This window comes from Pieris brassicae, chromosome 10 (genome assembly GCF_905147105.1).
Source record: "Pieris brassicae chromosome 10, ilPieBrab1.1, whole genome shotgun sequence".
Lineage (NCBI taxonomy): Eukaryota > Metazoa > Arthropoda > Insecta > Lepidoptera > Pieridae > Pieris > Pieris brassicae.
In genome coordinates this window covers 15,155,700-15,280,473 of record NC_059674.1, presented here as the reverse complement: position 1 = coordinate 15,280,473, position 124,774 = coordinate 15,155,700, and the positions used below count along the sequence as shown (strand labels likewise).

General features: G+C 32.9%; 1 protein-coding gene across 3 annotated transcripts; it reads left to right on the top strand.

Annotated features, from left to right (window-relative positions):
• The first annotated feature begins 5,924 nt into the window (after positions 1-5,924).
• Positions 5,925-123,688, top strand: LOC123715636. Of its 3 annotated transcripts, none has more exons than XM_045670833.1 (7): positions 5,925-6,065; positions 43,269-43,430; positions 43,814-44,272; positions 117,858-118,054; positions 120,421-120,652; positions 121,312-121,389; positions 121,979-123,688. In XM_045670833.1, the coding sequence occupies exons 2-7, from the start codon at positions 43,303-43,305 to the stop codon at positions 122,274-122,276; spliced, it is 1,392 nt and encodes a 463-aa protein (XP_045526789.1). In that variant the 5' UTR covers positions 5,925-6,065; positions 43,269-43,302; the 3' UTR covers positions 122,277-123,688. The 3 variants fall into 3 exon arrangements, with proteins under 3 accessions (XP_045526789.1, XP_045526788.1, XP_045526787.1); XM_045670832.1 differs by having other exon boundaries at positions 43,811-44,272; positions 117,861-118,054; XM_045670831.1 differs by having other exon boundaries at positions 43,811-44,272.
• Positions 123,689-124,774: the final 1,086 nt, after the last annotated feature.

The window sequence follows — 124,774 nt, the reverse complement described above, 5'->3', positions numbered from 1 at the left end:
AATAAAAAAATTTAAGTGAAACAGCAAAAATGCAGACTTCTTCAAGCTCCGTTATTTGATTATCGTCTCTCCTTTCTCATTATTCAATTAACTATCGAATAGATTATTTGCTAAAAATGTTGGTTTCTAGATGCATTTAAACTTTGAAATACCGATCTGTAATATAAATCTGTGTTAGACGCTTTATTAAATTAATATTCTTTATCGCAATTAGATTCAATTTATAATATTATGCATAATTTTAAAGTCACGAGGCAGAATTCACATTAAGTTTAAATCCCTAAGGCTAATTATATTTAATTTATAATTGTTTAGTCAAGCCACATTTCACATATCTGATTGAAATATGGGGCACACCATACAAAAACAAAAGTTCTAACATACAAACACTACAAAATAAATTAATAAAAGCACGATTTAGATAGAATTTTTTAACACAGACTAATAAATCTAACAAGAAACCAAAATTACGATTAAACAACTACATATATGTTTATAGCACCTGTACTTTAATTTAAAAAATGTAATAACTCTCTCGATAGTAACTAATCATTAAAAAAAACAAACACATTGCGTGTAGTACGCAATACTCGTCGAGCGAGTTTGCTTATCTTGGCAGAGTCGCGTACAAATTATTTGAAGGAGTCTATTAAGTATGAGGGTGTGCAATTATTTAACCAATTACCGTCTAAAATTCGTAATATTGGCGCGTTTAACCAATTCATAAGGGCATTAAAAATACATATCAGAAAGAGCCTACTAGTATAAATTAGGATGGCAACGTGTATCTCGTTCATATATATCAAGTTTCTCATGTAATATATTTAAACACATTTATTTTTGTTGAGAAATAAAGATCTTTAAACGCTTAGATTTTCAATCACTTAGAATTTTGTGTATTAGCAATCTCTTGGTCACGCGAAATGGATGGAGACCATTTTATTTATATGTCAATCACAAAAAAGCTGCTTGTACGGTTAAGGTCTCAGACCTAAAAATCAACGTGTTAGGTGCTAAAGGGGAACTATAAGTACCATTTTTATTACACAAGCATTTGAAGTTGTAATTAAGGCTGTTTTACCAAAGTAGGTTCATTAATAAGCATTAAGTCAACCAGTTAGGTATCCAATTTGGTAAGTGGACCGACAAGAAGATTATCAATAGCCACTGGAGCGTGGGATTGTTTTCGTACTTTAGCGTGGAATATGAAACTATGTCGTCCATTCAATATCCATAAATAAAAATATAAAGGCTTTCCATGTTAATCTACAAGTTGATAGTTTCACTTGTAATATTATGTTTGTGAACAGTATACATTTGTGGTCCACACAATCCTTTAATATTATCGTTTATGTTGGTCAGACCGCGAAGTCTGTAGTTAGCATATCGGGCAAGCTATTTTGTACCACATAGAACGGTTCGGTGGTGTGTATCGATACAATCATATACTAGAATAATAAGTCCTAAGTACATACCTCGTTACAATATCTTCTTACCAGGAAGAAAGGCACACAATATTATCAGCCGTAAGGATTTGAACAAATTCTTTTAGTTTGGGAACAAGAGAGATCATAAAACGCACTAAACACTCACTATAAAATTCTAAATAGTGGACGTAACTATTATCAATTATAATTAGCAAAAAGTATATATAAAAATAAAAACGTGTCTAACGTAACCCGAGTAAATCTCAACAATTACTCAATTAAATGTGAAGATCGGTCGAGAAAAAATATTTGGGATCACCCTCATCAAAAATTATTAAATTGAAATTATGTACATATTTTAATAAAGATTTTACTTCGGAATTTTTGCATATAGATTTTTGTGCACTTTGTTTTATAGTCTCGTTTCGGCTTAAATCTTTCGAATTTTCCTTTTTACACACACTAACATTTTTATGAATCGTTTAAATATGACAATAGCAAAAATGATAATAACACAATGTTATTAATGATTTTATGTCAAAGAGCAGAAAGTTAAATACAGAGCAACGTTGGTCTAGTGGGTTCAAAGTGCGTCTCTCAACACTGAGGTCGTAATTTCCCGGCTGTGCACCAATGGACTTTCTTTCTCTGTGCGCATTTCACATTCGCTCAAACGGTGAAGGAAAACATCGTAAGGAAAAAGGCCTTAGACCCAAAAAGTAGACGGCGTGCATCAGGCACAGAAGGCTGATCACCTACTTGACTATTAGATTGAGATATAGAAACCTGAGGCCCAGACGTTACGTGAAATAAATTATGCTTTGTTTATTTTTTAAATACATCATGGTTTTTTAACAGATTTCGTTTCTTTCCAAAGAAAAACCTTCAACGAACTAATTAAAATTTAATAGGTAATAATAGTAATAATAGCGTGTTAAACAGTTCCTGAAAATGTTTTAGTTAACACGAGATCCACATGATTTATATAGAATGTAAAACATAAACCCTACATAGAATGCTACAAAATATACTATTTATTTTAATTAGGATATTGCTTAGTGCTTCTTTCATGCATGCTCATCTGGCTCACAGTGGTGAATACTTTTAAAGATCAAACGAGAATTCTTAAAGTTTATCATTAATATTAGCTTTTACTCACTTAAGAAAGCCTTAACAAGCACTGAACAAATATTTACATACAATTCTGGAAGATTAATCTCGTATAATCAACTTAACAACGAACATTCCTTATCAAAAGTTAAATACCACAGATAATTATTGCAAAAGATTAACGATTGTAAATTAAAAGGTTTTCTCGTTCAATGCCTTTCATTCAGTAGCAATCAATGATTAATCGACTTTCCGTTTACAGGTAAAGTTTTCCGTTCGACGTTTGTTTACTTTACAGAGTTTATGTACCGCCATGCTCGGTTAGACGCAGGAAATAAAGGATGTCGACTCGTGGTCATAAATATATGAAAGTGACAGTGTGGTCCGCCATTTTCCTGTTGACATCCAGCAATCGATTTTAACTTCTCCAAGTATTGTCTATAGATGCTGCGATATACGAAATAAAATCCTACGGCCATTTTTGATGTTAAATAGATTATCTATACAGAATTCATGTTATGTATTTAAAGAAAGAGTTAATATTAATGTTATAAAAAAAGAAGACAGAAGATGTTGATGGGCAGTCTTACTTATATTCTTCTAGATTTTGGTTAAATAATACCAATGTATGCTCATTTTGTTTCAAATTATGTTACTATTACATTAAATGTACGTATAAAATTACATTGATCATTAAATATTTAGTATTTTTCGTGATTATGTTGACTTAAAACATGAATTTTTAATAGCAGACTGCAATACTATTTTATAGCAATGAAATACAAACTTGAAATATAAATGCTTAAATTTTTCTGGGTAACTCACATTTGAGTTTCGTGTTCAGCTGTAGCTGGAATCATATAAGCCTTTTCAATTTAGTAAACACCTTAGAACTACGCTCATAAACTTATACCAGTATTCAAAGATCATATAAAAACAGTTGAATTTTGAAATAGAATAAAGAGTATCATCATATCTCGTCTTACAATTGGTTAGGCAAGGTTCACTCAAATAACGCCATTTTCGCGGAATAAAAAGACAAATGCTCACGATGAGGATTACAATGAAAAAAATCTGGAGATGAAACAAAAAAATACCATTATTCCTGACATCGATAGCGTCCATCTAATGGCATTGAGCACGTCGTGAAAAGGAAATAATCTTGATGGAATGTCTTGCTCAAATACGACGTCTCGAATAAAAGCGGAAAACTTTATTTTGCTCTTACAATATCACTTACCTGAAACACTTCTGGGAAATGTTTTAGAATATAAAATTTAAACCTTCAGTCATTGAACCCGAGTCCATTTGAGTCGGACTGTGGTCCGAACTGGGTTTGTATCTGGGTTGTGTGGTATTTTAATAATTTGAAGCGCAATTACAAGCAAATAATATCTCAATTAATAATTATGGACTTTAAAAGTAGTTGGGTTATCTGTATCTGTTTCATGATGGTTTGTGAATTGAATAGGCAAGTAGGTAGTAGGTGATCAGCCTTCTGTGCCTGACTCACACCATCGACTTCTTGGGTCTCACCGTTCAAGCTAATGTTAAATGCGCACATAGAAAGAAAGTCCATTGCACAAACCTACGACCACAGTGATGAGAGTCGCACGCTGAAGCCACTAGGCCAACAGTGCTCTAAAATGGTAATATACTTTTATTTATTACTTCTAACAAGGTCGCGAGCGTTGTCAATAAGTTTCGTTAACATTACTGCTGCATTTGTCTTTTCGTTATACCCGTTATTTGTAGCACTCGCGTAGGCGTAGTTCTACGAAGAAATATATTAATACAACTAATTTCACTTACGTATAAAATAAATGGAATTTAATTTAATACTAGATTATAATAATAATGAGATATTGAGTTTATATGAAATAGTTATGTTCCAGTATTTTTATATAAGTATTAAATAGCGTGAACCCTTTCTTCATGTCACATGGAAATCCTTTGTGTGTTACAACCCCAGAACCTATGTCTTTTATAGAATAGCTACCAGATTCCTACAAACCTGTGGCGGTTTGTGTGTCGTAGTATACTAATTACTATACTACGACACACAAACTGCCACAAAGGCGAGTGCGTTGCCGTATTACACTTTTTATGCTATAGCTGTGACGAATGTCTAAACATAAAAAAAGTTTGGAAAAAACATCGCAATAGGTATCATAGAAACGGTTGTTTTATTATCGTAATATTTATAGTGTTTATTATCTGTGACAAAGATAGTTTTAGTACAACGCAATTGTAATAACTTTTCCATTTTGGCATCGCTGAATAAGATCTGTATTATAAATCCGATGGCATAGTTAGGTGCGATGCATGTATCTTCTGCCGTTCCATTCGGCATCTATCCAAGCACGTATACAATTTACTTAGTCGGTCCTTCCTAATCGTGATTGGAATATATTTCTTAATTTAAAACTAAAACACTCTTACGAACCACCAGATTTTTGGCAGAGATTTGGCGTGTTTTATTTCGAGATAGTTTCTCCGCTTTGTCCATTTTGTTATTAAACAAAATGTATATGTTTAAATTGTATTGGAGCTGATTAAACTATGTATATGGATTTTGCAATAATTATGTAAAAATATTTAATTGCATTCAACTTGACTTTAGAATGAAAAAATATAGGTCTTTGACGGAGCCGACCAGTTAAATGGGTTGCAGTACCGAATTAAAGTAACAATACTGTATTTTTAGGCAATAGCGTTGTATAAGAGGTTTTAACGTTCAACTCTCATCCCTGGGGTCGTAGGTTCAATCACGAAAAACATCATGCATGGCATGCCTTAGACCCAAAAAGTGTGTGTTAGTCACAGAAGATTGATCACCTACTTGTCTATTAGAAATTTCCACGGAATAGATATAAAAATCTGAGGCCCAGACCTAAAAGGTTATAGCGCCATTGGTATGTATAATGTGTTTTAAAATAAACAAAATATTAAAGATACGTATTGTAATTTATATGTATGGTATTAATTACGGAGTAAATAATTATTCCAGAGATCAGAATTAAAAACTTAGAATCGAACGCGGAAACGCGGAGATTCAATAAAATATGTTCTTTAATAAAACAGTTTTTAAACCTTTTACTTGTGATAAAGAATTCGAAAAATATAAAATTCATACATCATTATTTTATGTAACCTACAATCTACATGTTCCATATTTTTAAAACTAAATTCCACATTCGTGTATAAGCAGAATACAAAAGGGCGGTTAACGGATGGAGGTATGCTAACGAACTACCATTATGATTTGCCCGTGTCACCGTGTGAAGGTTTTGCACCCTCGACCGGGTTTAGAAAATCATGTGTTTCGGAAAATATGGGGAAAATCTGTCAGTAAGTACGCGCGCGGCGGCGTGATTACACGTAGGGGCGGTCGCGTTGCCACGGTAACGGCTTTCCGAGTAAATTTTTCCGTATTCGTTTGGTTTGAAAATGTGTTAATATACAAGTGACAGTTGATGGATTGGAATATGAGCAATGGTTTGTGTACAAATGGAATGGCTCTAAAAAGTATGTGATTATTAAAGTTATACAATATTGATAATTTAGTAACTAATATTATATTTGACTTTCGATTCGTGTACGGTTTAATAAATACGAAAAAGGAGAATTTTTAACAGTATTATTTAAAGATCTGAAAAAAAAAATATTTTTACATTTAATGTTTTAAACAAATAAAACAAAAAAAGGAGGCAAGTATGCATTTTCAGATTTTACAATAGAATCAACCGTCAATTTAGAAAATACACGTTCAGATACATTATTTTCTGCTGATACTTAAATAAAACTAATATAATTCCCTAGAACGACGCCTACTGATGTCATTGAAATATATATTAAATATTTTAAAATTTCTAAACAGCGATTCGCCGTGAAGTAAGGTATCAAAAGAAAATGTTGGTTTTCTGTTGAAACGGGTTTCAACGTAGTGATAAATTATTCATTATTTAATGTATAGTAAGGCTTAAAAGACAATTTGCTTAATTTAATAGTTAAATTGAAAACATAGTAAATTCGATTATGTATTTATGAAAATTTTGAAGTTAATAAATAAACGAGGCATACGTTTTGGAATGGGTACTTTTTGGCGTTTAGTTTTTTAGATTCGAGCTCATCATAAGCTTGCGTACTTAAAAATTAGTTTTAGTTATTTCTTACTTATAAATTAACTTCAATATATACAAATGAAATCAGTCTTATATCACTGTTTTCCCTGAATCACTCATGTGTTTTTTTTATAATATCAATTCTTAAACTACGACATTTTTTATTTAAAAGGGAACGTTCGGTCTAAGATCAATTCAAGAAACTTAACGGGTTTTAGTGTGTTAAGGGAGGGTAAGAAAGGCATTTTCATTTTATGTGCCTTGTGGCACACATATCTTATTTTTATGACGGCTGTCGCATTCGTGGAAACTTCTCTTAAAAATTCTTACTTAAAACCTTTTTCATTAGATGCAAACGTCTCATTGATAACTAAGTGAGTTTTTTACACTCTATTAACTGTTGTATAATCCTTTCCTTCTGACAAACTCTGTCTGTTTTTACGCTAAGCAAGGTTTTTGGTTGAAGCACTTGAGGCTGAGTATTATAATATATTATTAATTGACATAGTAACAATAATAATAATAATTAAAAATTAAATTTAATAAGTTTGGCCCCTGTGGCAGTGTACCCTTAACGCTGGCAGCGTCACCCTGCTGTATTTCGATACTTATTGGTTGAGCGAGGAAAGCAGCAGCTCTCGGGTCTGTGCAATTAAAGATTATAATAATTAAATAAATTACTAATATACTTTTATTGAAAAAATTGTATCGAACATTTTAATATATATATGAGGAATGTAGTATGATCCTTTTAGTATCGGACCAGGTTCGTTTTATTACATTAAATATTCGAAATGTAGAGGTAATTAAGGATTAACCGGATAATCTCGCTTCAGTTGACACTGAATTTTCCCTAGACTAACTGTAAAAGATGCCGAGACGAATTCCGGCAAGTTTGCAAATTTCCGCTGGTCGACTCTCATTAGCACGGAGCTCAGGTAAGTTTCGAAGCAACTAATTATGATATAGGGAGTGGAATGTTCCAAGTTACGTGGAACTGCGCTCTTAAATGTCAATATGAGAGCTTAAAACTAATTGGAAATTGTATGAATGCCTTTACGTGATATGGTTGTGATACTACATAGATTAATCCAATATAGTAGAAGGCAGACACATTACTGGTGTATTGTATCGCATTAAGTTGTGGTATTGACACAAGTGTTTCGTGATAGGACGCACTCTGACGTTAATGTTAATGTTTCCTGATCTAAGAGCAATTTCGAAAATCACCCTGTTATAATCAATGATTGTGGATTAGCTTGAGCTGTATTCTCACACACCCACTGTGTTGTGACACATTGCTATATACAAAATGTTACTAATCTAGAAATCGGAAAATATGTCCTGTAGGTACGTGATTCTCAAGTTATTCGTATTTAAGATTCTATAGTCTATGAACAGCTGGATTGGAATTATTATTCATTAAAAAACATTTATTAAATTATAAATGTTTTGCGGCCTTTGGAAGCCATATTACGTAGCCATATCTACGATACGTAATAAATGAGATCGTGTGTTTAGAATTTGAATTATACAACAACTTCTAAGCTCTCACAACTCGAACATAGTTTATATTATGTTATCCAATAGGGCCTTTACCTGGAAAAATTATATTTATATTCAAATTGTAAACTATGTATGCATAATTAAGACTGTAAGATATCCTATAACCACTTAGATATACTTGTTTTGTTAATAATTCCAGCAAAGTGTGACCATCTGTTAAATCTACGCATATTTGATCTACTTAGTTAATTTAAAGGAGTGTTGAATTTAAACGGCCAATTTAGATAAGGAAAAATAATTAAGACGAAAAAGTTTCAATCTTTTTTGGCAAATAATCTTGCTCAAGTAGAATGGGTTTTAATTTACATAAACGAGTCAGCGTAATTCGTAATTTGTTTTAGACTTACCTTGAATTTGATTAAAATAATAATAAAGTGGGTCTAATTAGAAATATTAACCACAAACAACTTTTCGTAAAAAGTGAATTGTTTGCCTTGTAGACTACAAAAGGCATCTGTTTCGTGCAAGGACCAGGATTAGTGTCAATGATTATTGAATATGCTGGTTTCTTATGACTTTTCGGACATAGGTACTTTGAAAGTACAATAACTAATCCCATATAAACGGATAAAATTTTACAGTGTTAAGAATTTTTTTGGAAAAATTATATTAGGTCCTTACATATGAAATTGGCGTATTTCGTACTGGCCACTTTAATCACGATGTTCTCCTCTTTGGTAAGGAATTCCAAATTCAAATTTGTACAGCTATTTACTCATGTATTTGTACTTCAATGACCGTCATTCATTTGTTTTTCTGTTTGCGTCACTCATTTTACAAAATGGAAAACTTAAAGTATCGTATCGTGGCACTAGTGCTGCGATAACGACTCGAAGGGTGAATGATGTGTATGGCGGTCATGTTGCAAAAGAAAACACAGTTCGTTTTTGGTTCCAACGTTTTCGTTCTGGGAATTCCGACTTGCAGAACAAGCCCCGTGGACGGCCTGAGACCCAAGTTGATAATGAAGTATTGAAGGCTATTGTGGAAGCGGATCCATCGCAAACCACGTCCGAGTTAGCTGCAGGCTGCGGTGTTAGTGATAAAACTGTTTTAATTCACTTGAAGCAAATTGGGAAGATTAAAAAGCTTGAAAGGTACCTCACGAATTGTCTGAAGCAACCCGGCAAACGCGCGTTGACTGCTGCGTTACATTACTGAACCGGCACAATCGGAAACCGGAATCATTACATGTGATGAAAAATGGATTCTTTACGATAGTCGGAAGCGCTTAGCGCAAAGGTTGTATCCTGGCCAGCCAGCCAAATCCTGCCCCAAGCGAAAATTAATCCCAAAAAAGTTACTTGTAAGCGTTTGGTGGACAAGTGCCGGTATTGTACATTGCAGTTTTCTCAAATCTGGCCAGACTATTACGGCTGATGTCTATTGTCAGCAATTGCAAACCATGATGGAAAAGCTAGGGGTTAAACAACCTAGGCTGGTCAATCGCTCCACGCCACTGCTACTTCACGACAACGCTACACCACACACTGCACAACAGACGGCTACCAAATTAGAAGAGCTTCAATTGGAATGTCTAAGACATCCTCCATACTCCCCGGACCTTGCTCCAACAGATTACCATTTTTTTCGAAATTTCGACAACTTCTTGCAAGGGAAAAAATTTAACTCTGATGGGGCAGTCCATATCGCCTTCACAGATTTTATTGATTCCCGTCCGACTGTTTTTTTTAGTAAAGGGATCAATGAACTACCTATGAGATGCCAAAAGTGCATAGAAAACAATGGTTCATACTTTGATTAATTAAATATATTACATTTAAAAATATTCGACTTTTTGTTCCTCCCATACAAAACGCCAATTTCATATGTAAGGACCTTATATTACCTTTTTATAGTTGGTTAGCACAGAAAAAATCCCACAACATATAAGAAAATATAACTAAATAATACGTTAATACTTTTCGACATTGAAATGAAATTATAGTTACAGATTATCTCCGATACATTACCACACATTCAATATTTTTAGTCATACTTTCAAAATAATCTGTATGGAATTTCTTAATGTAATAGGAGGCCAACGGGCAGTAGACTCACTGATGTTAAGTGATACCGCCGCCCATGGACACTTATATTTTTCACGTTTCCATCACGAAGTAGAGATCTCTTGTCAGCGGTAAGTCTACCTGTTGCACTAAAGTTTTATAACCTCTGTGCTTTAAATTATCTCATTGTTGAATAAAACAATAAATATTTATTTATAAATATACAAACAGAATTTCACTAGATTCGGCCTAGAAAGAGATCCGTAGAAGTTCTAAAGTTACATAGCAAAAACAGCGTATAAGCTTATACTGGCTAGCTTAAGCTGGCAATGGGTGGGGCCTATTGTCCGGATAGCTGATAGCCGAATGGAGGCCGAGGCTCTATTCTAGGACTTTTTGCCTTGGTGAAGGTCGATGGAAGAGGTCTTATGCAAAGCGCGGGGAGTCGATCGTACTGAAAATTTTCAACAGCCCGATGGTGGCAATTTTTTTCTTTTTTATAAATTTTCTTTTGTTTGTAATCTGTTGGCTATCTAAATAAATTATGTATTCAAACTATACGTACATTAGATTTATTCAAACTATACGTAGATTAGATATAGATTAAAACCAGAAGTTAATTGAAGGCCTTAGTACGCAATTAAGCGCACCCCTCGTTCCCAACAACATTTACATTTTAATTCAAAATTTGTCAATCCTGAAATTTGAGATAAATTGGGTTGCGTATCTAGAGTAACAATTTCAATATTGTTTTTTCGCCAGAATCTTTAGTATAAATATAATTATGCATCTATCTACATTCACACTTCACTTATTACTTTATTTAGATAAAAAAAAACAGACGAAAAATACAATAAAAGAAGACAAAGGATGAAGGACGATGTTTATTTGGTTTAATTTTTTTTCAAGATAGTGATATTGACTTCAATATAACAAAGAGTAACACTCAATTCCCAAAACGGACGCTTTCTAGGTTTCCGGGACACTTCATAATTTTCATATAGACTAATTTTATGAAAATGTATCATAGTTTGCGCGAGAGACGACGACTAAACCTCTTTTGAAAGTACTTGAAATATTTGATAGTTTTCATTTCGACTGCTAGGCCAAAGATGTCCAAATTAAAATTAAAATCTTCTTTCGCCATTTTCCAAGCCGTCGTACACCAATGCACTTAATATTCTCTTTGTGTCGAAAAATCCATCGACAAAGGCATAACCATCGATATCCACTTGCAAAACAACAATTGGTGCAAAAAATAATGTAATAGGAATTGCAGAGAAGAATACTCGTGAAAAACAAGAGGTATGCGATTGAAATAGTTTCTCGTTCGATGGCTTTAGTGGATCAGGACAGCTTTGTTTGATTGCTGCCTTTATTAATGTTTCAGTTGTGGATTGTAATGTGAATTCCCGTTGTCCCACTCGATGCTTATGCCTTGGCAATTGGTTTATATTAGGTCCTTACATATGAAATATGCGTTTTGTCGTACTGGCCACTTTCACCTCAAATACCTCCTCTTTGGTTAGGAATTTCAAATTCAAATTTGTACAGCTATTTACTCATGTATTTGTGCTTCGATGACCGTCATTCATTTGTTTTTTTCTGTTTGGGTCACTCATTTTACAAAATGGAAAACTTAAAGTATCGTATCGTGGCACTAGTGCTGCGATAACGACTCGAAGGGTGAATGATGTGTATGGCGGTCATGTTGCAAAAGAAAACACAGTTCGTTTTTGGTTCCAACGTTTTCGTTCTGGAAATTTCGACCTGCAGAACAAGCCCCGTGGACGGCCTGAGACCCAACTTGATAATGAAGTATTGAAGGCTATTGTGGAAGCGGATCCATCGCAAACCACGTCCGAGTTAGCTTCAGGCTGCGGTGTTAGTGATAAAACTGTTTTAATTCACTTGAAGCAAATTGGGAAGATTAAAAAGCTTGAAAGGTGGGTACCTCACGAATTGACTGAAGCCAACCGGCAAACGCGCGTCGACTGCTGCGTTACATTACTGAACCGGCACAATAATGAAGGTATTTTAATCCGAATCATTACCTGTGATGAAAAATGGATTCTTTACGATAATCGGAAGCGCTCAGCACAATGGTTGGATCCTGGCCTGCCAGCCAAATCTTGCCACAAGCGAAAATTAACCCCAAGACAGTTACTTGTACGCGTTTGGTGGACTAGTGCCGGTATTGTACATTGCAGTTTTCTCAAATCTGGCCAGACTATTACGGCTGATGTCTTTTGTCAGCAATTGCAAACCATGATGGAAAATCTAGCGGCTAAACAACCTAGGCTGGTCAATCGCTCCACGCCACTGCTACTTCACGACAACGCTACACCACACACTGCACAACAGACGGCTACCAAATTAGAAGAGCTGCAATTGGAATGTCTAAGACATCCTCCGTACTCCCCGGACCTTGCTACGAAATTTCGACAACTTCTTGCAAGGGAAAAGATTTAACTCTGATGGGGCAGTCCAAATCGCCTTCACAGATTTTATTGATTCCCGTCCGACTGTTTTTTTTAGTAAAGGGATCAATCATCAACATAGAAAAAGTGCATAGAAAAGAATGGTTCATACTTTGATTAATTAAATATATTATATTTAAAAATATTCGACTTTTAGTTCCTCCCATGCAAAACGCCAATTTCATATGTAAGGACGTAATAATATGTTGTACTTAGTCCAGCCATCAGTTCTGCTACAAATGAAAATGCATTTTTAATGAAGTTATTATTAAAATTTAAACCTACTTATTAATTAAAATAAAACAATATTCTATTCGAAATTGCCACCTTTGGCTTTTCTACAGGCCTCTACGCACTGTCTCCAAAAATTTAAAGTTTTTATGGAACAGTATTTATGGCTAGACTAGTTATAATCTGTGTAACAAGATACTATCGTATTTAGGATTGGCAATGTTTGAACTAATAAAGCAATCGGTCCTGCATTATGGTGGCATCTGACATTGTATAGGTCATGTGTAACAGACAAGTAGTTATGCAAGGAACGAAGAAGGTATCAAATAGCTACTTCTTCCTTGCATTTTTATCCTTCTATGTAACACAAACGCCACTTTGAATAAAAACTCAGGCGGTATCTCTATTCCTAAGCCTTCCTAAGCCTTGAACCTACTAAATCTAGAGGTTCAGTCGTGCTCTCGGCCTGGAGAAACATAAATAACACTAAAATCTATAGATCTATCTATAGATCCATGTATAAAATATATTATTTATCGGTTAGAGGTTTTATGTAGGCGAGTATTTTTCTTGCCAAGGTTTTAAGACATCAAAGCATTTTAAAATAAAATATTAATGAAACAGATGCAGGAATACGTCTTTAGAGAATAATACCACTTCTAACAAGAAAACGTCTCGTCGACTTGAAAGTCGACGAACCCTAAGATTCAGAAACGAGAAGGGTGAACCCTAAGATTCAGAAACGAGACTTACCTAAGTCTGACGTCAGTACGTCAAAAATTATATTGACTAACGGAAGTTCGCGCTATTTCCTGTTGGGACATTGTTAATTTCAAATCTCACAATTATATAACATTTAACGAATACGGTTACATTGATTTCAATATTCTAGTAGAATTTACAGACGCGAATATACCATATTCCGTATAATTTCATTTATATGTTATACTAAACTCCTAGCATATGCTTATATATTTAATGTCGTAACGGATATAAACAAAAGATCGATAGCATACTTTTAAAATGCACCCGATCAGACATTTTTAACCAGTACTGAATTTAAATAACAATTTGTGTCGAAAACATAAAAAGGAAACTATGAGCCAGGGGTCGGGGCTCGATCCCTCGGAGAATATTAAGTTTGCCCATTAGCGAGCCTGTAATTCGAAAGCATTTAGAACGTTCCGAGTTTATTACAGATAGCTTTGACGCCATTTTGATTTTAATCTTATCTGAAGTTGAGGTGTTTTTGTCTGAAAGTTATAAATTAAGATTTTTAATAAATTATCAACAACATAGACTTAATTAACATTATAAATATATGTGCTTTTTTTTAATTATGTTTTTTTGGAATAGGTTTTTTATTTATCCATATACATATTCTAGTATGACATATGTGCCAATTGGTTCATATTTTTTTTTTATTTTTTGTAAATGATTCTTAAAGTACATTTATGAGTAACTAATAGAAAGGTCGATAATAAAAATCAGTGACTTATTTTCTAGGCGGCCTTATCGCTAACAAGCGATCTCTTCTAGGCGACCCAAATAAGCAGGAAATAATAAAAATACTAGGATTGGAAAAATTTTCTAATGTTATTTTGTATAGTGACAATTAAAAAATATATATAAAAAAGAACATTGTCGCCTCAGTTTATAGTTACTGCGCTCTAATATTATTTTTTAACTCGTGTTGCGTTAAATATATTCAATATCGGAATTATATTTGAATACAAAATTAAACGTACAAATATAAGGTACAGCTACAGTTAAGAAAAGGTAAAACAGGAAATGAAAGGAAATCTCTGAGATGTTATGAAAAAAATCCGTCTCTAAATGAGATAGTTTCGTGAAAACTTTTTGCCTTATTACAGTAATTTGAAGGAGATGAAAAGGGGACAGCGGAATTGAGTGTCTTTATTGCTCTTCTGAACTTTTCCTATCATAGAGTTCCGGCAGATGCTTCATTTGTCGTTAATAATATAAATACAAATGTAAAGGACAAATAATTCCCGATTTATTTTTTTAGATTAAACCTTATTTACTTAAGAATACTTTGAGGTACGTTGACGAACATATAGTAAGGCAATGTTTTTAAATTATGTCAGGTTTTTGTAATAATAGTCTGGTCGAATGTTTTTAAATCGTGCCTAATGCTAAATTGCTATTGAATATAAAATATTCTTTTGAGTTAATAAATATTTCTTGTTTGAATTATGATTTTTTTTTATAGAACAGGGGGCTACCGGGCAGGAGGCTCACCTGATGTTATGTGATACCGCTGCCCATGGACACTCTCAATGCCCGAGGGCTCGCGAGTGTGTTGCTGGCCTTTTAATACATAGGATGTTTTGAGCAAAAAATGATTTTGGTTTTTAATGTCACGTAGGAAGGCTCCTAGGCGTTTCATACATTTTAATACCATGTAGGCAAATCAAGGAAATGTTAAGTAAAACATTTAAGTACGTACTGATAAGTAACTTTTAAATTACTTTATTAATAACAAAAGAACTAAAATCGTATACCACTTATCGGTAAAGTTTTATTTGTTCGTTCTACGCTTTATTCTTAAAAATATCCTTCTATTATTATGTAAAATATTTTCTCAATCGAATGCAATATATTGTATAAAATAGAATTACAATAATTGCAATTATTCCTTGCAAAGGTGCTGATCGGCCATTTCTTTAACCCCATGGGATTCTAGTGGAAAATCGGAAGTAACAAGCACACTTAACGATTAGGGGATGTGAAAAGGCTAGGAAGACGGTAAACGTTTGAAGTAGACATTGCGTCATACTTTTAGTTAAAAGGCATTATTACGTTTGTATATTTTTCTAAAGGTACAGACTTCAAAAACAGTGTAAATGGAATATTTAATAAACAATATTTTTGTATGTACCAGTGGGCAAACAGGCTTAAAGCTAAGCATTTATTAAGAATTTGTACGCTAAGAACCCTAAGATAGATTACTTACGATCACAAAAATAATTTTCCTTCTATTTCTCATACATGGTTATATATTCTAATCGTTATTAACTTGCATCGTGGGATCAAACATGCAGTTACAGTATGCAATATACAGTTTTAATGCGTAATTTAGAATATAATTTTGAGTAGCAGGTCAAAGTTCGTGTGCACTTTTAAGAAACCTACAAGTTCTGCACTTGTAATGTCTCTAGTCGAAAAATTTGCGGAGTATAAACTAAAGTTTTTTTTTTATTCGTTCTATATTTCGGCACAATTATTTAGGCAAAAATAAAAACACTTACGTCTTTCTTAATAAAAATATAACTTTATTGATTAAAGTAAAAAATTTACATGTAATCATGTTCTCCCTAAATAATTATATTGCGAGTCTGTTTATGAAAAGCAAGGGAAAATGAAAAATGAATAGCATTAATCTATGTCCTAAGCATGACTGCTAAATTGTGCGTAAAAATTTCCAATATAATGAAGATGTTTCTCGGTACATTTTTTAAAAATAAGCTATAGTTAAAGTCAAAACCAGTAGGTACCTTTACATGTGACATACGTCGAAACATTATTTATACATATCAGACTATATATAGCGGAGCTTAATTTAATTGTGTCAAGTCGCGCCTGTTTTAAATGAGACGATTAATATCGTGAAAGCAATGGCAACGCGTCAAGTAATCTTGGTTTGCTTACATTTGTCACGTCAGTTATTCAAGCTATATTGCATACCTATGTTTTAATTAAATCTATTTGCCTATTCATCGCATAGAAATACCGACTAGTTCAATATTTGTTAGGACTGTAGAATTTCGAAAGGTGTATTTTTTGGTATGCTTTACGGGTTTCAATAATTTCAAAAATGTTACATAGATACATAGCTAGGTACAATAAAAAAGTGTGTAAATAAACTCAATATTGCAAGGTTGCAAATTATTTTTTTTGTCAACGTGGAATGTGATTGCTTCGCCTAAAATATCTATGGTAAACGTTTAATGTGAACGATATAAAAACGACTTTTTTTAAGATTACCTTACGTAGGTCCCTTTGTGGTGTTTTGGTGATTTTGTACTTTAGTTTTTTTATACTGTTAAAGCAATCATAAAAACTATTATCTACTATACTATATATACTATATTAACAACCACTCACACTAGCATCTCTCTCATCTCAGCTCCCTCACTGCGTAGCTTCCAATAGCGATAATAATCCTAACTGTTTTGTATGTAAGTTCGATGTAGTTCTATCAGTATTAAAAACCCATGGTAGCCAACCAACAAAACTTATTTCAGTTTCCCTAACACTGTTCAAAAATGTAACATAAAGTAAAAATTAAATGAACTTAAGTAATTCTTTGTTCTTCTCTGTTTCAGACGTGTAATACTTTTTGTATTGTAACTTCTACTATTATATGTATTATATATATGATGTTGTGTGGAATAGTAGCAAAGTCAAACGTAGACAAGATACGATTCAATAATACATAGCTTTAATCCGTTCAAAAAGTGTTTTTCTTAATGTGTAAAGCTATTTTAACAAAAGACAATACTAAGATACGATTCAATATGTTACTGATTAGTTTACCAAACTCCAGCTTAACAATTAATATATTAAAAAATCCTCAACCAACATAAAAATAAAACGTAGGAATTGTTGCTAGAGCTTAATTCCGAATTTCCGGTTCATTTGAAAAATACTGTAAGGAGGAGTTAAAAGGTCTCGGGTTTATTTTCCGCTGAGTGCTCCGCAAAAGTAAACCATTTTGTTTTTTCGAACTTCCCCGATTAGTCGTTTCTTGTTTCTTCTGAGGAATTGAAATTATTACGTTTCAAATATAAATTAATGTATAACCGAACGGTGGTATAAGTTCTTGCGATAAAAATAATTTCTGTAAAGTTGATGGGGTTTAGATATATTTTGTTGCCTAGAGATTAATCATATTGAAAGGCAAGTAGGCGATTTATATATAGGTATATTATAAGCAGCGACTGTCATCCCGGAGGTTGTACTTTTGAGTCCCAGGTGTGTGGTGTGGACCAATGGACTTTCTGGATGCTATATTAATACCTACTCGATCGTGAATGATCGCATAACTGTTACAGAAATAGGCCCAGACCTTAAAGGTTGAAGCGGCCCTGGTCTTTTATACTGTAATCGTTACCAATAGTTTCGTGTATACGGCCTTTTATTTCCTATTGTGATGCGAAATGTACCCGTATATACTTACCCGTACATAATTATATTCCTACCTTTGATTGCATATATGACGATAATCTGAATTTAGTCGTTATGATGTTGGAAATACTAAAAAACAATAAAGGTATAACCATAACCTGCCATTCTCCTACTAGCATTTGATCTTTCGCTGTAAGTTCCTTAAAGTTTCTCAGAAATGCAGCGCTAACCACGACATACATGTAGAACAATGTCGGCGTCAAGTTTTATTTGAAAACTTCGCAACGCCTACTTCGGGTTCACGTATATGCGTATTTTGTTTGAGCTGTAAAAATATATTATCTAGTATCCGTATTTATTTAGTATTAATCAAAATAGTATTAAAAGTCCTAACTGATACTGAATTCTATAAAATTGCATTAAGGTACAAGTTATGTGTTTGTGTAAGCAGGTTTTTCGCTTATTAGCACGGAGCTAGCTTCTTTTTTAGCAGCATCAGTTTCAGATCCATTGAATAACGTATAAACATTCTTACTTCAATCTTAATTGGTATAATTGAACTTTGCGAAGCAATAACTTCATAGCCTCAATTTTATTAATATCTAAAGCATCGGTCTTTTCCAAGAAAATGTGATAAAAATGATTGAACTTTCGCTCGAGCCCAAGTTATCAATAAATATACGTAATGAAGTTTTCCCGATCGAAAATTGCTTTCTGATATTAAGTTAACAAGAATTTAATTGAGGTTTGAATTTATTAAATAACAATGTTATTTTTTTGAAATTAGAAAATAAGATCCGAAACTGATGACGGCTATAGAGTTCTCGAATGTTCCACGGCAAGCAAATAATGCTGTCAGTCTCTTATCACCTCTTATTATCTTTCGGTCGCGTCATACATTCGTCCGAGCATGAGAGTTTTGGAATAGATTGAACACTTATGTCGCTGGGCTCACACTTGTGCACCATGATCGAATATTCTAAGTGTAAATGTGTAATCGTGCCCAGTAGTGCTACAAATTAAACTTTGGCTTTCGTTGGATCTATTTCATTGTTAAATATTTATAGACAAATTGGTGAGCCTTCTGTGCCATACATGTAATCAATTTTTTGGTTAAAGGTTGACGATGATTGCCGTAGCAGAAAATGCTTCCGCATATGCAAAGTTTTATTGCACAGACGTGATTCCAACGCAAGACCTCAGGGTTGCGAGTATCTTTATATATATATCAATGGCGCTACAACCGCTTTAGGTCTGGGTCTCAGATTTCTGTATCTGTTTCATGATCACTTATTATCTAATAGGCAAGTCACCTACTTGTCAGCCTTCTGTGCCTGACATACGCCGTCGACTTTTTTGGGTTTCCTCACGATGACTTCACCGTTCAAGCTAATGTTAAATGAGCACATAGAAAGAAAATCCATTGGTGCACAGCCGGGGATCGAACCTACGACCTCAGGGATGAGAGTCGCACGCTGAATCCACTAGGCCAACACTGCTCTTGCGAGTGTCTTTAGCGAATGCAAAATATTTAACAGTGTAATTTATAACTTATAAGTTAAGTTTTAATTGTCAAAAAGACCGAGTTGGTCTTGAACACGTGAATTAGGTCACTTTTAAATGGTCTACTATAGTATACGAATACTCGACAAAACTCGATAATACAATCTGACAGCATCGAAGATTTTCCATACATTTACTTTCCTATACGAATAATATTCAAAGCTTATTCAAAGGTTGTATCTACTCCTATTGACATTCAAATATTGGATGTATTTTGTGCTACACAAGTTTCCATATAACATTTACTATTCTATTACAGAATTCATTAGATTTTACTTATGCTTCGTGTTCTATACAGCACAACGCAGTTTTAACTACACAAACCACTATTTTGTGAGCAAAATTACACTGACCAGCTGACCGAAAAAACAAATGAATTCTGACGTATTCGTACCAAACCCTATCTTGCGTTTGAACGTCAACTGTTCACTAGAGCATTTCATAATGCGAGCGCAATGGATACTTGGTGACGTGGTAAAGGAAAACGTTGAGAGGAAACCTGCACGTCTTAGATCCATAAATCGATGGTCTGTAAAGGCATGAAAGCCTTATTTATGGTGTTTAGCCCCGGAAGTCTTGGGTACGTTTTTTACGGGTCATTTTCGATTTAAGAGAATTTGAATAATGATAGGATTGAAGACTTAGCACCGTAGTTAAAATAAATTAGTCAGAATTATCTTAGCTCTGAATAAAAACACAGACCAAAACTACTGGTTGTATAGAATAAAAAATAAAAATTTGGCGTCGCTCACTCATTGGGGAGACTGACAGACAGCCCTCTCCCTACAATAGAACTGAATTTATGAAAATACAATGAGAGACAGACGTGCCGACACTTTATTTTGCATACTTCGACGATGTAATTGAAACGAAAATATTTAATGTTTTGATTTCAATACGGTATAAAAAATTGCGTATTTTGTTTTTTGTTCAAATAATTTTCGTTACAAAACGTAACTATTTTGGTAGGTTTAACAAAAAGGGTTTTTACAAAACACACGTTTTTTTAAAAAATGTAATATAGTTAAGAAAAACACTTTTTGAACGGATTAAAGCTATGTATTCAAACTTATAATTATTTACATAATTCTACATTACATTTTTTTTACCGACGTTTCGGCAGAGAAAGTTGTTTTATCTGTATTTATTGCCTCGAAGTTCTCTGCGGCTGTGATACTTTTGACATTTAACACCTTTTGTCACAGTCACCGTGACCACGCACGCTGAAAAGCACGCGAAACGTCGGTAAAATTTTTTTTAAATGTAGAATTATGTAAATAATTATTAGTTTTAATAATAATACATACCTTGAATCCGTTCAAATAGTGCTTTTCTTAATGTGTAAAAGCTATTTTAACAAAAGACAATACTATGTAATATAGTTGGCAAACGGAGGCTCATCTGATGTTATGTAATACCGCCGCCCATGGACACTCACATTGCCAGAAAGCTCGCAAGTGCTTTGCCGGCGTTTTAAGAATTGTTTTCTTTAAGAACCTGTAGTCGAATTGGTTTGGAAATACTTCCGTGCGCAGCTGGTTCCAGATAATGGTGTGGCAAAAAGTGCTTTGGGAAACTTGCTTTTGTAATAAAAAAAAATCACAATAATATGTTGTAAAGGCTAAATAAAATATAATTACATACAGGCTGATGATAACGGTGACTGGTCGTGCGTTTTGACAAATATTTTATACTCACCCCACTGGCTCTGCGACAAAAAAGAGTATTGGCCTGCGAATGAAAATAATAATAATCGATTAATTATTTTATAAGCAATTATAAACTATTATAGAAGATTCCGCCGGCTTTAGCCTGACTTTCGTACACAATTCAAATGTATACACAAATATACAGTATATGATGTTAGATTTCTGGGGAGCATTCAAAGCACAGATTTAACGCGAGCTATACCGCGTACCTCATACTGGAGCCGTCTTAAGATTAAGTCCTCGACTTTGAATCTTAACCTAAACACCATGCGGATCAACTGCTTTATATTTCAACTCGTGCCTTTACCATCTACCTGGTCTTCCTTCTCTGAGAATTTAATTCGGAGCCGAACAATTTTCAACAACAGTATTCTTGAAAGAAAACACTTTTTTACCGGATTGAAGCTATGTATTATTATAAACTTATAATTATTTTACATAATTTTAAATTTTTCCGACGTTTCGCGTGCTTTACAGCGTGCATGGTCACGGTGACTGAAGACAAAAGGTGTTGAATGTCAAAAGTATCACAGCTGTAGAGAAAGTTGTATTATCTGTATTTATTTCCCCGAAGTTGGTGTCGACTAAAAGACCGTCATCTTTTCATCGTCGTCATTATTATTATATTACATAATTTTAAGTTTATTATAATACATAGCTTCAATCCGGTACCAAAGTTTTTCTTGTAAAGTGTAAAAGCTATGTTAACAAAAGACAATACTATGAACAGTATTCTTATATTTATAATACTCCCTCTGGAGACGACTAAATATTTTTAGATTGGAATAAGAAATAAGATGTTTAGATTTTTTGTGCCACTCTCTGCCATGTGCTGTGCTGTTTCCTTAATTTGGTATATCCATCTTCTTAATTGTCTTCCTATTTTTCGTTGATTACACATTGGGCACCAGTTTAGTTGTTTCTAGATACACTTTTCTGCTCCTCTTGGCATTTGCCCCGCCCACCACTAGGTTATATAACCTTAGTTGTTCTTCATAATGATGTATCGGATATCGCTCTTTCGATTGACACACGTGTATGCTGTGCTTAAGTGGGCGCTCATAATCATATGTACAGGTACAGTATGTGTATAGTATATATGAATGTGTATAGTACGGGTAGTGTAGAGGAATTGAAAGCCTTATTTTTAACTACCACGCTCGTTTTTTTTTTATGACTTCTCCAAGCGCCCAAAAACTCTTCCATGCGTTTGCTATGCTTGTGTCGATTGATCGATGCTACATTTTACTCGATTATTTAAGAATTAGTTGTAGAAAAATCTAGATGACCAATGGTAATCGAAAAGGACAATTAAAACGCGAATTCTAGTAGATAGTTTGCGATGTAGCCAAATATCTTATCTTAATCCCACCGAGTGTAGTTTTACCAACTTTAATTTACATTTGCTTGGAACTGTTTAAAACTTCTTGTTCCTTTCGAGCAATTTGTCTTATTATCTCCTCTTAGTAAAAACACGGCTGTTTTAAACAGTTATTTATTTGTATCAAGTACAGTGATTAATGTTTTTTTATATGTAATAGTAGGCAAACGGGCAAGAGGTGATACCGCCGCCCATAGACATTCACATTGCCAGAAGGATCGCAAGTGCGTTGCCGGCCTTTCTAGAATTGGTACGTTCTTTTCTTTCTTCTGACCCTAGGTCGAATTGGTTCGGAAATACTTCAATGGGCAGCTGGTTCCACACTCAGTTGTGGTACGACGGACTTGAATGTATTTTTATTATTTCATATCCATTCAATACGACATAAAATTACAAAACAGTATTCTCGATTTATTTATGTAACCCACCATCATAATTTTTTCAACTACTGCTAATGATGAATCTGTCCGATACTTATTTTATAGGTAAATCAAATCTTAAAATTAACGATATTACTTTGCTAATTACCAAGTAATAGTATTATTAATAACTCTACTATTTATTGTAAGTGGGAAAGTGGATTTATTGTCGACAATACTGAAATAATAATAGGCAAGACTCACTCAAAGTTAAGTACCAATTAAACATAAATCAGCTGCTTTGCGGTTTTCGAGTCACAAATCTCCCTAACGAACCAAAAAAAGCATTCCTTGTCAATTATAAGGGTTAGATTTAAAAGCAAAATTAACAGTCAAAATCGTGCTCTTGAATTAATTGGTAAAAAATGCCTTGAGTATTTTTAAACCCTTTTCACGTCCTAAGGTAGCCTTTTTTTAAATTTCCGAGGTGGAAATGCATTTGCGCATAAGATGATATTTTTGGGAGTATAGATGCACAACGAGCAGTGTTGGCCTAGTGGCTTCAGCGTGCGACTCTCATCCCTGAGGTCGTAGGTTCGATCCCCGACTGTGCACCAATGGATTTTCTTACTATGTGCGCATTTAACATTAGCTCGAACGGTGAAGGAAAACGTCGTGGGGAAACCGGCTTGCCTTAGACCCTTAGGTTAGAAAACTCGACGGTGTGTGTCAGGCACAGAAGGCTGATCACGTACTTGCCTATTCAATTCACAAACGGTCATTAAACAGATACAGAAATCTGAGGCCCAGACTTAAAAAAGTTTGTAGCGCCATTGATTATTATTATTATTATAGATGAACAACCCCACATCCACCAGCAGCACTGCTATTCAGAAACTGTGTGAGCAAAACCTACCAAAACTACCTCGGATAGTTCCTACAAGTCTGCATTAGAGAGGCTCGTTCAACGAATAGGCATCGCAATACATCGAGGATATGATGCCAGCATTAATTGTACACTGCCACAGGGACCAGACTTTCAAATTAATTTGAATAAATACGGTTTATTGAAAAAGTAATTTATTAATTAAATTTGACAGATGTAAGACTGTCTTAGCATAGTTTCTTACATATTTGAGCATAGTTGTTCCTATTTTCTCCTTGACTTTAAGCGGTCTCTCTCGTTCAGCTGTCTCCTACATTACTTGCTGACAGAAGGATATCACTGCATTCCATACCTAGTTACTGCCAAGCATTTTTTGGATAACAACGCAACACCCGGTCCCTATATTATAGATTATGGTAGGGCTGTGACCACCGTGGACTCTAAGTCTAAAGTACCTGAAGTCAAATCATAAATTTACCAAAATAAAAACTACCCTCTAATATTATACTACTTATTATTCAATAGTTTTACTAAAGATTTATATATGGGTAGATAGCAAAAGGTCTTTATGCAAATTTAACGACAACCCATTAGTAAATTGTAGTGGTACCCTTCTAAGTAATTTGACTGAATAATCGTTAGATACAATATTTCCCGTGAATTATGATGTCCTTTGAAGTTCCTGTTTTTGTGAATTAATTCAGATTGGCCATTTGAAATAAGAGGTTTGCTCTTGCGTAGGCAAATAAGTTATTTTTACGCACGTACATACAGCGTATTGGAAGGGAATTCATTTATTTTATTTATAGCTCTTACCAGTGACATTCTTTTTTACTTTTTACTAGACAAAACAATCTTGTATTTACAATAAGAACACTAGTAAAAAACCTAGGTCATGTTTTTTGAATGTATAACTAAGTACTAACCGATTTTCATAATCAAACCGTAATCTTCTATCGTCAATCTGGCTTGAATCGGGAACATACGGATTGTGCAACAAAATTGATAAATATATTTGATTATTATGACCGGCGTCCAAGAATTAGCCTATCTCAATAACCATATACAAATAAACTAATTAACACTATAACATTTTAAAAATATTGTTACTAAACATGTTTCATAAAATAACGTCAGTTATAAATAATTGAGTTTGGCAGATGTTACTGTCTTAACGTAGTTTCATGGTTATACAATTTCCGTAGTGTTAACGATCGAAACGTAGTCTTCTGGAAATCTTAAAGCGGGGCGGAAGCTGAAATTCAGATGTGCAAAATGTGTTTTATTTACTTTAAAGAAATAGTTTTATTGATTTAAATATTGATTGTTATAGAACCGTCCGTGCAAAACTTAAGGGTGGCCAAATACTCGCAAGTCTTTGGGTATGGTTATTAATCATCTTATGCAAATTTCCTTTAAAATTAAAATATTCACGCCATATAATATAAACTGTAAATAGAGACCAGCAAAGTCGCGATAATTCAATTTATATAAGTACATTGTAAATGGACTGAGTAATTTATTCTATTCATTCAATTTACATTAGCGTAATTCAAAATAAATGCTGTACCCAGTGTAATACCAAACATTTATAATCTATTGAACGGTTAGAACATGTCCAAGTGGACTGCGAAAAGTCCAGGTCACTTAGTCGTTTACTTAAGTGGAGCATCGACGACTGTTGGGAAATTCAATCGGAAAGTTTTGTTCCATTTTTAAAGTTTCAGTTTTGGTTTTAGCTTGAAATATTTTTGGAAATTCGAAATCTGTGGATTAGTTTCTCAACTGTTTTGTGAGGTAGGATTACTTGGGTGATCCTATCTCAATAGAAGTAAGAATCGCCATCAGTTTTGTCTTGAAGTTTTCAGATAAGAAAACAAAGGATTTTACATTGAGGATTAATAGAACGTATTATGTAATTTTTCACGATGGGATATGTTGACCTCTAATACTACCGTGATAACTGATGTTTGTAGGTGCTAAAAGCACTATGTCAAGTGTCAAAAAACTCTATGAAACATACATAAAGCAGTGTTAGTATGAATAATGAATCTAATAACAAAAACATGAAGTCAATACTTCTGTTTGCCAGAATTGAATTCGGTCACGGCATCGTTAATTCAGAACTAAGACTATAAAACTTCTCCTAGTGGCTCACGCCAATACAATTTGTAAGTCACGTCAGGTGCAAAAATCCGGGAAGCGCAACGAACTACAAATCTGCTAAATTCAATCTTTGTTCTACTTGTTTCCAACTTTATCTTTCCATTCAATTTCCAAGTCATAATTACGTGTTATTCTTCTTAATATTACCAAGACTTTTTAAAATTGTATTAATTCACTAGTTCAATTGCAGTGGTGAATACTCTTGTAAACCCTAATGGACTTTTTATCTATAAAGATGAGCAGACAAGACAAAGCTTATATTTTGCTTATAATCGCCGGCCCTGGATACTCACAATGTCAGCTGAATCACAAGACCGATTAAGAGTGAGTTGCCGGCTTATAAAGCTCTATAAAATTTACTATATTTTACGTAACTAAGTTTTTAATATTCTATTTTATCTAGAAACATTTGTGGTAAAGAAAAATTGCGCCCTACAGTATTTGTTAAGCAATTAAGCTTATACTGCTTTAGATACAAGTAAAATGTTTCAGGCTTTATCTAATATTAATTTATGTGATGTTGAAAAAGTAGCAGTCTTGGCCTAGTGGCTTAAGCTATCAACACTTATCCTATGGCTGTGCACCAATGAATTTTCTTTCTATGTGCGAAATGAGCTTGCTCCTACGGTGAAGGCAAATGTCGCATGTCTCAAACTCGAAATTTTATGACATGTGTGACACAAGTGGCTGATATCCTAATTGTCTATAAAATGAAAGTGATTAAAGAAAAGGTCATATAGGATAGTAGCGCCTCTGGATTATTATTTATTATTATGAAAAGTACATGTAAACATTCCCATGAAATTTGTTGTTTTCTGAAATCGGAAGTGGGAACGATAACATTGTTGAAACCCTTGTGAAATACTAGTAGACTTTTTACTGAAACGCAGTGCAGTGCAAACACGAGAGGACAATTTCAGGTTTACAACAACCGGGAGCGTTGAATTTTCAAGCAACTACGAGTACGATGCTGTGTTAACGAGAAACTAAGGAGTAAGTGTACCTAAAAATTAAATACTGGGTCGTTTGAATAACTTCCTTTACGATATAAGCTAAACTTACATAACCTGACGTAATGAGTGTTCTCATATTCCATATATGTATAATTCATTAGTTGAATTTAAATTAGACAAATCGTTTGAATTTAAACAATAATAATATAAATCATATTGTTAAAAACATAATTCTAGTAGTTACCTATATTTTAAGATCTAAGATGGCGTCTTGTTCTGGTTCAAGGAAATGCCAGCAAAGACTATTATTTTTTTATTTTATATTTTCGAAGATTTAACATGTTACGGGTAAATTAATAACCTTTTTTTACGTAATAAATAAAAGATAGTTTCGTCGAATTCAACGGTATTTATTTTATAATTCACAAAACTTTGTTACTTTAGAGATAACAAACATAAATTATTAGGAATGCTTTGGCAATAAACGAATAAAACTATATTAATATATTACTTACATGAATCCAGATGAAATAATTGTGTCACACTAGTACCAGACGTTAAACTAGATTAGAATGAATGGACAATCCTTTGCATACATAATAAAGTAGAGAAATAAGAAGAGAAATGGAAATTGTCAGCGTGCTGTAAGCAAAAAACATAGGATATTAAAGTATTGTGATTAAAGAATTATTCTTTATATTTTGTGTATTCGTGGTATGAAAATGTAGTTGTCAAAGCGGTTATTGGGTTTTGGTTAATACATAAAACTATTTTCAATATGTAAACTTGTTTCTCAAGTTGTAATATAAAATAGTGGATTTAAAAATTATTGTAAATCTCTGATTAATCTGAACACTGATTCACAGTAAGTTTAAATGACCATTAAATTACTGTTAACTGAATTATTCGACAGCACAACGAATTACGCTTACTTTGTACTTTTGTTAATGCATCAGGGAGGTTGATGACACTGTGCATTGAACGGAAATACAGATCAGAAGCTTACAAAGTTACCTATACCACTACTATACTATACCATATACTATATACCAATAATAATAAGTTGGAGTACTTGATTGAATTAATTAAAAAAAAGTCGGTAATTTATTCGGATATCATTCGAAAGTACTACCTACTACTAGTAGTACTAATATACTTCATCTTTTATGGTATATTTTGTAGTATCGATTGTAAAATCATTCGTAATCATAGTAAATTAAATGTATGAAAACGTGTTTTTAATTGAAATAATGCTATAGTATTTTTTCGAGTCCATTTACAAACAATTGTAGTGGAATTTCAATAACTGATATTGCTTTTTTCATATAAATACTGGTTCCTATAGTAGTGCTACGCTCTAGAGAAAGTTTATCGAAATCGATTCAGCGGCCCGAGATTAAAGTCGTAGCAAACTTTCTCAGTGTTAACTATATAATAACGCTCTCCAGGCATGGCTAATATCTATGGCTATGTACACAGGATATTTGCACTCTCTTTTGTTAGAATATATATGCCGTATAAAAAACAAATGAAAAAAATTTATTCAAACAAAAACTGTGCGTGTGCACTAAACCGCTATCCACGCATGTAAACAACATGCATGTATAATAATGAATTATTAATGTTTACCAACAATGACCTCAGCGGTCGTCTTTTAGATTGTAGCCAATGTTTATCCTTATAAATGTTTCATGATATTGTTTGCATTCGGACAGGCGGCCCTGATATCCGTTTAATATGATAATCCACATGCAAACAAGCGGCGGATTGCCCGGCTAAATTATTTATGCACCCCTACCTGGGGGTGATGGCTTCACTTTAGATATAGTCTGACTTTTATCGAGCCCCAGAGTTTTGGTGTAAAGTTTTACACTAATTTTGTATGAAGCTTCGACGTTGCGGCCGACGGGAGTGTATTTATTCATGACGTTCCTTGGATGTTTTTATTCATTGGCAATTGAACCATATGTAACACACAAATTCAGAAATACAGATTTACTAAACATTATAAAGAACAATAGAATGTTTTTGCAATTATAATTATGTTAACTATACACCTTTTTTCCTGTAAAGTGTTTATAGTTGGTACATAATAAATGTGGTTTAGAAGATAAGACTTATTCTACTAATGTTAATAGTTTGATGATATACACGAAGCGTGCGTGATTATTCATCTTATCAGAGGCATGTAGGAAGATTGAAAGCAGAGCTTAGGCCAGTAATCAATTTGGAAGTAATTGAATCTGGTTGGGCCGACAGGCATCCGGCCGTGGGCGCAGACGTCTAATGAAATAATTCAAGAGATTGCAAACATTAAATTGCACAACTGCAAGACTAAACATTTATAAAACTACTCCATTTTCAAACATAAATTGAAATCTGTTTACCTGTCTAAGTCTATGACTATTTTGTTTATAGAAGACATAGACTATAAAACCTAATACTAATAAATTTAGCTGCTCGCAAAAAAAGATTTCATTTTCGCTGGGCGAAAATTGCTTTGAATAAGGTTAACTTTCACTAACAAATAGTTGGGAGTTTATATTGATCGAAGAAAGGTTCGCGTATATATGCTTCGACATATTCAATACTAACATCGTTCAATGCTTTGTATAACGATAGAGGAAGTTCTAAATTCTAGGTTCCACTGTGTGACGAAAAACTTATACATATATTATTTGTTTATTTTTTTTCCACTTTGTATTAATTAGTAGTACTTATACAATCAAAATATAAATTATTAAGGAGACAATAGGCGGAATTATCGATAACACGCGATCTCTTCCAGGTAACACTAGTAAGTAACCCGAGTAACAGATAACAATGTGAGACAAAACTAAAATCTTTAATAATAAAGAAAATTACAAACTAAAAGCTTATCTTTAAGATTACATTTGTAATTTGTACATAATCTTTAAATTTATATATTCGACAGTTCTTTTATTTAAGAAACACGAAAAAACCTAAATTTAAATTAAAATGTACATAACAACACAGAAAGAGAATAACATCTTGAAGGAATCGGGAAATGATCCCAAGTTTGGGACAGTATTTATTTATTTATTCACACTTCGTTACTATAATATACAAAACTATACATATAAAAAAAAGCAGGTTACATTATTAGGCAACGGGCGGCCTTATCGCTAACAAACGATTTCTTCCAGACAACCCTAATATGAAACAATAAACAAAAAGAAACACCTACAGAGGGTAAAGTACTAGAAGTGCATACTTAATTAACAAAAAATCTGAAAATTACATGTAACTAAAACTAAAATTAAATAAAGTAAAATCTGAAGAAAAAATATGAATAATAATATGTATAAACAAAAATGTAAAAGCTAATCCAAAGGACATTAGCGCTTATTAAGAGAACTACTTCGAAATTGCATAACAAATGTCTGGTTATCTATTGGAAATTACAGAGTAAGTCTGATTTCCAAAAACTCCATCTATGACTATATCTTTAGTAGAATTGTTTTTTACAATGAAGTAGAGTACGAAATAAATATGTAATTCTTGTTGGCACGAGGGTGAACACTTACTCAAATGAAAGAAATGCAAAAATGTGTACCCATGTCCTTGGGGTTATGGGACTTCAACGATAATATTAAAGCCAGCCATTTTTTTGTATTCATTTGTTTTTATAACTGTTTTATGTGTACTTAAGTATAAATAAATTGTCTACATCGTTATAAAGACAAGATGTTGGCCTAATTCTGTCCAATCAGTCTTTAGGTTTTATTGCGAACAAGATATATTGTTCGTCGGTGCCGTCTGTGCTGTTTTGGTCGTTAATGTCTATTTGACTTTTAGAGTTCTTAACTTAGACTTTAAAATCATGTAATACAAGTTTCCGGCTTTTATTTAGACTGGTTTGTCTATATCTTTAATAAGATTACGTTATTCAAAGTACAGATAAAAAATGTAATATAAATTATTAGTTGTTGCTAATAAGCGATCTCTAACAGGCGCCCCAATTCAGGAAAAATAATATTATGGATAAAGTGCAAGAAACGCATAACTAAATTAACGAAAATGAAATTACAAGTAATATAAACATATTTTTCTTATTTCAAACTAACGGAAATAGAACTAGTACACCTAGGTAACACTGAAAATGTTTGGAAAATTAAAAATTAATGTAGAAAGTTGCCAATACTTTTAATGTTTCTTGAAGGAATCTCCATTCCTCTCTACACATCGTCGCATTCGATGAAACCACTGAGAAAAGCAGTGGGCCCATTCTTCTTTAGGGGTCTCTTCTATGGCATTTTCGTACACTTTCACCTCATCTTCAGGGCTCGTAAAGCGTATACCTCCATCTTTAGTTGTTGGGAATAAATGAAAGTGTCAGGGCCCCAGGTCCGGACTGTATGGTGGATGACTCACTATCTTGACACCTATCATGGTCAAATAATATCATAATATCAACAGTCGAATTTGCGGAGTGCGCTGAAGCATTGTCGTGGTGAAGGAGGATCCTGCTTCGAGGGCACTGGATTTTTTCCAAGACAACAGGCAAACAGCGATTGACATACCAGTCTGCAGTAACTGTCCTTCCATCTTCTAGCACAACTGTCGCGAAATTACTTTTCCGAACAAAGAATGAGGCAATTCCTTGACTTCTTCCTTTCTTTACCTTAATTGGCCGACCCTCGAAAGGAAACACCTACTGAGCTGATTATCTTTTGGTTTCGGGTTCGTAGCAATATTTCCAGCTTTCATCACCTGTGACGCTGTCAAATATAGCATTTGAGTTACCGCCGTTGAATTTATCTAACATTTGGTGACACCAGTCCATGCGAAGGTGTTTCTGGTCGTCAGTTAAAGTATGGGGAATCCACCTGGCACAAAGCTTCCTGACGCCTAAATGTTCGTGTAATATTGTTTGAACTTGACTCATACCAATGCCAGGCTTGGCCGTATCTGCTGATAGGTACCGTATCACTCTCTTATCTGCGTGGCACAGCACTGATGTTATCTTCAGTAGTCGCTGTTAAATTACGTCCCTCACGCGGATCATCATTGAGATTGCTACGTCCACGCTTAAACTCGATAAATCAATTATTGTAAATAGTATCACGAGATTGGGCTTTATTAAGCTAATGCTAATCGCAGCCTATCATACCTTTGCTGTTGAGTAAGCCCACAACGAATGTCATAATAAATCATTGACCGAAAATATTTTCGCGTTAGGTTCATTTTCACGTGTCACAAGAGTTTTAGATTTGCTACTAATTAACAAAAACAAATGACAAATGAATGCAATATACTACAATAGATTACCAGAGTTCTAAAATTTAAATTTGATAAATCGTTTTTATTAGCAATGTTTGTAACTGGCCAGTTCTAAACATTTTCAGTGTTACTTACCCACGTAGGTTCAAATACATGGACTCCGGCCTATATAAGCCTGTCTAATGACTGTGCGTATTGACAAAATATAGGAGTACTCTTTTTGTTAAATAATCAAATGGTAAAAAGGTAAAATATGGATAAAATCTCGTTCGAAAAAAATATGTCTCAAACATATAAACAAATATTTGTTAAAGTTTATAGGAAATTTTAAATTTCCAGTTATTTTAATTCAGAGAAAGCATTACTGTTACGATCTAAATGACGTAGGTGATAGGTCGAGGACGGCCCAGCATTATTATGCTAATGACACAAACAAGATTGACAAGTTTAAAACAACTAAAACCACTTTCATTTTCAAGTTCCGGTGATTTGCTATTGTTATTGTTGATACAAAAATTTACAAAAGCATCAGCGAATTATGTGTATACTGAGAGTTGTTCATTATGAGTTATAGCTTACTATATGTATATAGTAATTATAATATATATATTCTTAATATACAAAACAAAGCCGGGTTTGTTCGAATAAAAACATTGAAAATCTAACGAATAACATTTCCAATACAAAACGATCATGGGTTTCGTAACTGCCAAATAATTAATGTTCATCCCGTCGATTCCGTATTAAAGAATGTGTTAATTATTTTATGTTGTAATTCAACTCAAGCTATCATTATTGGGATAATGGCGTAGGTATTTATTAATGCGTGTTAGATTTCAGAAGCTTAATTAGGCTCTCTGTTAATGGTCTTGTATTTAAAATAAACAAATGAATGCAGGGCAAACAACTTATATTAATGAGAGTTTGATATTCTATTATCACACTCGAACTGATCAACAAATATATATATATATAATCAGATTATACCAGCTATATCCGGTATAAATCGCCCACAGGGCTTTGATACTTTGTTACGTAACTGCAATCTTCGTAATAAAGCCTTTCATTTATATTATAACGTTCTATCCGTGAATAATTTTTCGAGCATCGGTCGTGGACGAGATGTAAGTGTTTGTTACCATGGTTACCATGTAACGTGAAAAAAACATCGTAAAGACACATATAAGGCCGTTATTGGATGTGAGCCTCTTTTCCCGCAATTTAACAATCATTTACTCGGCGTGAGGGTCTGTTGGAAGGAGTTGAAGCCTAACTCTTTCCAGTAGGTTATAAGCTTCCATCACATGCTTCTTGGAGTGTGGTGAGGAGAATTCAGTCGCTTATTGGCCATTTGCATTCCAGTATGACGTCATAGACTGCTTCCTCTGCTATTTGATTATACATAGTAAGCAATTCATATAAAAGCTGTTTATCGCAACATTCTTCACGAATATAACCCTTAATTTATAAAAGTTCATCAGTTTCATTTCACTATTTCGAATATTATTATTATGAATATTTATCTCTACTTTCGACAAAGTAAAGCTACAGATATAACTGAATTAAAGCTTATGAATAAAGAGTTAAATAGAAATTTTGAGCATAAATAAAACTATTACAATTACTCCTTTTCATAAATCCTTGCAGGACTTAAAGCGATACCAATTGTTAATTGTTATTTCAACGGATTTCAAAATATAAATGTGTAAAAAATTTAATATATATTTTATTTCTGCAATGTTTAAAGGGGAAATAAAATGAATGAGAATTTTCAATAAAATTTTACGTACTAAGCTTGCATTGTTATGCACTTTCACGGAGTATTTTCCTACGGAGATGACGCAAAGTAAAGTGCTTTCTATGTCCTGATATTAAAATCATTCTCAATAGACGTACGTACTATTAACCTGGACGAATTTAACCTTGTAACCAGAAGGTCCTGGAGTGTTTTTAAAGTTAGTTATTAAGTTTACAACGTTAGCTGAGTATGAGTTAATTAAACTAGTGTAGTGAATGTAAGTGCAAGTGCGGTATCTCGGACTCACGAATATAGTGTCAAAACACTACAGAACACTAAAACTGTTTATAAACATTACCTTAGTTCGCCGTCCGATGATGAAACTCAGCTGCAACCCGAACAACTCCTCTGAACACTCTCCATGGTAAATACTGTAGAAGATGCAGAGTAACCCGACATTTCTACGCAACGCCAAAGTATCAAGCCGCTCGGAGAGGGTTCGGTCGTTGACGAGTCTAACTGCTCTTCGTTGAATACGGTCAAGTGGAACTGGGGACAACAAGCTGATTGTGTCCTGATCAAACATATCACATCCATAACGGTGAAACTGATGTCAGAGCAATGGCGTAAGTGTCATCTGCCATCTATAATATAAAAATGAATCGCAAAATGTGTTGGTAAGCGCATAACTCTACAGCGCCTGGAATTATTGTACCAATTTTTTTTAAATGTTCGTTGAAGTCTAAGGAAGGTTTTTACGGCGAGAAAAATTCGAATAATTTCCGGGAAAACCCTGAAACAGCCCTTTTCTTTTTGCCATACAAACGTTTTGTAAATAAAATGTAGAGTCAATTTGAACTTTATTGCTATTCAATAAAGTTCATATTAAATTACAAGCACTCACTCAAACAAATCGCGTTAAAAAAAGGATTTAATTTTTGAATTATTAATTTAATATCCCTATCTGAGCAAAATTATTTGAATACTAATAGGAAAATATATCAATGAGGCACACAATTTTTTAAATATTTGTCACCTTTAGGTTCCCACCGTCCCTTAAGATTATTTTCCAGTCAGGTTTGAGCCTTAAGGTCGCCTCTTAGTTTGAAGACCTCTAGCAGACATCCCAGTCGGGGTTTTTTAGTGGGTCACAGAAGAGTGGCTTAAGTTCGTGGAAGCGAAAGATAGTTTGGTCACCCGAGCTGAACCTCACACATCGGCCTATCATCAGAATATTCTCTCTCACTCATGAGAATTTTTTGCGCCGACTGTATAATTGCTAGGAACAAAAACTGCCACATTTCAAATCTTTTTGACAGAACGATGTGGGGTCCGCTAGTTCTTAATATAATTCAAAAACATAAAAGTCAAATTAGTTCATAACCGTCAATTTGAAGATCTGCCAATCGAATAAAGCACAATTATTAACGTTTATAAGCTGATTAGACTTTGACGTTGTTAACAATGCTTCTTTGGACCTAAAGAGAAGATCCTCGACCATACTACACATTTGTCATCATATGTAAATATGGTTTTGACAGAAAAATTGCATTTTTTACTGACTTTAAGTATGAAAGTCGGAAACAATGAAATGTATTCAGAAATGAAATTCAACCAGTATTCAGAGTTTAGGGAACAATGCATGGATGGATGCATTGCTTTCATCTTTTTAGCATTCAAACTGACGGTCAATCTCAATAACTTACTTCATTGTATTGTAGCATTATTTTGATAAAGATATTTGCTTATGACGATATACGACTCTTTGTTTTAATGACGATAGCCGGTCAAATACTAGGACAGAGGAGTAACCTTCAGAAGCGAGACATAGTAAACTCGCTAAGTTTCGACTAACTACTTATACGTCTGAAGCAACTTTGTACTAATCTTCAATCAGTATGCTATTAACACTATTTAATTATTCAGGAAACTATAATAACTCTACCTACAACAATCAACAAATCCACAGCTACTTGCAAATAAAAAATAACGATACAGGTAAATCTAATGAAAAGATCCATAAGGTGTATCGTAACTGAATATAATCATTTGGTTTGAAACGGATCCGGCTAAAGAGCCATCTTTCGGGTGCAGGTTTAGACCAACTTACACTAATTACAAAAACATACTATAAATCTAATTACACTCAATAAACATTATATACAAAATTCTTAAAGTACATAGTAATTATAATAAATATTACATGTATAAATAGAAAAATACAACAAAATTTTGTAAAGTTTGGTATCGCAGGTCTTGTACCTTTAATGCTGGCAGCATTTTTTTACTGTATTGCGATACTTATTCGCTGAAGAAAGCACCAGCTCTGAGGTCACTGGCCAGGCGCCAACCTTCATCTTTAATTAGCGACTGTGTTCTTGAACCAACACCACCTAAGAGTCTCTACTCCAAAGAGAACAAAATAAAATGTTAAGGAAATACTCCTAGATTTTAACCAGATTTTGTAAGCACGGACAAGCGTCCGAGGGAGATGAGACGGGGCTAACGTTAATTGATGATTCTGTGATAGAACCATCAAGAATTAAATAAACCTAGAACATGTAAACACTATATAGACTTCCATTAAAGTGAGGAAGTAATTCTTCATTCGGAAGGTTTTGCTGTAAAATTCATTATGCTCGTGCAAATTTGCTTATATATTACGTATTATGCTGAAACTCTCGCGTAATGTATAAAACTAATAGAATCCCACTACCGGCAAGGCTGGGAATATGGTTAGAATTGTGCTGTGATTACACGGATTGGAGGTATGTTATTATAATGGCTTTTAAGGTTAGAAGCTGGACTATAATAAAAATAAAATAATAATTATTTTATTATAAAATTTACAAAATAGAAAGTTGGGTTTTGCATGGTATAAGTTCCCGCGACCTAAGCATGGTTATAAAAATGATTTGGCACATATATACAGCTTTTTGAATAGTGAAATTTTTGAAGAGATATATTAATATAATTTTGTTTATAGAGTAATTGTTATGTAAAATATCACTACAACTCCAGATATACTAAGCATCACAAATCGAAACAAAGAATGTTTTTTTTCTTGTTCATGTTTTAATTCTTGTTAGGGCACGAAAATTATACACACAGTATCCGTAATAAAGAAATATATTCACTGTTTAACTTCGAAGTGATATGTCTGCTTCCTACCACGATACAATTGGAATGAATCAGAAATGACCTGGAGCAGAGTGAGGTAAAGACAATTTTGCGCCTCGACAAGATGGCGGCTCGATTGCTCATTCAAATGACAGGAAATAGTCAATACAATGATTAATTTTTGCAATCTTATTCAAATAAATCAACACAGGAAATAGTCAATACAATGATTAATTTTTGCAATCTTACTCAAATAAATCAACAGTTCATTTATACATATTTTAGTTTTATTCTAAAATTACATAAAAAGTGTGTGTATGTATAATATTTATTATACATACACACACTTACTTTTACTACATACTTACTTACACTACATACTTTTTTTTATTTACGACGTAGCATTTCAATGATAACAATCTTATAGCATAGCGTGAACAACGACATTAAATATGTTCAAAGTTTAGAGAACTCTATTTCTCATTACAAAAAATGTATTTTATTTACTTGAGAAACTTAATATACGAAACGCGTTGCCATCAGCCGTCCCAACTTCAGTCTACTAGGCTCATTCTGATCTACCCTTTTGAACTGAATATAAAATATATTTCTTACTGTCTTCAGTGTTTAATAAAATTATATTTTTCTTATAAATTCCACCCACAGAATAGCTCAGTGGTACCAGCAAACATTGCAACAGCAAATATAAGTTCAAGCATATGTTTGTAAATAAAGAATGTAAGTACCCATTATATTCTCGATTTATTCCCCAGGTAACTAAAAGAGCTATTAATAATTTGTAAAAATCATCTCTTTCTATACATAGATTTAAAACTAAAATCATATCAATTTTGCTTCATTTGCGCACGAGACGCATCAAACGTGTAAAAAATACCCTTATTAGACGGTAAAAGTTGTTTATTAAAAAATTGCTAACAGTAACTGTTTATAGCGACATTGAACTTTCGGTCACAGCCAACGACCTTAATCGAAAGCGTGAAATTGACAGGTGGTCCTACCAAACCTTCGCACCTCATATTTTCTAATTCTTAATATAGTGTCATTTGTTTTTAAACATTTTAAATTTACAGCTATTTAATACACACTTATTTTTAACATACGATACATAATGAGGCTCAATTTTTGTTCTATTAGTTGATATATTATATTATATTGTAATGCATATGAACTTATAATGAATAAACACATTTTTTTATATATGTATATAGATTCGGTTACCCAATAACATTTGGATATACAAACTGAATGTAATTAAAATTTTGAGTAAGTAAATAAATTTCAATTATTAGATTAAAAAGAAAAAAAGCACGTCTTGCGTGTTACACATCTTCAACTGTGACTATAACAGCATAAACAAAAGCTCTTCTGTAACATTTGACCGAATCGATAAATATAAAGCGTATATTTAACGGTATTTAGCGTTGAAGCAAAGAAGGTTTCCTCGTTTGTATCTAATATGTATTTCAAATTTTAAGTCAGGCGTAGCTTACTAACCTTACCCAAAATCTAGCTTTTTTGCTTAAGTGTAAAGCTTGATTAAGGAAATATCTATAGTGGTTATTACAACATCAATATCCCCATGTAATCCGATTATATTAAAGTATTATAGGATAATTACAAAACCAACGTAATAGGATATTAAAAGGAAAGTTATGCCTCCCGCAATATAGTCCATGATATAACGATGGTGGGGCAGCGGCGCCATCTCGGCCTTGGTGAAAGTGGAAGGTTTCACCGCAGATCAAAGAGTCCCACTGATCTCAACATTATGACAAATAATTTGCATAATTATTGTAATTTTATGTAAGTTCGATCAATGTAAATAAAGAGTTTATGTATAATTAAGTAAGTCGATTAAGAATTTAACCACAGCAATAAATAACAAATAAAATACAATATTTACTGCGACAAGCACTTATAGGCAAACATAACAAAGACGAATAGATATTTTTTTTTTGGAAAATCTAAATTAAAATAGAGTTTAAAGTGTGAGGGAAACAACTATGGATATCGATGAGGTTTTGCCAAAACGCGTTCTTCTGAAAGTAGGGACAAGTGAGATGATGGGGTATCTAGAGTATTGGGGCAATCAAACCTGATTCTGAAATATCTTAAATGCAAACGATATATTAATGAACTTTCTAGTATACGCCATTGACATCATATTAAATGGCGAATATATTTATTTAGACATAGACATAACATTTATTACTAACAAAACACACACACAGAAACACATAAAACAACAATAATCAAAAAATAAAAATAATTAAAAAAAGAATGATAGTAGTGAGGTAACAATTTTTTTTATTAAGAAAAAGGTTTAATGCGTGAGTGCTGTGGTTGTAACTGGCCATTTCTTCTATCGTCGTTCCGTAGTATGACAAATTTTACGAGTATATCTGATCTGTGCCTTTTGGTTCGTAGGAAATTGCTTTTAATACCATCAACGTTGCTTTTGCGCTAGGGTTACTAGCTATAACAACCAACAAATCTATGCGGAGGCGGAAACAGGTGATTTTGTCTTCAGTCCGGCACGCAATCAGTCGTTTGTGACCCGTCGTGAATGCTTTGCGTAAGCCTTCTGTTTCTTCCAACATAATAATACCACAGATGCATAGTAAATATTTTTATTATTTTCAAGACAATGTAGCAATGACACTATTATTATTAATTATTGTTATCTTATTGTATATATACGTTTGATTTTTAATAAAAATTATTAATGGTTTTTTTTCATTATTTTAAAACTTTAGTGAGATAAAGAAGATATTACGGTTTTCGCTTTGATAAAATATTTTAACAAGAGGCGCTTCGTTGCATTATATTAAGTTCTGAGAGAGTAAATCTTAGTGTTTGCACAAAAAGGATTTAAGAAGGCAGGCTTATGGTTTCGTAAATAGCCACTAGATTTAATATTAAGAAAGTTATTTCCTTGAAAATGGGTCATGTTTTTATATTGAATTTAACTATAATAAAATTGAATATAAACGCTAATTTGTTTCATTATTACCCGAAATTAAAAGCTACCTAATCACTATTGTTAGTCAACTTGGCAGATTGTTGACAAAATTACAAGGGAAACGTCTAATAAAATAAAACTCGCAAGAAGTAATTTTTTTTAATGTCTGCTTAAACCAAAGATAATATTGACTTTAGTTTAACCACCAGTAAGTATACTATGTGTTGAGACTGGCATTGGTACTCTGTAACTCCTAAAGGTCATACCGTCACAATAACAGCGCCACGGACATGATAACTACAAACAAAGCATGCAAAAACGCCTTGGCCATGTTATTTCTGTTAGGGTTACATGATACCTTCTGCTGTGCCCCAGATGGCCAAACATAACAGTAGTTTTAGTGGTATTTCCACTACAACTGCAATACCATTTCCATCTTTTGGTATAACCTTTTTAACAAATCATTCACTTGTTGAATCACAACTCTTAAGTCTTAACCATCGCCGTTCAGATGCTAGTCTTTCAGTCTTCTATAGATTGTATTCTGGAGAATGCTCCATGGAACTACACAGCCTGAATCCGTGATCCCCTTTCAAGCAACGCTCATCAAGGGACACGCTGGAGTTACATTTCTTCATCGTTGACATACTCAGATCCGCGCTGCACGATTTGAATCGTTTCTTGCAAAGGAGTGGAACTTCATGCCCTCTACCATTTTACCTAATTAAATATGGGTTCTTTTAAGCGATAAATACGCATCTCCTGGTGTGCCCTCCAAAAAACCGCACCTCACTAAACATCAGATGGGATTGTGGCCAAACGTCTGTCCAGTTATGTATAAAAAAATCAAAACTATAGAAAGTCATGAACTGTCTTAGGTCTATTGTTATCTTGTCATACAAGTGAATATGCGTCACGTCGAGTACGGTTTGCCTTTTGAAGCCCATTGGACTTTCTTTTATTATCTGATTCTTAAGCTGACCTCACGTCTGATACAGTCGTTGCCATATAGATTGCGTTGATAATACAAAAATAAAACAATCGTTTGCCCATAGGTGTCTTACAATCTCTTCGTTGTTTTACACAATTTATTTCCAAAAAATAAATAGATATTTTGTATTTTAAAAAACACAACCCTGTCCCTAACATGTGACCCTAAATCAACAAGATTGTATAAGAAATGAAAAAAAAAATACACACGAATTAAAAACACAAACATAAGAAAAAAAATTATTACTATGGACACAAATAATAGAACTTTTGTCAGTACTCAACAGACAATAAGAACATCAACGTATGTAATTCAATAACTAATGTAATACAGCGAATCATGTATGCCCTTTTTTGAAGGTTAGTCCTAGCTGTTTGCACATGAAGTAACGGCGGACGATGTCTCCATTTGACCCATTTTAAAGTTAAGGCACTGTAGCACTACCGATCACTCTCCTTGCCATGTATCAATTTTATTAATAACATCACAAGCGCGCTCCCAAAACCAAGAAAATTAAGGTCGGATACTTACGGAGTGATGTAGTTACTACTTCAACATATTTTTTTTGTTTTGGTTCTTGTTTGAAGATCTGAGTAATAACTATGAACTGTGCTTTATGTTAACGCTACTTTATTACATAACTCGACATTTCGTTTTACAGCAGTTCGTGGTTCTAGAAAACATACATTTTCTTAGTGATTTAGAATTGATTGATTAGATTGCCGTGCGATTGCAATATGCATATAAACATTTGGAGTTTAAAGTGTAATAAAATAACATGTAGCGACATCTACATTCTACAGCTACAATCACGGTGATGATGCCATATCCTGGAACACTATAACGAAGTTATTCCGGCAGTTAAAGATATGTGCAACTTTTAGATTTTAACCACTAGGGCCTTCGGGTCAAGGATCCTCCGTTTAGGTTGAAGGAAGTGCACCTTCATCCACAAACACTTTAGTAAACAATTTTAGGTTAGATAGCATAAAACAAATACAGATTATACTCTCAGCGGTAAAGTCTTAATAGTCTGTAGTAAAATGTCTTCTAACCTATTAATAAAGTATCACATTGATGTGTTATAAAATAGTCTTGTATTCTCCAACTACTCGAGTTAGAACTCGTTAAAACGGCTTCTAACTTGTAGTATTAAGATGCAAATACCAACTAATCAGTATTGTCAAACTTTTTGTCTTTCAACAACAAAGCTATTAGGTAACCGGACTTGGATAACAGACATTGATGTATTCTAACTTCCACCATTAGTTAACCGCAGCCAATTACATTACAAAACACTAATCTGTATTCGGAATTTCAACTGCATACAAACTTTGCTCTATCTATTGTTAATTTGATCTAGTAATAGATCAAAATCTCCTTAACACAGCTAAACCAACACAAAAACTAAACCAGTCCGTCTCTTTCTTTCAAATTACGTTATCGCTGTAATAAAAAGAGATATGAGTAGGTACATTAGTTTAAACTTTAAGCGGTGCAAGTTCATAGTATAAATCAGTATTTTATGAATGAGGAATGAGTCTAACATATTTTTATGACAATTGACTATTGCATAACAATTGTCCAGTTTTTGTCAAAACGGTCAAACGAAAATGCATCCATGTCCATTTATCACGCATGAGTGGAAACCCAAAAGCCTTGTTTAAGACTTTTCATGTTTAACTAAATTTCACCTATATTCAACGGCTATGACGTGTTCAACAACTGGGGACGTTATTTATGTTGAAAGAAATTCACAAGTCGATAGAAAAAAAGGCTTATAATAATATTGTAAAAATATAGAATCACGGTTGGAAATCTCTACGTCGTCCCATATATTTTTATATTGTATTAGAAACTTAATTACTTTAGTTACTTATACATACAAGTATAGCATTTTGGTTAAGCTAGTAAGATGTGACTTTAGTATAGTATTAATTGTTGTTCAGTGAAATAATTCTTAGCCCTTAGGCCTTTAGAAGGGCGCTTTAGGTCTTCTATCACGTGCAAAACAATCTCGGATTACACGTCATGTTCTTTGACAATATCAGTTGTTATGTTTTCTTTGTCTGCGCAGGTAGAAGCGGCGTGTGGGCAGCGGCCATGGCGAGATGAGCGCGCCGCTGTCTGCCGCCGAGGCGCTTTCCTCTCTGCTGTGGCAGCCCTACGATTGTCGTTCTCCGCCTCTTGCGCGATCACGAACCGATGGCGCTCTCTCTGGAATTCAGGGCTGTCAAGGGTATGAAATATGATTAAACATATTACGAGCTTCGAATAGAAATCGAGGTGTTTTCTTATTTTGTACACTTGTGACATTAAAGTTATCAGTTTGGAACACCTTTTTTTACCTAAAACCCCTGAGGCATTCTATGAACGGTAATACATAATAATTTTCGAATATCGTTATAGAGCAGAACAATTTAATATGTATTTCAGCTATTAAACCCTGCCATGATATAAAAACATGTTGTTTAAATTTTATTAAACTTATTTTTAAAGGACAAGGATCATCAATAAGCTTCGTGTAAAGCCATAACGTATATTAAATTTTTTTTTTATTTTTATTTCTTTATTATGTAAATCTTTTATTTAATGTATTAATGAATAATATTTCTTTAGCAGCCCTACGCGCGTGTGGTTTATCGCGGGGGACGAGGCATGCCAGTCGCCGAACGGCGGTCGTCATGCGCGCGCGTCGTTGTCAATATTACCAGAGATGCGGCTGCCAGTGCCGGCGCCCGCTCCGTTGCGAAAATCCGACTCAGTGTCAGTGCGCGTACCTGGCGAGCCCAGTCATGTGAACATAGTGCAAGTTTCGCCATTAAATGTAAACAGTGCCGTGCAAACGGAAGCCGAGAGGAATGTCGTGAGTGCCGAGTGCCAGACTGAGGAGCCACGACGGCGGCGAGCCCGCCGGAGCAGGGCTCCGCGGGCCCCAGAGGAAGCCCTGCCTCCACCTCCATACAGCACGCTGCCTCCCGTACACCCTGTGTGTCCTGTGCCCGTACCCCAGGTACCGGCACCCATCGTTGCCCCACACCCACCAGCACATCGGTTCCCTTTTCAACCAGTTCCACTAAGGTAAGCGTAGCTCTTAGAAATAATAACTGATCATTAGAGAACTTATTATACCGTCAACTCGTAAGTTAGTACTAATGTGAAAGTATCTGAACTGAACTGATCGGTTCCACGTTAACTGGTTTCTCTCTTAACACCGTAACCAAAGTAGATGAAGCTAGAAATATTCTATAACGAAGGTTCGTATAACTCCCGCGGGAATTACTAGACCTTTGTTTAGACATGAAACGTTAAACAATAGAATAACAAAAACGATTAAGATGGCCTGCAGCATGATTATAACATGCTGAATGCTGATTCGGTGAAAGCTATGTCGTAAACACACCTACGGTATAAAATATTCGAGAATATGTTTAAAAAGATTTCGTCAAATACAATGCTTACGGTACAAAAAAGATACGAATTCGTATACTGCATTCCGTGGTCCTTCATAAAAAAGTGTAACCATTGATACGTGCCTTAAACGACTCGTCAATTTACCACCCTCGACAATAATATAGGTATCATTAGGAGTATCATTATTGTATGATACATAAATGTATCTCCAACGAACCGCGACCACCCATAGTTATATTGTGTTCAATACAGTTACTGTTTGAGATCTTTCGCAGCTTTTTCGTTTCGTTGTAATGTAACGCTTTAGTATTATCAGGTTATATGCTATAATTCGTTTACTTCACACTTGATTACTTCTTACGTCGCATATTAATTTTGCAATTCATAAATTTCGTAATGTTAGCAGTAGTATGCAATACGTTTCATATGCAAGTCGTAACGCATTCTAGATAAAAGTTACGATAATTATTTACTTTAATATTTTAGTGGCTGAATACCTCTATGATTTATGTATTTTATATGTTAAGGGGGAAAAGTAATTTCAAATACATATGGTGTTTACATGTGATCAGTTATATAAATATACACTCCTTTGCAAGTTAACAGCAGGTGTCAATTCCGCCAGCTTTCAGAAGCTCAGATGCCACCTTTGAGCGCGGTTACTTGCATGACCTAACGTTACGAGAAACGAGATATATAACAAATTGTTAAATTGAAAATTTGATTTAATATTTGTATTTCTAAATCTAGTTTGTTTATTGTCTTTATTCGTTATAATTTTAATGTTTCTTTGTTATTGTTGTGCACGCTTATCATTGATGTGTGTTTCGTTAGTGTTTCATTGTAAAGTAAATGCATAACGAATACTTTTGAATGTTTCGATTATCAGCGGAGCGAATAACGCACCAATAGGTGAAAGTTTAAGTTGAACGTTTCTTTTTGTAGACTATTAAAATGCTACGCTTACTTGGTAAAGGTAACCAGTTATTTTGGCCTTGTTTGTCCATTGTCTACATATTTACGATACAAGGCTAAATGTTTCCTAATAAATTACAATAATGTAAGACTAGAATTAGTTGAGTAATTGAAGATGTTACAAGTATTGAAATACAAATACGTTCATTTGTCCTATCGTAATAATAATAAACCAGTTGCAACTTAATGATTTTTATAGGAATGTATTAGTTTGTAATGCATACGTATGTGCTAGACGATACAATGTTTGTTCAAGTAATTCGCCTTTTGTATATTTATAACCGGCAATTGACATATACAGCCTGTTTTCAAGGGCATACAATTGTCGAAAAGCTCGGGCAAAAAACTTCATCACTCTTAATTGGCCTAGTAGGTATATTGTTTTAGAAGATGCTTGTAGTAACCATGTTGTTATTTATGATATGTAATGAATTAGCCCATAATAGACGGAACAGATTTTTAAATTTAATTAGGACGTTATCTTAATGATTTGTTTAATATCCCAATGACAAACATTGATTTAAGAAAGCGTAAATAAGGAAATTCCTTAATTGAACTTCAATAGGAAGATAATAAAACAGGTTTTGGTGATAGTGCATGGTGTTGGATCTGGTTTATTGAAACGTAACCAGTTTGTTTATAATGGATTAATCTAATATTGTAGTGAAATAAATCGTTAGCAATGAATGAATAAAAATGCTGAATTTGAAAGTTACATTACTATATTTATAAAAACAATTGACAGGACGTAATACCTACTGGGTGTATGTTGTTTTTTTGTTATAGACGGTAAACGGGCAGAAGGCTTATCTGATGTTAAGTGATACCGCGCCCATGGACACCCAGCCAGAAGGCTCGCAAGCGCGCTACCGGCCTTGTAAGAATTTGTATGCGCTTTTCTTAAAGGACCTTAAGTCCAAGTCCGAAAATACTTCAGTGGGCAGCTGGTACGTATGTTCTTATTGCAAACAACGAACAAACAATTCTGATTTCATAACAGAAACGCGTCTTAAACGGGAAAGCGTATTATTTTTCTATAGACAAACGTAAGCGAGAATCGTATTAAATGTTTTTCTTTCTTCTTCGAATAAGTTGGTGCTTCGAGGTTACAGGAGTTGGTGATCTTATTTTTATTTCCTTAAAATACCTAAGTAAATATTTTATTAACAGCTTCGCAACAAACGCGTTAAAATAAAATAAAAAAAACAAGTAAACATAAATTAAACTAATTAAATAATCATAAATAAAATGCTTGTTGCATAAATAATTATATGCAAAATTGTATTGGACCTAGATCTTAATATTCAAATGCGCTCGTTAAACTAAACACTTCTTGTTTGAATTTGACCTTGCACTCTCAAACATTTGGGTTACGTTACTCAACTATTTCTTCGCTGGAGATTTCAATATTCTGCAATTACACATTACAATCTAAGAAAATAAACGTTTATAAAGTAATCTTACAGCTAACATAAATTAAAACAACTTAACGTTATCCCTTTGAATACTCCCGTCGAGTGAGTGGTCTACTGTGCTGTCGAGTAACAATTGCGTTACCAAAAAGTAGTCTACCTGGGGATTATAACTAAAAAAATCAAACGACGACTTTTTGTGCTTATTACAATAAAAGTGCCTGTTCAAGACAACACTTGCTCATATAATGGGAGAAAAAGGTGAGGAAACCATCATGTGTTGGCCCAAAATATCGGCGTGTCAGGTCAACCACTTTAAAGATATTAGTAATATTTTACGAGAAAGTAATAAAGAAACATTCTTGCACTAACAGAAATTTAAAAAATACCTTAAATTTATTGAAGTAATGAACCACCCCCGCCATACGTGCTCTTCGACCACAATGCATATTCGACAACACACGTTAACCGACTTCCGAAAACCCGATTGAGGCATGAATTTAACGTAAAAATAAGTGCTTAAATTTAATTTAAAAATATTTTCTTTTAGTTGTGTTTCTAGCGTAAAAATCATTATAAGTAACTCTCGGTACAAGGTGGGCAGAAACTGATTCTGTCACTTATCGAGAATTTAAATAATATAACTGAAAGACGAGGTGAATGAAAATGAAATGCCGTATTTATTAGCTAGTTGCAGGATATAGGGATACTATACTATCTTTAAATTATGTGAAAATCATCTGAGAATAATCTCATCTCAAAATTAAAATTATTTTTAATAATACATAAAAATAAGAAGATGAATAATTATTTATATTAGATTTTTGTTCTACTTTTTCCCATTAAAATATAAAATACTTGAATTAAAAATTGATTATCTATAAGTTAAACGTTAGTTAAATTACTGTACAAAACAAGAAATAAAAACAGTTGATTGTTAAGTTTTTGTATAACTCGTTAAAATGCAAGGGAAAATTTTAAACGCAGCAGCAGTTTCGTATGTCAATCAAGAAGTGTGCTTGCTCAGTGGCCCAGATATAGAGGTCCGTGTAGGTCGGCGAATGACACACTGAGAGCGTGGACGCTCTCATATCTCACGTGTCACGTGGCAGTTGACTTGTTCAGAGTAATGACAATTGACCGGTTTGCATCTGTAGGCGCGAAAAAGTAATTGCCGCGAAAACTAGCTATGCCAATTGTCAATATTAACAAATCATTATGTTTAAAGAAGACTTTTAGAATAAAGTAGATGAATATAAGCACTCTTTTTTTCACGATGTTCTTATAATAGAGGCCTTTAAACAGCAACAGTGTAACTAATGTTATTTATTTGGTTTGTTATATATTTGTTGTGAAAATTAGATTACATGTTGCAAGATTAGTAATGTTCAACCGCTTTGTGAGTAAATCGTTTTAATATTCATCTGATGTGCGATTTTCGCCATCGCAGTGTAAACATCGTCGTCCTCCAAAGTTAGTCGGTCAATATCGTTTTGCGAAATTACATAGTACGTGTTACATTAGGTATAATACTCGCAAATTAAACAATATCTGTTGTTTTTTTAACAATTATTGGTCAGAAATAATAGAATTTTTATAATTATTGAAATATATAATTTATATAGTTTATAAAAAAAAACTAAATATACATATAACCCGTAAAAACGTTATTACGAGATAACTCTCTCCAAAGATCTTTGTGCATTATAATACTGCTTCTCTCTTGGATTATAATTTATATTCTTAACTCCAAAATGGTTTAGTAAAAAGATTCCGTTACGTTTCTATTTCGGGACTCAACACTTACTTAAATGTTAAGCTTACGAATAGCACTTCGTAGGTAACTGGCAGCGAGCCAACATCCTAATGGCACGGGACTAACACAAAGCCAGAAAATCAAACTCGTACCAAGTGGATTGATTTGACGTAAATATACACCAATTGTTTCCGGTGTGAACAGGATGTTTATGAACTGTGGACCATATTACTGTCAATAGACTTCATTCACAGAAAATCGCTTAATTAATTATTTATAGGTCAAAAGGAACTGCACAATTGCAATGTAAAGTTTAATTGCCGTGTAGAAGGTAACGGTGATACATCAATGTTGTCAGACGTTATTATTATAAAAATACTATGTTAAATATGCCAAGCTAAAATAACCATATTACCAGTCTAGAATGTAGTATCTGTGGTCTCTATAGGTAGACCGCGCGGTTAATTTGAATTTAGAACAAACCTTTTTCAACGGAACGTAAATCGTACTTAGCATTATATATTATGGTCATTACGTTCATATATTTTGTAATACGTTATTTAATTACGGTCGCAATGAGTTTTTGAATATAATTACGATGTAGTCTTTTATATGCTCCAATTATACTGAGGATTTTTCGCCAACATAAACAGCGACAAAGATTTATTAGTTGGTTTCGAAACTGGCTCAAAGTGGTTGGCACAATTTATTATATATCAGCGGGATGTTGTATCTGGTTTTCACCAGTTTCGTGACTGGCTGGAGCCGAATGGCCAATTACAAATTCGTCAATCCTTGGGGCAATTGCAATCCAATTTGTAAGCGTATTGTCTTCCACTTCAAATATAGGATCTGTGTTACATTTTAGTCTGGAATTGTGATTTTATTTGTAGTTGCTGTACATATATTAAGTATTTTAGTCATATTATTATCAGGAATAATGTATTCTTAGGCGCTATGTTGCTATAAACTAACTAAAAACATAGGAGGTTTTCTTTTTTTGGTTTTATGAATACAGTCATAGAATAAGAAATAAATTTGCCAAAACAACATCTTACGAACATTTTGTAACTGCTTGTGAAAGTAGTCTTATTAAGATAAGACCATCTATATTTGGTGTTATTGCTATTTATTGCATTTTAAAAGCTTTCTGTTTTTTGTTAATTTTTTCACTGTATTATCTGCATAAACTATTGATTAATTTTTTTTATTACGGTGGCCACTTTTGTATCAGGCTTAGAGAAAATCTAAATATATGTATGTAACATTTATATGGTTAAGATATTTATATATAGATATAGCATCATGTTTTACTTGAGATGAATATGGTATTAATGAACAATGTAATCTGTGTAAACTAATGAAATTATAATGGAGCAGCAAGTTATTTTAGGTTGAGCCGTTATTTCCCCAAAGGCACATTAAACCTTAAACATCGCGAGGGAGCGATAAATACTATTCATTATCATCACACTCAACATAATATAATTGAAAATTCACACGAGAAATGTGTGATACAATTAAGACTTTTTAAAAATAGAACATTTTTTTTTACTCTTGATATTCTTGACTAGTGGACTAGTTCTTTTGCCCATTTTCGGTTAAAGGTGTACTCAACATTGGGTAAGACTTAGTCTATCAGTGGCTTATCTTGTTTCATGAGTATTGCTAACAACATATCTTATTGTAAATTAAAAAAAATATCACTTGAATAAAAATGCCTTGCTAAATGATAAAGTAAATTTGCTATGGAAAGTATGTAAGACATGTGATGTCTGCATGTGACATGGAAATGTCGTTTCGGGTTAATGGGCGTACATTATAGGATACTTGACCCCGTCAAAGCTCTGTGCTGAATGAGCAATACCCACTCAACAATCTTTAGTTCATCCTGCATGACACTCTCGTGTTATTCTAAATTTAAAATACGAAACGTTCCTTAAAAGTTTTACTATGAATAAATATTTTGTTACGCAATAGATCGTGTGATTTAAAAACAGTGTGACGTGGTGACGAATCCCTAGTCCATTACCAAGCCTTCGCATTATTTTGAATGACTATTGCATAATAAATGTCTCGGCCGATTATAGAGTGCCGCACGCATTCGTGTATGTTCCGTGTTTTTACTATGTGGCATGCGTCGATAATGTTTCCTTGTAATTGCGGTGTCGGTTTACTTCATTTTCCTATGAAGGAAAGATGCCCGTTTTCAATAAGTATCTTGACAAGGAATTCTTAATATCTATAGTAACAGTTATGGACAAATTATAGACAATTACAAAAACAAAAAAATATAGATATAGTGAAGCTACAACCTTTAAGGTTTGGTCCTCAAATTTCTATATATGCTTCACTGTTCGAGTGTGAAATGCGCACATAGACAGGAAGTCCTTTGGTGCACAGCCGGGGATAAAACCTACGACCTCGGGGATGAGAGTCGCACGCTGAAGTCACACTTTCTACATATTCATTATATACCTCTTATATCTATACTAATAGGATATAAACATATCTATATCAAGTGTTTTTGTTAGTAAAATAGATATTTGTTCCTGCCAATGTTTCTTCATAATAATAATATTTGTAATACAGAAGCTGGTAAATGTACGACGTTTGCTTATATCTAAATCGCTGAACCATTTTGATGAAATTCAATATGGCGGATGAAGTTTATATCCCGATAATTTTTCCCTTGGGATTACTGGGTACTGGCCAGCTGTTCCAAAATTAAGAACACATTTCAATGAAACTATACCGTCAAGTCATCCTTCTAATGTAGCAATATTATCTGCAACAAAATTTTTACTAAGATATTGGTTATTTTTTTTAATTAAGATTTCGGTACATGACAATATAAAAAAAAATGAACATAATATGTACAGGATAGTCTTTTAAGTCCAGCAGTTTTAAGAGATTATCTAAGAGACAAGAAAAGGAACAACTCTTCTCGGTGTTAGCCATCACCTTTAATTTCTATTGAGACTGGACATTTATGCATGTACACAATATATATCCGGCTTCAACCTGGATTTGAGCCTCCAACTTAAAGCAGGAATGAACTGGTGTTTCTTCAAGCCGTGCCTTGTTACTTTCGGATTTAAATACGCAACAAAATGGATTATGTTACGCAAGATAACTTTTTGTATTATTCCGTCGACAAATTGGTATTGTGTAATACAACATTAAACACTTTCTTGTTATCTAAGTTACAATACAGTACATGACACAAATCCCCCGAGAATTACTAATGACCATTGAATATTTGACACCGAAAGTGAAACATAGTAACTTTTCATTATTAATAAAGTTGCTGTCTAATTCTAAAGGCATTTTCGATTTGACTGCTACTTGTTTAGACTTGAATTCGCAGCTTTCTATGTATATACAAACATATGTTAGTGCAGCGATTACATTTAATTGTCTTTATTATTTGTATTGAAAATTTATCAAGTACAGTGTTACGTTCATATAAACGAACTTTTTGTTCGATACTATTAACAAACATTAACAAATTATTTAATTATTAGACGGAGTTAGGACGGCTGAAGGCGACATGTATCTAGTTCGTATATGTTAAGTTTCTCATGTAAATAAAATGCATTTTTGTGAAAATATGTTAATGAAATAAAGTTCTTTAAACATTAACATACTAAAACACTTAAGTTACATTAATCTGTGTATTGTACGATTTCTATATATACACTATACATAGGTACTTTTTTATTATGTATAAGACGAATCTCAGTGCTATAGATTTAAGTTCAACTGCTTTAAATAATTGGATGAAAGCTCTTCCCCTTAGTTGTTCACTTCAATTGTGCATACTTAACCAATCAAAATAAACGATAACGATCTTACAAATAAATAAACTAACATGTTGGCTGTTATAGAAATTTTCTTTATCATTGCTTAAACATTATTAACGAAAAGTACATAAACACCAAAAAACAGTCAAAATCAGTTATAACGACATCGAAGTATTTGAATTATTTGGTCGTAAAAACCGATAGTCGTACCAGCCGATGACGTTGTTATTAATAATTTTACCCGTCGGGACCTTTGCTTTGGTCAATATAACCGGTATGTTGTTCTAAACGATGTAGTCGTAAACGGTTTTGACTGTACCACTAACGGGTTTAACTTTGGTGTTAAGGCCGACACCACTACAAACTACTTTATGTAGAAACTAAAGAGGTCAATTAATTATACATTTTCCCTGAAAGGTCGGTAACACCTTCCGCTAGACCCTGGCGTTTCAGGTGTTAATGGTCGGCGGTTTTTACTTTATTCAAAGTGTTTCTGCTCTTTTCCGTTTGTACCAAAAAAAAACAGTTTAAACAAATACAGATAATATGCATATACATTAAACAGATAAAAAATAGTTATCAATCTTGAGTTTGTGGACTAATCACACCCCAGGTTGGCAAAGAAATACCTTTAAATTGTTCTGTGATTTTTTTTTTAAGACTTGAGGGTAAACATTTAACAAGGCACGGAATATTAACGCCTTACGTTTGGTTACACAACATGATCCAACTTAAACTAAATAGAAAACAGTTCTTATAAAAAGTCATTAATGTAAAAGCGAGAAAAACGTAGGCCTCTGATGTCTTCCTGAGCCATTCTTCTAGGGTCATTATGTAAATTGTCATCGCTCAGAACGGTAATGATGGGTCAATGTTGGCGTTTCGAAAGCGTAACTTTGAACCTTACTACGTGATCGAGTTTTTCACTTTTAACGAACGTGATGAATCTACTGTTGTTTCGCAATTTGAACATACACTTTTTGTATTGTATACAAAAAACTACTAAAACATTTACTTCGGAAATTATTTCGTTTGACGCAAGTAACTTAGTTTTCCTTCATTGTGCGGGCACGTATTAACGGTACCCACCACTTGGTGTTTGGGTCATTTTTTTTATAGTACAAGGAGAATTAGACAGGAGGCTCGGCTCATCAGATGTTAAGTGATACTGATCGTGAACACAATGCCAGACAGCCTCGCGAGTGCATTGCCGGCCGTCTTAGAAGTCCGGATCGGAAATACTTCTGTGGGCAGCTGGTTCCACATAGTAGTGGTGCGCGACGGCGATACGGGTGGAAATTCTGCCTCGACCTCCGGTGTTAGACTTTCCAGCTGGCTGTGGCTTTATGAAGAGTCTTCTCTAATAGTAGTAGCAACAAACTAATATTTATTTCTATTTCCAACGGACTTATTATCGTAAAAAAAGGAAATACTAAACATTCGAAATGTTATATCTAAAAGCTTTATGTATTAATAGCATCGATAAAATTTATAGAATTCGAATTGCATAACGAGTGCAATCGCAAATCCACTGGCTGTGTTTGATAACGTTCAATATGCAGCACTAGAATAAATCCCGTTGATATTTAGTTTTGCGACCTCGCAACAAATGACCCGAGTATATTAGTACTAGTCATGCCAAAAAGGACTGTATCATATAAGAGTAAGACCGATAATTCCACGCGCGTGTGTAACAAATATATTCATTATACAGTTTATACCATTTACATTCGGTTATTTGCAATTTGTATCAAAGATATGATGGAAAGCTGTACCGTTGTAGGTACGTTTTGTACACTGCAAACGCAGTATTTCTTATATGCAAGGTCATGAGTCAATTTAATAATAAGAAAACGATTGTTATAATAGTTACGATTGTGTCATAGTACGTACGTATATATAATTATGTTTGCTATTTCTATCGTAATACAATAGCCCCCCTATTAACATCTTATTAAGACTTCAAAATATATATTATTGTTTAAATAAATTTAAAATATGTTTATCATGGAGTTTAAGATAAAGGTATAAAAACAATAACTAACCTTAAAATAAAAAAAATATTATTATAAGGGAAAGTTTAGGCAAGGTTCCGAAGATACTGGCCGCGTTCGCCCTTTAGCTAGCTAAAGCTAGACTAATTCTTTGTCCGAGGTAGCTGCCAGCTCTTCGGTCTCCTGTAAATTAAAGGCAGACATGCAGTTTTACTTTCTTTGTTTATTATGGCAATGTATTTAAACTTCCGTTCATCAAAACGGTTCCAGCCATGTAATGTTGTGACGATGCGGAGCATATCGCTAATAAGTATAAAAATATTCTCTAATAAATATGTAAACATTTCATTAGTAGTGGAATGAAAAGCAAATATCTAAAGAGGATATTTGGGGTAGAGCTCTAGATGCAAGCAAATAAATCGTACACGGAAAAGCGGTTCATAGCGAGTTTCAAAAGACATTATTCAGTATCGGAAAGCGGAATGCTATGGTTCAAACCGAATAAAACATGGCCGCTCTATCGCTTATAAATATTTGTTGCGTTTGGTGTATTCAGTTTAATTTCCTTTACTTTTTATTACATTTCATAAACATACTTTAGCCCCAATTAGTTCTAGTTAGTCTTTTTAATGAGGTTATTTATGAAAAATATATTACAACGAAACATTCAACATCGTTTATGAATTAGAAAAGTGTTTAATAGTAAATATACCTTTTGTAAAGTGACACAGTGATAAAGAAAAGATACAAAGAATTTATTTATGGGTACAATTAATTGGATAACAATTTAAATTAACGTTAACACAATACTTATTTGTGACTTGAGAGTCCGATTTTATAAATAATTTATCTAAAGATTTATTTTAATCATACAAATTGTACAGATTTGTATTAAAAAATTACGTAAAATGATGTAAATGCATTATATAGTAATCATACTGTATTTACATAAATTGTTCGAATAAACCTTATATGAATTGAATTTATTGTTATCTACGTCTATATCAGATGTTCTCGCATAAAAGAATAATGTGTGCATAGGAATGTCATGAGTTTATACCAGCTGTCATTCCCGTCTGATAGCCTGTCTGGTTCATTGTTTCATTGCTACTCTGTGGTTGTGATTAGGGAATTGACAGGGTCCCATTGATAGTGCATTGTTTCCACAAATCGAGGTAAGGGCTATTCGAATGAGGCTGTCATTGGTCGCATAACGAGTTTTGTGTTGTAGTAACTCGTTAAAAACAAATTTTGACTAAACATAAAAAAAATGTGTAAAGCGTTCAAAGGCAATGGTTTTGTCTTGCGATTTTTCTGAACGAGTACAAACAGCATTAAGGTATTAAAAGGGAATTAAAGTTTGAATGTTTTTAAGCCTAATAGTGGACACAGAATGTTTATTTCAATTAATTACTTATTAGACGATATTTAATCATTTATATAGCATGAAATTTTATTCAAGTTTACTATCAACTATATAACGAAAAACTATGATATATAGAAGATAAATCAGTAGAGACGTTTACCCTTAAACTTGTCTACTGTCTACGTAAGGTACCTTATCGCACCTAGATAACGATTCTCTCATGTAATAAATATTTTTTTATTGGCACGATGCCACTTCAGCCCCTCGAATTGCTGACGGGTGATTTATGATCTATGTAGCCCTCGAATTAACTAAATGTGATGTTTTGGGGGTTTCAAATTACCTCTATTGTTTACCGACCATTATTTCAAACAATTCCGTCCCATTCTTCGAATACCATGGTTGATATAGTAGCAATTTATTGAACCAGATCTGGACGTCTATTTAGAATATTATTATGAAGTTATTTATTGAATAAACAATTTTGAAACATAAAATAATAGGTTTATGAAATATATAAAATGTTTGTTTGTTAGTGAGGAAATTATAAAACAGTCATTAAAGATCACACCTGGATCAGACCTTGCTTTAAACACAGTATTCTTTCTACCGATCCTAAAGGTATAAGACATTTAGTAATAACTCCATTAGTACACTTTGGTTTCAGGCATCGCTTCTTTATTTAACCCCAAATAGTATAATGGTATGGGGACACGATGGTGTAAGTGCTTTTGAAAGAACGTTGTAGATAGCGATGAACCACTTGGGCCGAGATGTGCATTGCAGACCAGGGACTTGGATTAAGGGGTAATAAGTATGTACTGCTTTTTTGGGTTGAAAGTAAACAGAGATACTGTAATAATATTTTTGGCTTAAGTGAGCTACACATTTTTACAAATTCTTTAATGAATATAAAACGGCTTTGTTTGGTTTTCAACAATAAATAATTTGATTTCTTCAAAAATAAAAAATATAAATAATTAATTATGGTTATTAAATTTGAATTGTATATATAATTGAAATGTAACGATTATTGTAAGCCACACATTTCTGTATATGTGATTCGATTCTATATTTCTTAGTCTAACACTGGCCGGTTTAAGGCTGGTCGTTTTCCTTTCTGTTGAGCCTTCACCGTTGGAGCGAGTGTTAAAAGCGAGCATTGAAAGAAAAATTCATTGGTCAGTCACAGCCGGAAACTATGAACTCTGGGATGAGAGTCACACGTTGCCACTAGACACTTATTGCAAGATTATTATTAGAGGTCGTAAAGTGTCCATTAATGAGGAGAAATTGTAATCAGCTGATTGTTTCTATTACCTGAAAGAGACGCATAATCCAGTACCCAATTAAGCTATAACTTTGTAATTAAAGCTGCATAGAAATGAAAATTAATTAACTGTGGCTCTCAAATTAGGTCAAGCGCATTTGACTTTAGAATTCAATTTGTCGAACAAAGCTCTTGCTATTAAAAATGTATTTGCCATTTCAACGAGAATATAGGAAATTTAGTTCATTCTTGCAGCTCTCGAAGTTACGCGGTTAGCGTTAGTTATATATATTAAAAACCTTGATGTGACCAGATTTAGCAAGTTATTTAATATTTAAGGTAACACCAGATTAGAGAATATTTATTATTCTTCGAGAGATTAATTTTATCACTCCTAAATAATTTATTTGAATTATCTTTATTACTGAATAAATTGAAAACTCTTCATAATCGTAAATTAATAATAAAGCTTTTTATAAATTTGACGAATATTCAAGTCCAATCAAATCCTTGGGACTGATTTGCTCCAGTTCAAACAACTTGTATGACTCAAAAATTGGCGGAGAGTTTCTTTCCAGTTCTTCTTGCCCAATCTACTGGTAGTAAATGTAAATTTAGAATCAATTTAACATATTTTCTGTTGACCGTAGAATACTTGGTTACCTGAATAAAATTATTTTGAGTTTAAGTTTGATCTAATTCAATGTTACATATATAATAGAGAGACTTCGTAACTTTATTTCACCCACAAATTACGCAAAATAAATGTTGTGTGTCTTTATTTTTTTGTTAGAGATCTACCCTCCTACTGAGCTATAGAAAAGTTTGCCCACCGAAGGGTATTCATTGAATAAAACTGAACAATGAACGTGAGCTCTAGGCGGTAGCCTTTTAGGCTAACAGTACATATTTAATACGCTTTGGCCGAGTACGCTTTCTCCGATCAAGGGAGACAAATGCACAGGGGTGCACAGTTTTCGTATTTACTGTTCTATTCGAAAATCGTATGATATTTTAATACGTACGAATCTTTAGATTAGTGTGTGTACACACAAAACTTCGTACCGTACCGGCAGATTCTACCCAGAAGCATTCTGATCTTCTTTTCTATTTAATAGAGCGCCTACGTATCATGCCGTGTCGTCGAGCAAAGTATTTATTCACGTCGAAATCATCATCAGATTTCATCGAAGCTTTTGATGGAATACCTAATCCCATATTTTTGAATTAACCACATGATAACGTATAAAGTCTAAAAAAATATACCCTTATTCTTTAATAGCTATTAATAATACATATCTGAAATGTTGATCGTAACCATAGTTATTGGAATTGATCAAAGTTTGGTTTATTGATTCTGTAATGTCTGAACCAGATCACCGTTTAAGATATTGTCAACAACACAGCATCTATTGTTTGGGAAATTAATAGTTCGAAAGTCACTATTGTCGAATGAAATATTTAATATTAAATACAATTTATTTTTAGAAGAGGGACAAACGCGGAGGCTCCCTGATAAGTGATCGGTACGCTCTTTTCTTGAAGGACCTGCAGTCGAATTCTGTCGCAAATACTTCAGCGGGCAGCTGGTTCCACATATGTGGTGTTGCGCGGAAAAAACTGACTTCAAACTGTACAAAGTCAGGTCGGGTGGAATTTCGTATTCTGCCTCGACGTCCGATTTTGAAACTCTGCTGGACGCTCCTGTGTAAAATGGAGTGGCTGTAATTTTTTAAGCTATACCAACGGTTTCAGTTGCGTAATAAGTCTTGGATCATGATAATATAGTCATCCCCAATAAAGAGAATATGCAGAAGAAAAGCACTTCGAACTGTTGGTTCTAAATCGATCGCGCAGATCAACAAAACTGATTAAATGTATCAGAAGGAAAAAAATACCCCTTTTAAGTATTTTTCATTGATGGTTCTATTGATTATGATATGATGTGTCAATTGAGATTGGCTACGTGAGTTGCTGGGTGCGTTGCAATGCGAGTTGCTATAGTTCAGAGGTCTGTGCACTTTGGCACAGGCCAAGTTTATGCCCATCCGAGGTTATCGTGAAACACCATCACTATCAAAATTGGTTCATTGAATGTTTTCTTAAAATAATTACGTTTTTTTATTATTTTTGACCCCATAACAAATAATTTTTGATTACCATACCCGCGGGTACATCAGAGATGTGCAAAGCATAAAGCGGAACTCGCTGATATCTGTACTATTTCCGATTCTCTAGCTGTTGTCAGTATGCACAAAGTGCGAAGGATATGGATTATAAACTTTAAGCTCAAAGCTTTGCTGCAGATTCAGGCTCACTATCTTAACTATATAGAAAAATGAAAGTAAATGAAATATCGATACATGCTCTTAGTACTGGGAACTATTAAGTTGAATACGAACTCATTAACCATACGTCACATATACACATAGAAAAAGAGTATAGTGCACCCTCAAAGGCCAGCAACGTACCTACTATAATGGGTTCAAAGGCTGCGGAGACTGCCCTTTTAGGGCTCTCGCAGGCTCGTTTGCCACCCTCAAAATCATTCAATAGTATTAGTACTAATTAAAGCAAATTCTTGAAAAAAAACAACATTATACTGTTATTTTTTGCTGTTTTATAAGATAAACTTTATCGCTGTTATAATAGATAAGGGGTACAGTACCTATTCAAGTTTAAAATGTTCATGCGCAGTTCACAAAAGTAACTTGGGACCGCCGCAGGTCAACATAATTTTTTTCTTTAAACTGGTTTTGGTTCATAAGAGTGAGTCAGTGTTATAGGCGAGTTTTTACTCCATTTTAAAATTAGCTTGTCAATGTATTTTTAGAAGCGATCTACTATTCAACCGTTGTCTTTATTTATAAGATATTCAAGTATTTTAATTGTGTAAAATGTAATAATCATAATTGATAATAATTTTTCAATATGCTTGCGGAAAGCTGAATTTATTTAGATAAATATTCTGTATGTTTTTTTTAAAATTGAAGTTTATAATATTCTCAACCCAAAGGCAGTACGTTTGCACTTAGACTAGCTATTTCGTATGTTAAAGGACCCAAAGTCTACGTCAGGCAAGCTCAGATACTGGCCTATAAGAGAGTAGAACAGATACAAAAATCGGAGATCAAGAACAAGGCTGATTCTTAAATTATCAACGCTGTTTGTCTAATAAAGAAGCAAATATGTACCTCGTACATCTATGTAATCAATAACTCAACGTTATAGATCAGGGGACAGTGATTTATTATATTTGAAACACGTGTGCCCGCATCGTAAGGGTAGGGAACTACCTGCCTACCTTGAATATTGGACCCTATTCAAGAAATACGTTACAAGTAACAAAGGATGTATGATATAACTGGAAAGCTTGGACTCTTTGAGTTATAGTGCAATAGCTTTGTGAAGGGCTCGTGTAATTATAAACATTACCTAGAACGTTGAAAGTCCCGCGAAATAAATAGATTGAAAACTAAGGCATAGAAATCGCGCTCAAATAGCAAACGAAGGGATGTGTTGGTCCTTTTTTGTCTAAGTTTTTATTATATTTCTTTACATAAGTTATCTGTATTTAATTAATATTAGAAGAGGTTAAAATATTAACGTTTAAAATGTATAAGGCAATGCTCTGTACGAGTAACCGAGCTTTGTTGCCGCAACTAAAAATGTTATTTATGGTTTTTAAACAGGTAATAGAATATTTTATATTTTGACATAATCATTTAACTTTAGCTATCACAAATATATCACTAATAATAAACATTAAATGCGCAAAAAGTAAAAATATATATCGCATAGGTAACTTTGTTTTATTTTTATTAATTTCTTTTAAAAGCGATTAGAGTTATCTATACTATTCTTAATAACCTAGAAGATCAGTCTCAGGAGAAGTCGATATTAAAGGTGAATCGAATCGAAGACATGCATCTTTAAAAAAAACTGCTGGGTTCCGAATACGACACATTGCATGTTTAACCATGAATACTACTTTATTATAGTTATCATTTGAGATGAGATGAAAAGTATTTTAATACATTCAAAGATCTGTTCTAAGAGATGATAGTATTGTCCAAACGTTTAGTAGTTCGCCGGTACATAAGCTGTTACTCATTGTAAAACCGATCCCGGGTTCAGATTGCCTTGTCAATGGTTGTCTACCTGCTATTGAAATGTTAGTGGCTTTATATGGCGGTCGGATTATGTTTAAACGTAGGCGAGGTAATTGCATCGTTTCGATATATCGAAGTGTCTAGGTAAAGAAGTGTTAATATTTTTTAATACACTTATACACGACGTTAGAGCAGATGAGAGTTTAATATATGTATATATATTTGTATCAGTAATAGAACAACAATTATGAACACTTAATGAAAAATAGCCAATGATTCCTAAGTGGCTAAGAGAAATGATCTCTTATAGAGTTGTGTGTGTAGGATTATTTAAATTTTGAATTTCGAACCCATTCCGATCGCTACTCCACGTGCGCTTCGCGTCGTAATTAAGTACGTCAATGTTCGTTATATTTCGCACTTACGCCTTGTTTTAAACATACTCGAGTAGCAAAGCGCGAATTTAAAAAAGTTGAATAAAAGCTGAGTGCTTTGACCCAAATATGCGTTTATTACAGTCCAGGATGTCCTTCTTCGACAGTAAGTCAAGTTTTTTCTATTGCTATCTCTTATTCACCGACGCAACTTGGCCGCGTGGGAAAGAGATAAATGATTCTACGTATCATGGTTCGTGGGAAACGTCGGTAACAAGGTTTCTGTCCTCCCTTTCGCTTAACTGCTAACTTGATTGGCCTTTGTTCTAAAATGATGCGTAAATCATGACTTTTGTTCAAATATCTACGTAAATACACTATTAATTAATATTTCGTATAGTTCTGATACTGCTTATATATGTAGATACTACAATTGACTTGAAACCGTTTCTCATTTTCGCGTATATCACAGAAAACATACTATATATTTATATAAAATCACGTTTAATTGCCTATTTATCATAACATAAGTCACTACGTTACAATAATCGACATAAATCGCATATATATTTATTATATATCAAACATCATGTTTATTATAATAAAAAAAACGAACTGAAGTATTTCGTAATAACGACTATCCAAACTTAAAAACTTTATAGGTTAAAGCTTAAAGGTTAGAACCTGCAAACTCGATATAACTTATGTTAGTACTCGTTCTTCTTGTAATTGGTAACGGTTATTACACAGAGGTACTGGAGGCGCTACATTATATATAATATACCTGTAATCATGCAAAACAATATCAATTCCTATAATGTGTGTATGTGCGCGCATCACGCTTTAAAAACAGTCATAATCAAGAGTAAAAAAAAATATATAAAGCTTGTATCAAAAGACCGTAATTACAGTCATAAAGTGTATCGTTATGTAAAAGTTTTTCATATTTTGTAACATCTGTGTGTGAATAATGAGAGGCTAGCGGGCACGCGTGGCTAGTCATAAAAAAATTAAATCAAGTACTGTGCACTCCGAATCGGCCGTCCAAACTAAAAAAAAATACTGTTTAAACCATTTTTGTTAACTTTATACACACGTGTCTATACTTGTTTTTTATTGGCAATTCAAGTATGTGCCAGTATGTATCAAATTTTGCCATGGACCTTTAACATCGCCGTTATAACTAATATGGAAGATTTTGTATTAATTCGTTTGTAATTTAATTTGGGCTATAATAAGATCTTATAAGCAGAAACATAACAGAACCGCTTTAAACTATAAAACGAAATGCTTTTAATAATAAAGAATTTTTGCAATGATTATGTGTACTTTAATGTTTCACGGCCCTGAACTTTGCCGCTGTTATGGATTTGAGTAAATCTATGCAATGAAACCGCTTATATCCACAAACAGATATTAACAGGAGCATTCCCGTAAACGGTTACGACCGTTATGGTTCTTTGTTGTAAACAATGGTGCAGTTGTACGAGAAAGGTAATCTCGCTATAGAAACCAGTACTGGGGTCGGCGCTCGAACATATTCTACATGCTATTGGGTGATATATGTATAAGATTTAGTATATGCAAAATACTATTCGCAAATACCTCCAATTGAAGATTTTACACAGCCGTCGTAGCTTTAATACAAAGATATACATTTTGTGTGTATAATCAGTAATTAAAGTACATTTTAAGAAATCTTAACATTACGTTACGTAAAATTACGTTAATAAATTTAGACAGTTTTTCGAAAATATTTGTGATATTTACACGTTTTATTCCCGGAAAATGATGTTTTCTTATAGTGGAGCCTAGGCAAATCGTTAGCACATTATATAAAAGAGAGCTCTATAACCTAAGACCGAAAATGTCTGGGTTTCATAATTGTTTCGATATCATTTCTAATAGGCAAGTAGGTGATTAACCTTCTGTGCCCGTCGACTTCTTGGGTCTAAGTCATGCCGGTTCCCCCCAAGTTGTTTTCCTTTACCGTATGAGTGAGTGTTAAATGCGAGTCCATTGGTGCACAGCCGGAAATAAACCTAGACCCAGGGATGAGAGTCGCACGTTAAAACCACTGGGCCAACACTTCTGTCTTTGCATTTTATAGAACCAATATTTCGTAATTATCTTATCCAGATCGCGTGAAATTAAAGATCGAAATAGGGCAAATTAATGATTAAAAAAAGGGTTCAATGACATTTGACTGGAAGATTTGGACGACAGCCATCATTAACGAATCATTTGGTTTTTCTTTGAAGGCGCGGCTTTAATGAAGTCATTTATATTTGTTATGGTAGTTTATAGTTGCAACACGATGCAGCCAAATCTGTGGCCTAGTTTTAATTGGCGCGAGTTGAATTTAATTATTGAAAAAGTTGAATGATGTTTAAATGTAAAACGTAAAATGTATGATCAACTAGCAAACAACCAAACAAAAGAGCATACTTGTGCCTTGTCCGTGATTGGTTGGGGGCTGGCATCATTATACAATATACATATAGTTTTTTTTTATAAAACATCGGGTAAACAGACAGGAAGCTTATCTTATGTTAAGTGACACTCAATGCCAGAAGACTAGCGATTGTGTTGCCTTTTAAGAATTGCTACGCTCTTTTCTTGAAGGATCCTAAGTCGAATTGGTTCGGAAATACTTCAGTGCGCAGCTGGTTCCACATAGTAGTGGTGCACGGCTTCTACAAAATTATTAAAATAACAAATTTGTAGTTGAATCAGTAAAAGGGTTTATAGCGGTTTTACAGGGTGCTGCAATTCAAAATAGTTAAATTTTTTCTTCTTTATTTTGGAAATGTACTTAACATTTTTATTTTTTTTATATTCACATTTATTACGTATTTTGGAATATATAGAAGTTATATAGGTTGGACAGTAGTACTGTAGAAAATGCATTATGTGTGCTTTCATAGACTTCGGTACCTAGTAGCCGGACTTATTCGCAGTGGGTCTACGTAACTATAAATGCCTATTATAGGTTGTTTTATATTATTTACAACTGCATTAGTAATTAAACTTGAAGTTTGTACAGTGTTGAAATTGGTACTACCGTCGCCATTTTGAATGTTTGTGTTTATTTTCTGTAATACCTTGGTTCGTACAATAAATAATTTTATCTACCAATATGTAAAAATTCTAAACTAATATGTTTTTATTTTTTTCCTTGAATTATTAATTACAATGGCAAAGTTCTGATTATCGAACGGTTCTGTTTGCTAGATAACTTACAATATATTATATTAATAGTACAGGTAGCAAAACAAATCATATCAGTTGTTCCTAAGTTTGTGTCATATTTATAAAAGCCTAGAACTGTATTTTCTAGATACTAGTCTATATTGTTTTATTAAGACATTACAATAAATTATTAAGTTAGCCTGTATGACTTCAAATTATTCCCCTTACTATGGTTAATTTTTATCTACTGGCAATACTAATTCATGACAGCGACGCTTTTACCGGTCAATAAAAAGTATGTGGCACTGTATGTACAAAGTTTTGTAAAAAAATTGACAAGTTTTGATCGTGAGAACTAAACATCAGAAGTAACAAATGTTAGACCATGAATTTGTACGAAATAAGTTTGAATGTTTCCCACAAATTTCCCTAAATTGACCGCTTGTTAAATCCACGCCTAAGTATATGTTGTTATGGGAACGTGAAATTCCATAGTAATTGATATGCAAATTAATGTTTACATTTTTATTGGAACTCGATAAAGTTATTTTTGTTACTTTTTCCAGTTATTTTTAACTTAAACGGAGTATAATAGAAAAGCTAAGGGTTGTAATTGTTTAGTAAATTAATTTCGTTTTTGTTAAATTTAAATTGGAAGAAAACAAAACTGTAACTAGTGTAAGGGATTACCCTATAAGTAGGTATTAACTATTAAGTATCTTCACGTTTTTAGCACAGATTATCATTAATTTTACTGAATAAATACACCGTTCTCGCCTCGTATATCCTGCTTATAGTAGGTAAATTAATAGGAATGACATTCCAAAGGTACAATAATAAAAAAACAGGTAAACTATATAAATTACTACAATTTAATACTTTTCACGTCATTATTTCCGTCCCAATTATTATTAAAATTCGTTCCATTTATTCTCTTTATAATTACTCACAATTATGAAATGCAATATATGACATTTGCGCAAAAATTAAACAAATTACTCCATCAATTGGACAATAATAATTACCGCTGTGGAGGTAGCGTTATTACTGGGAAATAGGGGATATTGCTGGAGAAGCTATTACAATGAATTTTCCTAAAATACTGTTTTTGTAATTTTGCGTTTGAAAAGACGATGATAATTCTTGACACATTCATACATTGGTTACGTTACGTTATCGAATATTTTTTTGACAAACGGAATGTCAGCGCTTATGTAGTTTCTTAATCTTAAAGGCAAACATACAGAACATTCGTACATAATTAAAAAGTAGAGGACACAGGAACAATTGAAAAGTTAAAAATTCCATAAAATAAATATCTAAAGTACGGAGCTGTCTCTTTTCATTAGCGAAGACACCATTTGACTGACAAATACTTATTGATTTAGTTTTTATGAATAACATGGCCTGTAAAACCAATGCAACCACATAATAGGTATGAAATTATCTTTGCATATACCAAAATTAATGTTAAACAATAAATAGCGAACACTGCATTTAATATTGTTGACTTAACGCTTACATTCAAAATTATTAAATGAAACTTGCATAGAGTGGGATTTAAAGGCTCTATGCACATCAATGTTTGCGGTTAGGTAATTTCCCAGGTTTACACAGTTCACTTTGTGCAATATTTGGCTACCAAGTTGGAATTATATAGTTTTACCAGTAAGGAAATAAAATTATTTTAGCATGAGTTACCAGGCAAAGAAGTATTTTAATATAATAAATTGTGAATAAAGTTCTTGATAAATAGTGAAAGAGATGTTGAAAATATGACTTATATGAGGCTCATAGTACGTTTATACATTTTATTATAAATGATAGCTTTAAGCTTAAAATAGGTAAATAAAGAATTACACAAAAGATAACATAGGATAATTTAAATTCAAAAATGTCTTGGCTAAGTCAGACAAGATAATTGGTCAATTATCAAAATAATATAAAACATATATGAACCAAATAAAAAACCCGAACAAGCGAGGTTCCTTGTCTGCAATTGATATTTAGACGGACAATCCAACTTATCTATAGTACTTGACACCCATATACTTTTTTTGTATTTTAGTTGTATTATATATTATTATGTAATTTATGTAACAGTACAATGATATAATATATTTTTTTTGGTAATTTAGTTTATGCATTTCATGTACCTTGTCTTCAGTAGTTTTTTTTGAAGTAAAACTTCTTTATCGGCGTTGGAAATAAAATTTCCGTCACATTTTTCCGTTACCAGCTATATTTTACTCGTCCCTACCACGGTTGGTTCTTAGCGATTCATCAAGCCATTAATAATAAAAATATATAATAACGATAACAGTGATAGTAATAATTCTATTACAATTAATGAAATTCTGTAATAATCTCAGTAGTAATATGGTAAAATGAAATAATTGTATTATTTGTATTCATGTCTATGATGATAAAAACCTTTTGTTAAACTTTATATAACTTAACTTTATTTAACCAATTTCTGTAAAGTTGCATATAGTAGATCATTTTTCGAAAAATAAGGTCATAAAGAAGTTTCACTTCTTACTTGTGTACACTAGTACACGTACACATTCTTTTTTCTAGGGTTTCAATTTTTTAAACCAATTTTCTGATACCTCTTCACTAACATGGAAAAGACTTTATATGTGTATTTTCATTTGCTGGGATTGTACTCCATGGGATGCCGGACCACCTGGTGTCTTAGGCAGGAAGTCTTTTATTATTATTTTTTTATTTGAAGTTGCTGAACGGATAGTTATCTGTTCGCATAGAATCTCCAGGTACAACTAGGGTTTCCTGGAAAAAATAACTTGTTACCGCCCGTTGCCTAGTAACTAATGTAACCTGTCTTTTGTATATGTATGTTTAAGGTAACGAAGTGTAAATAAATAATAAAACCATTTTGTTCTCGACTCTTCTCTATCACTATTTACGTCTTGACTCCCATTTCCCGTTAATATTTTTGATAGATTTCTATCAAACTAAATTAAAAATCTATGCCAGTGAGACTATATTTTAATGTACCGCATAAATACTGTGTGAAATTTGTATAAATGTTGTATCCCAATGCGATTTTCATTCCAATTTTCGCACAAAGCCGATAATTTGTGTTTAATTACCTAATTTATTGGAAGCTGAAAATCATCGCGTTAATATTTAATTATTTCGTGAAATTTATCTTCGTAGCTCAATGCATTATAATACTAAATTAATAAAATTGATACATGAAGGTATATGTACGTCCAGATAACACTTAAGTCGTCAGGTAAGTTGGGTGATGTCAGGTCAATTTACAAACAGATTTCACTTTGAAATATAGTTAAATTCACTAATAATAAATTCATGTTAGACGCTTAAAAAGAAAATATAAGATAATCGATAAATACATTTTTAAATTATTTATTTAAGTTTCAAAACCATTCAGAGTTTAAGTTCAAATTGCAATAATACATAGAATGTATAAATATTTATAAATTAAAAAGTATTATCTATTGTGTGTAATTATATCATGGTTATCAGGTGATACAGTTCTAATGACATAAAAATTTAATATTCAACAATAAATTATAGAACGAAATTATTGTTAAGCTAATTGGTTATTTGTTGTTGCAGGTAAATCCATATTCCACTTCAAGTACCTACATCGCTTCGTGAGTATGCAAATTGTTATTGGCAAAAAGTGAAAATCTCACTGAGCGTTGAGTAGCACACTGTTACGAAGACCTTGATACGATAAAATTTATATATGTCGGATAAATAACGTTTCCCCTTGATATGCCATCGTCATTGGCCAGTTTAGTAGGCGTCATGTGCAAGCAAAAATACACGAATAATTATCGAACAATATTTAATTTACGTTTAGATTGCTTTCAACACTACTAATAACACTTTAGCTTAAATTATACCGAGCAGTGGGTTCAGGGAACCGGTCTCACTTTTAATCACAACCAACCCAACTCGGTTCAACACGTCATCATCACTGAATACTTCATCAGAATGGTCCCGTGTTCCCCGAGCGCACTGTCAAAAGTCGAGATGGTGCTCGACATTTGCTCTACTCTGATTGGTCTTAAACAATATTTGCACTTTTATTTGTAAAGTCATGATTCCAAACTATGAAACATATTTAATGATTCTCAAAAGTAATAGAAACAAATGTTAATGATTAACCACATCTACATGACTCAATCATAACATTTCCTGACATATGTATACTTCAAGTTATATTCAGTCAGTTAAGGGTATTATTAGATACAGAGCCCAGATGAAGCGGTAAGTGTGACTTCCGAATGTCAAAAACGGAGTTATTTAGCGCTAAAGTATTATCCAGGCGAGTGTGTAAAACTGTTTTGAGGCTAAATGGCCTACGTATATATAAGTACTCGTAATATTAAACAAAGTAGTTATGGGCAGTGTCAAGATAATATAATTTTATTTATCTGACTAAAATCATTTTTAAATGTTGATGCTTCATTATCCTATATTATAATAGGAAGGTATAGTACCACTACACCTACACTACCACCCAAGACACACGATGGTTCCACAGACTAGCTTTTAGCTTAATTTTACGCTTTGAGCTAGAGTCAAAGTAAAAGTACATCACCGTGGTATACAGTCTATAAATAACATGACCCGGTTCGGAAATCCACTCTCTTTTAAGCAAGGTGCACATGGTAACGATAACTTGATATTCTTAGTGACATCTTCAACTAGGATTTGCGTTAATAAGTAAGTAACCAATGCCCCGTTTTGTTTTTGTAATGGAAATAAAATCTTTTTGCTGTGACTCATGCGACTTCTAGGTTTTTTTATTTAAAATCGTTTTTAATTGAAAGAAAACAATTTTTTAACCGGATTAAAGCTATTTGTATTATTATAAATTTATAATAATACATATGTTGACGCTTTTCTAATTATCTTAAGTTTATCGATTTAAGAATTTTAATTATAATAAACGTTAAAATATGTCGTTCTAATATTTATATCTATTTTATATGAGACATAAATCTCTATATATATATATAATAAATATCCCCGCGAACTTCGTTTCGCCCTAATATAATATATTATTTTACTTAGCCTAACTTTTTAGTAGCTACATACAAAAATATGGAACATTTTGCTATGCTATCCTATAGAAATGGTTCGTTTTTACGGAATAAAACTATCTATAAAAAAAACTTTTTTTTTAATTTTACACAAAAACCTTCGTCAGAGTTCCTGAAATAAGTGATACAAACTCGAATTGGTCCAGCTGTCGAGACTTGCGATTAGTAACATACTTCGCGATTTATTCCTATTTATACTATATAAGACTAGCGGATCCGACAGACGTCCTGTTTTAACTATGAATATTGATTATCAATATAATAAATCCAATCAAAGCATTTGTTTTAAACGATCTTCATTTTTCTTACGTACTCTTTGACGATATTTCCTGCACTCATTCTGGTAATGTAATGTCAAACACTCTGAATAAAAAAAAATGTTATCGTAACAAAAGTCAGGATTACTTAATATGGTGGTTAAGTATTCTTAAATTTTCGTGCTTTTAAGTCGAAACAAAGCACATCGTCTATACCTGGATATAGAGCGGTGAGCTCACAAAATATATTTTCCGCTGTTAACCAGTAAGGTTGATTTAATTATTCACGCTTTGAATTCGCATAATGATCAATTACCATTATTACATCTATTACCGAGTGCGTACAATACGGAAATGATGTAAGATTTTACGCCATATTTTCATTAAGACTCAATCACTGACTGTGTATGTATGATGTTATCTATGGCCATAGCACGAACATACCGAGTTCTGTCAAATATCTGTGTACGTCATTACTATGTCAGTTTTTGTAAATTTTATACATTTTCTACCCAAATACTATTCGTTCGATATTCACCCACGTATATAATAATAATAATCAATGGCGCTACAACCTTTTTGGTCTGGGCCTCACACACCGTCGACTTTTTGGGTCTAAGGCAAGCTGGTTCCCTCACGATGTTTTCCTTCACCGTTCGAGCTAATGTTAAATGCGCACATAGTAAGAAAATCCATGCAAAACCAGCCGGGGATCGAACCTACGACCTCAGGGATGAGAGTCGTACGCTAAAGCCACTAGGCCAACACTGCCGCCCACGTATACAGGTTGGCCAAAAAGTCGTGGATCAAACGAAACTTAGATGGGATTATCAGCTGCAAAAAATTGTTCTGCGAGAGGTCCTTAAGCTGAACCCCTGCAGAGTTATCATTTATTTTGTGTTTTTTAAGAAAACTTACTATTTCTTATTAAAATTCGAAAAAATCTACGTCCTGTATCATTTTCATAATATCCACTAGATTGGTACTGATGAGTCCTTGCGTTAGACATGCAATTTTTTGGCCAACCTGTATTTTACGTAAACTGTGTCGTTATACGATTCGAGATAAACATTATATTTTGTCTTCGCCCTGAATGGGTGCTTTCTTCTTTTTAGGTTAAAGTTTTGAGGTTTACATTCAAATTACCGACTGCTAATCGTTCCAACTGCTTCCTACCTTCAAGGACATATGCTCTACGCTTTAATTGGATTACTTTTTCAAGGTATTGTTTAAGATCTGATATACTAACTTCCGCAACTTATTGGTGTGTGCACAGAAACCTTGATTCGTGTCCGGTAATGTGCTTGTATGTACAACAAAAACTTGAAGACTTTCTGTTTGACTAGCTTTGAAGCGAATTTTCAGATTTTCAAGCGAGGTTTTTAATTTTTCAAGCGATTTTTAATATAGGTCGGACTTATATTAATTGCATTTATTTCCTTGTTACTAAAGGTTATCCTCACTTTTTATGTTATGTTTTTAGGAAGTACATTAATTTATTGCATACGTTTGTTTATTTCCTTAATTTTAAAGACGAATTAGAAGTTTTTAACCTTGAATAAAGTTATGAGCTTGAGCTGTATGTGATATTGTTGGAATTTGATATTCTAAAAAGGACCTCTATTCAGTGTCAAATTTCAAAAGACAGGTCGAAACGATCCCTGCTTTGAACAAGGTATTTTCTAAGGTAGGCAATAAATTGTCCACTAATTTCTATAGTGTAACATAGATAAATAACCTAAAAAAATTCAAACACTTATTAATTGCATATTTTATTGAGATTATATCGATAACCATTTTCATATTTAAATTCTATTGAATTATTTAAAATCCAATACTTAGTATTAGTGAGAGCAAAGTCGTTATATAAGTTGCTAGAATAAGAAATAAAAAGCTTGAAAATACCTCAAGATCAGTCACGTACGTCTGACGGCTTATCCCACTTTCCACTATTCAGCCAGTGAATAATACAAATCCAATATATTTTGCTTGAATACAGTTTACAATTTCGCAGTAGTTCGAAGTACACTTTCATTACAGTCCTCTGAAAAACCTAAACAAAATGTTCTTTTCTTTCCTATGATTTATCTTTGCAAACAGCCGTGTTATGTCAATTTCCACATATAATGGGTCTGTGTCTACAAATACATTTATTTATTTACACAAGGTAACGAACCTTATACCAAAAAAGCAGGTAACATAAGTTATTAAACAACGGGAGGCCTTATCGCTAGCGATTTCTTCCAGGCAACCCTAATTTGGAACAACAAAGAAAAAGAAACCTGCAGAGGGTAAAGTACAAGAAGTGCATGAATTATTCACAAAAAAAGTAAAATATAAAGAAAAAACAAAAAGTAAATAAATGAACAATAATATGTATAAACAAAAAATGTAAAAGCTAATCCAAGGGTTAACTGAGCCACAATTAATATATGTAAGTAGTATTACGAGGCAGGAGAAGTTTACGTTCTTGTAAAGGTTATCTCTGATTTAGGTTTGTGATTTTCTCTTTAAATAAAAGCCTTTTTATATAAAAATAACTAGAAAATATATGTGTGTAATGAAAATTATATGCAAAACAATACATAATTAATAAAAATAATTTGAATTTCGATAATTTATTAAATCAGGATACCAAATGGCATTATGGCAATTACCAAGGGACATTTCGTATTTCGATCTATTTGTATTAATAACAATGTCAAATTATTCTATTACAATATAATTGTATTAATAACAATGTCAAACTATAAGTCACTGTAATACGATGTGTTTGTTAAAAGTTTCTTGAAATTTGGCCAAAAATTTAGATTATTCTCGTCAATATTTAATCTGTGACGTTCCACATACGTCAAAGTAATAATGTTTACAGTTTTTATAAAACACATTTTAATGTTTAATAAATATATACGAACGAATAAGTATCGCAGTACAGCGAGGTAATGCTGCCAGCGTTAGTTACACTGCCACTGGTACCAAACTTTTAACGTTTTGTTTTAATTTTATTTTTAAATATTTCTTTGTAGGTTATGAAAATTGTAAATACAAATTATACGTATGTAGCATGATTAATTGATTCTAGAAATATTTATGTCTTCAATATATAAGTTAACTATTTTTAATACTTTTCGATAAATGCTAATAATCCACAGTTACTGTATTTTTTTGAATTTTTGTAGATATATTTCAATTCTACATAGAGAAAGTCGTCGACATACGCCAATAAATAATAAATGTATACCACCACCAAGTGCTATAAAACCACTGTAATGTTTTTGTTTATATTATGTATGGAGAAAGGTGCATATATTACGCATGAGGAGGAGTTGTGAGGTTTATATAAATCCCAGGGGATCTCGTTTTTCTCCGCGCAAACGAAGCACGTTTTGTGTTCAAGATTTGATTCACTTTGCTGGCGATAAAAGCCGACTAGATTTTAGCTCAAGATTGAATTTTGGGCTTATAATAAAACTTCATTTCGGGCTGTTCGTTTCACAGAAACGCTTTTCCACTTTACAATTTATTTTAGTTACGGTCAAAGGTAGAATAGGTATAGCACCGTTATAGCTTTTGTTCAAGCGTTCTTCAGTCGAAATTTTTCTTGACAATAGACATTATCAAGTTTCAATTTACACGAACATAATCCAGATATTATTTATATTTCACCATGCCTCCTGCTGATAGAGGAGAATTCTCTGTTTATATATATATATATATATATATATATATATATAAACAGAGAATATATATATATTATAGTTAATTACTTAAAAATGTCATGTGGAGTATAGTTTAATGGTTGCAGCTCCTTACAAGTATGTTGTAAAACAAAAAACTTGCCGATTAAAAAGAGTGGTTAAGAGTTTATTGCCAGTTCTTCTCTTCCGTTCTACGCCCGTGATTTGTGAACTGGCAGTAGATCTTAAATTAGAAGCATTTAATATGTATTAATTTATTGACGTTCATAAATGTACATTGTGTTACCAAAATGAATAAATGATTTTAATTATATATTTGGATTTGTTGATATATAAAATATACGAACTTAATTAAAATACGCACATGTCGAAAAGTAGCGAGTTCTTTCTTAAAAGTCTAATGATAAGGTTTTAAATATGAATTGTGCAAGGACTAAAGCATTCACAAGCTATACCGTAGATAGGCTAGGAAGTCAGAAAATTACGGGAATTGCATTCCATAAATTCATAAATATTTCTTATGTTAACACGCTATGTTGATGATGACTTGACTATGATGACTTAATTTACCATATATTGAAGCATATTTCCGTTACCTTACGTCGATGTGAGCAAATTTCACTTTTGTTTCCCAAAACAGTCGCTTGTTATGCAATGAAAATTTCTTTGTCGTGGGAGCATACATTGTTTATAAAAATGTGTACCAAATTATACGTTCATAACATTGGAATGCCTTGTTAACTCTGCATGTTTGATTGTAATCTAAGCCTTCATTTTTCATTGTAATTCACAATTTTCCTGTTTGTCTGCGCCTTCATATACAGGGTAGATTTTTAGTTTACGTTCCTGCGTTTTATGGCAATATAGTATATAATTTTACAAATTTTTAAATTGTCAATTTTTACATAACTAAAATCGGCCTTTTTAAAGAGCCTTGAATTCTCATTGACACCTTAATTTATTTTATCATGATCAAACATTTAAAGCAATGTACAGTTTGGCTTTCACGGTCATGGTAACCTGCCAAGATATTCCATATGACTTATTTTTACATTTCAACTATTTATATATTAATAATCCAGTAGCGCTACAACCATTTATGAATACCATACATAACAATACATCCGTTTCTTTAATCATAGTTTGGTTTTTAGGACATTCCAGTTTACGCACGATGTTTGTCTTAACCATAGAAATTTCGTATATAGAAATAAAAATTCATTGGCGCCGTGATTTAAGTCATGAACACTGGGCCAATACTGCCTAGCTTCCCCAGACCACATCTAATTTTAAAATACTTAGTTATTTTCATATTTCGACGTCTTGATAAAAATTTCCATGCTGTATAAAAGAGTTGTCGGTAAAAATTGCGTTCTCGATCTTCGTTGAAAAATAGAGATTGTTTATTTTTGCTTGTTTGAACGTTGTTCAATAACCGTCTACTCTGAAATTGCTATTTGTATTCACAGTACTTTGTTGATCTATGGATTATTTCTGTCAACTTCGAGATTAGGTAACATTGTTTTGAGCTATATAAGCTGTATACGTAAAGAGTAATTGAAATTGAAAACTTTGAAACTAATATTATAAAGTGGTAAAGTTTGTGAGGTTGTAGGGAGTAGTATCTGGGTATACATAACAGATTTTGAAAATTCTTTTACAATATAAAGCCACTTATTTTTAGCTGTCAAAGATTAAATGTACCTTTCATGTTTTACATTTTCGTTTTCTTTTCATGGTTTTTCGGATTTGCTGTCAAAGAAAAACGTCTCTTACAAACGCTGCCTTAACGACAATATATATGTGTATTATATATCATGAGTTCTAGAGCTTGATGATACAACCAAAAATATTTATAGGCAGATACTTTTTTAAAGTTTTGGGTCGCAATATATAAAATAAACCTTTATTAACTAGCTGTCGTAAGCTGTATACCACACCCTTCGATAATTGGACTATACACTTAGTAATTTTATCCAGTTCTTTTGATACGTGTCAACCAACATATCAAACTTATCTTTAAAATATTAGTATTAATAGGTATTATATAAAGTAATATATTCATAATATTATAATATGAAGTCCCTGTATATTTATGTGTCTGTGAACGCAATAAGATGAAAATCTCCATATATAGTGATATATACAATTCTAAAGCTTTAGACGGCGTTGGTTATGGTTTTATCAAAATTCACTGTAATAAAACGATTATTGTTGAAGACGTCGCGAAAATAGTAGAAAATATATCTATGTTATGTTATCTTGCACTTCTTCTTGATCTACCTTACTCGATTGATAAACAAAAACAGAAATGCAATTGAGTTTCTGAGACTAGTGTAACAAATAAATCTACTTATAAGATTTTTACTGTATTTAGGAAGTGTTGAATAAAGATGGACCACTTATGTTATCACAAAATTAGCGCGTCATCATTATAGATTCTTCATATACCGTACCGTACTCAGAGTACGGTACGGTACGGATACGTTATCATCAGTAGTCTTGGAATGCGGGGCTGTGACTTAAGAAAATCCCTAAATCCCTACTGAGCAGTGCTGTCGCTCCGTGATGGCTGCGAAGTGCTAGAAGGAGCAAGTCTGGCTTAATTAAGAGCGCTAACGCAAGCTCGGCTCTAGGTATTTGCTTCCGCTAATAAATGGACTTTCAAGTCAGTTATTCTATAGCATAACGTTAACCAAAACAAAAACTAATTTTGTATACGTGTTTGTCGCCATAAATAAATTTAATAATAAAAAGAAATAAAAAAATCCCCAAAAAAAACCAAAAGAGCGTTTAAGTGCGGAAACTGTGTCCACACTACATACACACACTCGCAACATATATATATATATATATATATATATATATATATATATATATATATATATATATATACTCTATTTAATCGGTTGGTAGATAAAACCCGATAAAAAATCAACGGCTGCATAATTTATCTTGCTTTAGTCAATTGTTTGTAATGAAACCCATGATGAAAGGGCCATTATTAAAACACTTATAGTATATTTCTACGTATTTAGTATCGTTGTGTTATATTGTAATCTGATAGAATATCAGTAGAATCAGCTGCATTACATCCGGTTTTCACGATCGTTGTTTTATTATACATATAGAGGAATAATGTTTTGTATTTCGTTTGGACGGAAATAAAATATTCAACAAATAGTCAACTAGAGTTACAAACGCTTATCCGTCAATGTCTAGTCTGTATTAAACAGAAATTAAATCAAAATATTCATTTGTGTAACGCAATAAACACTTATGAAATAATGCTTCTAAACTTACATTTACTGCCAGTTATCATCAGTAGAACGTACGAAAAGAACTGGCCATAAACTCTCCTTAACTTTTTTTTACAAAATGTTTTTAAGCAGTTGCACATACATTAGTAAAGTAACGATAGACTGTTTGAAAAATAACTTTCTATTCATTTGGGACTTAACGAAAGCAGGGCATTGTTCAACCAGAATTCCTGTGAAGGGCTATAGGAAGAAGTTTTCGAGGTGTCAAAATACACATACGATAAAACTACCGTTAAAGGCAGACAACCCTGTCTATATCTACATACATATATAAAAATGAATCCCTATTTCCCTTGGTCACGGCATCAGGCGTGAACGGCTGTACCGATTTCGCTAATGATTTTTTTGTTGTGTTTGTTAGTGTCAGGAGAAGGTTCTTATGAAAGAAAAAAATAAAAAAAATTGCGCTGAAAGTTAGAAAATTTAAGAATACCTTTATGGCGTTTGACATAACATTGATAGAATGCGTGCAAATATCGTCAAAGAGGACGTAAGAAAAATGAATATGGTGTAAAACAAATGCTTCGATCGGAGTAATTACATTGATAAACAATATAATGACAGAACAACGTCTGTCGGGTCCGCTAGTATATCATAATAACTCTTTTTGAATCAGTAAAATATATACCGGACAATATAATGAGGTTTAACTGTTTGTGTAAACTTTGAAATCGTAATTCTCTCGCTTAACGAGTTAATTACATTAAACCAACAAAATTATGTTACAGTTGAATACACTAACTTTTAGTAACTAAATACAAATAACACTGAGCTTTATTTTGGCCGAGTACATTTAGTTTTGAGTAAAACCACTGCCTTCCAAACAGAAAGGTATATTAAGGTATATTTTTGTTAATTTTTATTATAATGGCGTCTAACCTGAGATCGTGTGTTCGATCCCTGGTTTTGGACGTAGATTTTTCATTGTAAATACGTTTCGTAATGAAAGCGTACGCGTCTTAGTACACAAAAATACGTTCTGAGGCAGATCATTAACAGACGACTATATTAATGATGTAGTGATTAAGATTTCATAATTTTAGGTTAAGACATATGTAAAGCTAAACATTGATTATATAAAATTCAAATCAAAATAATATTATAATAATTCTATAAAAAATTGCTAGCCAATTTAAGTCCTTATAAATACGTACCTTTAGTGAAGAAATTGAATAAAGCCGCAGCGAGTACGAGAACTGTAACAAACAATTTATTGGAATATATTTGTAATATTAATTCTATACCAAACACAAAAACTTCCGGATAACCATTAAAATGATTTGTTAGTTTTTGCGGCTTAATACGACTCCCGTAACTCACTAAGTCACAAAAGTCTGAACACTGCAATGAAACTTATGAAAATACGGGAAAAGTTTCTTTACCTTGGTGAAAAAACTCTACCCCGTTGGTCGGCCCTCGCAGACAATAAAATTTACATGGTTTTCTTTCAGCCTATATTTTTTAAAATGGGTGAAATAAGACGCGAAAAGAATATTCAATTAGACTCCTCTTATACAGGGCGTTCGTTTATTTCCCTTTGTTCTATGGAGTCACCGTTTAAAGATTTAATTCATGACATTTGAAATCTTTTGATGAATAGTTTAATATCAAGTAACAGAAAGTTATTACAGTAATTTTTAAATACATGAACAAGTTATAACTTGCTTAGCTATAGCTAATATAACAAGTAACATTAAAATTAAATAATATAAAAAATACACATGGAATTGTCACGGATTTGAAGTAGAAAGACAATCCTAGGACATCAATCTTTTTATTTTTTAAATGGGCCAGTAGGGAAACAATCGTTATTTGAATAACGATGATGACCGCCGCCCATGGCCCAGCAACGCTGTTTAGCGTGTGTGTTACCGAACTTTCAGAGAATGGTACGCTCTTTTCTTGATGATGCCCCTACTAATAGGTCAGTAGTCAGTCAGTCAGTCAGTAGTGGGGATAAATCGTAAGTCTAACATAAATCCCATACTAAATAGAACACCACCGATTCACTTCCATTCTATAGGTTATCGAGCTGATGCAACAAGGTTAGATTTTAATTTGTATTTTTTCATTTTTAAACGGATTTATATATTCACTCACTATTTAATCAGGCATGTCCAATCTACTCACGCCTAGTTTATATTGCTGTGTAGTTGCATGCAAATTGAGACCGGATATAAAAATACGATCCCCAAAAAACCTATTTCAATAATAATACTATGGATACCTGTTATCGTTTTGATAGAAATGCTAAAGGTTTGGCAAAAATGTCGCCAATTTAAACACAACGTTTTATTAGTCTCGAGTGCTCTTATAACGGAACTCTTAACCTGAATTGAGGCTCGTTGACTCGTTTTGATGTCTTTGGAGACCTGTTAAATCTTTTATCGGTAATTAGACCGACGACCATAGTTGTAAAGTCTTGTATTGTTCATATCATCATTATAATTTAACGTTAGATTCGTTCAATAATTGCAATTTACGCGATTATGTAAAGGTTTAAATAGAGCAGTGTTAGCCTAGTGGCTTCAGCGTGCGAATCTCATCCCTGAGGTCGTAGTTTCGATCCCCGGCTGTGCACCAATGGAGTTTCTTTCTATTTGTGCATTTAATATTAGCTCGAACAGTGAAGGAAAACATCGTGAATAATGAAATAGATACTGAAATCTGAGTCCTAGACCTAAAAAAGGATGTAGTCCCATTGATTTTTTTTAAATAGGCTTACTATACATCCAATTAAAGGTTTAAAGGCTTCCTTATATTAGTAGATTATTGGACATATAACTTATTTAGAAATTTTAAATAAGCCGAGTTGGAGTATTACTCCTCAACAAAATAACGATTCCTGGGGACAATTTTTCAAAAGATACAAATTACAAAGTCATTTATTTTCGTTATTGTATTTTTATAAACAGTAATTTTGAATTATTATTCATTGCAAAAATAATAGTGTGTTTCCCCTTTTTTACGGCAAAACTAAAGTGTTGACGGTGTTCAGAGTTGTTTGTGTTCATCCTGCATCATTTGGTACCAGCAAAATGGGTGTCCAGGGGCTACGATATAATCTTTTTTGGCTTCCCGCTACTTTGGTCGCTCATATAAAAACCGCGTGTAGGTTGTATTATCCAGGCTGTACACATACGTAATACCTAAATTGAAACTACGGTAACCAATAAGCGATGCACCTTACCGCGAATTTAATCAGGCACCGATTTTAGGTCACACAAACCACCTGCTCTGAGCACTAACAGGTGCCTAGTTCTATCTGGTTTGACCTACTGACACGAAACTGGTAAATTGTAAAAGAAATGTTTTTAAGTACGGTTGGAGCATTATTTAGATTAAACGTTGTTAATAGTAAAAAAATAAATCAATGGCGCTACAATCTTTTTAGGTCTTGGCCTCAGATTTCTGTATCTGTTTCATGATCATTTGTTAAACTAATAGGCAAGTAGGTTATCAGCCTTCTGTGCCTGACGCACGGTGTCGACTTTTTGGGTCTAAGGCGAGCCGGTTTCCTCACGATGTTTTCCTTCACCGTTCGAGCTAATGTTAAATGCGCGCATAGAAAGAAAATCCATTGGTGCACAGCCGAGGATCGAACCTACGACCTCAGGGATGAGAGTCGCACGCTGAAGCCACTAGGCCAACACTGCTCGTTGTTGTTAATAGTAAAGTTATCATAGTTTTGTGTTCATTTATTTTATAGCATCATAAATTAATTGATTCAGCATGTGCAGACAACCTGAAATGCATATACAGATACGATGCCATTGTATAGATTTTATGAAACATTTTTCATCAAATATTTCTAACTATTACTTAGAACAACCAAGTCAATAAGCGTGAGACTCTATCATGCGTTCTGTGAAAAAAAAACATAGTAAGAAAACTGGCATTAATTTGAAGACAGAAGACATATAGGAGTGATTAATATGTAGGACAAGAGGCCTACCCGATCTTAAATGATACATGGACACTCTTAATACAAGAGGGCTTATGAGAGCGTTGCCGGCCATTTAAAAAATAAGTATGCTTTTTTTTGAAAGACCGAATTAGTTCGGAAATCCTTCAGCTGGTCCCACATAGTGTTGGTACGCGGTGCAAAAACTGCCTTGATAAACGCTCAGTTGCGAAACGACGAGCGTCGAGGTGATACAAGTGGAACTTCCTATTCTGCCTCGACGTCCGATGATGAAACAGACATGTGTCTGCCATAATTACGATAGAAACTGTTTCAACAAACTAAATCAATATAAAACCATCAACAAAACTCGTTATGTAAGGCACGTTATAATATCAATTTTATTCATAATAAGTTAAGATTAGGGTGTTTTAATAGAATTTATTAAAGAAGCCTTTGATGAACAGTGTATTCGGTGTCGAGGCATCACGAGCGCTGAAAAATTATTAAAGTAACCGGGAATAAATGAAATTTATGAGATTGTAAGCATGACACCGAGTTAATTAACTGTGTTAACACATTTTCATAATTACTTATTACGAGACTTTTAGTTTAGGTTCGCTGTCTATGTGTGTATGTTATGTGCATTATAATATAGTACGATAGTTTAGCAAACCTATCCTAGGTAGTCATTTTTAAACTTAGTTTCAGTCAATTATTTAGTAAAAATCCGAATTCGTTTTCATGTTATTTCATAAATATTTTTTTTTTATTTTTATATAAATTTTAGATATAAATCTTTTATTGCAACAAAATTATTATTTAAAAATTTCTTAACTTACATAATACGTACGTACGTACGTAATAATAATAATTACAAATAATAAATAGATAATTTTACAAAATTTCAAAAGTTTGGTCCCTGTTTCAGAGTACGTTTAAGCGTTAGCGTACATTCTTTGTCCTTTTTTATTAGTTTGTTTAATCCTCAAAACTCAAAATCTAGTCCAGACGTTAGATATATATAGTTTATAGTATTACTAAATTACATTTATTATAATAATAAACACACATTAACTACTTTTATGTGTCAATATTCTATTTAAAGCAGATCAATTACCGTGAAGGTACAGGGTGCTATAAGTGTATTTTATTAGAAGCAGATGTTCGTAGCGTGTTCAAATACGTGAATTTTATTTGGATCCTTTGATGTCTCCCGAATTCCCCTATTTGCTTAATAAACATGCTTAGAATTTAGACGATTTAATTTTGATTCATTTTGTATCTTGGTGTAACTCGATTTTCTTATGTCATAAGATAAAGAGTAGAAAATGTGTACCTGTCATGTTATTTTATATGCTTAAAATTAATTCATAATAATAAGTGTGACTGTATATAAGACAGAAGAAATTTTGAATATGATGCGAACAATCATTATTATTGTAGTAGATTAATGAAATTCTTTTTGATACCATGAGATTGCGATGTAAAATACATTTTTACTAATGATACCACGCTAATAACGTACAATTATAATATCGGTTAAATATATAGGCGTACACACTAACTACAATTTATCTGTAAACCTAGAAAGCAATTTTATAACGGCATAAGTATTATGGATTTTGATATATTAAATGAATGCAGGAAACGACAAGGATTTATTCGACATTTCTCTAACGACATTTCTCTGAATACAGAGTATAAATCGTGGTTGATCCCCTAGTATAAATATTATGGAACAGAACCTTAGTGCGCATAGACTCACTTCGCTCTATAGAACGTAAACAAATTACAGCACAGCTTCTCAAACGTTTGTTTGCTAATTCTGTTTGCTTTGAATTATTGAAATTAGTTACCGAAATATTTGTAGTCTATGGTTGAATCTATAGACTTTACACAGATAACAGACTTTTATAATTAATTTAAATATAATGAATTGAATAATCGAACGCGTGTTTTTAAATAGATAATTGAATTTCAAATAGATAAACTATGCGAACAGAATTTACTTAATATTAATTCCTATCTTACAAAAGTAATGAATATGAAAGGTGAATTTGTGCGGAGATAAACAGCGGGTTTTATTTTTCCGAGATCAAATAACATACGGGTTTTCTCTGCAGTTTAAAAACAGAGTGAGAAAATAATTGCCTTATTATTTTGAGAAGCGAGTGGCGAAAGGCGAGGTGACGTGGCACATGTGGTTTTAATGGTTGCACTCTAGGGACGCTCCTTCCATTATCCTATCTTGAAAACTAAACTCTAATGGAGGAAATATTAAGGTGATTACAAAACGTCGAAATGTCTTACATTCTTACGAAAGCCAAACGATTTTTGGTACTGAATGTTATTGTACTCGAGAATTTCCCGATTTTGTGATAAAATGCTGATTGTGAGCATTTTTGTTTTCAATAATATATTAATCAAACTTTACTCAGACACAGTATAATAAACCTGATATAGGTTTATACAGTCTGTCAGTTATTATAAATATACGCTGTAAATGTATAATGTGGAGTATTGTATATTGGCAAAGGTAAAAGCTGCTTCTGCTTGTTTATATAATATTTTAAAACAGTTGCCAAGTTTAGAAGTCCGTAATTATTATACAATTATATGTTGTAAAAACAATTTTGCTTTTATAAACACGGTCTGTATTTTCGATTCGTCCACTTTACAAGCGCAATATTTACTGCAAGTCCAGTCCATTTTGTAAGACATAAAAGAATTGCTCACCCAATTGAAACTGTTCATTGAAAAGAGAAGTGTGTTTCTCTGAAGACAAATAACATCTGTTAAGGTTTTGTAAGTATAAAATCGTATAATTCAAGAAAATTTCTTTATTTTGTGTCACCAGAATATTACGTGCTGACGTTACTGGGTTCCGAGTTTTATTCTCGGAGAAACCATATTTCTTTCATCATAGAAGTCACCACCTTGTCTATAAAAATACATTTTTCTCCGAGCTCATATTTGAAGTTTCTGGGCTTCACTCATACATATTATTTATACATCAGTTCTATTACATATAGGGTAGTTCTTTTTTCAGAAATTCAGAAACAAGTTTTGGTGTTGAGTACCTTTAAGGCTTATGATATAATTTATTCATCTATTGATAATATACACTTATTTAACTAAATAAAATAATTACATTTGCTGCATTTTGCAACATTTCAAATAAAGATCGTAGAACGGATGAGAAGAAATGGCAAATACTCTTCGATACTCTTTATATTCGCTAAGTTTATGATCTTTAGTTGCAGCTCAATCACGCCCCTCAATATCTTAAAGGATAACGTTTAAACTGCATCCCCAAAATGGTGAATCAAATTATATGAATTAAATAAAACCAGTTATATAATGTAAATAGAAAGTACTTGATCAGGAAAAGCAGTATAAATTTGATTAAATCTTTGAGGCAGAAAATAAAAATGTCCGAAACTAATCTAGCCTCACGACCCGAGTTAAACTTGTGGGTACGCATTTTAATCAGGCATTCCAATTTTTTTACCACAAATGGAATCCGTTTTTTCGGCGTCGCGGGTCAGCGATCATTTAATGGAACAGGTACAGGGATTTTTAAATAAAATTAATGATTTATATATAACTGGCATCTGCAAGGCAACTAGCGTTTCAGTATTGACGTGCGACTTTTGACAGTGACAGTTTTGACCTGTCATATTTACAAAATTGTTTTTGTATAACCGATGATAGTTAGGAATAGTTCTTGAACATATTATAGTCCTACTCACTTAAATTTAATACAATTACACAAGTGAAGCAAACGCAAGAGTCAAGAAATGATACTTTGTCCTATCCACTCACACTGCCACTCGCAAAATGAAGTATATCATCATTTTATATATTGCTGCCTCATTTTCGTGATAATTTAATAAGACCCATTTTACTAGATATTTCATCTAACCTTAAAAGAAGTGAAGCTTCTGACAGTTCGCCTCCTGTCGAAGTAAAAATCAACGAGGAAATCATTTTTGTAACGAAACAGTAGATGAAAAAGACACGGACATTTTGTTGGATCTAAAATATTAAATAAAAATATGAGCTACATAAACCTTATCGCCGATTTCACTTCATTGCACCCGTAGTAGCTGTGACAATGGAGCCTCGATATCTTTACACTCCTGGTTCTGTAATTTAAGTGGATTATCAACGTCTACAAATGTAGTAATATTAATTAAAGTTGTTTATTAAGTACAAAGAAAAATTTGTCTCGACACTATGTCATTTATTTGATATACTAATCATTTTATTTAATTTAATTCAGGTAACCAAATCCTTTATAAAAATTATTAAATGTACAGTAATTTATAAAGAAATTACCCCTATAACGCGGTACCCCTATAGCGTTGTTTCCGTCGCCTATATAACGCGGTATTTTCCCCCTTAACGCAGAAATTTCTCAAGTTATATTTCTATCGTGTGATTTTTTTAATGCTTTGTCAAGTCCTAAATTTGTTATGCGTACCTTTGCACCTGCTCAATTGTTGTGTTATAAAATTAAACTATATAACTCTTAAATTCGTTTTCCCAGTTATTGAATAAAAAGAACTAGTATACTCCTACAACGCGAGGGAGGATTACGTATGTGTTTATATCTGTGTGTGTGTGTGTCTATTTACATTGCATGTTACTCCTACGGATAAAGTGTAATGTATGTGGAACATAAAATATCTTCGCGAACAATTTCGTGGAGGTTCATAACCACTGAATTACAGAATCAGGCCCACCCATTGTTCTGTTACGCTACATTTAATAATCTATTTATCAGGCTTTAGTTATTGAGATAAGCAAATTAACGTAATTACTGGCGAATGTTTAGTCACTGTAATTATTTCGTTAATTGAACGGTTGGAGTTTTCGGTACTTGAGTTTTAATGGTTTCAGGTTTAACGAGTATTTTAGATAATGATTTTATAAGGGATTGTAATTTGAGTTTCGATGTTTGAGTACACAATTTTAACTGGAAATAAATATTATTTATAAGTATTTATAGAGCGGGAATCGGGCAACAAGCTCAACTGATGTTGAGTAATACCCCGCACTTGGACACTCATATTGAAGAAAAAGAAGTAGTTGAAGAAGTGTAAGTGCGTTATCGATCTAATTGGTTTCTCTCTTTTCTTAAAGACCAGTAAGTCGAATCGGTTCGTTAATACTTCAATAGCCAACTAGCTGGTTAAATAGTGATGGTACGCAGCAAAAAGTGCCTTAAAAACGCCCATTTATGGAACGACAAACGTCTAGGTAATACGGGTGGAATTTAATATTCTGCTTCGACATCCGACTTTTAATTACGTAAAACGACGTAATTTACGATATGTGCTGCCGTGACATTTTTATTACTGCGAGATTTTAAATCATTTAAAAGCTTTGTCATCAACGGATCGCAATACTTGGACGATTTTTAAGCTGTGTTTGGAGGCTTATAAGGGCAGAATTGGACATAGTACAGTATGAAATTCCCAATCGATTATTTCACCACCAAACGTTTCTAGAACACTAAAGAAGCTGTTATCTATCGACATATATGAACCAATATGACTTAGAGCCATCAAAGAGCGTAAAAATTCGTTAAAGTCAGCAATGAGCTCGGGACCATTGAATGTTATACCGGGGTTTTGCTCCGGCTCTTTATTCTATAAAAATATAACCAACAAGTTTGTACCCCACGACATTTTCAATTTTACTAAAAGCTGCATTTCTATGTCAAACGAAATGTGCATATATTTTATCTGTGTACTTTCTTTATATCCTTTTTAAGAGAAAATCAAGGATGTCTTATAACAGTACCGTGTCCATGGTAGATTTTCTCTGGCATTACAAAAATTCAACTTCGTACTGTATGTATGAGTTTATAATTCGTTGAAATAGTTTGTTATGTCTTATTTTCGCGTTTATTACGGATGGTGAACTTCAATAGTATTCCCTTGTCGTTATTTGGACTGACGAGTTTTCTAAAAAAAACTATCGCCGCCTGGCCATTGGCATTGGCCTGAGAATTCTGTATCGGTTTTGTTATTATTTTGCTTTTTTTTTGGCCGTTTCAATGGTCGTCGAAAGTCCATTGACGCACAGCCGGGGTCCGAACCCAAAACCTCGTTATTTAATTATTAAATTACGAATGTAATTTCCAGCAGTCATGAAATTGATTGCGACCTTTGAAAGGTCGGTTCTAATTACTACTCCCTATTATTCTCTAGTTTGATACGAGCTCTGTTAAGCTCCGAGCGCTGCATACTAAATCTAAAGTCAACACGTTTCTGTATGCACAAATTTTATTTCATAGTGCATCTTCCTTTCCACAGTTCTAAATAAACAAAATTGTTGACTAATTTTGTTCTGGCGACTAACGACCGGATATTTTTAGTTTAAGCTCTGGATGACACTAAAAAGATAATTATAAGATGTCGGCTTCATTTCCCCTAATTTATAGGAGTTTATAGATAGTCCAATTTATTTCTGGGACATTCTGTTAAAGTAATTGAAAAAGTAGGATTATTTATGTCATAACTATACATTATTTACGATTAAGGGATTGTTAGAATACATTAAAAATACTTAATATTATTTTACATTACGTGTTCTTTGATTCGTATGTTAATTTATTATAAAAAAAGTTTTAGATTAAACGATAAAATTAAACATTATTAATAAACAAACTAAAAGTTTAAAGAGCTTTTGGCTATTACCTCGTGTTACTTAGCTTATAAATAAATGAGGGAAGACATTTACTAATTACATAATTAATAGCCACCTAAGCCAGCCCAAAATAAGATGTATTATTATTATCAACAATTATATTTACGTATTGAACATATCCTAAATACATTTCGATATAACATGTCAGTTTAAATAAAACATAAACAGGAAAATATACTACATTCGCGTTATCAATTTTAATACTAATACCGTGGACATATGAAGGTTATTTACAAAAATGTCGTAGGCGCTGAAGCGGCCAAGTGGAAAAACATATTTATTTGAGTGATGTGACCTTTATTCCCTCCGACACGTTGCCATGGTAACCTGCATGATAAATGACACCTACACATGTAAATTTTTAACTTTCTTCAACTTCTCTAATTGAACACGCGAGTTACATATCCCTTGCTTGATTTTGAAATGTTTTATGTAAAATTGTATAACCATGATTAGTTCTGTATTGTATATTATTTATCTATTAAAGTCCCGTATTGAGGTATGGGATAAACATCTATGATTTTGATTGTTTTCTAAGTAGGTTTTTCTAACAGTTTCGTTTGGCTGGAAGTCGAAGCTAGAACCGCTGTGTTATACGCTAGATATAATAACTACATATTTCTTGAGATATAAATTTATTTATTTCTTGAATAATATTCACATTTAACTAAATCATCAGTTTATAATATGGACTGGAATTCGTAAGCATTCTCAGTACTCAATTTTCTTCTTCATCAAATTGACAATAAACAATTTTTAAAATATCAGGAACTTCGCATTTTCTTCGGCTCTTGGGAAAACCTTACCATAAAAATGTAAATTCTATCAAAATCTAACATTGAGGTTATCTAACTAAAAAAGTTCAATTGTTTATTTTATAATTTTTTAAAACAACTTTATAACAACTTGTAATTAAAAAAACAAAAACTGCTTTAAAATGTTGAAATGCTTTAGACTTTAGCTATTTATTATTTCGAATTTCAAATGCTTTCACCATTTGTTAAAAGTTGCGTTCCAAAATTAAAAATTCTCCACTCGCTGAAGTGGAGCGATTCAACTTTATTTTTAATTTCAGCCAGTAGCCATTAATTAATGCAATATAAAACCTCCGACATCGTCAAACTTCAAAATGCTCCAAACTAGTCTATTGAAAATTAAATAAAACAAAATCGTCACCAATCCATACGTAAACACAAAGGAATCAATAATTCATGGAGCAAACGTTGGTTGCAGATTGAGCCCGTACTTGGTAGTCAATAGTACATATATATAGGTATATGTGTCAGGGCAAAACAACGAGGCTAGCAAGTCACATGAGATTAGAACACAGTTTCATTACGGACTGTAATGGACGATGTATTGAGAGTTGTGACACATAGCTGTGACAAAATATAATATACACGCGGTTGTTTACGCTGTAGTGAAAACAGATAAAATGAATAATTCCTAATTTTAGATTAATTAAATTAATTATGTGCACATAAAATGTTTACCGATTAGCTTACCATATGTTTATCCCCAGAAAATCCCTCTTACAACACAATAGTTTTAGCAATTACAATTTGTAGACCGTATAGAAAGATTTGTTACTATTTTTGTTAAATAAAATTTAAATTCCCGCCAAAACCTAAAACTTGACTTAATGCCCCACGACCCACAGAGCAGCTTTCTTAATTCACATAATTTCTCCTTCTTTCGCCTCTGCAATCATACTTCGTTCTTTTTGACAGTTGCGGACCGGCAATAGAAAATATCGTAAGAGCCAGCATGTATTACCATAAAAACACGAAATACTATAAAAAATGACCAAGCTCCACTGCCTTCCCAATTATTTTTTTTGGTCACTTTTTACCGCTCATTCTGGCTTTAAACGTAGCAGTTGGAATATATAAGAGTGTTGCAATAAAAATCGGGCCAAGTGATTAAAGTGCAGTGTGCACCTGTGATTCGGCCGGTTAGATGACTTCCGTGTGCTCGTTATACCGGTTTTAAATGTACTCCAATATTGACCATACCGTTGCAATTCGTAGTACTTATTAATTCGTATCGCAATTGAGTTATTTTTAGTAGTAGTATAAACCCCGCAAAATCTTAAATCTAAAACATTATTACCACAAAAAAATCATTGCATGAGCATAAGACGTGTTAAGAAATATTGTCTTTCAATAGTATATTATTGTTTTTATTAATATTTTTCATATTTGCACTGAGATAAATTGACAAACATATATATTGATACTTTATAGCAAATTTTGCACGCTATGAATAGGGCGAAGTGATATTTAATTTCATAATAATTTCTTTGCAACAATTTTTTTAAAAGTACAAAACTTCGCATATTTGTCCGGAAAATTTATAAGAAATATTAAAACTAATTTCTTATACATATGCAATGTTGAGTCTAATACCTTAGCGTTATTGTACTTAAGAATTAGTGTCAATGCCAAAATATACTTACGTCACGATTCAACTGCAAACACTTAAGTAATTAGGACACAAATTAAAGTTATCAAATTAATTAAATTAACCCCCCCATCTGCAACTTATGATGTAGCATTTCAATGAAAATTCTCATTAGTAAAGTTGTGGCCATTGAGTTTTCCATTCCAACATTGAGAGTCGAAAGTGCTTAAGATTCTAATGAAGATAAATAGGACAACTTCGATAAAGTTCTTTTATGTTGACCCCTTTTCATATTATAAATATTTACCTTAGTGCAATTGAAAACAATTATTTTTGAATTTAAATTTAAAAGCCACAAAGATGGATAATTCATACACAAAAAAAATTCAATGAGTAAAGTACTACAAACATAAGAAAGTGGATGAATATTCCTATTCCATCTTAAATTAATAAGTCATGAGACAAATATGTTGTCAAGCCGAACTTTTTGACAACTGCATTCGCCCAATCGATTTTTCGGAGAACCTTGAACAAAAGAATACACTTCAATTTGTATAGGGATTTTTAAGTCCTTAATAAAATGAGACCCAAAATGTTTTCAATAATCTCTCTCTTAAATTGGATCTATAATAAATAATGATTAACATTAAACAAGGTTTGCGGAAAGACAAAACCTTCAAGATAAGCAGAGCATGATATGAAAAACCGTAAGCTTTGTTGTAATGTAAATAATGAATGTACGCGGTACCGCTTTGTAGTAGTTAAAAATAGGAACTTAAAATCTATTTAGGGTATAAAATTTGCGTAAGCTAATAATATATATTTAGATAAATTATACATTAATTTATATGGTACATGGTTGTCCGATTCGTGTGTCGTTGTCAACGCTAGGGAAAGATTCAACGTCAAAACGAGTCAAGGTCGTAACTATAGTCGTGGTTTAGTACGAAAAATAATAGTTGTCGACATTAAATTCGTCTCGTATCGTGTACAGTAGTGATTCAAGTTTTGTTTCACGTATATAGTAGTAGAAATCTATAAAAATTAAAAACAAAGTCGCTGTCTGCTGTTGCTAACTATTATTTCTTCACATCTGTTATAAATTTAATATCATTAAACAATAAGACATACATTTAAAGGCTGTGTGTAACATGCGGACTTACATAAAAAAATGTTCTAAAATGGCGTCGTAATCCTAATAAACGATTCACGCAAGGTGTACTGTGGCCCAGGCGGCTCATTATACATACAAATGAGCAGTTTTAAGTGCGTTGTTTGATAATCGAAGGAACTAGCAAGAGTTCATTAACAAGCTTGTAATTATGGCGTGTTTGCCTCGTTAGAATTATTTAGAGTAATTGAAGCGTCGACGCATACCTTTGCGCCTTTGTGTGTGGCATTAAGAGATTCTTGCACGCGATCAGTGAGAATAAATGTTAATTACAGGGACTGTAGAGTGCGGGCTTTGATTTTAAAGGGTAATCGCATGCAAACTCAAAATTGCTTAAACTATCGAGTATTCAAAGCTTTCGTTTGCTGCGCTGCTGCTTGCGTTTTATTAACTTATTGTGTCAATAAGTACAATAAGCGAAAGAGAACATTGTATATATATTTACAGTTTAAATACATTTTTCTTTGATATTAATAAAGTTAATGTCTCATGAGAAAGAAATTTAACACGACATGAATAAAAATATTAAGCCATCGAATCGAATTATTCAAGTATAAGTGTAACTATCTCCGGCCTCATCCGCTTTATAGATTTATATAAACTTTCTAAATAAAAATAGGCTCTCAATATTGAAAAAGAAAAAGGTAAAAACATAAATAAACCTTTCACTTCTAATTTACGACTCTCCCGATTTTAATTTGCACTCTAAGTACCAATTTGTATTAATAGCTCTTTTGTTTTTTCCAGGTAACGCCCAATTTAGAGGACTATTGAAAAAATCGTAAGCTCTTTGGAAATCGCAGTTTGTTAATGTAATCGAGCTTTTATCAAAATGCTACACAGCTGTTGAAGCACGCGAATTGTTAGCGCGCGCTTTAAAAAACTAATATTCTTAAAAATCTCTACACGCTTTTAAGCTGTAAATAATAAAAGTAAAATCTCCAATACCTAATCTTATTTTGACACGTACAGCTTTGACACTAAAATGATAAACGCAACTTGTTGATATAATAATAATAATTTCTTGCAAGAATATGGTATAATAGTAAGTTTGCATATTCTGCCACACACAATGGCGCGCAAATTTGTGTTTAAAGGAATTTTACATTATTAGTCATATGAATTGGTCAATTCTTATATTATTTCATATCAAATGTTATTAAATTAATATACCATGTCGATTTTTAAAGACTATATTTAATATAGGAATAATAATTAACGAATAGGTTAGGTTATTTATACACTTGATTGTAGCTTTGTTTAGATTCAATTATTCATAGTCCAAGGATTTGATTGTGGCCTAAAAATATTAAAACATATAAATTTGTGGTTTAAATATGGGTATAAAGTTTTGCATTTAGTTGTTTTGTGTAATGGAAACATTGCTAAATATTTTTTTTGTTTTAAGTCAAATATTTTTCTTTGCTATTTGTGAATATTATCTTATCTGTGCGAAAAATAACAATACTGCTTTAACTGGACATCTATTTCCGTTTAAACTTTCCACAGATTGGAGTCGATAGCATTTGTTATCTATGGTCTTGAAAATAAGATATCGGACGCAGTTGTGTAAATGTCAAAACAAATTCGTTCCATTTTTAACATGCTATGTTATCGCAAAAGTGATTACGAAACCTTTTTAGGCTTTTCAAATTTTTTTTATGTATCTTTGCTTTATGTTTATATTAATAAATCGGGTATTTGAAGTCATACAATAAATGAGAAAAATCCTTTTAAAAATATCAAAAACGCGTGATAATTTTTTGGGTTTTTACGTTACGTTATTTTTAAGGTATTTAGGGTTTACACAAAAATAGAACCTAACATTATATAATAAGTAAAGCCATTTTATTATCAATTTACCAATTATTAATATTATTATATTACTAATCTGTACTGGTACATTCTTAAAGCTTGCGATATAGTATTGTTTCAAACCAACAATTCCTTCGACGACGCAACACATTTAGATTCCTAATTTGGTAAGAGTACTAACTCTTATAACCTTGCCACGAATTTGTAATATCAATTACGTGGCTCGATACTTCATTTTATGGGGCATCGGTCTCATATAGATGAGGACAAATTTCATTATTATAGGTCAAATAGATTATAATGTACACATGATAATTCATAGGACGATCTTATATATTACCATCTGTTGCTCCATAGGTGATTAGTTTTTCATTACAATGTTTATAAATTTTCGTATAATTAATTATAGTTTTGACAAAAATATCGATTTATTTGTTACCATAGATGTCATTTCTTACGTCCTGTTGCTAAGCTAGAAATTATTACGACGCGTCGACACACAAGATTTAGAGCACGGTTTGTTCTTTAGTATAGAAAAATCTACGACTCTACAACATATAATGCAGGCTACCTAGCACCCAATAAAACGGTTTTAGATCTCTGTAATACATAATAGAAACTTAAAAAAATATCGTTAAACGTTATGAGAACAATTTCTCGGTTACAATATTTTTAAATCATTATAACGAAAGTATCCTGCTTTGGCTTTCTTTTAAGAATCTTCTTTATGAACATTTCTCTTCTTCCTTGTAATTAGCTACTTATATATATTAATAATGACACCTACTATTGGCTTGTACATTATTATTTTTATATTTTAGTTTAGTTAGTATTTCGAGTGATACATGTAATTTTATATTGTGTTAATTATATATTTTTTGTACTTAACTCCTAGTCGGTGTGTATTTTTTTATTTTATATACAAGTCGTCTTATAACTTATGTAACCTGTTTTATAAATGTATGTTAAAGGCAACGAAGTATAAATAAATAATAATAATATAACGTTTCAAATGATGTAATAATAGTAACGAGATTAGAAGATCATGTGCCATAACGAGCAGTCATTTAATTAAGCCAATTAGTTACACATTTTTACAGTTGTGTAATATGTTATATTTGATAAACATTGAGGTTAATGCAATTAAACAAACATGGAATCAGATATTTTAAATCTTAAATCCTTATTACGAAACATGATGATAATTGTTACAATTCTCTGTTCTACTCTTGTTAATACTTTTGCTTGGTGACTAAATGTTGAAAACATAAAATTATTGTCACTCATATTTATAAATCGTTGAACGAATTGTTTTATTGTTTAAAACAAATGCCGTCGTTTGTCTTATAACATTAGTATTTTCATTTTGATTGAAACGTGTGTTCGAGGTCATTTAACATCTCATTTTTTTGTACCCTGGAGTAGAATATTTATTTTCAAAATAATGATATTAATTTGTAGAATTAATAGTGAAAAAATTCTAATCATTCTAGGTGTGGCCTACTTCATATTTTAAGTTGTAAGTTCAAATAATTAGAAATATAATAAACTCCTCTGATAAGTTGATACTCCTCAAAAAAAGATTAATCAAAGAGCTAAAAAGTACAAACTAGAATTTGCTTTAATTTTTTTTTGTGTTACGCGAATACTCTCCATAGTAGTCTGTAGGCAGTTGACAGTGAAATATGATTAATTAATTATCTTTGAAAAAGTGGAAACTATTACATGAAGACGATTAGTTCCGTCTTTCAGTTACGCGAATTGCGAGTGGACCGTTCATGTTTTCTAATTTACTTTCGAAATTAGTAATGATTGTGACTTCATTTTACAATTATGCATTTTGATTATGTTTATTCAATAACTTGACTGCCACCGACCACGATATAAGGTTAATTGTTAGAAACTATCGGGGAATGACATTGGAAACTTCATCCTGTTCAAACTAGATTACCACTAAAACGTCTTCATAGCGATCCCTACGTTTTAGCGGCGATTCATCTCTTTATTGTCCAAGTTCATCAAACTAGCAATACCTACCCAGTATAAAAATCATATAAATTATAAGTGAAATAATGGCTAAGAAGCACGAGTTTCTAGCTATCATAGCCAAAGTTGACCGTTGTAATGGTTATAGCAAGGATGTTGAAGTTGGGTTGGCTACATTCCTGGACGTACTAGAGAATGATGGTGATTGTCATTAAAATGGACGAAGCGAGAGTGGTTTGTCAGGGCCGTAGCTAGTTGAGATGTGTGGTCTCTGACTGCCCCTTCGGTAAAAAGGCGTGAAGATATAAATAAATAAAAATATGTATTTCAAAATATTTTAATCATGTTTATTATAAGCACAGACTAAAGTGAAATAAGATTTAAATTGAAATATATTTTTATATCTAAATTGTGCAGTGTTGGCCTAGTGGCTTCAGCGTACGACTCTCATCCCTGAGGTCGTAGGTTCGAGCATCGTGAGGAAACCAGCTTGCCTTCGACCCAAAAAGTCGACGGCGTGCGTCAGGCACAGAAAGCTGATCACAGACATGCCTATTCAATATACAAACGATCATCAAACAGATACAGAAATCTGAGGCCCAGATCTAAAAAAAGGTTGTAGCGCCATTGATTTATTTTTATTTCTGTATCTAGTATATAAAATACTAAGTATATAAGTAGTATATATTCTTTAACGTATACAACGTTACATTTATTCGATTTAAATTACAGATAAAAATTAGGTCGTAGCATGAAATGCAGTTTCATGTTAGATACAATTGTCTCGTGAAACGCCGTTCACAATAGGCTCACTCCGGAATTGCAAAGACTGCATTCTTTAAGTACGCACTTTCTTATGCAATGCTTTCTGACGTATCAATGGTTAAGGTTTCTTTTAGTAGAGCCTTTTAAATGTAAGAAATTCAAAGACACTTTGCGATAATATGTTTTTTTATCGACGCACGTGGATACTCTCAATGCCAAAGGGCTCGTGAGTGCGTTGCCGGCCTTTTAAGAATTGGTACGCTTTTCTTGAAAGATGAAGAAAGTTGAATTGGTTCGGAACTGCTTTAGTGGGCAGCTGGCTCCACATAGTGCTGGTATGGGGCATAAACTGCCATAAAACGCGAAGTTATAGAAGGACGGACATCGAGGACAACGGGTGGAATATTAGTAATAATCCCTTCCACCACCTTTCCTCACAGTTTTGAACATTTTGCAAATATATATATATATATATATTTCTCTCTATTTGAACATATATTTAAAAATTTTAAGAATTCGGTTTTTATTAGATATTAAGAAAACAGTGAACTCATTAGCAAATCCTTCTTTTTAATAATACGTTATTACAGGTAATTTTAGTCGCTTTAAGTAAAAACTTGAACACTTAGTTAGTATAAAACCATCATGCTTGTATGACAAGTATAAATACATTTAATATGTATGAAAAAACTTCACATACGTATGAAAGTAAATTAATAATTCATTATATTCATTCATTCTGGACTCCATAGTATTCGCAACATTCTCCTCCAACATACGGGCATACTACTAAAGGCCGCCAACGCACTTGCGAGCTTTCTGGCATTGTGTCCATAGGCGGCGTTAACACTTAACATCAGATGAGCCTCCTACTCGTTTGCACTCATTTAACACTTGAAAATTCTACATTGTAATAATTCAAATAAATCGCTTTAATAATCGATTTGAAAGCATCACAAACACGATCACTGGCCAATATACCAATTTAAAATAAGTTTAAATGTGTGGCAATGTTCCGAGCTAGACCACTCTAGGCAGTCACGATCCTTTTGCAATACGCGTTTAGGTTGTCGCGCAATATTGCATTTTGAACACAGTGCTGGCAGAACATAGTCCCGTAAACAAATATATAGGGTACTTGTATATTGAAGTGAAGCTTCTTCATCGCCGTTGGAAAAAAAATTACCGTGACATTTTTAGGTAACGGTAGGTAGGTAGGTGTCATCTTTTTCTTGTCCCTACCACGGTTGATTCGGAGAGATTCGAAGCCATTAATAACAAAAATATATAATAACGATAACAATGATTGTAATCAATCTACAAATACATTACATTTAATGAAATTCTGTAGTAATCTTAGTTGTAATAAGGTAAAATGAAATAATTGTTTTAATTGTATTCATATCTATAATAATAAAAGCCTTTTGTTAAACTTTATTTTATTTTACTTTACATGTTTATATACTGAAACTATCTATGTCTTTATGTCGTGACGAAATGAACAGGCGCTTATTAAATATTTAATTTGGCGCCTGGTAAATAGGACGAGTGACCCCAGAGCTTGTGCTTTCTTGTGCGCTCAACGAATAAGTATTGCAATACAGCGAGGAAATGATGCACTAAAGAGTGCAGGGACAAAGCTTTTAAAAGTTGATTCAGTTTTCTGATTTACTAATTTTTTTTATTAGTATTACTATATATGTTAGGAATATTGTGTATTCTCTATATTTGTGTATTTATTAAATCTGTTTTTTACGTTACTCACCATTCTCAAACTATTATAATATATTAATTTCTATACAAATATTAGCACATATAAGTTTATTTAAGAAAGCCCACGGAGCTGCCATGAAAGTTAATAAAATACGAGTACACAAAAGTGCCTCAGATAATCAGCATTTATAAATTCGTAAACAAGCTAAAACAAAAACTAAAACGTTCAATAAATAGTAAAATTGGATAAATAAACATAGAACCTATAAAAATTTATTAAACAATAAAAATATTTGTTACATCGATCGAGTGATGTTTTTCTAAAACTGTTTTATCAGGAAAAACTTTCACATTCGTAGAGTATAAATACGTTTTTCAGCACTTTTATGAAGTCGTTCCGCCCTGCACGCGTTCACGTCATAAACGGATATAAACTTTATGGGGCTGTGGGTTTTATGACCTCATGTCTTTACGATTGCAGCGATAAACTGTATTGATTTTAATTAACAATCTAAACATACTTAATAATTATTATAACGAATATTTTTTTTATTCAATCAGACAATTATAAGTCCATATGGTTATTATTTTGTTAGTTACAGTATTGTCCTGAATATTATAGTAAGTTAGCTTTAAAGAATGTATATTTATAGTACAGGACTTCTTTAGTAAATTCACTGTCATTTCATAGCCAAAAACAACTTGTTAAATTACTTATGTCTTTTGCATGAAAACGTAAACATAATTCGTCATATTTTACTTAAAATAATATATTTTAATGAATTTCATGACTAACTTAGTCTTAATTAAATTAAAGATTAAATTAGCCTTAGAACTGTAAAGTAGACAACCTTGAATTGTGTATTTTTGATAACAAGTACAAAAAAATGAAGACCCAAATGGAAAAATAATCGTTCAGAAAAGATCGTACGAGTAAATTGTTCAATATCTTAATTAACATAACACTATATAAATTAACAGCACTATAAAGCGCGAGTTTATACAAAGCGTTTCAATTATAATGCAAATTAAACTCCACTTTTTAATACTGCCTCAAATGAAACAAAGTCAAGAGATTATGAGCACAATTTAAATGAAACACGACACTTGCTTACAAATAGTCGGGCCATGAATAAACCTTGGAATGAAGAATGGTTTTTAATTGTCACAACTGAGGCATTAGAATGAATACGGAAGTCTTTTCGATCTTTAGATTATTGATATTATGTAACATGATGTAACTATTGAGACAATAAGAGTTTTTTCTACGTACATCACGAGTTATATACCAAGAATTGTGTACATAAAAGTGTCTTAAAATTAATTATTTAGTCAGTAACAGACATTGTATATATATATTTTAATTTTGCTTTGTAGCAGGCTTGTTTGTTCCTTTCGACTTACTTGACTTGACTAATGTCTTTTGACCCCTGGATAAGGTAGAGGCGTTCACAGGCAGCCTCCAACGCATTCTTGAGTTTCGCATTTAACCTCGCCACAAACTCCAAGCTTGAAGCTTTTTAATCTGTGCTAGAAGCCTTCAAATACCAAGCCTCCGAGCGTCTTAATTACTATATCGGCCAAGAATTTTGACCACTTTTTGAAAGATCTAAAAATCTGTACACTAGATACACACGTATCACACGAGTGTTAAACCATTTCGTTATGAACAAGTTGCATGTTTGTATTGTCGGAAACAATAGTTAAACTTTAGACAAGATAAATTCTTGTTTAGATAGTTCGAAGTTGCAATGTTGACATTTGTACAACTGCAACGATTTCCTGAACGATGCCAAATTAAATAACTTAAATAGTTGAAACATTGTCATACATTGTAACATAGATTATTTGAAAACTATGGCACTGCGCCCTACTTATTAGGGGTTAAATTGACAAGTGTTAACTCTGAATCTGAGGGTTAGGGAACAAAATAGTTGTATCATTAAAGAGATATATCCGTAAACAAAAACTCAGAGAGACGTTACGCCCAAAAATAATGAAGAATTATAATAAAGTAATTTGGACAGTACTAGGATAACGAAGATATGTTTAAAAAAGTATATATATATAAAATCAAACACGGCATATAGTAATGAGCATTAGTTAGTTTGATGATCATCTCGTGATAGAGGTGGCTAGATCAGATAGGCTGACAGACAAACTGTGAACCCTATGACACGCCCCCTGCCAGAAGACGCGTTGTGCATTGCCAACCTATTAAGAATTGGTACGATCTTATCTTGAAGGTCCCTAAGACAAATGAGGTTGGAAATACTTGAGTGGGCAACTGGTTCCAGACTGGTGGTAGGCGGCAAAAACTGTCAGTAGTGAAACGACGGGCGTCACTTTAATACTGGTTATTGGTGTAGAAACGCTGCTTTCCAACTGAATCTTTCTATTATGACACCGTTGGTTTGCTTATCTCACTCTCTCTTTCTTTGGGTCCGTATCTCTTATCTCAGTATCGTGGTCAGTTGTACAGTAAGGGCCGGCGTGAATAAATTTTCTCCACCAATATCAGTCCTGCCCTTCTTTTACAACATATATAACAAAAAACAATTATACTAATAATATTGAAAAATATGGAATACAAAAATGTTCAAACATTTAAGAAACTTAACCAATAGAAAGTAAGTAATAAGAAAAACACTTTTTGAAGGGATTGAATTGAACAGGTATTATTATTAAAAACTTATAATTATTTACATAATTCTAATTTATTTTTTCACGCACGCTGAAAAGCACGCGAAACGTCGGAATAACTTCAATACGTTCAAAAAGTGTTTTTCTTAATGTGTAAAAGCTATGTTAACAAAAGACAATACAAAGTAAGTAATACCTAATTCGTCTGTGTTGTGTGAATGGTATATACGCGAGGGTGTATATGTGGGGTGTGATCATGATGTAGGTTATTTATCGCTATGAATATTCTTAATGATAATTTAAAATTAAATTACTCAAAGTTTATCATTTAAGGTAAGGTTGGACAAAATAATGAAATTTAATCCATGCGGTCTACTTTACGAGACTGAGAACGCGTGTGAACGTTGTGACCTTGTCTTTATATCACAGTATATCGCTTAATAACTGTACTTAGGTGTGTAGAGTTTAGAGTCATTGTTTTGGTCATAGACTAATGAGTTCTTATAATCGGAGCGACCGTTCCACTAAGTTCTCTTGAGGGTTTTTGAAACTTTATAAAGAATACAACGCTGTGTTTAGAATCAAATAAACAAAAACTGTCAAATGCACATTTACAATATTAATACATAAGTGAACTGAAATCAGTTTAAAGGTTTAGATTTTTTCTAGTGAATCTTAATGAAACTCTTTAAACAAGGTGTAATATTATACGATAAAATCTGAGCTTTGTATACGAATCATTTTGTTACGTTTCAATTACAAACAAAAGATATATTACAATTATTATATTAAAGATAATCTTAGAACTAATTAGTCATAAAGTTTTTGCTAACAAAAACTTGAATATATTAAAATATTTTAAATAAAATTATTATTTTGCTTTGTTCTGCGTATTTTTATTGCGTTATTTCCTTGATTATTAATGTATGTTGTTGTTTGTGTATAAGTGTTTGTATATAAAGTATGTTCACAAATATGTTGAAAACTAAAAGTCATGAGATTTACGTCAGATATTAACTTAAGGGACAGTCCAAGTTCTATCAAAATCGGTTCAGTAGTTTTTGGCATATCCACGTCTTTTTGGGACAAATAATAGCGGTACCTAGATAGATATTGTCGACAATTGAAGTCCCTAAATTTAATTATTTATAAATACAATTGATGCGTTTTATTTAGTCAAGAACATAAGCTAAAGTTGAACAATTTCACACAATTCAACAGAAACTGCTTCGTCATGGTGAATTAGATTTAAGTGCGTCGGTAAACGATTTGAAAGTGGTACTATGACACCAGTGTTCGGTGCATTGACTCTGACAAGGTATGGAATTGAACAGCATCAAAGAGAAATGCGACTATCACCATAAATCTAGTCTTTGGCGAGCACTAGGCATTAAAAGAAACCTCTGTACTGGCTTACGATGTTATTTTAGACAAGAACAAATAAACCTTTTTATTGGAGTATAAGTGGACGTTTTTTTAATGTTTTGAAGGGAGTGAGGGAGAGATTTTATAAGATTCTGCCAGGATTAACTCAGGGATTCTTAAAGTGAATTTAATGATATATATATACTAGCTGCCCCCGCGAACTTCGTATCTCCTTAATGTGGTTTTAGTTAGCCTTAATACCGTGACACGAAAGAATAATTTCACTGTATTATCGTCACTGTAATTTGAATTTGATCTACACTTTTTGTTGGCTATGCTAACACCAAAAATTAAAAAAAAGTAAAAATAATTGAATTTCACGGTATTTCGTTTACTACAAAATAAATTTTATTTATACTTTAGCCACAATAACACGTGGTAATCATGATATTGAATTGTAGATTATATGACACGTTTGTCGGTTTACCATAGCAGTGCCATCTATTGATTACTTACTCAATCGACATCTGTTAGAATCTATTGAAGTTAACAGATAATTGTGACTGTCAATTACTCACAATTATCTCAACTCATTCTTAGTAGAAAAGGAGACCCGATCGTCGATACGTTTAAAAATAACTTCGTTAGCGCGTATGAGATTATTACGTCATCAATTGTATCCATAGAGTGTAGGTATGGCTACCTTTTTTATATTAACACATTTTTTTACATCAATTACAACTGCTTTCGAATGAGTTCACTGGCATAATATATAATAACCGCGTTTATTCCCGTAAAATAATATTCCAATTATTTGTGTTAATGTTATCTGTATGCACAATAAGTTATTTTTACTATACTGTATATAGTGCAGACATTATATATGTCACAAGTGATGTCACTTTGACAGGTGACGTAAACTACTAAAATTTTGTAATGACCAAATTTCACTACTAAACAATACGTTACTTTCAGTTAGACCATAATTACATTGTACGGATCGCATTGCGCACACGCATGTGAACTCATCGATCCATCTTGATCGTGATCTTACACTTCCTCTTCCTATAGAGATTGCACGTCTTTTATGTAACTGGCATATATGATTACTACTTAGAGAAAATAGGTCTCCTATAAACACTACTGTTTTGCTGGGATATAGAAATAATTTACATAGGTACGTAGTACTGCTACGTATTTTTCAATAGCGATTCGATGATGTTCGCAATTTATATTTAGATGTTACCATCATTTTCGGGGTTTCGAAACCTTAAATACGTCTTTTTTTAAATACTTAGTAGCCTATCAGGCACGCGAATAGGCAGTTCTGTGGCCGGGATTCTAGACAGCAGGGGAGTGTCTAAACTCCCCTTAATAAAAGCGGCTTTATTTGCTTAAATTTAGTCTGGTGGGCTTGGCGTCTCCCGCCGGACACGGGCGACAACTACTCCGGAAATATCCTCATGATATTATGGGCGAATTTATCATCATACCATTTGCGTTGCGCGAGACGCTTATGGTATGTTAAAGATCCTAGATTTATTTCGTGACGAAACATTTCATATAAAATAGTGAAATAGTTATGACGCGAAGCAGACATACTTATATATATATAACTTTACGTGTATTTCGACAAAGATTCGCATTTGCATTTTGTATGTTTGGAACGAATGAACTCAAAAGTAATACGAATTAAACTCACCTTCCCGTAATGAATCCTTCTGGACCTCCCTTAGAGTATTTATGTTAGAAAAATTGCCAATGGGGACTGGCCATTAATAAAAAATTTAAAAAGAAAACAGATGCGCTACAACCTTTTCAGATTTGGGCTTCAGATTACTGTATCTGTTTTATGAACATTATTTTTTTCCAATCAATGGCACGTTGGTGATCAGCCCCCTGTGCCTGATACACGCCGTCGACTTCTTGGGTCTAAGGTCTAAGCCGGTTTCCTCACGATGTTTCCCTTCACCGTTCGAATGCGAATGTTAAATGCGCACCTATAATGAAAGTCCATTGGTGCACAGCCGGGAATCGAACCTACGACCTCAGGGATGAGAGTCACACGCTTAAGGCACTAGGCCAATACTGCTCACTGGCCATTAACATATCAATAAAAAGATTGTTTAGATTAACGTCGTAAGGTCTCAGACAAATAAGATTGGTAATATTATCCAACGACTTTACATAATAAAGTATGCAAGGTAAAACCATGAGCCAATGCAAATACGTTACGTAGTAGGCCGATTGAAAATGCCTATTACGTGGACTTTAACCGCAATATAGGATATGTAGATTATAGATGTCCAATAGATAATAAATTCCGTAAAACAAAAATTATTGTCCACAAAAGAGGTTTATAGTTAATAAAATGACGCTAGTATTACAAATAATTAAGTAAAAAATTGAAGTTTTGATAAATTAAAGTTCCTGACTTTATTAGTTTAATTTCAAGAACGAAATCAAATTATATATTTTTTCTTTTTAAATAGTCTTAAGATCCTTCTCAATAATTGAATAATGAAAAAGAAACAAAATGCGTTATCAAGAAATTTATTTCGATATACTTATTACAAATATTAGTCTCTCTCTCGCTCTCAAGAGATAAATTTCACACTTACTATTTATTCAATTATTATATTCCGAATATTTTTACTGGTTCCTACAGTATAAGCCTCGTCCATATGATGACAAGCGTGACACGTATGACAATATCCTGAAAACCGGATAAATTGGGATCGGCGATAAGCGTTCCCTTTAACAAGGTAGGATTAGGATGTGAAAAATTGCTAGAGCCTTGTATAGGGATGACATGAGCATACGAGTTTGAGACAGGGGCTTTTATCAATATAAATTCATGTGTCACCTGCTTGACTTCTCTTTGACTGAATTCAGTATTGCATCACAATTGTCTTTTGTTTCGTAATGTTTTTGTCCAAAAGAAAAAAGTTTATTTGTTTCTTTAAATTGCGTTCCATTTCTCCCAAAGCCATAGACTCTATAAAAAAATCAATTTAATATTTGAATTCAGAACAATCAAACAATAGTGTTAAAACTTAGTACAGAAATAAACAAACAAGTTAAATGTAAGTGTAAATTATCGCGAATGTACTCAACGTTAAACTATGTATAGGGTATAGGGGATTTATACCATCGCATACTCTTTAAAATCGATTATAACATGTATGTTATTACTGTTATTAAGTAAGTACTGTAGTTAAAAAGTCGGTCACGTTAGAAATCTAATTGAAACGTCCGCCCACCATTGTTCTACGCCAACAGATTATATAGATGTCAAAACTAAACAAACTACAGATAAAGCATTCATATTTTTATGACAAAAATCAAAACTGCACAAATAGTCGCAACTCGATAAAGCTGTACAACATAAAACACGAGGCATTTTTTCACAATAAAAAATTTAACTAAATCACAAAGTGTCGCGTGTTTTAATCCCGCCAAATTTCATGACAGTGTTCGGTGACATTTGTCAAAACAAATTGTAATTCGAATCCCCTTTCATACGCGGTGTAATTTAAGGATTTTAAACAAATTTTTCTATAAAGTATCTATGCTCTTAAAAATCTGAATTTATTCAATAATATTTAAGAAACAATACCTACCATGATGACTAGTCATTAATAAAGATTTATTTGATTACGATGTCACACACGCATTATATATTTAATTTAGATAAATGACACAACATTTATTTCATTAATTTGACATTAACACTTTGTCTTATAGATAAATAAACAGCTTGACGTAACCTGTTTTTTTTATGAATAAAAATCGATAACGTGGGTCAGCCACAGAACCTCATAATTTAACAGTCTATAAAGAAAAAAATAAAAGAGAGAAAGAGTGAGTGTATATTTTAGGATTTTGACTTAAATAGAAAATTATCACATCGTTTTTGTTATAATATGATATAATGTTAACACGGTGTGTACTTTAGAGTATTTCTAAGTATAATATATATATACCCTATATATAATAAACCAGATGATTTCTAAACACATAGTTTCAATCTCTTCTAAGCGGGAGACAGGAATTTAGGTACTCTGAGATTTTAGCTGCCACCAGAGCATAAATTTGGTACTTGTGGTAAGGTAGTAACGTAAAACTATGTTAACCGATATTATTGAAGCAAACATGAAGCGACTAAAGTGTGACGTTATTTGTCTTCGCAGGTAAAAACCCAAAAAAAAGGTTTGGTCGCATCCCAAGGATAGGTTTCCATTGAGATGGGTCGTTTTTGTGGCTTGATGAATTGTAAGAACCAGATGTTTACTTTTCAATTTGTAAAAGAGTGCTTTTTTTTCGTAGTATAACAATAGTTTAATACTCAAATGAAAATGTTTCGTTGCTTTACTGTGAAAAATCTCCTAATTATGTAACAAATTTGTAACTTTTCGTTAGCTGGCCTTTGTACCGAACGATGGAGGAACGTATTTTTAAATGATCTGATGATACTTCTTGACATGACCTCAACCTCAACCTTTTTCAACATCAAATGATAGACCAGATTTATCCACTTATATTAGTAGTTCAGAAAATGGGTTTTTTTAACCGGGTTTTCTCTTGTCACCAGATTGTGAGGAACTTATAAGAAACTATAACAACTTACACTGTTTTTGTATATTAATCTATAAAGTTTTATTAACCTACAAATCAATAATAGAAATAATTAAAGTTTAGTCCCTGTGGCAGTGTACCTTAACGCTAGCATTTCCGCATATTGCGATACTTATTCGTTGAGCCAGGAAAGCTCCATCTCTGGGATCACCAGTACTATCTACCAGGCGCCCGCCAACTTAACTTTTTAATTAGCGCTTGCACTCGAACCCTACGGCAAGTGTCAATCTATGAAGTAGACATAAGAATCCATAGTAAATTGTATTTTCATTCGGGTTACACAAAACTAATTTTAATAAACACAGTTCGTTAAACACATACGTTCATAATCTTTGACCTAAATACATCTCGCTTTCAACATGAGAAAAGCCCGCTTTGGTCGCTTTTGACATATATTTGTTAAATATTAAAATTTTCTGCTCCACTACACATAATGGTTACTGGTAACCACACAAGTAGGAGCCAGGGATGAATTCAGGCTATTTATTTTGTCAAAATATTATCATTATTGATGTTAAGGGACATTCTTATTTTTATTATCTACCAAAGCATGTGATGTTATTGTGTGTATGATGGTGAAATACTCGTATTACTTAGGTAACAAACAATATAGTTAAAACATTTTGTTTGTTTCCTGCTTGGAGACGTATACATTAATTATACATTTGTATTAGTTTTATTATACGCGGACACAATACAATAATTAAACCCTAAAGTAATGAAGGTCCCTGGCAACACATACAACTCTTCGTGCCTCCAGGGTCAGTCATTTTAAAACTTTACCTACATGAATCGTTATGCTTGATTGAAGTTCTAACTTAGATACATATATTATGTTCTTATGTGTCAAGGCTGCCTTTGGTATGTGTAATTGCGTTTTGGATATCTGCTTATAATTTAATAAGGCATAATGAATTAGACATCTTTAATACTTTATGTTAAAATCTTGACTACAACTTTGTTTTACTATGTACTTCCTAAAGCTTTCTTATATACAGCACCTGTCGCTTTTGCCTTTATCTGCAACACTTTCTAGAGAAATAAATGAAGTTGATAGATTTGTGTTTAAGACATCTTGGTGCTAAGATCTGGTTTGGTGGCGATTTTCCTTCACCGTTCGAGCAAGTGATAACTTAAGAGAATCCTATTCGTACAGTTTGACTGATCGTTTCTACCTCCACTGGCATAATGCGTTTAACGTTGTCCTAGGATTTAATCTCTAGGAAGCCATAACAATGTTAACTGTGCCAAACAAACGTAAGTTAATTAAATATAATGTACTTTCAAGGTCCTATTAATTAAATCGAAGTAAGAAACAAACAGAGATATTTAAATAAGAAAATATTTTCTTTAAGCCGGCTGAATGAGAGAGTAATTTGAAACAATAATCATTTACTAGGAAAACCTTGGTGAAAATATATTTTCCTATACGCGGCATATATATTTTTAATCAAAAACAATATGCGTATATACAATAAACATTATCTAAATACTAACGCAATACTACCCTGTTGTACAGAAACTACTATATGTACAATACTTTATCTAAGAGTAAGACGTAATATAGATAATATTAAAAGGTCTCTTAAAACCCCGGAAAACAGTGCATTACATTAGCAACGGCGAGTTCGTAGCCACTATATTTTAAAATTCAGGTCACGTACGAATTTTACCTGAAATGCGGTTTTAGTAATTTTATTTAAGTGGAGACGACGTCGTTCGGATACTCGTTCAATCCAATTTGACAGCGCTCCAGGCTGATGAAATTTTTTGACGTTGACAGTTGACACTATTATTTTATATATCAAGGATTGCATAGATCAAAAAATGTATCCTGCTGTATAATTGTCTATTACGCTCAAATTAACGCGTCAAACACTTTATTAGGAAAATTCGAAGGTTTCTAATTACAGTAGCTTGACGCAGATGCAGTAAAATAATAGATAGTATTGAAAAACTTTTTACATTGATACAGTTGCACGGATTCCATGCTTGGTGAATGACGTGTTGTTTCTGATTTAAAAATTTAAATATAATTGAATATTTTTTTTTTGCACATCAAGCCGTCAGTTTTTATAAGTAACCAAATATGCAATCCTTATTTTGCTTTGAGAAGCTCTATCGCAGAATAATATGCCAAAAATTTGCCAAACCGCTCAACTCCATTTGGGTTTAGTACGGTCTTAGCAAAAAGTAGCAAATTGCGGTCAGGGATTATCTGAGCGATGTTAATCATCCTGAAGGTATTGACGCTCTAACACCGTTCTCGGTCTTCCTTAATCTTTGGATTACTTGAGATTATTTGAAAAGTTTAAGTAATTAAATATTTCTGGATTTAATCAACTAAAGCGTCAGCCATTTAAGTAAGGATTGTTAGTGTAGGTGTCAAGCATTAGATCATAGAGCCTTAAAACTAGCTCCCTTACTAATAAAAAAAATCATTCTAATTAAACTGACTTCTAATTAAAGGGACAAACAGTACTTATTGATCGTCATTTAAACCTCCTAAAACTATGTTTATTATGTGACAAAATTCGCGCTTCAGGGTCATGATTTTTATCCCGCCCTTTTTTGATGTTGACAGTTTACACTATTAGTTTAATATTTGATGTACGCTGTGTGACTATGTAATATGTGCTGTTTAAATACTGTGTATGAATTAAAATGAAGAATTGTAATCTATGTCAGTGACAAAAATATATTGTTTTCGTTGGAACATGTTGTACTCGTGTTTTCGAATGGTCAAAATAAACGTTCAACTAATTATTAATTCTAAAGCCGTTTTTCGTACCCAAATACCGATTTGAATACACTACATTGTTAGTATACCTACATATGTTTACCTCACTGTCATTATAACATTATATTATTTTTCACATAATCATATTTTTTTTGGCATAAATACCAATAAGGCATGGTATACACACGTTGAAACTTTGACATAAACAAAATCTTACACATAAAATTGCCATCCATCAAAGTTAAAGTAATTAGTCATTTATTCATATATGTAACACAATGTTCACTTATGAACGTCAAAAGAAGGAAATATACATTAAATGCTTCTAATTTTACATTTTCTTCTATTTCTCAAATAAAGGGCGTAGAACGGAAGAGAAGAACTGGCAATAATCTCTCCGCCACTCTTTTTAATCGCCAATTTATTTTACACAACCTTTGTAAAGAGCTGCAACCATTATATTATTATCTATGGGTCAATTAAATTTAAGCAGTTACAAAAACCTAAAAAAATAAAAATTTACTGACAACTATTTACTATACTATCTCAAATTGTAATTTATGTTCGTAGAATTCTTGTTTTGTAGTTACACTTGAAATATGACACACTATCTTAATTATGTGCATAAGAACGACATAATTCAAGTAGTTATCTCATTTACTACAACAATATAAATCTTTGAAGATTTCATTCGACTTTCGGCGAATGGAAGAACATTTTAAGTAACGTTCACACTGATATTGGGAGTTAAATAAGGCATAAAATGCTTAAACGTTAATGGAAGGATGGCTGTCCCACTCAAAGCTGGAAATATGGATTTGTTCAAAAGTCGAAAAGCTCAGGTCATTTCAAGTACCGACGTAGCTTTACGTGAGTTATATACTACAGGGGTTAGTCATATAATACATTACGACTTCTCTCTCAACACATCCGATCACGTCCATCGCTTTGGCCGGACTGGACGACTCGGATCACCCCAAGATTCCTCTGTGACTAACTTCGTAGCGTGGCCAAGGGTAGTCCAAGTAGTTCAAAAGATTGAAGAAACAATGAATTGCCGAATGTAAATGCTAATTACTAATATAATAATGAAAATGAGTAGAGTTGCATAGGTACAAATTATTAGAGTTAAAGTGTACCTAATTGTTTTATTTTTATATAAATACATAAAGAATTAGGAAATACGTTGAACATCCAAAATGATACAAGTTACTGAGTTTAATTCAAAAAGAAAATGGCCGTGTCGAGTTAGAACAATGCTTATATTATTTTGGTCGTAGATTTCTTTGATAGTGAAAACAAGGCCGTATAATATAACTATAAATCTGAATATAGAGATTTAGGTTTTATTTAAGGAAAATAACATGGTAATGAAGAAAGGGTTTTGTGGATGTTAATATTACAATTTATTTGCTTCGCTGTCAATTACTAAACCCATATTCATTAAATAGGGTTGAAATATCCTCGACATTCTCCGTGTTATTCCCTACAGCCCTACTTGAGTTACTTTGTGTTTAGTTTGTATAAAACTACCCGAAATCTATGTACGTAAGGTAGATGTAGTCTATCCTATTTATAAGTTAAAATTATACTATATTAATTGAATATTATTATGTTATAATGAGCAGCAAAATTGCCGTGAGATTTGAAATTCGTAAATTTTTTTATGAGAACGTACTGCTACGGTAATGAAAAACATCGCTTGGAAACCAACAATATAAAGGGTAGATTTGGAGTCAAGACTAATCGCCAACTCTGAACCTGGAACTCTAAACTAGTGTCAAGTTCAAAAACCAACGGACCGAATGAGATTATGATTCTAGACAACAAGACTTCTTAGCTTTTTAATTATTGGAAAGTTAGTCGTTAAAAGTATATTTATAATGTAATAGTTATACTTTGTCTCGAGTGTTGTTAAATGCATTCAGAAAAAGCATTACATAATAAAGATGACAAGACTTAACATACAAATAGGTTACGTCATTCGATGACGTCGTTGTGGTTATTATTTATTTTAAAAAAACAATCCTCTCCTAACAGGTGATCCTAAATTCACAAGAATGCACAACAAGTAACAAAAACAATCAAAAGAAATTAATTGGGAAAAACAAAATTTAAAAAAATACAAAACTAAACTAACTGATATATAATATACTATATATATAATATATGATACTACTGATATGATTGGTTTCACTTAAGTGCCAGACAATTGTGTATTTCAGTCATTCAAGTCTAGAAAATCACTGTGGAAACTCATTCCAGCAAATCAAAAGTTCACGTGATTTAGGAAATTTGGCTACGAATTTCTGTTCAATGTGTAAACAACCTTACGCCAAATTAACTATTAAAATACAGTAAGCTATAAAGCAGCGTTGCGCGACACATTTGCGAACACATGATACATTAATTAAAAACTAACATTCACTTATAATTTGCATTTGTAAATATCTTGTGTCTGCTACTCGTATAAGGTATATATACTCCAATGTGACGTGCAACCATACCAAACTGTAAAATCCTTCAAGCTGGTGATTTTGATGCTTGGTGGTTAAAATTCGGGTCTAAGGAACGTCTTCAATGCACTGAACTGCTTGCCTTAAACTTGATCAATTCACAAATGCCTCGTGATAGTTTCATGACGTCAAACAACAACATTGGTTAATCTTATCTCACCACCATCGAAACAATTATGGGTCGTAGGCGCAATTGCCTAATATGGCCATTTTCACAAGAAGGCCTGCTGTCACATGAGTTATGATGTTTTTTAGGATAATTATTAATTACATTAATAAACCCTAATTCATTATTAGAGGGTTAGAGTACAAATTAGTCAAAACTATAGCACGTATGTGTGCTAATGCATTTTCACATATGAAGCGCAAAGGTGGCTCAAACAAAGATGTTGGTGGTCGTTCAAGTCGTTAGTTCATGTTTTATAATGAGACCGAATCGGCTTGTTGTTTTTATAATTGAGTAGTTTAATTCCTTAATCGATACCAAAAGTTAACAAACAATGATGCATTTCCGCTACGAACCTCACCTAAGGTCGTTAGAGCGTGATATCCTGAAGTTCAAATAGTGGTTGCAATGGGGTCGGCACTTCCCCCGGAAGGATAGATAGACATACATTTACCAATGGCTTAAAACCTTGGCTTTAAATGGGGTTTTAATCTTTAGAAAAATGCGCTATCGACTGCCAAAATTTCACTTAAAATTGTTAAAATTGTATCTGTTTGTTCTTAAGGTGTGCTCTAGTGCGGCCCCTGATAAAAAAGCGTGTTAAACTTATGAGTTTCGGCCACAGATTATTGCATGTGTTTTACTGATCTTCTTGATTCCTCATCGGCAAGTACGTGACTAATCTTCTGCATGACAGGTCTTCGATATTAAGTTTTACTCATGTTGCTCACAATTCAAATCAAATCAAATGTTCCTCACATGAATCCTCGAACGTACGCCCCCAGTTGAACGCAAATACTTCGTTTTCCATCTTCATTACAATTTTCCCTTAATCCGTAATCTTGAGTAACGTATAAGGAATTAAAATATTGTGTTCTACTCATTAAATTAACAAAGCAGAAAACCAACCTTTTTCGTGGTCAATGGTCACAGATTACATTGACAGTGATCTTGATTTTTTGCGAGCGTATTACGTTCTCTTTTGTCTTTTTTTAATTAAAAAATGACATTGAATTCAAAGACACAGTATTGTTTATGATATGAAAAAGTTCTATTATAATTTTACGCTTTAATAGATGACTATGAAAAATGATATTTTTTATATATAAACACTGAGTTCAAAGAAACATAAAAAATGTACTTCAAATCTTACTTAAGCCAGTTTTTATACAAATTCACAAGCAAATTATGTTGATTCTTTACGGACATACTTTGTAAACAAAATATGTTCGTAAAACGATTCCTTTCAAACTATTAAAAATTTCAAATAAATTCGCATTTTTCATACTCGTACGCTAAAAAGTAGTGTGCCAGTTGACTCCAGTGTAAAAATCCAATACGTTTTTGGCCTACGATAATTATTTTAGAACTTTTCAGTAGCCTTCACATACAAACTTATTTTCTGGTGTTCAGAACACATATAAATGTCTTTAACAAGGGACTTAATTTTCATATAAAATGTGCTACTCTCTAACAGAGTAACTACGAGTACCTCGAGGGTGTAATTAGAGTGGAGTGAAAACATCGCACTCTCGGCGACACGTTTGCTCTCTAGAGATCTAATAACAGGCTTATAAGCTCGCCCTACTGTTGCTCTAAATGACGCTAAACTAGTACGTTTTTTTCGGAATAATATACCCATATAAATATGAGTCTCAATTTACTTCTAAAGGTTTTTCATTATTATTCTAAAGGGAATTTCTTTTATGCCTAGTATTCCTAAAACATGTCAAATAATCCTGGAATTATGTTGCAGTCGACGTATGGAATCCCACTACACTACACTATTCCAAATTTAAATTTTGATCACAGTAACATAATTTATAATGATTCTAACCCCTAAACCGCGGCCAGTGTTTCCATCCTTCAAAAACCTTATGTAATCTTGTAGTCTATGAATATACAGGTCGGTTACAAAAAGCTAAACAGCAATAACATTATACCCAATCATTAGCTTTTTATGGGTTCCATGACTGATGGAGCGTGAGTCGTCAGAATGGGGTTGACTTAGAGGATTTGGTTGGGAAATTGGCTTTTTGCGATTCACATCATTGTTTGATACGATAGGCTATTTGAACGAAATGGTTTGATAGTAACGAGCTATCATTAATCGCAGCATAGAATAAATTGTAATTATTGTTCTTAATATTCATATGATAGAGCATTTATTTATTGATGCATAAAAGTATTTTTGTCAAAAAAGTAATAAGAAAATCAGTACGTCTATGCCCCAAACTACGCGTCTCAACTCTCATCCACAGAAAGCCCCTAGCCCTACTTGCCCGAGAAGAAAAATTATGTATGAAACCAATGCTTAAATCTATGGTCAATATTCATTGAGACTTGTTAACCTATTGGATAGATATATGTATTTGTAATTGGTATTTTTTTTAATTTCGCTTCCTATTTGGAAGAAGACATTTCATCATCGGACGTCAAGGCAGAATACACAATACCATCTGTATTACCTTGACGTCCGTCGTTCCGCAACTGAGCGTTTCTTAAAGTAGTTAGAAAAAAGCGTGCCAATTCTTAAAAGACCGGCAACGCGCTTGTGAGTCTTCTGCCAATGTGAGTGTCCATAGGCGTATCGCTTAGCATCAGGTTCGCCTCCTGTCCGATTGCCTCCAGTTACATTATAAAAAACGCCATTAAAATCTCTTAAACGTCACAATAATTTACTAATCGGGCAGATACTTTTTTTTTTCAGATATAAAATACTGACTAAGGCTAATAAATGTTTCAATGTTCAATATTTACAATGTTTCAATATAAAATTTTAGGTTTTTTGGTAGCTGATAACTGCTGGCACGACGCCTACGACATTTTTAACTATATACTCTTTGTAAAAATAAAAAGTAAAGTCTTATTTGACATTGTCTCATTCGAAATAAAAATAATAACTTATCGAGCCAATTAATTTTTAGCCAAAGATATTACAAATAAATTCTAACATAAATTAATATCCAATTTAAGGTTAGTGTAAATATTATGTCGCTGTGTTATTAATATTACAGAATAATAATGTTACAGAGTTTTAAAAGTATATAATAATATCTTTTATTCTACTTGCAATACAGCTACATAAATCATAATTAAACCCTCAGGCTCATATTAATGACATAAATTTTACGCCGTACAGCCTTCACTTAGATGAGGGTTACATTATTCAGAGGCGTATCACGGCATAAGTTAGTAAAATGGCACTTATTTCTACACTTGGAACCCTTTTATGAGTATTTGCATCACAACTATGTGGCGTTAGAGCTTATAAATGATGTTATATATTCAACGTAATATATGTATTACTATGTTGTGCTCTTGAAGAGACGTGTTAGCCTAGTGGCTTCGGCTTGCGGCTCTTATCTCTGAAAGCGTCGGTTCTATCCCCGGCGATGCATCAATTTCACTCTGTGCATTTAACATTCACTCGAACGGTCAAAGGAAAGATCGTGAGCATGTTCTTAAACCCAAAAAGTTGACGGCGTGTGTCACACAGGAGGCTGATCACCTATTTTCCTATTAGATTGGCTAATAAGTATGAATGAGATACAGGAATCTCAAGCCCAGACCTAAAAAGGTTACGACATTTATCTAAAGAGATAGAAATAAATAAATATGGCAAAATATTTATTAACTACTTAGAGTAATGGCCGTTAATTTTTCTTAATGATATATTTTTAGACAAATCGTCTCCTGAAACGTGATTCAAATATTAGTACATTTATTAAACAAAAATTGGTCACCAACATTTCAAAAGAATAAAAGACAAAATTGTTTACGCATCTATTAGTTTGTTTGCATAATACGTGGCATTGCTTATTTTCCAGCTCATTAATTTTAATAAAATTTGCTTTATTACAAAAATATTAACATAACACTAATGTCATTGACCGACTAGCATGATTAAATAAGTGTATGATTCACGATAATTACTTTAATTGATTAATATACTGGTCCATCGCGTGTTAAGTTAGTAATTGCAAGAACAATATGTACGTGACTCACTAAATACTACCCATTCAAAGTATTGACCATATGCCACGGATCTGACAACTATCCCTGTTTTTCACGAGCCAATTCCCTTGTATATTTTTTTTTACTTGATACAAACGCCAAAACTGCAATAAAATACGCAATATAGGCGTTAATAGTCTGTGCGCGGAATGAAGTTACATAAAACCTCCATAATGAAATTTAGAAAAAGTTATGGAGTTATTAAATGAGCCTCCAACGCAGTGAGTTGTGAAGGCTATGACTGGACGAATTAAAAAACAGAGAAGAGCCCGCGAACGAAATGAATGTTATTGTAAGGCGGTCATTTATCAAAATGTCCGACGTCTGACGCCGGCCGCTCTCTATAGTCTACGCTCCATTCTATATTCTATACTATACTATAGACTATACGAAACTAAGCCGCGGCTTGCTTTTATTGCTTTAGTACGGATCTATTAAGCACATAGACACTTAACCGTTTTTGTTCGTCATCGTTGTTTAATTTTCTCATTCAACTCTACAATGAAATTTGGAGATTCTGTTTTGATATGCTTATTACGAAGATGCAGCTGTTAAACGTGTCACATAGTAGCTTTAGATAGCTTAGTAAAGGTTTATAAAATTATAAGAACCCTTTCTATCTAACGCTAGGTCGTTGAACCGGCGCGCGTTCAGCTGCATATCCGGACAATATTGGCACCATAAGGTTACCGCCCTGCTGGTCACGCACTGGTTTATTTAATGGAGTTTTTGGTCTTGCGTCGGAAAACTTTGGTTTATGATGCTTTGGAAGACATGTTTAAAAAAAAATGTGTGCGTGTACTAGTGTACACACTACACACGTAAGAAGTGAAACTTCTTTATGACCTTATTTTTTTATTTAATTTAAATTAAATATTATTTATTATTATCCTTATTTAAAGTTAAATTAGAGAAAATTTAACAAAAAGCTTTTAATATAATAGACATGAATACAAATAATAATTGTAATATAATCATTATCGTCATTGTTATCGTTATAATATATTTTTGTTATTAATGGCTTCGAATCTCTTCGAATCAACCGTGGTAGGGACAAGAAAAAGATGGCGCGTAACCGAAAAATGTGACGGTAATTTTTTTCCAACGCCGATAAAGAGAAGAGTCTTAAGTTGTGATGCGCGTACTTTATCTAAAGAGATATAATTTTTCAGTTAGAACATAAAATCCAAGGAGGTTAAATCGCATACGCCAACTTTGTTGCATTATTCATGCTTGAACTCATGTTTCCATGCGAAATTGCATCAACCCTATTCATTCAATATTCCACTCAAGCTCATTCAAAAACGATTCAATTAGCTGCCTAATCATAATTTCGACTTAAAATAAACTCGCAAAAGCCTAATTTCGTCTGGTGCTAAAATAGGTAGCATCAGACGTAAAAGACAAAAAAGAACGTTTTAAAAATGGCAAAAAGAGGAAATAGAAGATTAATCTAAATGTAGTACCTGTACCGTTATGAAACATCCTGCCAAAACGAAAAATTCAGCGTCGGTTATGATTTATCCTTTGTACATTTTTGAAATCTTGCAATTCGTAGCCAATTAAAAGTCCTGCCACGCTCGTTCGTCTGCTTTTCACAACGCTAATGGGCTTTCCCTGTTCCGTGACATTTGCTTTGTATTTTTATTTCCTTACAATGTTAATAATTCAACGAAATTAATTTTACATCGCTGTTTAATTATGCATTTCTCATGGCTCGATTATTTTTTTCAAACATTTGTGCTAGATACTATATTAAGGCAATTCACGCCAAATAAGTTTCGTTACATGTTACGAACGTTTTGATCTTATAATCATACTGGCCATTAAAAAATAAAGTGTTCTTTTTTTGTTTAAACATTTAATTTGGTTTAATTTCGAAAATAACCAATAAATATGAATCACGATGCGAATCACGCATAGGCCGAGATACTTCCATTTTTAAATTTGAATTGTTTCAAAAATGTCGATGGCTACTTGTTATACATTGTTAGATAGTTTTACACAGTCTATTATAGTATTTTATATAGGAATGTTTTATTGTCAGCAGATCTGGCAGAGGTGCAGCCTACGCGTGTTCAGAGGCGGAAGGAAATGCTCCAAAGTCGTGCTGTGGACGCCCACCATTAAGGCTCTGCGTGCTCTTCTTGGGGGTAGTTGGAGCGTGCTTGGTGGCAGCTGGTGCCACCTTGGGAGCTTTAAGACCCCATCCGACACCACTCACATTGATACTGCTTATGATAGGTAAGATCCATGACTCAGTATTTAACTAAGATCGCTTATGATTTACCTCACATATGCCTAGCCATTCCAAAAAGGCACGGAAAGGCGATAACAATTGATTTGAAAGTGAAAAATAAATTATATAATTACCGAATTCAATAAGCAAACAAAAATACAGATAAATAGACCAATAAATTAATTTTCTTTTCTTAAAACATACTCATAGAAAAAGCGTGAATAAGTTTATTGCGACATAATGCATTAATTAAGGCAATAGTGTTCGTTTTATAATGTCTTTGTGTCGGGCGAGTGTTTAGTTTTGTTATTAATTTCTTTTTCCAAACTCTTTGATCGTTTAACAGCTCGCTTCACGTTTTATCTTTTGTTTGATTTTCATCGATCAAAGGGAGCGTGCTACGCTAGAATAGGATTAAAAAAACCGTTAAACTGTTATTTTTAACGTCTTAATCTAACGTAACTCATAATACTAGTTAGGTTATATTAACTAAAGTTCTCAATTGAAAAAAAAATTTTGTGTTCACCGTCCACCTTGACCGTATTCGGTTTGGATAAATATATATTTCTTTATTGAAGCTAAAGATATAAATTGTTGCATTAAACAAAAATACTTTTAAGTTTATGGAATTACTTTTATTGGAAAACACACTCTTATTATTTTACGTTTAATTGTAAACAAAAAATATACATCTTTCAAACTTTGTAATGTCTTTGCTCATAATAAATCCAACAACTATGTACCAGTTGCAAATCATCAACGACTCGACTTAGGGTCCTTCAACAAAAGAACGTACCAATTCTTAAAAGGCTGGCAACGCACTTGCGAGCCTTCTGGTACTAAAAACAAAATCAAAAAATTGGCAATAATTTAAACACAGCTGCAACAGATGGCCTGTATAACCGTGAAACGGAGTGTTCGGCACGCATGACAATCGCCAAGCCAAAATCTCATTACATCATTCACAAAGTCGCGTCCGCCCTTGCCGAAGTTTTCAATTAAACTTCGAATGAGTTTTGGAGCCGAATTAATTGGATTTTCATTAGCGTTTGGGACAAATGATGTTGTTACAGACAAGCTATCTATTGTGCTTCGAAGCAATTTGTACGCGTCACTCATTGGTTACTTCACGCATCACCGTCGATTGATCGGTAATCGAACTGCCTCCACGAAATTGGGAAACTTAAACATGTGGCCTAAAACACACACCCATATAGCGTTAAGCGAGATTGTTTAAGTTTTTGTCGCCTACTCACGGCATTTATATTGTTAATTATTGCGCTAATTTTATACAGAATTTGATACCGTTGTCAATTTTAGCAAATGATTATATGGTGGTAGTATATTTGTCGGGTTTTCTTTTAGTTTCTTCACTGTCGCCCATAAAATCGGTGTCGGTATTTATATCGTTTATAATGCTTTTATTTTTTTATTATTGCACTATTTTAGTAAGTTTATTATGTCTATATTATTTTAACGTTTTGATTATTATTTCGTTTTATATGTTTCGAACTTTTTCACAATTTTTGTTTTAGTTTTTAAATTATCACTGAAAAAAAGTCAGTCGGATATATGCTGACTGATCTTTGTAGTCTATCTTATTCGTAATTCAATTTGGTCACGTTGACATGCTAAGTAGTGGTAATGTAAAATTAAATAAAACTGAGTTTGTAATTTATTCGGGGTAGCTAAAATAAAAGTTGGTATAGTCGGCACCCTTAGTAACATGAATGACCTGGATTGAAAAATGCAAACGAAAACATTTGCCAGTTATTGGCAATATTGAACGTCAAATGTAACAGTTTTATTTGATTTTTGTCTGACCTTCTATAACACATAATTTAACACAACACGTGGTTGTATACTTGTATTTTACTATGCAATTATTAAGTTGAATTCTAAAAATACAATATTTTTATGCTGATGTAGCCTGACAGGATGATAGTTTTATATATTCCAAATTCAAAATTTAATCAAAGTATTCTAAATTTAAATTGTACTTCCGCGTTTTTGTAAATGTACTAACCTACATCGCATATCCGAATGCTGAAAAATTATCGAAACAACTGCAGGTGATTTAAAAATCTACGCCAAAACTATTGAAGTTTTTTTTACCATTTTATATATAAAACTGCTAATAATATGTTTTAGGAAAATAGTAGAAGTTATACCTTTACTGTGTAGGTAGGCCTTTATTAATTATTGAATTTTTATATCGTCCTAATAATTAATACACACCATAACAATGCAATATTTGTAATTTATTTTACACGACGTATTCCCTGTACGGTGACACTAAATAAAGCCACTTCACACGTAAACGAAAATTCAGCATGAATCACATACATAAACTGTCCAACATTACTTCCAGGTATTGGCGTGGTATTAGTGACAGCAGCAGGTCTGGCGTGGCGTCTCGGTGCCCGTGACGCCCCATGCGCCCTGTTCGGTATCCGAAGGGCGTCATGTCGACGGCTGGTCCCACGTCTGCCTCCAAGTTACGCCAGACCCCATCATCCGTATGCCGCAATGCTGTACCCAGAGTTTCACTATCGGCCGCCACCACCCACCTATCAGGCGTCCATGCAAGAATATAGACTCAGGTAAAGGTTAACCATCCATTTCGCTTTCACATCCACGGCTTATCGTTATTGATACTGCACGAAATGGTGCACAAGTGGGTGCGTATAGTCACAACTGCAATCTAATTTAGCTAATAGATCGGCAAAATGTTAGACACAATACCCTGAAATCAGGCGCAGAACCGACGTCTACACGTGCTTATCTGAGGCACAGGAGTTTTCATAACCATTCTACCATTGGAACATTTTTTAAACTGTAACTTAAAAATTGCATATTTTTCGTTTTGGTCTCACCCGGGAGTTGAACCCGAGGCCTGATGATCATCGACTAGACTATCGTTTCTCAAGCGGGAAGTCGAGTTTTAATAAAAGGGGGTCGCAGTCTGTTATAAAATTAATAAATACAAACTACATATAAGTACAAAAGATTCGTTAAAAATAGCGCTATGTACATGTTAGTACAATTTTACAGTGTCGCAAGACTGGCTGTGTTAACTTCTTTGGCTTTTCGTGGGTCGCGATGTAATAATGGTTAAGAAAGGATACACTGATGCCAGCACCTTCCGAGTCGCGTTTATAAGTAAAATTATTTTAATACTTAGAGATAATTTTTATGAAAAATACTATCACTTACCTTAAACTAGTTTTAATCATCTAAATATTTTTATTAATGATTTCAGGCTACTTCTCCTAGATAGAAGTGCTCCAGTGGTGTCGCCACCTCCGACCTACCGGTCAAACTCAGCAAGTCTAGTCAGGTATTCAATTTATTAATGTGCAATCATGACCCAAAGGAAAAAATAAAATAAATAGCTGCCGAAGTAACATACCAGTATAGACTATAGACTATATGTATAGACTATAGTATCGTAGTAACTTTACGATATGATTCGGAATTGAGACATCGCTATGTGTTTCCCGTATATCAAAAACGTTATATTTCATATTTAACAGGCGCAAAAGGTGGCGCGGCGCTAAAATCCGAATCTGGCATCGTAATTTATATCCTGTAATTTTTTAATTATTATAATTATTTCTGTAAAAAACTAAAACATATTTGTTTTATAATTCCATATCAGAACTATAAAACTGTACTAGCACTCACAACTAGTGCCGCAATTCTATGAAACGAGGTCAAGTTGTGTTTTTAGTTCAACTGTCAAAACCACCCAATAATATTTTATGATTTGCAAAAAAAAACAATTATTACACTAAAGTTCTCTGCCGTAACGAGGCGTAATTAAATTTCTTCCTGGATATTATTTGAAGTATTTTTTTTCGTCACATATAAAAAACCTTTTTTCTAACGTCATAGTACAAATTGTAATTTTTTCTTTTACTCTACAGAGGTTCGACGGGAGCCGGTTGGTGCGGCTCTGAATACAGCGGTCCACCGTCCTATCGCACGCCTCGTACAGACCCACCGGCCACGGATAATATTCCCACAATCACCACAGACCTGAAATATACAAACGACATAGAACCAACGAGAATAGAGCCACAAGAACAAGAGAAGGATCCAGAACATCTCGTCACAATAGTTCATACAGACGCTCAGCCTGTCATTGTGACAGTTTCTGGGTCCACAGCGTTAAATGAGTCTCAGGTTCCACCTTCAGAAATTGATATACTAGCGCACTTATAACGAAATGAACGAGAATGAACGAATAGTGTTGTGAACGAACGCTGAATGAAGTGATTTATTGGTGCCCTATTGTTCTTAATGGTTTATACATAGATTGGTTTATTTGTAGTTAAGATTGTGAATGCTATGTATGTTTAAATTCAAATTGCAGGCACGCTGTTTTTGGTTGGGTAGTTGGCAAAACAACAGCACGTTGTCACGTTAAGCCCCTCTATATTATTATATTTTCATATATTTCAATTGTTTTCTTGAAACTATTTTAAGAAAGGGCATTATATCGATTTCAAAATAATGTATTAAAAATTATTATACGGCTAGTCGTGAGCTTTGACAGTTTTAGTTTCAATAAATAATTTTAGGCAAACGCAGTGTTCACGTATGTTTTAGAGAATTTTTATCACAGACATACATAGCATTTACAATTCTATATATTGCACTATCAATCGTACCTTATATAGTTATAACTTGTAAATAAAGGCTTTGTTTCATAAAATTAATGTGCCGTGTATATAAGTTATGTTAATACATACTTAGTTGTAATAAGACGGAGATATAAGAACAAAATACCAAATCTCACCACAATGTACAATTTGTATTGTTATTAGAGTGCCTCGTACCAATGTTTAATAATTATTTCTTTTGTATATAACACTGTTTTTCATTAGATAATTTAAAATTTTCGAATACGAACAATGGTTTAAAGATACGACTTGTTTATGGTTTAAATATATCTGTGCTTTTAAACGTATAAATTTATAATCTGTACAATAACTTCTCTTGTGTAGTCTGCAGGTTTGCCATTACAAAATATGCTTATATTTATTATCTGCAATTTATTAAAGAATGAGGATTGAAAGTACCTAAGATTCATTAATATGGAGTTTAGTTTAATAGAAGTTTTACTATCGTACTGTGTTATTATTTTAATGTAATAAATAAAAGATTTCAGATATTAGAATTTTATCAAATTAACAAGTAATATAAACAACATTATTAGATTTCTGAACGATAAATAAATAAACATCAACTAATTAAATGTGTCCGTTATGATTTCAAATTAACGATTAAATAAGAAATGCATTTTTGAACATCAAAGTTTTTTGTCTTGTCTTTCTGAACCGTTTATCTTTGTTTATAATTGCAATATTATTATTAGTTTAAGGATTTTTTAACAATATAATTACCTTTTATTTATAAAGACATCAGTTTAATTACACTGTTCTAATCTAGAATTCATCGGTCTTCTGTCACATTTATTCACGCTATGTTGAAAAGAGACAGGTTCAGTTTAAATAGTGTGGTGAAACTGATTTAGTTTTTATGAATAAGGGGGTTAGTATCTAATTATGTAACTAATATTTTGTAAATAATGTTATCTGTATTATAAGAAAAACAATAAAAGATTTTAAGTTCAAAATATTCGTTTGTTTTATTACCTACAGATTATTCCAGAAATAGCTACTTAGCAAATATTTTAGGGTCTGTGCGGGACGAAAGCCGTGGAATTTGAGGTCGCTGCAATGCTTTAGTCCACAGCACTGTTAAAATGTTACAGTTCGATCCATTTTTTTGATACTAAATATTAAAAAGTAAAAAAAAATATTACTCAAACTTATGTCGCATAACCGCTACGCCGGTTCTCTTTCGCTCAGACTACAAATGCAAATGCCAATTATTTTGAATATTTACTTTGCACAGAACAATTAAATATGTAATATTTTTCATTATGTAATCAAATAACGATTGTGATTCCGATTTCAGTATTGAGTTGTTCCGTCAGGCCCAGCGGCCTTGATCTCTGTGACGTTGTTAAAATATATAAGTGGATCCTATTCCTTCCCATCAGTAACGGTGAACGAAATTCGAATGTGAATGCAACCTTTGTTAATTTGCAACAAGTTTTCCCTAATATTCTCTGTCATCTTTTCAATTCAATATCCAGGCTCAAAAATATTCTCTTCAAACTCAAGATGGTTTTTCGACTCGCCAACTCGACCAAAGACCAAGTTTTTTTTTCTTTAAAGCCAGTTGTCAAATTCATATCTTGATGCACTGAAAAGAAAAAAAAGATATTTAAGAAATATAATGGAAATATAACGAGAAATTAGTGCTATGTTTCGTAAAAAAATAAGCATAATTTCAAATAATACCTGATACGGATTTTTTGATTCTATTAATATTGTAGAACACGTTAGCTAATATAAAATTTAGCCACACAGTTGCATTTTGGCTGAAAACTCTTGCTAAAATACGACTCCACACGGGCTAAAGCCAGTATTATAAATGAAACAAGCATGTTTCTCCACATTATCCTAAGCTGAAATCAAGTTAAAATTAAACTGAAAACATGTTGAACTGGAAACAAATGAAGTCTCGCAGGTGAAACTGGGATTCTGAATAAATTGTGCCGATCTAAATGTAAATTAAAATCGAAACACAGATTCAGGAACAATGGCTTTGTAATTATAGGTATTGTAAAACAATTCCGTTGCGGAGCG

Coding starts and splice junctions, on each gene's coding strand:
- LOC123715636 (XM_045670831.1), top strand. CDS start 43,303: ATGAGCGCGCCGCTGTCTGCCGCCGAGGCGCTTTCCTCTCTGCTGTGG. Junction 44,273..117,857: donor TTTCAACCAGTTCCACTAAG/GTAAGCGTAGCT, acceptor TTTTATTGTCAG/CAGATCTGGCAGAGGTGCAG. Junction 118,055..120,420: donor ATTGATACTGCTTATGATAG/GTAAGATCCATG, acceptor CATTACTTCCAG/GTATTGGCGTGGTATTAGTG.